General features: G+C 37.0%; 1 protein-coding gene across 4 annotated transcripts; it reads right to left on the reverse strand.

Annotated features, from left to right (window-relative positions):
* Window positions 1–18,932: 18,932 nt before the first annotated feature.
* AHI1 (Abelson helper integration site 1) lies at window positions 18,933–97,459 on the reverse strand. 4 transcript variants are annotated; one of them, XM_087887207.1, is made up of 26 exons: window positions 97,338–97,459; window positions 96,099–96,164; window positions 95,220–95,341; window positions 92,591–93,186; window positions 91,513–91,670; window positions 90,006–90,225; window positions 87,586–87,778; window positions 86,814–86,909; window positions 84,651–84,836; window positions 83,480–83,635; window positions 81,696–81,828; window positions 79,807–79,930; window positions 77,972–78,201; window positions 77,013–77,116; window positions 74,945–75,063; window positions 73,049–73,179; window positions 71,883–72,023; window positions 70,596–70,798; window positions 63,835–63,910; window positions 38,444–38,502; window positions 31,947–32,012; window positions 30,210–30,372; window positions 28,820–28,914; window positions 25,111–25,184; window positions 23,957–24,163; window positions 18,933–19,020 (listed from the first exon to the last, which is right to left on the reverse strand). In XM_087887207.1, exons 2-25 carry the CDS (start codon window positions 96,106–96,108, stop codon window positions 23,977–23,979), a joined length of 3,642 nt encoding a protein of 1,213 aa, XP_087743333.1. In that variant the 5' UTR covers window positions 96,109–96,164; window positions 97,338–97,459; the 3' UTR covers window positions 18,933–19,020; window positions 23,957–23,976. The 4 variants fall into 4 exon arrangements, with proteins under 4 accessions (XP_087743333.1, XP_034274751.1, XP_060548228.1 ...); XM_034418860.3 differs by lacking the exon at window positions 18,933–19,020 and having other exon boundaries at window positions 23,057–24,163; XM_060692245.2 differs by lacking the exons at window positions 18,933–19,020; window positions 97,338–97,459 and adding an exon at window positions 97,248–97,335 and having other exon boundaries at window positions 23,057–24,163.
* Between the last annotated feature and the right edge of the window lie 46,720 nt (window positions 97,460–144,179).

Genomic DNA, 144,179 nt, shown 5'->3' on the forward strand with positions numbered 1-144,179 from the left:
TGCATCCCAAAAGGGAGCTTTTAGCACACACACACACACACACACACACACACCCCTCCACGCCCGCATTGCTATGTAGCCGAGAACACCGCATCGTCTCCCGTTCAGATTGAAACGCGAAGCGGTGCTCCTCTTTCGAAGCCAGAGACCCTTTTCTTCCAGGGTGGCTTTATTAATATATATATATATAAAAAAAAAGCCTGCCCACTCCCTCCCTCCCCACCCTCCCCACTGCGCCAATGAGCGTGACTTGGTTGGCAGCTGGGCCTTTTTCTTTTTTCCATTCACAAACAAAAAGCAGGGCACGTCACCCCGCACGCTCTTTGTAAGGTGGGGGGAGCTCTGCCCGCTCGGCGCTCGGGAGCCTGCGGAGTGATCCATCGGCCCAGATTAGCATAAATGAGCAGACACAATGGCTGCTCGAGGCGAGGACTGCGTCGCACCCCTGGGAGAAATTAATTATCTGCTACGGGCCGTAGAGTTGCGTCCCTGCCCGGTCCCGTTGCCCCGTTTCGGGCCGAGACATTCCTCAGCATTCCCCTGCGCCCTCCCCGAGGTGCAGATTTTCCCGCCTTTTGTTGTTGCTGTTTTTAATGAAGTGCAAGAGTGGGAGGGAGGGCGGGCGCGCACGAGCGCTCGGGCTTCGAAGGAAGGCGCGCAAGCTTTTTCCTTGCCTCGCCTTGCTGTGCTCTGCCTTGCCTGCCTGTGTGCCATTAGCGACCCGGCACCTTTGATCCCTGGGGAGGTGAGGCGGAAGTCGGTCCTCGCTATTAAACATTTTTATAGATAGCAAAGTCCATCCTTTTTTTCCACCTGCATCCAAAGCAGCGAGGCAGCTGCTAGAACAAAGCGAGGGAGCGAACGAGCTGGCCAGAACGTGTCTGGCCGCAGTTGCCAGGTGCAAGCTTGTTTTTCTCTTAACTGGAGGGAGTCTCTGGTGACTGTCAGGGTTTGACGGAGACTTCAAGTAACCCTTTCTTCCCCGAGGGAAGAGGGCTGAAACGGGCTTGCTTTCTCTCCGAGCTCCAAAACGCCGAAACGAAAGGGCGCTAAGAGCGCTGCCTTTGGCTTCCCTGCCCAAATCTCCATCCTTAGGGAGGGGGCGGACAACCTCCGCTTCATAAGCCAGTTTGCTCAAAACTTAATGGTGATTTTCTTTGGCAGACATGGGGAAGGCAAGATGGGTTGAGGAGAGAACCCCGACTTGGAAGTGTTGTTTCCTCCCTTCCAGTCATCTTCTTAATACTGAAAAATTTCAAGAGGAATGAATTAAACAGCAGGAAGCACATTTACTGTAGCTGTCTTGCCAACGAGGGGAAGATTCATTGCTGAGTTGCACAAAACTTATTGCCTCTCCTTCCCAGGATACCAGAGCAACGCAAAACAAAATGCATTCTTTCTCCTGCCTCCTTCAGTACTGTTTAAAGTGGAATCTGGTGTTTCTAAGAAAGATCAGTTGATTATGTTGCAGTGGATCTATAGAAACAAAAGCACATTAAATCCATGTGCTACGACTTATGTATAAGATGTAGTTCATTGGGTTTTTATAAGATGGCAAATTATGTGTACAGCTTGCGTATATGTAAAGCTTATCTTCAAATTGCTCTAACCATGGCAGAATGATTTTGCCTATTCCGTTCCAGCTTCAGGGAATGCAGGCTACTTCTGAATGTTGCCAGCCACATGGACAGGATTTACATATACATATTTAGTGTTGCCATTCTCTAGCTGTACAAGTTGAGGATGGTATTCTCAAATTATCAGTGTCTCCACTTCACTATTGTGCTTCTCTTTCGTGATTGTACACAGGAACATGTGCTATTTTGGGGCATTGGTTTAGCGGTCTTCAACAATTTAGAAACACCCTCCTACTTGTTCATTGGGCAACTTGAGTGATTAAACATGTTGCTCCAAGCACCCAACTGCATTAATCCAACTCCACCCTACCTTATGGTGGTTTTCCCCACTGGCTGGCAATACTATATTAGAAGAGAACCAAAACTGGAGGAATCAACTTTGTAATTTGACCTGCATTAAACTAATAAGGACAGCAGAAACCTCTGCTCATGTTATCATGGCAGAATAGGGCCGAGCAATCAGGGAGGCACACCTTATGGTAGCATATTTTTCAACTGGATCAAGGACTGGCAAATAGCACTTGAATGTGACCGTCTGGCTATGCCCATAATCTCTTATGTATCAAGTCTGGGAAGAGAGCTAGAAGTCAAGTCCTCTACTTCTCTTGCAAACAGGATTTTTTAGATTGCATTATTTGCAATTTCTTCCTATTTATAGAACCCGAAAGGATTCTATATAAAATGTAGAGAGAGTTGAAAGAATTCCTGGCATAACCTTTCTTCCTCTCCCTCGGATTTAGAGAGATTATGGCAAAGCTGCACCCGCTTTTCCAGCCTGCTGGCTATATTTTGCACAAGATGCCATCATATTCCCATAATTACAATTACCTGTTTTTTATTATTATGAGAAAATGAAACCCTCACATTATGTTGCACCAAGAAGCAGCCAAGAAGAAATGCAGAACTACCCCCCCCCCCCAAAAAAAAATAATCCTGAAAGACTAAAAGAGTTACCATGATACAGAAAGACTATATGACTCTATCATACACAATAACCTTTTTAGGAGAGGTTAAATGTTCTTCTTATTTTAAGGCCTTTGCGGGTTTTTCACTTTTTTGTGTGTGTATGTATGTACTTTCAAATCTATGTTGACCCTTTCTGACTGTGTGGATTAGTCCCTGCAGTTTTCTTAGCAAGATTTCGGAAGTTGTTTGTCTTGTCTGCTTCCTATGTCTGGGAGAGAGTGACTAGCCCAAGGTTACCCAGTTGACTTTGTGCCCAAGGCAGAACTAGAACTCATGGTCTCTTTGTTTATAGCCTGGTGCCTTAACCCCTCTATTTTAGTTACAGATGTGACAAAATAGCTAATTGCCCCTCTATTTTAGTTACAGATGTGACAAAATAGCTAAAAGCTAGCATGTCATGGCACATGTAAGAAAGAAAAAAAAAAGGATTAAGTATATGAAAACTGCAGCTGATGAGAAAGTTCATTCCAATTTGTTTAAATGTACAACCCTTTAATTAGATGGAAATTGCTAAGCAGTATTTCCCAATTATTTCTGCAGAGCTCAAGTAAATAGTTTGGATCACCAACTAAGTTGGTCTTTCTGTCTGTACAGATATGTATTTCCTTATAAAAAGCATGTATCAGTTTTGTAACAGAAGCTTTGTAATTAGAAGACGACTTCAATAATTGCAATATTTCCAAGGAAGTATGTAAAGAGCATCAATCCCTAGCATTATGTAATAAAACAATTCCACCCCTGAAAGATTGGAAAGTTCAGGTCATATACCAGTCAAGACTCCTTAAAATGCTTATGCTTCAAGGTTAAGTTGGATATAAAGATCAATAATGTGTTTGATTTGGGCCATCACATGATATTTAGGAGATTTCATACTTGATTTTACAAGGGCTATTTGTTCATGGATGTCTACATGCTTCATGGCCTTTAGAATGTTGAGTGGAGATTGTATACTAATTGACATAGTGCCTACTTACACGTGGGTTGAGGTGAAACTTAGCAATAAAGTCTTAGTGTTTCATGGAAATAGAAGCAGGATGTAAATATTTGTACAATCAAATATAATCCATAACTAAACACACAATGATCTCTACAATAGAAAATTGAAAAAACAGCATTGGACTGGATCCAGAGGATTGTTTCCATCAATACAAAGGGCCCTGAACTGATTTCTACTGAGAATGTTTCCAGTAGACAAAAGGTGAAGTCGATGATCTGTAGTTCTGCCCATTCTGCAGCCTTGAATGATCACGCTTCCAGAAACTCCTTCAAGGTTCCAAGTCATGGAGGAATCACCAAGAATCACCAAGATGCAATAGTGGTGCAATATTGGAATGCAATATTGTAGGCTAATTCTGCCAACTGCCAGCAGTTCGATTCTCATCAGCTCAAGGCTGATGACTCAGCCTTCTATTCATCCGAAGTCGGTAAAATGAGGACCCAGATTGTTGGGAACAATATGCTGACTCTGTAAACCGCTTAGACAGGGCAGTAAAGCACTGTGAAGCGGTATATAAGTCTAAGTGCTATTGCTAAGCGCTATCATTGACTTTTCAGTTCTGTCAATGGAAAACCTCAGCTGCAATAAAGGCTTCTCACTGATGAAAGAAATCCTTCTGTCCAAGGCAGGATTTTGCCGGATCCAGCCCAGTGGCAGATTTGTGTATGCATCATGGGCTGTTTAAAAGGCAGCTATAAATCTTAGGAATAGGTATGTAAGTAAATTAGTAAATAACGCTTTTGCTGTTAATATCCAAACCATCCTTGCACTTGAAGGGCTTGGTTCACATTCATCTTTACTATAATTCTTCAGTATCTTCACTATCAAGACACCCTATGTTCCTTCCTTACATACCATCTAGCCTTGTGATGGGCCATTTTGCAGGTGTAGCTGAGCTATTATCTAGGATCGGAAGTGGATTGCTTTTTCATTCACTGAGATTAGATGAAAGACAAATACTTCAGGATGCCTTGAAACTCCTAGATCATGCAGGAACTGAAGCTTTAGCACCATGGTGATAATCTAATGATGCAAAAAACTTGGACACCCTTCAATTGTGACAGAACAATGAGTGCTGTCAATGTAACTTAGGTAGGTCCTAACAAATGACAATCTGGGGCTGCACATAATTCTCCTCCTTCCTGTGTTCTACATTCCGGCTCATTATTCAGTCAGCAAGTTTTATATATGAGAAAGCTGACAAATAAGGAACTGCTTGAGAGCAAAGCTTTCCCCTTGATCCTATACTGAACACTTTGCCAGAGATTAGATCTTGACTCAGTAAAAACCTAAGGTGTATTTCAAGAAGAAAAATACATATTTGAAGCACATTTTTGTACCTCACACTGCCAAAAATAAAATGACCTTAGCTTTAATATCCATCTTTTCATGTTCACACAAAACTTATTCATTACAGGACCAATTAATTTGCTCTGTCCCACTCTGCCCCTTTGCTGATGTAACACCAATATATATCAATATAGTGGAGATTAACACAGGACAACACTGTCTGATGAGCAAGAGTCCTTGATAGCATAGAGTCTTCCTTTGCATTGAAGTATATGCACTTACATCCATACATGCAAAATCTATCTCAGCTGCAGATATATGTGTGTGTTCTATAGAGCGTCATTTAATGATGTGGATGGAATAGGGTTTATGAGGAATACTTACTGGAATATTTCACTAAAGGGGACTATTTTAACTAACCATCTTTCTTATTAAACTGAAGCATTAGTCAATATTTTTGTCTTGTAGATGAAGATCAAACTATATTTGAATGTTCAAGCAGGATAAGGTGAAAATAAGGCATTAGCCATGACCAGACTCACGTGTCTTTTTGTTGTTATATAACTTAACTGCTTTATTGTATTTTAATGGTTTTGTTTTAATTATGTGGATTGCTTACCTTTGTTTGAATTGGGGGCACTGCCCAGAGACACAGGTGTGAAATGAGCAGCTATATAAAGAATGATAGTCAACTTCAGTATGAATTCAGAGAACAATGTATTCTGTACACCTAAGAGTGCATAATGTTAACAAGAAAACTAGAAAAAATGTCAAAAGAAACAGAATCCTCCAAATTTGAGAAAAGTAGAGCTGTGCAGATATTTGAAGGAGAACTTCATTGCTGACATTTTGAACAAAAGCCCTCTTCTTGGTCTTTCCATTAAGTGTAATAGTGCCCAATGCCAATTAACAGAACCCTTACACAGCTTTCCTCTATTACAATAACAGCTCCAGGACATGTACTTCTCAAGGCAGAGTATCTGAGTCAAGGTAGGGCAACAGATCTCTATGTGATACTCATGGAACCTAGCTTCACAAAAGTGTGTTGCATTAGGTCAAGGCATATTGACTGCCTCCCAGTAATTTAAAATTTATAATATTACAGTACTGGAGAATCTTGTTTGCCTTCCTGAAATGTGGCAGTACAGTCTGTCCTTTTTGTGCTTGTCTTAAAGACAATGTTTTTAGACAACCTAAGATACTTTGTACAATAACATTACGGTCTTACAACCAGGAGAAAGGTACACAGAAATTCAATAACAAGTGAGACCTGTGGTTTTATGCAAGAGGTGAATGTTGTTTATTTGAATGGTAATCAGTTACAATCATGTTTTGCTGATATATGGAAAATTGTTAAAGTCTAACCAATTCATATTTGACTTCTGGTAGAGAATTTAAAAACGAAACGAAACGAAACCAGTGAAGAGGAAACCATATGGAAAAGTGAAAGCAATCCTATTTCCCCTGAATCCTCATGAACTACTCAAGAATATGGTACTGTAATAAAAAATACTGCTATAATATATGTTCCAGGTCAAAAAGGTACTTGTCAATCCCAAAGTTTACCAACTATGTTAAGAAAGCTATTAGAGAAAAGAAGGATTTCTTCTGAAAACTAAAATCTGTATGATATGGGCAAAACAATCACTTGCATGTATGAAATGCAAGCAGGCAATAAAATATTTTTAAGTATTTTGACAGGATATTCCTGATATCTGAACTGGCAAAGGAAGACACACACAATTCGAAAGGAGGGAAAATAGCAGCAAAAAGATGTTTTACAATGAAAAATTGAAAAAAAAAATACTTAGGTCTACATGTATATGAAATTATTTTTTCCAGCTTCAGAAAAACAGGTTTTTCAACCGCAATATTTTTTTCAACAAATCTTTAACTTTAGGAATACCGTGTTTCCCCAAAAATAAGACCCTGTCTTATATTTTTTTGAACCCCGAAATAAGCGCTTGGCCTTATTTTTGGGAAGGTCTTATTATTTTGGGGCGAATGGAGCAAGATGGGGCTCCTCTTGCCATCTTACCTGATTTCTAGCTCTGTGTTTAAATATTTTCAGGGAGGGCTTATTTTTGGGGGGAGGCTTATTTTAGTGCATGCACTCAAAAGCCCGATTGGGCTTATTATCAGGGGATATCTTATTTTCGGGGAAACAGGGTATATGTTAGTAACACTATATGATTAACAATGACAATTTTTTTCAACTTTCACCATAGAAACGCGTGATGAGTCGTGTTCTATGAGACTATAGGGATCATAGATTTGAAGGGGGTGCGTTGAAGCTGATTAGTAGAAATAAATTAAATAATGTGAATCTAGGCTGTCGGGTGTGTTCACAGACAGGGGACAGAAAGCAGGCAATTTACAAAGTCATAATACACCATTACACCAAAATCTGAATGACTACTATTCTGAAAACAGTCCAAAATAATAAACAAAAACAAGACACTGAAAAAGCTGAACAAAATTTTACTTTAAGACAGAGGATATGAGGACAGAAATAATGATATGTCCTCTTTTTGCCAGATATTTGGTAACCTCTAAGGGGGCCTTAGTAGTGTTGAGATCACAAATAATACAAAATAATAGTTTAAATACGCTGGAATTAAGAAACCACCTTTGAGGGCCACCACTTGATGGTATGAGAATTAAATGAGCTTATTGCAAAAGTGAACTGGGCATGTCTTCGTTGCCCAAGTAAATGCCTGGGCCTGACCTTGCTTTTTCAAATAGAAAGTCTTAAGAACTGAAGCAAGCGGAGATGACAAGAGACAAATGATGAACGGAAGACAAATAAATCTTGCACTTCAGATGACATTTCTTCAGCATTATTCAATAACAGTGGTAAACTAATAAAAAACATTGATAAGGCAAAATTTATCATGCACCTTGAAGGATAAGAATGAATGTGGCAACAGCAATGGTAAGACTTAACCTCAAAACTCAACCAGCATTGGGGAGGGGGGGAACCCACCTAGCAATTTACTTGGCTTTTCAAAATGCAATTGACAAAGTCTCCCTCAACATATATATATATATATATATATATATATATATATATATATATATATATATATATATATATATATATATATATATATTAAAAATGATATTCCATGTTTTGATAATCAGTATAGAGCACAAATAGCAGGGACATCCTAGGAAAACCAAGAATAAACAATTGTAATTAATTTACACAACTAAGCCTCAATTTACGACTGCAATTGGGATTGAAACCTCCATCGCTAAGTGATGCGATTATTAAATGAATTATGCCCAATGTAATGACCTTTTTTAAAATCACAGTCATTAAGCAAATCACATGGTCATTAAGCAAATCCAGCTTCCCCTATTGACTTTGCATTTTGGAAACCCACTGAAAAGGTTGTAAATGGTGATCTCATTATGCCAGGATGCTACAATGGATGTAATACATGCTGATTGCCAAGCACCCTAATTTTTGATCACATGACTTCAGGGATACTGGGCACGAGAATATATCTGCTGAACAAATCTCCGCATTGGCGTCAGGAAGGGCATCCGACCAGTAAACACTCTGCTAGCTCCAGTCAGTTGCTCAGACTCCACCCCGCAAGGGATTATGAGGTCATTAAACGAAGATGATGATGATGACTTCAGGGATATTGCAATGCAAGGACGTGTCCTAAGTCACTGTTTTCAGCACCATTGTATCTTCAAAAAGTTATTAAATGAATGGTTGTAACTCAAGGACTACCGATAAAATAGTATATTCCTATTCATAGTTATTCAGAAGTAGCCTCCCTATAGTCATGTAAATTTATTTCTGAGAACCTTTGCATGGGATTGTAGTAGTGGTAGGCTGCTGCCGGTTCGGACCAGTTCGGGTAAACCAGTAATTCTGATGACCAACTGACCCTGCCCACCAGCCCCTGCCTTATCCTGTCCTATATTTCCTTCTTTCTGGCTCATCTGATTCACGCGACACAGCTGATTTCCACACCTCCTCCGTTCTACTTACCGGGGCTGCCTTAGAAGGTAAGCAGCTGAGCTTCAAATTGCTGTATTTTGAATGCTGCGCTCAAGTGCGTTAGGCGCATGCACGCTCACGGAACCGGTTGTTAAACCAATTGCAGCCCACCACTGGATTGTAGTTTTTAACTTTGTAGTATGCTAATGGATGTATCCACAAGTTTGTTACTGCCTCTAATCCTCTGCTAGAGTGGGAACCATGTGAGAAAAACAAAACAACTTTCTTTCTTTCTTTTTCTTTCTTTCTTTCTTTCTTTCTTTCTTTCTCTTTCTTATTTATTTATTTATTTATTTATTTATTTATTTATTTATTTATTTATTTATTTATTTATTATATTTATATACCGCCCTTCTCCCGAAGGACTCAGGGTGGTGAACAGCCAAGATCAAATACATACATATAAAAATTAAAAACAATTTAAAACCAGATTAAATACTTTGGCCCATAATTAAAAACATCCCATTAAAATACAATTTAAAATTTAAAACTATTAAAATAAGGCTAGGCCGGCTTGCTGGAATAACAAAGTCTTCAGGGCTAATCAACACCTTGAATCACACCCGGAAGATCACTGGGAGCCAATGCAGCTCGCGCAGGAGAGGAGTTACATGTGAGCGCCCCGCCGCTCCCATAATCACCCGCGCGGTCGCATTTTGGACCAGCTGGAGCCTCCGGATGCTCTTCAAGGGGAGCTCCATGTAGAGAGCATTGCAGTAATCCAGTCAGGAAGTGACGAGGGCATGAGTGACCGTGTGCAGGGAGTCCCGATCCAGAAAGGGACGCAACTGGTCAGAGAGAAAGGAGAACCACTGTAATACGGTGCCCCTAACCTCCAGCCCCTCAGGCCGGCGCAGCATGATACCATGGTTGATGGTATCAAAAGCCGCTGAGAGATCTAATAGGACCAGGACTGAGGAACAACCCCTGTCCCGAGCCCTCCAGAGATCATCAACCAATGCGACCAATGCCGTTTCCGTGCTGTACCCAGGCCTGAAACTGGACTGGAACGGGTCTAGATAGACAGCGTCATCCAGGTGCTGGGGAAGTTGTCGCGCAACCACACTCTCAACAACCTTTGACACAAAGCGAAGGTTGGAGACTGGACGGTAATTCGCCAAAACAGCCGGATCCAGAGAAGGCTTCTTGAGGAACGGCCTCACCGCCGCCTCTTTCAAGGCGGGAGACAAGAAACCCTCACTCAACGAAGCATTAATGATCCTCTGGAGCCAGCCTCATGTAACCTCCCGGGAAGTCAGCATCAACCAGGAAGGACACGGATCCAATAAACATGTGGCCGTGCTAAGCCTCCCCAGAATCCTGTCCATGTCCTGGGAGCAAACAGAGTCAAACTCCTCCCAGATAATATTCTTAGGACCTGCCTCCATCATCCCGTCTGGATCCACCCAGTCAGAGTCCAAGCCTTCCCGAATTTGAGCAATTTTGTCATGCAGATACTGCGCAAAATCCTCAGCTCGACCCTGCAAGGGGTCTTCCTGCGCTCCCAGAGGAGGGAGCGGGTCACCCTAAACAGGGCGGCTGGGCGGTTAAGACGCAATAAGAGCGGAAAAATAATTAAATTTTGCTGTTTTTATCGCCACTAGGTAGGTCTTAATATGAGACCTCACTGGTCGAATTCGGAATGGCTGGCCCTCCAACCGCTCTCCAGGCGTCTTTTCCGGCGCTTCATCTCCCTCAGCTCCTCGGAAAACCAAGGAGCCAAGTGAGTGCGGCGCCAGGTCAGAGGCCGCAAAGGCACGACATGGTCCAAAGCCCCAGTGGCCGCCCAATCCCAGGCGGCCACCAGGTCTTCAGTCGGGCCGTGAGCCAGAGCCTCAGGGAATGGCCCAAGCTCCATCTGGAACCTGTCAGGATCCATCAGGCGCCTGGGGCGGAACCACCTAATTGGTCCCGCCTCCCTGCGGCAGGGTGTAGCGATTAGAAAGTCAAGCCGGAGGAGAGAATGATCTGACCATGACAAGGGCTCAATAACTATATCCCCTATATCTAGATCATTCACCCACTGACCAGAGACAGTGACCAGAGAAATAAAACAAGAGAATTTTTTATTGCTATTTTAATGATCACTGCAAAAAGCAGGCTATAGTTTACATTGGGAAGTGCTTTTCCTCATTTATCTCCAGCTGATACAATATTCAAACTAGCTCATTTCATGGAAGTTGTAAAGGTGGGGCTGTTTCTTTTTCTTCATGCCAGTGCCTCCAACATGTATGTCTTATCTCTTGATCATAATTACATCTTCATTTAAGAGTACAATAATGCCTGGGGGGGAAATAACCCTTCCTCTTTCCAAAAGAACAAAGACTCCAAGGCTTTCAGCTGTTCTGGCCACACTCCATCCCAGCCTTAAAGCAAAGAGGACCCAAAATGATACAACATATTATGAGAAGACAATCACTGCGGTGAGCAACAGGCTTCAAAAACAACCAAAGAAACTATTCATCTGAGCTGCAAAGTTTCTAAAGATGAATCAGAACAGGAGCAAGTAGAGGCCAATATTTAAAGTTGCTTTCAAAACTCTGAACTTCAGGGTGACTATCAGGTGGGGCCTGCTTCCCGTTGTCCTACTTGAAACAAGAATGGCCACAGCAAGAACAGAGTCCTCCGTATGTCATTTGTGAATGGTTCCTCTATATAAGGTTCTACCTGAGGATTTACATTTTTCATGTTTGAGGAGACAATATTTTAAAGCCACAAACGGATACAGGTAGTCCTCCACTTACAACAGTTCATTTAGTGACCTTCAAAGTTACGACACTGAAAAAAGTGACTTATGACTTACAATTGTTGTAGCATCCCCAGGGTCACGGAATCAAAATTGAGACACTTGGAAATTGATTCATATTTATGACGGTTGCAGCATCCCGGAGTTACGTGATCCCCTTCTGTGACTTTCTGACAAGCAAAATTAATGGGGGGGAGTCAGATTCACTTAACAACCATGTGACTAACTTAACAACTGCAATGATTCACTTCACAACTGTGGCAAGAAAAAATCATAAAATGGGGGCAAAACTCACTGTCCCACTTAGCAACAGAAATTTTGGGCTCAGTTGTGATCGTAAGTCGAAGACTACTTGTAAATAAATAAAATCCTCATCAATTCAAACCATAATTCTTGTACTTTGCATACATAGAGTGAAAATGCAGTCAAGGATAAACAGTTGAGATCTTCCTAGTATTGGCCACCTGTTGCATGAAGATAAAACATATTTCTGCTCTCCCACCATCGACATTCTCCAGTTCCTCAGAAGTACTTTCAAGCCAATGCCCAATTTCCTTCATCCAGTCTTGAAAAGTAGACAACAGTGCCACAGCATATGCAGGGCAGGGAGAGAAGGAACCGTGGTGAGTCTAGCATATACAACAAATGGAGGAAATGGCAGTGCCACAGTACTTGAAGGATTTATATTGTAGTGAAGCCAGATTAACTTTCGTGTCATGATTTTTTTTCTGACACATTTTTCACCACTTGTATGCTGCTTACGGTCATAGTTCTGAGTTAGGCAGACATATAAATGAATAGATAAATAGATAGAAAAACAGGCAAACAGAGAAGTAAGTCTGGGACTATTGAAAAGACCTGTGTGGAAAAACTCACCTGCAAGTACCTCCCCACTCCCCGTAAATATATGTATTCCAATCAATAGGTACATGATTTATACCTTGTCCTGGCAATACTAAGGTAGCTAACACATTTTTAAAAAACAAAGAAAAATAATTAAACCAATTATTGGAAATCAATGCTAAAATTAATATTAAAACACTTAACTGTTAAGAATTTGGTAAAGGAAATGCATTTTAATGGATGTTCTATATGGCAAGAAGTGGGGCCAAATGGAACCTTGAGAGATTGTGTTGTGTAGCCTGGGAGGAATATCAGATTCTCTCACATCCAGGGGGAGGAACTCTGACATCTTCACAGGAGCCTTTCCTGCATATATTAATAGGTGGGCAAATTCATCATGGAAGAGATGGTCCTTAGATCATAGGCCATCAAGGTCAACAACCTCAATCCTATCCTCCAAGTAACTGGGAACCAGACCTGATCATTTAGGAATGAATCAAATGAGCCCTGTATCTTGTAATACTTTACAGCCCATGATACCAGTTGCAACTTAATTTTTTTCATGGGTATAGCCATGCCAATTCTGTTGCAACAGACAATTCAGGATGAACCAAGATTTGGATAATTATTATTATCCAAATCTGAATGGCTTAAAAAGAGAGTTGGTGTACCGGGAACAATTGTGTGAAAATGCCTTTTTCAGCAGAGTTGCTATTGTGAATCCAATGATGATCACCATCACGGGTCTAGACTCTAGGCCTTAGCAACACTTTTTAAAATATGCATAGACAAGACTTGAAGAATTATATATCATAAGGGAGGGGGGGCATCAGGATTTTAGAGATGCTTAGATGAGGCATGGCCAAAAAATGGTTCGGAACCACTGATCTAGACCATTATAAAATATATAACAAGAATATATAAAGTTGCCAACTGCATCTTTGGAGTTAGATGGTAAGGTGTAATAAAGCAGGGAGCATGTTGAGGAATCTGGAAGATTTCCCTAAGCAATTTCAGATAGAGAGCAACACAGGGAGAAAATGGAATACTATAGGGTGCCAGAGATAAGTAGATCAGTGGTCAAATAGTAGTTTCCCAGCTCCATCTTCTGGATGCAAACTGACAAGTAGGACCCTTGTGAAATACAGCTGCGAAAGTCCGATCTCACTAGATAGTCTATAAGGATAATAGTTAGTATTGAAAATTTCCAAGATGCCAAAAAAAATAATAGGGCTTATTCACCCCATCAATTTCTGGTTAAGTGATCCATGGAAGTATTCAAAGAAATTGCAATATCATCCCCTGGCTGAATGCCTAATTGAAATGGGTCCAGAAAAATCAATAAAATACGAAGCTTGTTTGGTGCTTATTATGAAATCAAAAATATTCTTGTCAGTGATGGCAAGTATGACTGAGCATGGAGGAATTATGCCAAATATTTTATCCCACTTCCTCAAGCTGTCCAAAAGTCCAGGGAGAGATCACTCCGCCTTGCCCTGATCAAATTATTGAGAAATTTCAGCTACGTTACTTGTCAGCAAATGAAAAAAAAACAAAAAAAACAGGATCAAAAGGGTTAGAAGTTAATTCTTTTGGCTTGAAAACAGTATTAAACCGAGTAGTGCCATTGCCTCTGAGCTGAATTTGGCAACATTGGGTAAGGAGTCAAAACGATTATTCTTTCCCTCCACAATCATATTAAGAAAGTCTTCAATAATTTGGAGGAAGAAGGTTTGAAATATGAAGTTTCAGTCCAACTTTTTGGGTTTTGGCAGGAAAATTCTTAGAATGAGTGAGACTCTATATGAGTACAACTGTAGCAATCAAATTCTTCTCTGGCTATGGAACAGCAAGGCTTTTAGGGTACAGATGTCAAAGTCTGGGTATCTTCCACATTTTTACATGCAGGAGAGAGATTGTGCAGAAGGGTGAGAGAATTATATGTGGACAGAGTGCCCACCAGCTAAATCCTGCCAATGAGCAGAAAGGATTTACTCAGCATGTGCTTGCTAACAATGGACAGTTGGACGGGATTTTTCTGATGCCCAGGGCACATTTGTGACTACTGGGCCTTAATTATATATACATTTCAATAGTCACTTTTTCATTGTGTCATATTTCTAAACCATAATGAGGATTAACTCTCTGCTTCCCTTCTTGGTCTTTTAAAAGCCTATTAAAGGCTTTTATGTGCTGTTGTAACTCAGCTATAGAATTCATGTTTAGAGGTTGATGTCATTCATAATCATTGCAGGCAGAAATGAACGTTTACAGTAGCTTATTACAAAAAGAGTAATCTCCAAATTAAAATTAAGGCCCCTAACTCTGTGGCTTAGAAACAAGTTGCTATTAAAATTCTCTAGACGATATATAAAGCAGTTGACAGGAACTGATAATGAAATAAGTACATGAAAACAAATATTGTGCCCTATAATTATGGCATTGAATTGACACTATGAAGAAAATAAGTATTTTAACACCAACCAAAGGTATGTTTTTTATTAATGCAGTATCCCCATCCTCTGGGTCATTTTATGTCTTTTCACTGTATCATGCTTTGTAAAAAAAAAAAAAAAAAAATTCTAATTATCTGAACTTCCAACCGCCCTAATGGACATGAGTGAAAGTGTGATTTCCTAAGAGTGCTTAGAGCAGGGGTGTCAAACTCAAGGCTAGGAAGCCAGATTCGGCCAATGAGGCGCTCAGATCTGTCCCGCGGGCCCACCCTGGAAACAGTGAAGGACTAGCCTGTGGTGCCTCTGCCAGCAAAAAAAGCTCAGGAGGGCCATTCCCAGCCCACCTGGGCTCTATTTTCAGCCACGATAACCTCCTGCAGTCCTCTGCCAACAAAAATGGAGGTCACGGAGGCTGCATGCAGCCTGCCTGGGCTTCATTTTTGGCCGCAACAGCCTCGTGCAGCCCTCTACCAGCAAAGATGTAGCTCGGAGAGGTTGCATGTGGCCCACCCATGCTCCATTTTTGCTGGCAGAGGGCTGCAGGAGGCCATCACTGCCAAAATTAGAGCCTTGATGAGCTGGCCACACCCCCACCGTGCCCCGAGGTTAAGCACAACCCTGATGCGGCCCTCAATGAAATCAAGTTTGACACCCCTTAGAGGTTAAGGGAGATGATCAGAGGAAACTAGAAAAATAAAAGTTTTGTAGTTGTCATCCCACTTTTCCTTTTTTCCAGGATTTTGGAAGAACAGGGCAGGTACTGTCTTGTCAATGCAAACGGGGCAAAATGGAGTGAGTAATCCTGTGAATTCAGGATCTTTTGGATTCCACTTCTGAACAGCAGCCCAATCTTACCTAGTAGTTTTGATCCTTCTTGTCTCAATCTCTCTTGATACCTGCCTTTTAGGGGACAGCAGAGTTTAAAACATCTCTACTGTAGCAAGTCTGTCGCAAGTGAATTGGGTGTTTCAGTTTGCCAGACCTGTCATAATAAATTAATTACAGGATATTGCAGAAATGGCTAGGTTCCAGCAGCATCTCGCACAGTTTAATATAGCCCCATTTCCCCATTTCAATGTATTTGTGGTTAGATAAATCCTCAGAAAATTTACAGCTGCTGCAGCTAGTTTTCTGTATTCTCAGCCTATATAACTATAGAAGTGTAACTAAAAATTGAGCTTCTTTTTCATACATGCATATTTATCTTGGCTGATGAAGAGGACTTGTTCTGTTGAAATTTTTGAAGCATCTGTAGAGTTAAAAAGAAAGGCTGATATTAAGGCAATTAAATTGGCCAGCCACCCAGTTTACTGGATGAAAAGCAATATTTTAGCCGGATATCTTGTGAGGGTCATTTTAATGTATCACCATACCAATCTCGCCTTTGGTTTTTATTTCTGTATCTAATGTTGTTAATATATGTTTATATTTATGATTTCAATTGTAAGCCATCCAGTGTTGCTTTGCAGACTGAGATGAGTAGCACCATATAAATTTAATAAACAGAGGCAAACAAACAAGCAAATAAATGAAGTATCTATACTCAGACAGGCACCCCAAGAATGGTGATCCTTTTTTATAAAACACAGAGGGGTTTTTAGGGCCACGGATACTTCTAAGTCAGAAGTGTAATCACAGAACATAAATTCTGTTTGCCTGAAAAAATAGATGTTTCTGTTCAAGTACAAAGCAGAAATCCACTGTTACAAAGACAGCTGCACTCTAGATAGTAAAATACCTTTACATTGGCTTACATGGCCATAGATGTTTCTCTGCAAAAAATGGCTGAGGATATGTTTCTTTTTTAATTCTTAAAGATGTACAGAATGTAACCATCCATTTCCATTGGATAAAAACATTGGAAAGGAGGAGGGTTGGATAAAAACTTTTGAAAGGAGGGAGCGGGGACCAGGCAGAATAAACCCTGCCAGGATGTTATTGTCCTAATACTTGCCCCCAAATAATGAGGCTGAATTTATCTTGTATGGTAAGAATTCAATGAGACCCAAATGGAACTTTGAATTTCCCTCCCTTCCTTGTTGCTTTGGGGCAGCCAGATACACAGTGGACTACCGTTTTCTAGAGGTGTCAAATAACTATTCATTCTTAACCAACATAGTCACTGGGCATAATGGCTGGGGATAATGGGAGTTGTGCTCAACTTCTGACAGAAAGCATGTCAGAAAAAGCTACAATGGAAAGAAAGCCTTCCCTCTTGTCCTAGACAACATGTTCTTCCTTACTGTCCCCATGTACTGTGTATCTGTTGCCATCTAATTTATTTTAAATAATACAAGTATGAATCTTTCTCTCCCCACCCCCACACACATGAAATGGATCTCCTATCAGCTTTTGACAACATCAGCAAGGTAAACATCTCAGAATATAACTGAGGTTTGTATGATAAGGGCATCAGCTACCATTATTTACTTTAATTCATTTTTACACCAGTGTGGTTTCATCACTGAAGGTGCTAGTTCACCCTCAGCCATGGCAAGGCCAGTTATTCTCTCTCTCAGCCCACTTCACTGGGGCAGGTTGTTGTGGCAGGATTAAAATGTACCGTAAGTCACACCTTGAATTCCTGGAGAAAGGATGGGATACATCTAGTAGGCCTCAAGACAATGTTTGCAAGACATTCCATGTTACTTCTTTTTCCTGTATTGGCAGATTGTATACAAGTGCAACTAAAATATTTTGTGGCATTCTAATATTAGAGAAACGGGGGTGAAGACTTTTAGATGAGTCCATGTAGTCTAAGCCAATAGGTTCTGCTCTCATGGGTTGTGAACCTCTTTTTAGTGTAGGCTGCTGCTGAAGATTAAAAATAGCAAGAAATACATGTAAACATTTATGAATCTAAACTTCGGAATTCTTACGGCAACTGTGAGTAATGCTAGTGAGCTAAAATTGATAACCTTTCATTCAATAAATGCAATTTATAATGTCCTCATAAATTAACAAGAAACACACTGGTAAATTCATGCAGTTCTTCTTGAATGTAGGAGAGAAGCAACACAAGCCAAGTAACAAGCAATTCAATATACTTTAGAGCAGGGGTGTCAAACTTGCGACGGCATGTTGTCATCACGTGAGGTATTGCAACTTTCCCCCCTTCGCTAAAACTGGGGTGCGCATGGCCAGTGCATGACGCATCCGGCCCATGGGCCGCGAGTTTGACATCCCTGTTTTAGAGAATGAAATGAGTTAGTATTCTCTTTGCAATTGCCTACCCATCCATGAGAAAGATTTTTCTGTGCCGTTCCATTTTCCTGTTATAGAACTCTTCTATGATAGCACCCAGTAAAGAGCTACTGTTACTCATAAAGTAAATATATTTCTAATTGTATATGTTTATAAATGGAAGCCAAAGCTTAAGCCAATTTTAGCACATTCCTAAATGAGAGCTGAACTAATTATTTCCTTGCTTTTCAGCAGTGACTACTATTTTTTGAAGCATTATCTCTGAAATAATAGTAATATATTTCGGACCACCAGCAGTCAGGAGGTGGGCAAGGAGGTCAGACTTACAAAACCAGTATGGCAGTGTGGCATCACAAGCTCTGCTTTTTTTCTACACGTAATGAGATGTCATAAGTACACAAAGCTCATGGCACAACAATTTGCAGCAAAACCCTATAGCCACCACCACTTGAAACACAAACACAATATTTGTTAATATTGTACTCTAATCTCCAAATTTAATTTTTCTGTCAACAATATTGATTTTAGGGTTTTTTCTTTTTAAAAAACATATACTGTATGATTTATCAATAGCAAAATCAAGCTCATTTAGTCACATAAAGACTAGCATTTCAGAATTTGTTTGCATATTCAAAAACCATTTTGAACAGTTCCTTTCCTACAACGAACAGCATTTTTTAAAATAGAACTTAATTTAATAAATGGTCCTTCCTAATGCAAGTTACAGTAACAACAATTCTATACATGCTAGAAAAGGTTCCTTTAAAGGATACTGTATTTGAGTTCACAAAATAAAAGGCTGTGGAGGGGGGGTTTCTTGCTTTATACTCTTCCACCCAGATTAAGTATTCTTCATTCACCTTAGTAATTAGAGCAGAAGGATGTAGTGAATGTGGGGCCTCATTATCAAGTTTGTAGCCCTGATCTATACAAAATGGCTACCATGCCAGCTATTTTTCATAGTTGTCTGCTTTTGCTTGTATTGGACTGTTGTTAACCCTAAATGATCCTGACATTCAATTCTTCCACAGACAATTGGGTCCTTCCAGCAGACTTCATTACCTAGTCAACAGAGACCTCAATTATCATCTTCCTCTCTGTTCCCATTAATCCTTACTTGATGGAGTTCCATCTCCTTTTTGCCTTTTGAATTAAACGATGTTACAGCTACTCTGCTTCTGATTTGTGATGTCTGTTCCTTAAGAGGCTCGAAGGCAAAACTCAAATGCAAGATGATAGTTGTGAGACTGAAAGAGCAAATGTATATTCTACTCCCTTGCATGCTATCTTTAGTGCGCAAACACATCTATACATAATAGACTCACGATTTCTTATGGAAAATGGGTAGATTTTATATAACACAGTGATGTTGATTTTTGGAAAAGTGGGACATAAATTAACGTTAAGAGTTAAATAGGAAATCTCACATCCGAACTGCTTTACTTAACTCTCTTGTCCTAATGCATGGATAATTCTATTTAACTCTTTCTACTCCAGTAAGATCTAACAGAGCTTGTCATTTAGAATATTGTAATTTATTGTACAAACATTGAATTTCATTTCACCCCATTGAAACTGAAATTAAGTTCCACCTTCTGGGAAATGCTATATTTAGCCATTATTCTTTCAATCTAAAATATTATCATTTGATAGTAATATCACAAATGTGCACTCCAAAGTACATTTTTTCTGTACTCATTAAGTTAATTCTCAGGTAGGTGAGCATAGGTTTAAAGCTTAACCACATGATCACCGTCATCTTGCAATATATTTGCTCTGGAACATATTTAACAACATGAATTTTATAAAACCTTGTGAGTACATTAAACTAATGTCAGCAATTTTGTTTTACTACATAGGTAAAATATTTCTCATTCAATAGAAGAGAATGAGTGGCTAGGATTATGTCTACTAGCTATAAGTAATGGCTAGGATTATGTCTACAATGGAAGAACAGACAAGTATTCAGAGGAATGGAGTTCCCATTCAGACATTTTAATAAACCTTATATTAAAGGGGTGATAGGACAGTGCACAAGTGGTAAGGATAAAATTGAATTTGGCAAAACGCTACACCTAAAATGTTACAAAATAAAGGACAATTTCTAGATCATAAGACAGTCACTTGTCAGACAGATGTTTATAAAAAAAAGAAAGCAGTTAATTAGAATCCTTTCCAAAGAACATTTTTTTCCTCTTCCTATAGATCCACATAAACTCTCCTACACCAATGGTGTGGTGAAACTACTTTTCTGGAAAATATATTCCATTGTGTTAGAACCTTTCACAGAAACGTACATTACTTCATATTATTCAGGTATTATAGATTCAATATAGAAATTTCATATTGAAAATGTTGCATCACCTGAAAAGATGGGATTCTTTCTTTTGCTAGTATAGTATCTAAGAAAAAAAGCATAAAAATAAGGCAGGGAGTTTTTGTGAACGCTAACCTTTAGTCATATTTAGGGAAAAGAGCCTGTTATTATAATAATAATGACCACTTTGGGCATTGAGAAGGATTTGCATGCTGTCTTGTTCAACAAGTATCTTTGCATACAGCAACAAAGACAGACAGGTATTAATTCAAATGAAAAGCCGTAAAGGATTCTAACTCCATGAGTTGGGTGGGAAGATGAATGCAAATAAAACCCCCACTATTGTTATAGTGACAATAGCCGCAATGCCATTTTGAAAAGTATGTTTTCAGCTCCATAAATCTTCATGTATGGGCTTTTATCTGATTTCACTCCTTAATTGTTATTTGGAACAGTGCCTTAAAGGATATTGTTCTTGCCTGTCCTCTCTCAATTTGGAAAGTGTGGCAAAACAGCTCCATTCAGCTTCAAAACACTGTACATAATTGGAGCCCTAGTTTGCAAGCTGAAAAGGAGGAGCTGGGCCTTTGATTACAGCTACCACTTCTTTGTGGTGTTTATGTGAAGTGTTATTTTTATCTTCCATGTCCATAATATCAGATTAATAGTTAACGATGCCAACCAAACGAGCATCAAAATGTTGGCTACTTCTCGGTAATGCCTAATATATAGCATGATGCATGTTTAAATTATGCTTTAAGGAAGGAAAAATTTTAAAAGGCAAATTGAGGATATTAAATAAGCAGAAGAATCAGAAATAAAGCATTCTTCCAGTGAACCAATGAAGCAAATAATGGCAATTTTACTCTTCTAAATTTTTGTGAAGAAATGTTTATTCCCATTATTTGCAGTTTAAAAATGTACTGTAAATATAAATCCACTGCATTTTTTTTCAGTCTCATTCTGGGATTGAAACGACTCTAATTATCTTGATAAGATGAAGCTGGACAATGGAATAGAATCATGAGAATTCTTCTGAACCGTTCAAAAGTGGTGATAATATAAAGGAAAAGATGTCAACCAGATTAGCAGGCTATATTTTATGGCATCTTTGACCTATCATTATGATAGTTGTTCCGCAAAACTAGGGCCAGGAGATGGTACCACTCCACTTTGTAATCTTTAACATAAGATCTAACCATGTTTTATCTTATCCCCTATGCTCTTCAAAATCTTTAGAGATATCTAAAGATAAAATTGCCAATTATATCCACAATTCTATCTCTTATTTCCATCCTTTGACATGAAAATTGTCATAATAACACTGTTGATTAGTTTTGCTGTTTTAGACAGAGATTTTTTCATCATCTACATCCTAGTCTGATGAAACAGAACAGCATGTTCTTCATGCTGAGGTTATAGCTAGACTGGTCTATTATCTTCTTACACAATTAAAACATGCTTTTTAAAACACACATACATCCACACATATTTTATCTTATAGGGTGTAACTAATAAGCAGTGACCTGAAGAAATTGACATTTGCTCTGAAATAAATAAATTAGAATGAGTATTGAAGGTAAGATAGCATATTAACTGATGCTTCGAAGGGCTATCTCCTTTGTAAATTTAACCCTTTGTATCACAGGGTTTCTCTCTTTTTTCCTTCTTTTCTTGATCCCTTACTTCTTCCCCCTGGTTCATTCATTTTCTTCATTGTGGCAGGGAGAAAGGGAGAGAATATTTTATGCATTTGTATGCAGTGTATTTTTGTGTGCAATAGTTTGTGTGTGATAATAGTTGGTACTGTGTATCCAGATGGGTTCAGTTATTTTTTATTGAGAAAGTTAATTTATAGGCACTTTATTTAGCTATTTTTTAATTCAATTAATGCACATTTGTGTAATATTCAATATACATTGTTTAGTCCTGATAAGGAGTTTTTAGTATGGTTTCTGGCAGCAGATTCACAACCTACAAGTATGCCATTCATTGGCAATTAAGTTACACATTTATTAAGGATGAGGAATTGCATGAGATTGCTCTGTGTGTATTCAGACAGCAATCTCATGCAACTCCTCATCATTAAAGAAATAAATTGGTGCATGGATCATTATTGCAAATGAATGTGCATACATACTTCAACTATGAGATGGGCAGCATATAAAACTAATAAATTAAATATATATTTGTGTTTGCACTTGTTTTGTGGAATGAGGGTTGTTTTAAATTCAGGGTTGTCTACATTTCAGGTAAACAGATATTCAATATTTTTATTATTTATGCTTGTTAAACATGTGGGATGATTGTATAATATTTGAAATTTAATCCTGTGCATCTGGGTGTTATTTTGCACATCAGTGGTCAACTTGGTTATTCTCACTTCTTTTTTTTTTTATGGAATCAAATGCCATGACTACTAAAAAAGGAGTTTCTAATTTTATGTTATTTATTGCTTCAGAAAGGAAGAGGGCAGAATTTCCTAACATGGTATAAATAATAATGTGAGCATCAGTAGTCAACACATATACACAAGAGAATAATAAATAAAGTTACCGGAAATCATCACTGATACACCATTCACAACTTAATGCTTTTTAATTTGAAAACAGTTACACCTGAACATAAACATGTGCTGCCTAAAAACATATCTCGCTCATATACAGATGTCAAATTATTTTTCTAAACAGTAGAAAAAAAATGGGCAATGGTGCTTTAAAAGCAGAAAAAAATTGCCTTTACAAATTTATAAAAAGAATTTTGTAAATTCGTTCACATTAAAAATATATATCAAAATATATATCACCTTTTTATTTAAAGTTAACATACAAAAAGCTTCCAACTCTTGGTGGAGATAGACACTCCTTTTTACAATATAGTTTTCTTGTAAGTCGTTCTCTTCAAACCACTTCAGTATGTTGCAGTGGCTAATCTTATGTAAGTGTATAGCAGGAATAATAAAATCACATTGAACTGATAACTTTTAAGTTTAAACTCCTTCATCACAATCAGATACAAGTATTTAATATTGCATTCTTTAAGACTTTCTAGAATAAATGTTTCTATCACAATTAAGCTGGTTGGTTTTCCTTCGTAGATTATAAAAAACTTTAAGCTCATGTCTTTACCCATAATGGTATTCAATTTTTAGAAAACTGGACTGCTTTGTTTCAGTTACCTGAAGAGCTTTAATAAAATTCTAAATATTTCATTAATTTCAGATAGCAAGGTATATCCAAATTGGCCTAAACCCAATCACTGTTAAAAATTTTAACTCATGTTGAGTTTTACTGGAACTTTCAGAACATATTTTTCTCCTTAGTTTCTTGGCTTCTCCACATCATGATAAATCTAAATTAGTTTAGAGTTAGTCTATATATATATATATATATTTCAAGTTTTCAAATATATGAGATCATTATTTCAAAATAAGCAATAATTCCATTATTTTCCATGTACTTTTAAGCCATGAAACTCACAGCCACAAACATGATGGACACTATGCTTCTGGATAGTTCGGCTGGAAGCCATCATCAGATGTTCCCTTTCTACTAGTAGTTTTCACCATCCCTTTCTTTCTTTTCTTCCTGGTTTTTTTAGGCTCATCCTCGACATCATTGAATGGGATGTGATCATTTGCCTTATCCTCTGTATCCATGCCCTTCTGTGTTTGCCCACATGTAATTCTGTAAGAAATATAGGATAATAGATGCAGTTGGAGATTTAAAGTCCCAAATAGTTCAACTAGATTCCTTAGCCAATTACCAACCTGTTCCATTCATACCCATTTCTACTAAAGACTGATCTTCTTCTGATGCTAGAACACACCAAGGCAAAAGCAGAAAAAAATCTGTCTAAAGCTGAAATGAATTTTAAACTGAGGCCCATTCTTAGTTTCTGCTCTCTGAAAGAACATCTGATAGAAACAGATTGGTATTTTCATACGTAGTTCTGGATTGCTTGCCAAATTCCCCACAATAGACTATTCACAGATAAGAGAATTTAACCTTGGTTGTACAGCTATTATGATATGCAGGCCACTATTTTCCCAGCTTTATTACATGGTAGATAAAAAGAAAAAAGCTTGGAAAACAGAGCATCAGTGAATATCTCTAGGAAAGCATTTAAGAAATGTGTGTAAGTGCCATTTACTATACATACTTTCCCCAATACTTTTCCATAAAGCAAATGGTTATGTCATCCTGCCTGGATTACTGACTGTTTTGTTTTACTTTCTTTTGGCTTCAATTCATAACATTGATCCTATATAAAATATTAGCCTGGTCTTGCAATTACATGCCATAATCTATTTTCCACCTAATGCATTTAACAAAATAGCTAGATCCATTAGGAGCCAACAAAAAAGAGGAAAAAACAGAAGCATGGCTTTTTAGCAATCATGGTGCCATGAGACAATGCACCTTATTGTAATATCTTTGGAATACAAACAACTATTTGTAACGCAACACATTTATTGCAGTTTTATATTTCCTCAGCAATTTCTCTGACTCTTTTCAAGATAATTTATACCAATTTAGTTCATTATTTATGGATGACTGCAATGATAAAACACCCTGATTTTCAGCTTCTTCCGAGCAATTTAACAATCTATGTCGTACTACTGGTGCCTTACTGTTCAGCCAGGTAGTCTGTGTCATTCACTGAAATAAATCTTTGGTCTCCCAACTTGCTGGTATCTGCTAGCATCTGCAAGAGGAAAACTTTAATCAGTAGAGAAGGGAGGCTGGGAGAAAATAGAGTCAACACATGTGTGATGACAAACCCACGGGCTTCCTGAATGAGGAGAGAATATACCTCACTTTATACGTAAGATCTGTCACCCAAGAAATTCTCACAATATGTGGTTTAAAACAAGGAAACAGTCCTCTACTTTAAAAACCTTTGAAATGTTCAGGTGTGCTTAGAAAAAAAAATCACACTCAAAAGTATTAATCTAAGTCTGGGTGAGACTTAAGAGATTACCAATATTATTTGAAACCAAATACAAGAAAACAACTGAATATTTTTGAGGGAAGAGATGTATGACTTAAAAATTATATGCTAGTATCAGCTATTTAAAGTATGATGTGTAAGAATTAAAAGAAAAAGATGATTCAGAATATTATGAGGTTTGGGAAAAATGGTATACCTGATTAGATAATAGAAATAAAAAATGGAAATATACATAAGGCTATTGAGGATTAGATACTGAGTATATATAATGCAATAACATTGTATGGAATGTTGACCCAAAGTATATGAAAATGACACAGTCTGTTGATTATGTATTAGAGTTGTGTAAAGGAAAAATTGTAATAAAAATTATTAAAAAATAAATAAATAAAGTATGATGTGTGCAGTGCCCTTTCAGTCACCTAAATGTTTTTTTAGAAGTAACAGAAGATGCTAATTGTAATTCTTGGTTATTATTTATAGTGAAAAGTCAGCCTGTGGTAAGAGTAGTTTAGCGTTTAAACATATTAATGCCACTTAGACTTTTAAATATTCTTCTTTAGAGAGCTTTCTGGGTATACTAATCTTTTGTTAATATGTATTAGAAAGGCAGAAAATGAATGCTCTAAAACAACAGCTCACTCTGAACACCTAGAAAAGAAAAAAAAAGTTTTAACTGATTTCATTCTATTAGTTTATTTGTTCAGTCCAATGAATCTAATGTTGGGCTTAAGAGATCTTGGTTCCTATAATGACAAGAAAAGAATCATAGTAAGAAACAATTGCCATGAATATTTTTGACATTTAGTTTGCATTTCTCAGATAAGATCATTCTCTCCATCTCCTGGTTAGAACAAAAGTTTTTATCATATGCAACATAAAAAGGATTCCAGAAAGAAATGGCAAAACATCTGCCCACGCTATATATAAAAATGTTATTTTCCAAAACACTCTTGTCTTATACTTTATTTACAATCCAGAGTGTGCTCCTTTAGGTGTACCCAAGGGACTTTTGTATTTGGGTGTTTTTCTTAAATAGCAGTTTCTCATGTGATATTCTAACTGCTTCATGAACTCCTCCAGGTTTCATAAACTCCTCCACTTTTCAAAATGCTCTTACACTAATATATGAGAGAGCATTATGGATTATAACCATAACATTTCACTTCTATATTTATAGTTAGCCACCTCAACAATTCAGTTTGAATACACTAAACACTATACTTCCATACTTATTGGAAGTATGGAATTCAAATAATATATGACATTATCAACTACATTAATTCTTTAGTATTGTTTTGAAGAGGCTCACGTGACACTGTTAATCAATGCAAACTTTTTAAATTCAATACACAGATGTTTTCCTCCCATTCTAATTACTGAGATTTTTTCCATTCTACTTAAAGAGATTGTTGCAGTAAACTTAGTTTCATCTAGCATAAAGGATATGTTTTAATTTTTTAAATGTTTCTTGTTCGTTTACTTACAAGTACATAACCAGTAAATTTACTATTACCACTACTATTGCATTATATCATGATCTAAGGGTTAGAATAATAAATTAAATCATTACTACTACTATTACAGAGCAAGTTTGATGTAGTGGTTAAGACACCAGGCTAGAAACTGGGAGACTGTGAATTCTAGTCTTGTCCTAGTCACAAATCTAGTTGGGTGACCTTGGGTCAGTTACTCTCTATCAGAGAGTAACTGATAGAGAGGCAATGGCAAACCACTCCTGAAAAATCTTGCCAAGAAAACTACAGGGACTCGTCTAAGCAGTCTCAGAGGATAGGACACAATATAATAATAATAATAATAATAATAATAATAATAATAATAATAATAATAATAATAAATAATAATAATAATAATAAATAATAATAAATAATAATAATAAATAATAATAATAATAAATAATAAATAATAATAAATAATAAATAATAATAAATAAATAAATAATAAAAAAGTATGGTTCATTGACATTGCAATACCTGGTGATGCACGAATTGAAGATAAGCAGCAAGAAAAAATCACAAAGTACCGGGACTTACAAATTGAAGTTGAGCGACTGTGGAAAAAGAAATCGTGTGTTGTCCCGATTGTAATTGGAGCCCTCGGAGCAATACCCAAAGGGCTACCCCGCTATTTAGAAATTCTAAATTTGCCGGACTTGAACATTTTGACTCTACAAAAAACCACCTTACTCGGAACAGCTTACATCCTCCGACGATACCTTAACAGTTCCTAGGTCCTTGGTTAGGACTCGAGCTGATGAGCTATTAACCAGCCTCAAAGGCTGTGAATCTCACTAAAGATTAACCAATAAATAATAATAATAATAATAATAATAATAATAATAATAATAATAATAATCATCATCATCATCATCATAATCATAATCATAATCATAATACTGCTATAGTACTTATACTATGTGTGCGACTATATACTGTCACTTTATTTTGGATGCTTTAATTTTAACTGATGTACCTGGAGAGAGAGATAGGCACAGAAAAGGGTGCCAAAAATAACTTTTAAAAATAAATATATATTTTACCATTCCAGAGATTTTGGAATCAGTGGGAACACATGTATGCAGGATGAAAACCAATATACCCTACTTCAACAATATTTCATCTAGGCATTTAGGAAGACAAAATCCTAGTTGAACAAACATAGAATTCCCTTTTAAGTTAAGTCACAAGGAGGGATGCCCCTTTCCATCTGATGGGGATAGCTTTTCTTTCTTTAGAAATTATTAAATATAAATGAATAAATATGAGTAAATAAATATTTACTATTTGGATTTTATAGAAGTAGCCCCTTAAATTAAAATCCACAGGTCTATTTTAAAAAACCAAAACCAAAACCAGGATTATGTCTTTTTATTGTCTAAGGACTATTGAAAATTTGGTTACTCCCCCCCTCCCAAATGTAAGAGTCCCTTGGTCTTTTATCTGGACATATTAACTGCCTTACAATCCACAATGGAGAAGACAGTAACTGCACCATAGTCTGAATTGTGGTCAAATATTAGGAAGAAAAGAAACACAAATCATATGAAAATTCTAGATCTTCATATTATCTCCTATGGCATGTTTATGAAATAACCAAGTCATATAATTTGTAATGATAATTAAAGTCAGTTAAATGTCAACTTTTCCCTTTTTATCATGTAGAAGGTTTTCCAACATATATGGAATGTACTTTGCGTACATAATAACTTCTGGGCTTGTATTCCTGAAGAATGGCTGAATCCAAGCAAGTCCATACATTAAAATTAACACATACTACACGCACTTGGCAATTACCCTGTTACCACAAGAAATGGAAAATACAATCCCATCTTGTGAGGTATGGCTCATGCCTTTCTCCCAAATAGTTACCTCAGGCACAGCTGGTGATGTTACTTTTATAAATTCATTGGATGGAAGAGTAGATTCTTCTGCTAATACTTTAGATTGCTGTTGTTCATATTGTGCTGAAAAGGAACCATAACTCATTTAATACAAGTGGTTATTTATTTGAACCATAGCAATTTCAAATTAGTTCGTCCGCTTTCTATTTCAGAATATTTTTAAACGTGTTATTTAATATACCTTTATCAATAACTACTGATTTATTTGATAATCCAAGAGATATGTTGGATGCCTCTCTTTCTGTGTGTGTGTAGACGATATACAAAATGTTCACTATCTCTATACACAATTCAGAATCAATACTGAAATATTTGAAACGGAAACTGCAAAATATGGTGAAGATGAATCACCTTGGCTCTAGCTGTAGACTTACTATAGGTTCTCAGCTTTATATTAGCATCATTCTATTGGGAAACTTTCTATATGAGATATTTGAAAAACTTATGTTTTTGACTGTCACTTACTACAAATTTATAAATGGATATTTCATAGGTGGACTTTTGCATAGGGTGCCCTCTGCTGTGGAAATTAATTCTAACATCAGTGGGCACAATTCTCAATGATACAAGGCCTCTGCAAGGGAAGACATGGGCAGACTGAAGATTGTAGAGAGACAGATTGCTGTCTGCACTTGTGATCAACTGGCTTGCTCGCATTTGATTAAAAATAAAATGTTCTAATGTTGTAGAGATGAAGAAGCCAGTTTTTGTGGTCGGAGACAGTTGCTGTGTTTTCTGCATTGCCTTTGCTCTATCCCATGATGAAGAAAGACAATAAATTATGCAACCAATGAAAATACATATAAAATTGCTTAAATTAAATTCATCATGTAAAATATTTATATAATTAAACTATTGATTTAATTAACATAAATCAGCCCATGAAAAAAATATATGGCTGTTTTGGTTTTAGATAGCAAATACACATCAAAGTAAGTATCACACAGGGCCACTGAGTCCAATTATTTTCTGTTATGGAAGGCGAAAAAAGACAAATCCTTCTTCTGAAGGTACTTGAGATCTCTGATACTTTTTTTAAACAAGCAGATTATATATGCTGTTTCCAGGTTTTGGACAAAATCAATACTCAAAGGGGTACAATGAGCAGTTTCGATTAGAAGGAACACAGAATGAACCCTCAGAATGAATAAATCAAGGTTGTTTTATCTAGCTCACTGTCAAGTATTCTTGTTTCTTGGTCAATATATTTCATTTTCAGATTATTGACACATTTAGTTCTACTTCCGTTTTGATATGTAACATGTATTGCAATACATTAAGTCACAGCGTAGCAGATTTCAGATACTTGATTTAAGCCCCCACAGGTATCACATATTAGGCAAAATCATGATACATACTTTCTCCAACCACATAATTGGCTGGAAAATATCCTTGCTGTCCATTCGCCAGACTGCCAAACCACCAGTTATCATTATCTTTGTACAACACTTGGATAATGTCATTGCAGTGGATGGTTAGCTCATCTGATCGATGTGCTGTGTAGTCATAAAGAGCCACTACCTAAAAGAGAGATAACACCACCACAGCTTTATCACAAGTCTGCCACAGGGCAACATTCATTTCCTCTAAGAGAGAAGTTGCTGCAACCCAAGTGAGATTTGGGCAAAAACTCAGTCTGTCTCAGGTTTTAGGGCTGGTGGGAACGCAGCAGGAGAAGTCAGATAAAGGGGTTGTGGGATTCTAGAAAGAGTTAAGAACATTAAAGGCAGTAAGATTAGCTTTCATGAAAAGGAAAAAAAACCTCTCTGAAACTGCAGCAGCTGTTAGTTTTATAAGCAAATAAAGTTTGATAGATTTTGTTTCTTAGAATTGCTAACAGCCCTTTCAGAACCTGGTTTATTTGTGAGCTGGCTGTTATGGAAGTGCACAATGAAAGAACATACTGCAAGAAAATCTCATCAAATTCATGGACTGCTAAGCTGTAATGAATTTCTGCCTAGATTCATTTTGAATGTGCTTGTGTAGATCATTTTCTATACAATGGATCTTTTTATTCTACACTATTGGCCTTCCAATACTCTTACTATTTTAGGGGATCTATTCTGCACTGTGTAGACTACTATCCCCGTTTTATGTATATCCACTGCAGAATCTACCTGATTAAAGTTTTGATTTTTTTTAAAAAAGATAGCTACAATCTTAATGTGTATGTGTGTATTGATTTCCTTATTAACTTACTCCCAGCAAGTCACATCTGTCTGAGAAGCAACTAAAACAAACAAGCAACCCTTCACTCTATAAAGCTCACTGTAAGATCCCCAGTGGACCAGCGTGTACATAAATCATTAGTTATCCCTTATACAGAGATAGGCAGTTACCACATCTCTGCAAACTTGCATTCATTTAAAGATTAAGTGCTCAGAAAATCTAATGAAGTGCTTGAAACAAAAATGAATAGCCATTCCAGCAAATATTCAACCAGGTAACCTACACAGCTTAGTCTCCACCCATCAGGGTTTAAAAGACATTTCCATAATGGACACTTATTCTCAATTATTTATATAAAATAAGAGCATCAGCCTTTTGAAAAAAAAATACTGTGAATTCTTTTGATGAACTGCTGAGTAATACAAAATTTCCTATTATTTCTAATGGATAAATGTCAAATGTTCCATTCAGGATCAAGTTTTTCATTAGCATGCTTCTTTCATTTAAAAATGCACATTTTGGATATCAGCCAATACAATCAATTTGGAAATGTGGACCACTATTTTTATAGCACAATTATACAATTTAGTATAATCAGATAAATCTTCTTTTAAAATGGTAAAAACTATTTGGTGATATAACAATCAACATTCGTACGCTTCCATAAATGTTCACTACAAGCTACAGGATGTGTTTGCCTCTTGGCTAAAGTTTTTAAAAAACGATAGTTGCTTCTTTGAGTTGACAAAATAATCAATGATATATATAATGGCCTAAAATAAGTAAAGAAATATATTGTCTTGGTTTGGATTGATCTGGGCCAATATATGTCTAAAAGAAATTTAGGAGAATTAATTAAAGTGTTCAAACTTAACAATTGAAAAATCAATATATTGTACAATGCGATAGAGAGATGAAGCACTTACTGTTTCCTGGACAGAGATTGAATTAGCATCTCCTCTGGCATATGATGAAGCTATAAAATTAGTGTTCTACAAAAAAATTATTTAATATTGACAAATTATTAAAAGATCATATTTTAGTTTATATAATATCGATATATCAACCTATGCATGTAAATGGGGTTGAGAGTATTAGCAGCAGTTTCCTGCCTTGTCACTAATTTCCACCAAATCATTTAATGATTGCAATCTATAAAGCTATAAATTCCATTTATCAAGGAATGCCACCTGATGGATCCAGGAGGTGTGCTTTCTCTGACATGGTGTCTGCCCAATAATATCAGCTCCCCCCAGAGACCAGAATAGCCCTGATTCTGCCCACTTTTAGGTGAGTCTCAAAAGACCCAGTTCATCCTCCAGATATTAGTCTAGAACCAGGGTGAAATCCAGCAGGTTCTGGAGAACTGGTAATGGAAATTTCGAGTAGTTCGGAGAACCGGCAAATACCGTCTCTGGCTGACCCCAGAGTGGGATAGGAATGGAGATTTTGCAATATCCTTCCCCCAGGAGTGGGGAGGGAATGGGGATTTTGTAGTATCCTTCCCCTGCCATGCCCACCAAGCCACACCACACCCACCAAGCCACATCCACAGAACCGGTAGTAAAAAAAATTGGATTTCAACTGGCTAGAACACTTTGTGTTTGTTTTGTTGATTTAGTGTTTCTTGTTTTCCTTTTAGCCATTGCTTCTCCTTTTTTATTGTTTAGACTGTTGTTTGAAAAACACCTTTTTAATGTTTTTAATGTATGCCTCCCAGAGTGGATGGCCTATAAATATGGCAAATAAACACCCTTTGCTAGGTTCTTGTATTGGAAGCAACAGGAAAAAGTTACACAATGTACAACTACTCCTTCATTTCTAAACAAAAACTGGTTTTGGGTGTAAACACACAGATTTGTCACAAATACATCTACAACAGCCCTAGACCACAGAACCATCTGATTTACCACATTATCATCTCAAAGCCGCCATGACAAGAAAAGTGAGAGCCTCTTCTTTGCTTTTTCCATAATACAAATATTTGCAGAGGCAGTGAATACGGCAACATTGCAGAGGCAGTGAATTTTACCCAAAGGGAAGGAGTGACTCTTGTTACTCTGGGATGAGTCAATGTGATGATTATTACTGCTATTCTCATTATAATTCTTTTAAAAAGATGATAGTTATGAGCTCTCCAAAAAGCTCCATCTAACAACCATGAGCTGAGGTAAGCTTTAGGAAATAACAGATTTAAAGCTTCAGCATGCCTTGGGATATTTTGAATGCGCCCAGATGTTGTGTTAAAAGGTTATTAAAATGTGGCTCCAAAGGGCTTCCTCTTAAAGGAATATGTGCTTTCCTGCCCAACATTGTACTCAGAAAGAGGTATGGACTCCATTGTAATGGATTAAAATCTGCCTCAAAACTCAAGACACAATCTTGTATTGGAGGACATAAAAGACATGCACAGGTTTGCATGTCATTGTGAATATGGGTCATTTTATCTTAAGTTATATTGAGCAGAATTCCCTTCATCTTGGATTTCATGTGAAGCTTTGCTCCACACATTTAATCCTTCATACATTTATTCAATGTAGCCCTCTGGACTTCAGTGCTCATAAGCTCCATCCACCATCACCAAATGGCAGGGGATCTGTTCTCCATAGGACAGGAAATGAACAGATAGCTATAACATCTATATATCTTAAAAGTTACTTTTGTTAGAATTGGGTGAAAACTACAATCCAATTTGAACGGATGTAGCAGGCTGGTGCATGCCATTTTCACATTTTGTGGTTTTATGCAAGGGAAGCCTTTAAAATTTGAGCCTGCAGAAATAAATAAATAAAATCTTTCTTATGGTTTTTGGGAGAAATTTGTATGAAAATGTCACACACTGCAAAAATAGCCTCTAGGTAATTTACAACATTTTGGGAGAGTATAGGAAATTATTCTGAACAAAAAGCGGTTTAGTAGAAGATATTCAGATTCAAATCAACATTTACTTTAGCTGGGAATTACCAGAACTGAAGTGCAACACATCTGGAAGATTTATTTGGGGGGGGGAGGGGAATCTTGGGTCTACACTTAAGTGTAAACAAAAAACAACAAAAAGGTATTTCAGCATTGTTTTCATTGAGATGCTAACATGTATGTTACTGACAATGCTGCATAAAAGTTTTTATTGTAATGGATATCATGATAGGTAATTGATATTTTTATTTCCCAATCTTTACATCAGCCAATTATTAAAGCAAGTTAAGGTATTTTGTACAAATTCCTAGGTTTTGCTTTTCCTTTGCAAATTCCTTCTTGGTAATTTTTCTTACATACATTCTGGTCAGTGGTGGTTTGTGACTGGTTTGCCCCAGATTGGGGGAACCGGTAGTGGCGGGAGCAGGAGGCTCCGCCCACCCACCCAGATTTCTTTGTGCATGTGCAGAAGTGTTGCGTGCGCCCTCTCACGAGCAAACCAGTAGCAGCCAAAATTGAAACCCACTACTGATAGTGGTATTTTGTTGCTTTACCCTACACTGTTATTAAGTGTTGCTTGCTTCTCGTATTACAGCACTGTATATAGAGATTTGTATCATTTTGATGTGTCAATTTCACCACTAATGGACAAGTCCATAAGACTGTGTATATCAGTACATGTATAGTGTGATGAAAAGGTGGCAATTTTTAGGAAGAAAATTCAAGGGAAGATATTTAATTTACTTCAGTATTAAAAAAAATCAAATACTTCAAAATCAGCTACTCCCATCTTTTCTTTCTTATCCTTTCTTATCCTGATTAAGAGTTTAAAAATACAAAAAAAAATTGCAATCTTTTAAGTTTTGAACTTATTCTAAAATAAGTTTGTTTTTTCTAGTTTGGAGATGACAAAAAGTGTGCCTGAAGGTCTAGATGGAGCTAGATGTAATTTCTAATATTAAATTGTTTTTTCTCCTTTCTTGAGGGCATTTACTAAACTGAACAAAACATCATTGGGGCAAGGAAGGGCTGAACTCAATCTGAGGTAGTAACGTGTAATTTCACCTATGTTTATTATTGAATGTGTTTGCACAACATGCAGTCTGGTTGAACTACATGTAAATAATTCACTAGGTGATCTTAGCTTGAACTAAAGGAACTCAGGGCTGCCCAGTTATTGGGACTAGTCATTATTGAACACTCCAAGTCTCTGCTTCAAGAGTATAAAATGGCATCAGTTAATGCTTAAATTTAACTAAGGAATTACCCTTAGATATAATCCTGACAAAGAAAGGCTTAATAGCTGTCTATGTCTGCAGCTTCCCTGTTGTTCAGCTACACTGTGGATAAACCAGAAAATCACAGGTTCCAAAGTGATGGATAAGAGGGTTACCATGATTAGTTCTCAATATGGCTCAGTTTGTCATATGAATATACTCATTATAACCTCTGCAGTTAATAAAATAACTCGACATGAGAGTCAGCTGAATTAAGGTTATGTTTCATGCTGAACAGTGCAGTGAAAAAAAGATTCAAGTTATGAGAAAAAGAGATTTGATGCAAAATACTGTAGAATGTGGCATTTCCTAAATACTCTCCTTCTTGGAATACTCCTGCTTGTAAAGGTGGAGAATTGCACCCAACATTGATTGTCCCTTGCCTCTGCCAATGTCCCTATTCTGAAAGTTTGAAAGCCTTAGGTATGAAAGTTGGCTGGATAACTTTGGATCAGTCATTTTCTCTCACAGTAACCCATCTCACAGAGTTGAAGGAGGAAGAAGTATGATGGCTGTCTTGAGTTATTTATAAAAATAATAAAGGTGGGATAAAAAAATAAAACTAAACAAAACAAAAAAATAAAAGGGATCCTTGATATTCTGAACCAGTATGGGAAGCATAAAGGACTGCAGGAGGACGAAGGCTCTTTACGGAATCAGAAGCCTTATACTGAAATGGCCCAATTTGAAACAGAAAGGAGAAAAAGTGGCAGTAACTCAAATGTTAAGAAATAACAAAACTCTGGTCCATTATATAATATGAACCATTAAATTACTATAAGGAGTACTGCTGCTGCTTTCCTGAGTTTTCAGATAACTGTGATCCTTATTTGATTATAGTCTTTCAAAGATTTAATGAGCATGGAACTCTATAATCTGCCTAGAGGAAAAACTGTGCCAGACTGTACTTTATTGAAATCTGTAATGTACAAACATACGTACATGAAATGCAAACACAGCTGCTGTAACAAAGCTTATAGGAATTTCATTTTTAAAAAAGATGAATTGAAAAGCAGATTAAATAATTCAACAGCTAAAATTAGTCAGGCTGTACAACTATTTCAATCCATTTTTCTTTAATCAGAAAACATCCTTTTGACTTTAAAAGATGTTAATTTGCATACTATTAGAAGAAAAATCAGACCACTTCAATTAAAAAGAAAAAAAGTAATAAAAAGCATAATGGATTTCTGCACTGATGTATCCGATGAGAACTGTTGCTGTATAGTTTTGTGGGCCACAGTAGCTCAATACAGAACAATTTCACCCCAAAAAACCCCAGTTCATAAATCTAAACCATGCTTTAATCCAGGATTCCAGAAAGTCAATTAAACATTGCATATGGACATACTGATTTTCAGCTACAGTCATTTATTTATAATGAAGAATTATATGAAGGATAATGTCAAGAATAAGTAGAGATAGTATCACATAGTATCTATGGCATTTCTGGTTTTCAAAGGAATACTACTGTGTTTACCCGAAAATAAGACCCTGCCTTATATTTTTTTGAACCCTGAAATAAGCACTTGGCCTTATTGCCATGCGCTCAAAATCCCGATTGGGCTTATTATCAGGGGATGTCTTATTTTGGGGGAAACAGGGTATATGGTAGCCAACATCCAGGGAGAATTAATTTTAGAATTTTATAAGGCTGTCCCATTTGAAAAGACAATCAAACATGCTTTATAAAGTGTTCTAAATTGTAAATCAATTTAAATTATTTTATACCCAACTAGGGCTTTGATCAAACTGTTGCAATTGCGCTCTTCTGTTTTCATAAACCCCTCCCCCCCCAAAAAAAGCCAAAAATTGGAATAGGGATGTTTATATACAAATTCATGTTCTTCTTTTCTTCTTGCTGGATTGGTTGTGTGTTTTCTTTTACTATTTACCATCTGAACCTCTTTTATTAAGCTCCCTTCTAGAGAAACCAGGTTTAAGCCACCGACAGATACTTCTTTAAAAATTAATTTATTTTTTTTTCTTTTCCATTCTCCTTTTTATTTTTAATACTCAACCCAAGATAGTAATTTTAAACTACTAGCATGCTTGTGTATCATGTTTGTGACAATAATCTTATCTTTTTTACCCCCTACCTATCAGTAGCTGAAAGACTACCCTGTTTTCCCGAAAATAAGACATCCCCTGATAATAAGCCCAATCAGGCTTTTGAGCGCATGCACTAAAATAAGCCTCCCCTGAAAATAAGCCCTCCCCGAAAATATTTAAACGTAGAGCTGGAAATCAGGTAAGACAGCAAGAGGAGCCCTATTTTGCTCCATGCACCCAAAATAATAAGACCTCCCCGAAAATAAGGCCAAGCGCTTATTTCGGGGTTCAAAAAAATATAAGACAGGGTCTTATTTTCAGGGAAATGTGGTAGCTATTTAACAAAAACTTCCAGAGAGAACTCAGTTGTAATTTAAACGTGCTACTTTTAAAACTCTCAAATCAAGTCTTGGGGGAGAGCGACTGTAAAACAGGAAATGGCAATATAAGAAAAACTGATGGATCAGGGAGACAACTGTCAGACTTCTTTCAGTCAGACGTCTTCCTATGGTTATTCAAGATTGCTACAAATGCTCAATCCATAAGAAATTAAAATATTTTTTGCAAGTTTGAATGAGTCTTGGCAATGGCATGTAATGAAGTTTTCCAGAATTTTCAAAGAACCTTCACATTTTCCTTGCTTTTCAGGCAAGAAAATCCAACAAAGGAAATCTAAAAAATTGAACATGACCTAATAACCTGTTGCAAATAAAAAAAATGAATGTTTCTCCCTCTTTTTTAATCAGTCTCCTTATGGTTTCTCCAAACACTAACAACAAGAAAAGCAGGTGTGCTTAAGTTAATAAATTCGCAAAAATTAAATTATCTTCTCATCTCAAACTGCAATTAATATTCCAGTTAAAATTTTCCTTTTTCACATATTCTCCATAAGTCTGAATTATGTTTTAAAGTGAAGATGGAGAATTTGCCATCACTGTTTATCTAATTAAAATGAATACGATGAATAAGAATAAAATGAACAGGGAGAGAGAATATTGTATTGCTCATTCTTTGGTTTTGTTATTATGGAAAGCAGACAGCTTTTCTGGAGGGAAGTCTTTGTAATTGAAGGCAAGTGGAAGAAAGCTTTTGTTCAGTGGTAATCTTTGAAGATTATTTTTGTAAAGTTTAATACATTTTTTTATCCTGCAGAAAGGAGGTAAAATTCTACTTCTTACCAAGTGTAGTCCGGCTGATGGTGTTTGGCTGAAAGCATTTCCTATTGGGGTGAAGCTGCCTGTGAAAAGATAAAATGGTGAAACATTTGCTTGTTATCCCCTTACTGTTAAATCAATGCTTTTATTTTTTTTTAAAAAAAAATTGAGAGTGAGCCATTTTGCAAAATCTTAAAATAAAAACCATCTGCTTTCACTCCCATCTCTACTTACTTCAGTCAGGAACTGTTGGAGAGTTTTTCTAATAGACCAGACACAAGGTTAGCTAATCGAGTATTTCCCTTCAAATGATTTGGGGAAATGGCAGAAGAAAATCCCTGCGTAGTATTGCTTAAAAATATTGCTGCTTTTCCTTGTTGCTGAATTCATCAGTCATCGTTTCTTTTTTGGTCCAGTAGGAATTTACTCTACATCTCCATTACAAGATTGTACTGGAGCACTCATTTTATCTTAAAGAACAGGTATCAGCAATTCAATGTATTCTCTTTGATCATATGACATCCTTGCTCCATTCATCTTGCTCTTTAATTCCAGCCATGTAGAATACATTGCGCATATAATAGTCTTTTGCATTTATTATTCTAGTGGCTACTAAGCTCACAAACGTTTTTGTGAGCAGGGTGCTTTTATTTTTTTTATTTTTTTTGCAACTGGCAAGTATATATCTGTAAGGGAGAAGGCACACTTAAAAGAAACATTTTTTTAAAAAATGAAGAAACTTTTGTCCTGAAATAATTTTCAAAGGTCAGTCTGAGAGACCCGGAAAAACTATTGTGAAGTGATTTATGTTGATATAGGACTGTCAAAGAACCAGATTCAATAGTATAAGTGCCCTGAGGAGAATAGATACATTAAGCTCAGTAGTGGAGATAATAATGAGAGACAAAATAAATAAATAAATAAAAAATTACATATTGTCAGGAGCAACATTCCCCAATCTGGTGCCCTCCAAATTGCTTATTTGCAATCATGAATGTGCCTCACGTGATTCTAACTAGCCAATTGTGTGTCTCAAAAGTGCTTTTTCCAAAAGGCAACTTGGACTTGTGTTTTTTTTTTCTTTTGAAAATGTTTCGCTACTCATCTAAGAAGCTTCTTCAGTTCCCTGAAGAAGCTTCTTGGATGAGAAGGGAAATGTTTTCAAAGGAAAAAAAAAAAAACCACCCAGGAAAGTCCAGTTGCTTTTTGGAAAAAGCCCCTTTGAGACAACCATGGCCTGGATGATTGAGAATCTCTATAGACATTCAGCCTAACTGTTTAAAAATGTAAACACAATAATCAAAATAAAATATTGAAAGTCACTACTCAACTTTCTTCCCCAAAGAATACTATTTTAACAGCCTTCCTATATATCAAGGAGAGAAGCAATTTAGAACTAAGGACAAATTTCCTGACAGTTAGAACAATTAATCAGTGGAACAACTTGCCTCCAGAAGCTGTGAATGCTCCAACACTGGGTGTTTTTAAGAAGTTGGATAACCATTTGTCTGAAGTGGTGTAGGGCTTCCTGCCTAAGCAGGGGGTTGGACTAGAAGACCTCCAAGGTCCCTTCTAACTCTGTTATTCTATTCTATTCTATATCAGCAGGGAGGGAGCTTTGGGAAAGTGTCATTCTCCAGGCATCCAGCTCCCTCTCTCAGGAAGCGACTCCCTTGTGCAAGCAGATAGTTAAAAGGTAGTGACGATCCAAGCCATATTGTATAAGCTTTATGGGTAAAAACTAGCAACTTGAACTTGGCCTGGAACTTTGCTGGCAACTCGTTCAGCTCCCACAGCGAAAGTGTTATTATGGTAAACAGGTTGGTTGGCACCTGTCCACAGATAAGCAACCACCTTTCATGCTAGCTGCTACTTCTGGGTTATTTTTAAAGGATGTTCCCAAGTACTGTAGTAGTTTAACAAGAGGGTAGTAACAAAGGCATGAGCCACAGTCTCAAGAGCCTCTTTGTCCAGTTAAGGTCACAATTGCAGACAAGCAGAACTTGGATAATTACATCTCTGGCATTTTGCTTTAGTTAAAAACTCTAAATAATTGTTTCTTTAAGCTGGGCCTCTAAAATAAAGCCCAATAGCAACTGAAACAACTTAGTGTAAAGTCATGAGAGTCAAAAGTTTAACATATTCAGATAGCATCTGGTTGGGAAAGATACAATACGCCTAACAATTAAAACAATCAAATAACTAAACACTTTGAATACTAATCAATATCCAACAGGTCAAAGAGAAAATGTAATAAACAGTGTTGCCTGAACATGAAGGCCAGGAGTTTTAACCTGTACTCTACCGATGGAAAGTGCTGCTTTGAGGTCTCATTCTGTATCAGGGGTGTCAAACTGGTGACCCGTGGGCTGGATGCGTCACGTGCAGGCCACGCCCAGCCTCCACGAAGGGGAAAAACATCATGGAATGTCACGTGACGGCAATGTGACGCGGCGAGTTTGACACCCATGTTTTATATAGATTCATATTCCATGAGTTTTACACCAGCTTTGTAATGTTGTAATGGCTGTAGTGTAGAGTCAGGTCAGCTTGCTGCCTATGTTTTGGATTTTAATTCTACCAGCCCCAGCCAATTTGGGAAGAGATCCTGGGTGCTGAAGTTCAAAATATCTGTACGGTAGCAGCTTGCTTACCATGCAATGGTGTCTAAGTACAAACATAATAAGAGATAATGATTTAGACATACAGGTCTCAATCTGCTCTGTGGTTTCTTATCTTCACCCAATGATCAGAAATTAACAGATCAGATGGGAATATTCTATCATTGCCCTTTAATATTTTAATGTTTGGACTATCCTATTCATTCTCTCCTTTCAGGATATCATGAACCCTTGTTCATGATGGTCTTTTCATCAAACACAATTAGCAGTTTCAGCAGGTAGGCAGATCAGATCCTGGACAGAAACTGTTTCAACTCCTACCCTCAAAACAACACTTTAGAGTACTGCACACCAGAACAACTAGACACAAGAACAGTTTTCCCTGAACGCCATCACTCTGCTAAACAAATAATTCCCTCAACACTGTCAAACTATTTACTAAGTCTGCACTACTATTAACCTTCTATCGTTCCCATCACCCATCCCCTCCCACTTATGACTGTAATCTTGTTGCTTGTATCCTTACGATTTATATTGACTGTTTCCTAATATGATTTGATTGCTTATTTGTACCCTATGACTATCATTAAGTATTGTACCTTATGATTCTTGATGAACGTATCTTTTTTTTATGTACAATGAGAGAGTATGCACCAAAGATAAATTCCAATCATACTTGGCCAATAAAAAATTCTATTCTGTTCTGTTCTGTTCTGTTCTGTTCTGTTCTGTTCTGTTCTATTCTATCCTATCCTATCCTATCCTATTCTATTCTATTCTATTCTATTCTATTCTATTCTATTCTAGGCAGCTCAGATGTAACTGAGTGGGTATTATTACACTGGTGTGTTATTAAATGGGTATTATGAAACAAAACATAAAATTTTGGGTTAAAAAATAGAAACTACTGATTTAAAAAACCCTGCAAGCAAAGCAAGGCAAAACCTCAGACAAATTTATTTTATAGTAGTTTCCCGTTCATTCAAATCTACATTCAGGTAGCTCCATATTCAGTAATTCAGTATTTGCTAACATCTGTATGGGCATCCTTCAATTAAACGCTGTGGGTGATATCAGTTCATTAGTTGCCTGGTTTCTCAACTGGTAGGAGTTTTTAGGTTGAAATTATTCAGGTGCACTGGCAAGAATCCATGGGAAAGCTTGCAAACTCTCCATCTGCATTCTGCCTACCTAAGCCAGTGGTATTAGTCATCCTCGTAAGAAATATTTCCTCACAAATATTTTAAGATTTATACTGGAAGATATATATGTAATTACATGGCATCACCTCAAAGAACTAACTTGCCCACAGACTTACAAATTCATCATGGGAGTAGCTTTAACATTAGCAAGGCAATATATATTCTAGATATTAGGTTTTCTATCATACATGTTGGTTGATTCGCCATGGCTATTTTACCGTGGGACAGCTTACCACGGGCCAACTCACCTTGCGAGATAGATCAATGTGATAAATGTTATTGGCTACTATTTCTTAGACATTATTTCCATTTTTGTCAATGGAGATGGCTCTGGCAAGTTGTTCTAGACTCCAATAAAACAGAGGTTTGTCCACTCTATAAAGATTCTACATCAGAACACAAGAAGAATAATGTAGTGTATGCAGTACAGTGAGGTAAAGTGTGTTTAGAACTCTACACTGGAGAAACCAAGCAGCCTTTCCACAAGAGGAGGAAAAGCAGTGCCACAGGATCAAAATCAGCAATATACTTTCACTTAAAAGAAAAAGAATATTCTTTTGAGGACCATAATGTTCACCATTTTGAACAGGGAAGACAGATGTTTTGAGAGAGGAGTGAAGGAATCCATTTATGCTAAAGTGAACATCTTCCTTCAATAGTTGCACGCCTTAGACCCAACTCCTTCCCCGTTTTTTAATGCTGCTCTTGCAGAAAAATCAAGACCACAGGTTCACTAGGAAGGTCACACTTAACAACCCAACTAAGAGAAGGATTTAGAGCAAGGAACCCGTAATGACTCTCTGCTTATCACTTAACGAGTCTATTCAGAATAGGTGAGAAATGAAACCACCTTGAAGGACATATATGGGGTCTCCCTACCCCAGGGATGGGCAATTGTGGCTCTTTTACAACTTGTGGACTTCAACTCCCAGAGTTCATGAGACAGCTTTGCTGTCTCAGGAATTCTGGGAGTTGAAGTCCACAGGTTATAAAAGAGTCACAATTGCCCACCCCTGCCCTAGCCAATCTTCTCAGACTGAAGATAATACTTGGATAAGCAGTGAAACATTTCAAAGAAAAAAAGTCCAGTTGCCACAACTCAACTGCCTAGTTGGAGATCTATTTTTTAACATATGGTTTAAGCATAAGTTTAATTGCGATGGTGGTGAATAAGTATAGCTCGGGTGTAGGATGAGGTGGAGGTTTGTTCTCCAAACTTATGGGTTGGTTACGTTTCATTTGGAAACCAACCCACAAGTTCGGATAAAATGTTTGGTTTCTGAACATTTCGTTACCAGGCTTGGTAACCTCTTCAGTGGAGTTGAAACTCCGCTAAAGATGTTACCTAGTCTGGTAATGAAACTTTTGGAAACCAACCCACAAGTCTGAAGAATAAATCTCCACCCTCATAAGTTTATTTATATATACACACGACAAAGGCAGGGATATAAAAGCATGATTGATTTTATTGTTTATTATGAGAGATCACAATAAAAGATAGAATTTTAAAAAAGAATTAGATAATGACTGCAAAGTGGTCATAAGAAAAGATGATGGAAAGCTGCTTGGAACAGAATGAAAAGAATGCTACAAAGTTGTACCAACAACATTGTCCATAAAAAGGGCATTGATTAAAACGGCACCAACACTGTGTCATTTATTACAATTCATACCCCAAATCTCTCTCTCTCACTCACACACACACACATACACATACAGAAGAAGAGTGTAACACTGCTTTTGTAATTTGAATAAAAGTAACAAGTTCTTGCTGATGCCACAACCACAGAAGTATGTGGAGTTATAATCTGATGTGTGAAAAAGGATGATTAGTGGGTTAGAAAAAAATGCATATAAAAGATAATGAAATGCATTGTATAATGTATAGCCTGAGAAAAAGAAAAAATGCGAAGAATCATGAAAGAGAAAAAAGAAAGGGCTAAGATTAAAAGAGGAAAAAAAAATGCAGAATGAAATTGTAAGAAATAAACGTGGTTCTGAATACATGTGAAGAGTGCTAAACAAGGAGTCCCAGGACAGTGAATGGAATGGGAAAAAAAAACCCAATGATATAATTTGGAATAAAACTTGAATAAGGAAATGTCGGAAGGACTATTTAGAGACTTGTATAAGAATTAAAGTATGTTGAATACTGGAACTGGAACTATTGATGAAGAGGAAAACATACATGTCGCAACTGCAGATAAATAGCAAGGCTGCAGGTGTAGATGGTACATCTAGAAAAAAAGTTGCATTGTTGTGATTTGCTTATAGAGTGGCTGTGCAACCTGTTTAACTTGACAATGTAAACATATTGTTATAGTTACCTATACAAAGGATGCATGTAGTAAGAAAATGTAGTAAGAAAATGCAACCCCAACCCCATGGAATTAATGTATCTGTCCCTGGGAAGATGTTTGGCTGAGGGTAATAATTGGGAAATGCAGAGTGGCTTTATGTCAGTCAGGGATGTGCAGACAATCTTTCTGCTCTTTAGCAAGTCACTAAGAAAAAATTAGAGAAAGCATACAATCAAGTGAATAGGCTTTGAATATTTTGTTTAAATATGGAACTGAAAATTGGTTGTGTGACAGGAATAGTATATATCTGAGGACCTTTAGGAAATTATTCACTGTTGAAGGAGGACTAAATGAGGATGTATAGTTTCTCTTTGGTTATTTAATGTACAGTAAAAAGGTAAAAGTAAAGGTTCCCCTTGCACATATGTCATTCCTGACTCTAGGGGGCGGTGATCATCTCCGTTTCAAAGCCTAAGAGCCAGCGCTGTCCAAAGACAGCGGTCATGTGGCTGGCATGACTAAACACCAAAGGCACACGGAACGCTGTTACCTTCCCACCAAAGGTGGTCTCTGTTTTTCTACTTGCATTTTTTACGTGCTTTCGAACTGCTAGGTTGGCAGAAGCTGGGACAAGTAACGGGAGTTCATCCCGTATAGGTAAATGTATAAGAAACACTAGTGGTGATATTACTCTTATATGAGATGGAGATGTGGATATATCTCTCAACTTTTAGAGTTTTGTAAGAAGTTACCAAGCTCATAAGGTAAAAGAAAAATGTCTAAGTGGGTTACACAAATTAAAAGAAGATCAAACTAAAATAGAAAACAGTTACTAAATGAAGAAAATCTATAAAACTAAAAGACTTAAAAGCTAAATTACTAAATGGCTAAATTCTATAGTAAGTAAGATATTAAAATACAGGATACCTAAGTATTAAGCTACTATGCCACTAAAATGCTAAACTTGTGAATTAATTGATGTACATGTATTTTACTTTGCAAATGATCCCATATTGATGGTGAGATCTCAAAAAAGAGTAAGTTTGAAAAGCAAAAGACAATGTGATATCTGGACATGGAGGAAAAAAAAACATGGTTTTGCAAGGGGAAAAAGATTAAAATTCCATCCACAAGATATAGAAGTTTTCTTTTATTTAAAAAAAAAATTGCCAAGTAACAGATGTCATGATTATTTCAGATAAACTGAAATCAACAAGATCTGAGCAAGCCAGTACAGTACATCTGTCAGTAGTCAGCTGGGAAAAACTGCACAATCCAATGTATTTTAAAGAGAATAGCCTGGAGCTGGGGTGGGCAGAAAGCAGATTGGATCTAGTGGGTGATTTCTGGGCAATGTGCAATAGATCAGTAAGTCTTTGCAATTCCATTTCTTGAACAGTAGCAACTACTAAATCATTTTTTTCCACTTAAATTGGACAGTTTGGGGTTTCCAGGTGTAGACACTTATGAAAAGACAACAAGCATAGTTCATTTCAGGGACTGAAAAACAGTTCACAGGATAAGAATGCGCTTAGAGGCTTTCTGTGCTTTGATTTTTCTAAGTGTTTACCTCTTGAATACGGTTCTAACTAGTGAAGTTCTAGTGAGACATTCAAGGAGATTTGGCAGCTCAATCCTCCTGTAGTTTAGAAGGGAAGGGTCTTTAACAGTCTCACTTCTGGAAACACTTTTAATCCTAAACTGTATCAGGGACCTACTGTAATGTATGCAATGTGTATAGATTGGGTGCATATGCATACAAACACCATTTCTTTTTCCCAGAATAATCCTATATAAAGACTTGGAGTTTGGTATTTAAGAGTGGCACAGAATGGGGAAATTCAAGTAAGGTGAAGAAAATCCACATGTATTGCAAGAGATTGTTCTTTGAAGAAATAGACTGTCCTTATATCAAAGTTCTCTCGTCTATCCTCGAAGACAAAGAAGCAAGAGAAAGAGGTACTACCAGAACAATTCCCTTAAGACAGAAGCACCATATAGTCAAGCACCGTATATTTTTGTTTCACTTTATGGCAAGTATACAGGAAATCAGAGCTTCAGCAGGTACCATCTTCAACCTTTTAGAACTTTGCTTCATGATCTGGCTAAAATGGAGAACAATTTTTAACAGCCAAAACTGGCTTTGGGGATTTTTTTTCCTTTGGGTGCCCTTAAGTCAAGGTTCACAAAAACCTAGTAATTGCCTGGACAAGTCCCGGATGTTTTGGCAATGTTTTTGGAAGTGGTTTGCCCTTGCCTTCTTCCTAGGGCTGAAAGACTAGCTTAAGGTTACCACCTGGGTTTGTGCCTAAGGCAGGCTAGAAGCCACAATCCCCTTTTTTTAAAAGCAAGATTTTCTTCATACATCTATTACCTGCAGAGTATAAATTGAGAGGAGAAATGGGATTGGCATTGTCAATATTACAGGGACAGGTCTTTCTATTAATAATGCTCATCATTTTTGAGGCCAATAATCAAGGAGTAAATGATCATGTAGAGTTGTGACAACTGAGCAACTGCTTGGCTAAAGGGCTATCCAGAAAAGAATTTAAATATAATGTGATATAAAGCCTCAATTCAGACATTCGTGTACACAAATACAACTGTATAATTTTCTTGACCATTGTGTAGCCTATAGCTACACAATGTCTGGGTAAGCTAACTAGGGCTGATTCTGCTTAACATAAATTCCTGTGTATTGAACTACATAATTGAGCTGCAATATTCAGCATTAGTTCTTCCTGGAATAAATAGCTAGCTAGATAGCTAGTTAGTTAGAGATACAGAGATAGATAGGCAAGCAGGCAGGTAGACAGACAGATAAGCATATAGACAGACTCATTTAAATTGACTGAAGGAAATACTCTAACTCAAGGGATTTCTTGATAACAATTTGTTCAATGCATAGTATATGGCTGCATTGTATAGAATTTTTCATATATTATTCACAGTATGCTGCTATTCTACATATTAAACCATTCCTGCATATTGTCTACACTAAGGAAGTTATAAAACATTAACATATATTTACAAAAGCCTGTTATTTTTTTCCCGGATGTTAATGATGATAACAACAACAGGGTTGGAGCAATATCCTTGTACAATCTTGCTTGCAAGCTTCTGCTGCTGCTTTCCTTCCAAACAACAGGCATTCAAATTCTAGCACAGAGCCTTTCCAATCTGTATTAGAATAGATGTTCCACTGGAATCCTGAGCAAACTATACCCAATTCCAAAGCTTTTCCCTGGTCTCCCTTTTCAAGGATACGGTTTTGGAATGATGCACACTATGAGGGCCTTCATTTGTAAGCATGAATGGTAAATCTCATCAAAGACTGATTCATCTGAGTACAACAGTGTGATGCATTTGCAATTTGGGGAAATCAAGGTTTTATTTAATGGAAAACTGGACCAGGTCAAGATCCATGCCCTTACCACAGATTTAGATAATAGCAAGGACAGCGGGCAATGATTAGAAGCACACTAGTGCCATAGAAGAAAATCTGTATCCTGAATGGGTCACTGCACAGTGAATTTAATCTAACACAGACATTGCTGAAGAATAGGGATCAACTGCCAAAAAAAGGGATTCAATATGCAATGCAGCACCAGATAATAAAAAGCTGCGGTTTAGGTGCTAAGTATATGCTATTTTTGTTAAGATCAATACATTTTATGGATTTATTTATTGGATTTATAAGGCTGCCCAAATTAAGCGATGTGACTCATGATGGCATGAGCAAAAACAAACAATAAACAACAATAACAAAAAATAGCCACACAGCATTAAAAAAGCTATCTAATACATAAAATGTAAATCAAACATGACAATTAAACAACCAAAGGGAGGCTCCACTCAGCTGGACTCAAACACCTGGGGGAAAGGCAAGTCTTAATTATTTTTCTAAAGGCAAGCAGAGTTGATGCATGATGTAAAGGGGAAGGGGAGATAATGCCACAGCATAGGGGCAGCTAATGAAAAAGCAGGCATTTCGAATCCTTCCCAATTTTCCCAATATGTGTAATAGACAAATAACCTGGACGGATTTTTCAATTTCAGCCATGGAAGTTGAATATTTTGGTTGCTAAATTGGATAAAGAAAGGGAGGGGAGAGGAACAGAATGCAGAGCTCCGAGCTATAATGAAGTAAGACCTGTTACATCAAAAAATAAAAGCAACTAAAGCCAGAATTTTAATTAGAGATTAGAATCAAATACATTTACCAACTAACACACCCATTTAATGATTGCTTAGTTATCTTATGGAAAGGCCATTGCAGTTTTTTTTTTTTCATTTGTTTTAAAATCCTGGTAGAATCACATATATAACAGAAATGATCTGGGACTGACATTTCATTCCCTTCACTCAGTGGCAGATATATCGCAATGTGTAGTAGAATTTATTTATTCATTCTCCTATAGAATTGCTCTTCTAGATACAAGGGTAGGGTACCTCCTCCCAGTTTGAACTCTGGAGAGTGGGGGGGGGGAGGGGGGAGAACCGAGAGAGGGATTTGGGAGATGATGGTAGGAAGAAGGGTTTAAAGAGAATCTTAGCCGGAGGAAAACTTTTGGTCAGAAGACAATATATCTAGCACCAAGTAAGGCTGGGATTGATAGCCCATAGATAATGTCATAGTTTTTATGTTATGGGAATTCATTTACAATTCAGGTCATTTAAAAGTTTTCAGTCAAAGTTAATTTGACTTCTTCTTTAAATGACAGCAAGGCGATTGTGATATTTTCTATTTTCCCACATTCCACTTAATCATGTCAACTCAGATAGATAGATACATAGATAGGAAAGAAAACAGGAGAGAGAAAAAATCCAAACCAAGAAAGGTGGTGGTGGTTTAATGGAAGTAAAAGAAAACAATATATTGTTTACAGATATTCCTGGTGAATGGGATTATGCTTTAATTTTGAAAAAAAAGTTTCAAAATTTTAATTTTGGAAAGAAGAGATTAAGAGGGGGAAAAAAATCCCCCACTATAGGGAAGGGTATATGACTTGAAGTTATAGCACATTTCCTTCCACGCTCAAAAGAATTTAAAACACTTTAAATGGTTACAGCATCCATTAGTATCCAGGAGACTGAGATTCAAGCTCACATTTAGCCAGAGACTTACTGGGTGACTCAGACCTCAACATGGTTTTATTATTGTGGGGATAAAAGGAACAGAGGAACAACAAAAAGCCTCTGCCAGATAAGTAACTAATTCACCATGGTGCTATCAAACTTGCATTTAAACAGACCAAATTTTAAACAGTTTAGCACTGGCACTGAGCAGTTCATAACTTGCTCATTAACTAATGGCGATCGACACCCTTCCCCTCTTGGTAAAGAGGAATAAGTGGCTGTGGCAATACCCATCCACCTTTGCAATTAGTTTTTCTCGTCCATTTAGTTCTGATGTATTTCTCATGAAGTTAGTGGTGCTCCAATTCACTTACAAAGGTAATCCTCAATTTATAACTGTAACTCAGCTGCTCATTAAGCAGGTCATCCATGTGACTGAGCTGATTTTACAACACTTTTTTTTACAGTGGTTGTTAATCAAATCACCATGATCGTAAGGTGAGCCTACAGTCCACAATGGCATCTTCTTTTGCTGGAAACTAAACGTAAAAATATAAACAAATATTATAAATTGTAGTCATGGGTCTGTGGGACACTGCAAATGGCCTTAAATGAGGGCCAGTTACCGAGTGTCCAAAATGTTATCATGTGACTGGGAGCAGGTGGCCATTGGAACTTTGAATCCGAAAAATAAATATTTGGGGGTGGGGGGGGTCCACTGTAAGTTTGAACAGTTGCTAAGCAACCAATCGCAAGTCAAAGATGACCTTTATGAGAGTATCGTTTTAACACATGGTGTTGCTCATAACACCTGGTTTTTCTCTGCAGTATCATTGCAGTATCTGTGGAATTGTTAAGGTGACCGAGGGGAGAACCTGTTCCATCAGGGTATTACTTGCTCATTCAAAAATCTCTTTGAACTGGGACTACCTGTGAGCATCCTTAATTGGCATGAACTACATCAACAGTATGTTTCTTGATTCTTGAGACTGTCTTGTACTTTCTTGCTTCTGCTGCCCAACCTTCTCCGCAACCAATTAATCTTTATGCCCATGAAAGTCTTGCAATGCTGTTGCAATGCTCTGGGTTTAAGTTCCCTGACTCTCCTTCCTACTTTAGTGTAGTTACTATTGCTTCCACCTAAAGATGCCTTTATCTGATGTTCTTCCCATTAACCCATCCCATTAATCTCTATTCCCATGCCTACTGACAAAAAAATGGGAGAAAATTCCAATTACTGTGTTTCCCCGAAAATCAGACCGTATCTTATATTTTTTTTGAATCCTGAAATGAGCGCTTGACTTTATTGCCATGAGCTCAAAAGCCCGATTGGGCTTATTATCAGGGGATGGCTTATTTTGGTGGAAATAGGGTTTCTGCATAATCCATATTATTTTTCTAAAGGAAAAAAAGAGAATGTAAAGATTTCTTTTTAACATGTAAAAATTATCATGGTTGAAGGAAATAAACATACAGTGACCTCAAAATACCTCCGCCCCATGGAGAAAGTAACATTCCAAGTTAGATTGGAGGAGAATGGGATGAATCTAGGAACAATATAGGAGACTCTGCTGCAGAGAACCCAAGATACATTAAATGTTCGATAACTGACCATGCATAGATAAAGTAAAAAGCATAAGTACCATACAGAGAATAAAGCATAAACTTAAACAAAGCATTTATCCTGTCTACTCAAGTAAAATTCCTTGAATCAGAAGTTCCATTATTTGGATTTAGAAGCTAAACAACCTTCCCAAAATCTTTTAACTGATAACACTGCTCTTTTGCATTGATGAATTCCTGCATGAGAAACAGAGGGAGATGTGGATCTGTTGATCCTCTTAATCTCTTGGCAGTTTTTGATGTCAATCATTATACCCATTTGGATTGTTTTCATGAGTTGGAATTCTTGTTTCCAGTCCAACTTACAGGGACAATCTCAGAAAGTAATGGGAGAAAATAATTGAAATCATTGATAACAGTAGGACATTTGGGAGCTCTATTTCTCTGTACTATATTATACAAGAAAAGCTGTGCATGTGGACCAGTTCCTGGACACAATGTTGAGTACAAGGTAAATAAAGTAAAACTGAATCTGACTGAAAACTGGTGGGCAGTGGTTTCTAGTCATAAGAACTGGTAAGAATGTTCTATTCTCAATGGGATTCCACGCCTTCTGAAAGAGCAGATAACTATTTAAAAATCCAGGCAAAGACATTTAATGCATAATAGCAAGCTCTACTAAGGTGAGTATCTCATAGGCTGGAATTTCTGCAAGCAGCTTATATGATCTAGCAGAATTTCTTCTCTGTGGCGATCAAAAGCTCATCACATTATTATTGCAAGAACTAAATGTACATATTGAATAGCTATTTCATGGTTGATGTTACAATCTGAGTATACTCATAGGTAGTCTAAAAAAACATGTAGTTTGTAAAGGATATATTTATTAAATCTGAATCCAGGAACACTCCCTCTATCTTGTTACAAACCTGTACCTTGATTCAGATTATAGCCTGTTTGGCATAATGCTTAAGAAATCAGGCTAGAAATTGGGAAACTGTGAGTCCAGCCTTGGGTATGAAGTCAGCTGGGTGACCCTGGTCTAGTCACTTTCTCTCTCAGTGCTAGGAAGGAGACGATGGCAAAACACTTCTGAAAAACCTTGCCAAGAAAACTGCAGGGACTTTCCAGGCAGTATCCAAGAATGAGATGGCATAGGAAGTAAGGGGAAAAAGATGATAGCTAGCCTATCCATTCAGATTTATGGAAGTTTTAGATTCTATTGGAGAGAGGTGTTGGCTGAGATATAGTTGGACCTCTTCTTCTTCTTTTTGCCTGGCCATCTCATGTATTTGTAGTGATTCAGTTGCAACATTAGCTCAGACTTCACTATATTTTCAACACTGCCCCTTGTAAACTTTAATATTACCTTTATTTCACTTTAATGTCATTTTATTTCAAAGACTGGAACCCCTCCCCTTTCTTTATTTAAAAGCCTTGATGACCCATTTGATTATGCATTTCTCTGACCACTAACAGAGAAGCTATATCGCTGAGTAAAATGCCCGTAAAGATTAATACATTGTAAAACGCACATTCACCATTGAGTAAGAAAACTCTCAATAGTTTTGAGCATTGCCTATTCACATTTCCATTCTGTCAAGATTCAGCTTATCCAGATCATTACTTTATTTAATCATCAGGATTTTTAGTTAGTGATTATTTATTTAATTAAATTTATACGTTGCCACCCCCCCCCCAATTCGGATGGTTTACAAATGATAAAAAAGATAAATACAAAAATAATTAGAATTAAAAGAATGATAAAAAAAAATTAGAACCAAGAAGAGGAGTGGCACAGTGGGGAGGTCCTCTTACTCCATCAACCACCTCCAGCAAAAAGCACTCCTATCAGGCCCCAAGCTAGGTGAAAATCATTAATAGGCTCTGCAACAAGGCCCTTCCACTGGAACAAGTAGAGCAGGATAATCCCATTTGGGTGAGACAGCTCCTCAGATACCCTGGACTCATGCCATAAAGGCCTTTAAAGGTAATGATCAACACCTTGAATTGGACCAGAAGCAAACAGGTAACCAATACAGCTCACACACCACCAGTGTTACCTATGCCATGTTCGGACCTTCAGAAGTGTCCGCGCCACTGCATTCTGCACCAACTTCCAAACATACTCTTCAAGGGTAGCCCCATGTAGAGTGCATTGCAATAGTACAATTGAGAGATGACTGCGGCCTTAGTGATTATATACAGGGCCTCCTAATCCAAATAAGGGTGCAACTGCTGCACAACATGAACTTGTGCAAAGGCCCTCCTAGCCATGACTGCCACCTGCTCTTTTAGTCTAGAACAGGGGTCAGCAACCTATGGCTCTGGAGCCACATGTGGCTCTTTCATTCCTCTGCTGCGGCTCCCTGTCGCCAGTCAGCTCCACAATTGATAGAGCTTTCAGTTAGGATAGGTATAAGAAAAAGGACGCCGCACTAGTAGGAGACTCTATGGTGGGGGAACCAGACTTCTGCTTGGCTCCAGAATTGAACGGGGAGTGGGGGTGGGTGGGTGGTTCCGGTTAGGGCCTTTATGGCTCTTTGAGTGTTTAAGGTTGCCAACCCCTGGTCTAGAAGAATCTACTGAGGGCGCATTGAGTCTGTCTGGGATAACCCATCCAGACCCCCACAGGCCTCCAGGCACTGCTTAATCTAGTTAACAACAACAAAAAATCTAAATACATGAATCTATAGACCTGTTCAGCACTTATAATGTCTTATCGAACTTCAGAGCAGAAAGTATATTTATAATATTTAGATGGCTTCACATCAGAGAATAGGCCAACCTGAGGTAACAGCATGCTCAAGCATCCCAATCAAATTTGGATTAGTTAACCCATGCAACTGAGGAGGACGAGTTATTCTCCCATGAATGGAGAAAATCTGATCCTAACCAGATGTGGAAAACTACTATCTTACTAGGATTTGAACCTTGCCTGCCACTTTCTTTAATCAGAAAACTACTGCATCGAAGTGCAACATTCTTGGCTAGAATTTGTATTAAAGTGGATTTAAACATCAAGTTTCATTTCAAGGTTCCAGAAACTACTTTGCGATCACTTAGATGTTTATTCTCCAATCCTGATCCCCATATGTAATCAGAAATAACCTCATTCACTTCAATAGAACACAATTCCATGTAAGCATAGTGTACAGAGGACCAACACTTTGCCGACCAAATAACTTTAACGTTCTGGGAAATCCATCCAAAAATCTATCCTGCGTCTTTAAAATTGTAATGCTCAATTCTAATGAACAAAGTTTTTAGATTATACTTCCATACTTTATCATTTTGCATAATCACTTAAAATGCATCCTTCTTCATAACATGTGCAATTGAAACTTGATTTGAAACTAAACCTGTATTTTTTTCTTGATTATTTTAAGGATTTCATAATGTAAATCCATATTTGACTGTAACCTTGTTTAAAAGGTCCTAAAATATCCACTGAATTGAATTCTACTAAATCTTTTTTACAAAGCTGAATTAAGGTTCCTCTCCCTCTTATTTTCTGTATAATTAAAAAAAAAGCTAGGAACATATTTTGGCAAGTTATTTGCACAATACTACGTCATACCTTGGTTTTGCAATCTACAGAGATCAATGCCAAGTAGAAAAGTAATGCTTGATTTAATCCACACCCTTGTATAATTTGGCTGAGAATACTTCCTTTATCCCAAAGGCACAGCGGTAATTATCCTAACATATACCAATTTCACATAAATAGGAGTTTTCTCATGATAAAGCTTTGGAATCTTCAAAGTTTTGCAGCTAATGCATTCAGCATTTCTATATTTTTCAGCTAAATATTTTTAATTAACATGCCTAGGAGTAATTTATAACAAAGAACACTTAATGGAGGAATCTGTGCTGTCTTGATTTCATTGTAAACACAATAAGCAAGCCAACATTTTTAAAAAGTTACACTATTCTGACATTTGTATTGTCACTTTTAAGAAATTATCAATCAAAGGGAAGATTTTGAAGCACAATCTTTTAAATGCAAAGAATACAAACCTAGCGTGATGTCATACTTGTGGTTATTTTCATGAAAAACCCAAACCAACAGTATCTTGAACAGAGAGTTCCATCAAGAATTGTGTGTTCTGGGATGTGTTTTTAAAAGCAAGAATGAGTAGACAACTTTGCAGCTTTCTTGCTGTTTTTTTTTTTGCAATCACACCATTCATTGGGTTTTCCTTTCTCAAGCACTTTTTTGTGCCCTTTTAACAAAGCGAGATTCAGTCATTTTCTTGGGTACAAATTCAGCTCCCCTTAGGCAGCAAGCTCTGAATGGATGTTTACCTGAACTTCCCTTAGCAGCCCTAAGAACATGAAAGCAGTTCCAGAGTTTTTTTTTTTTTTTCAGACAGAGAAAACAATCTTAATGTGATTAGTTTACTGAAGGCAGGTCTAGAAATAGCATAAAGCAGCACCTTGGCTGACCTTGGAAAAAGATAAGAAGGGTTAAACTGGTTTGGACTTGAATGGAAGACCAGCAGGAAATATCCAGGACTCTGGAGTATATTGGGAAGTTGAAAAACAGTCTAGAAGACAATAGTGGTAAATCATTTCCATACTGTGATCAGAAATGCCATACAGCTGCCTCTAGGACAGGGGTGAGGCACCATGGCCCTTTTATGACTTGTAGACTTCAACTCCCAGAATTCCTGAGCCAGTTGTCATAGGTCCTATGGGTGCCCAAGGGTCCCCAAGGATAACTTGAAGGGTACATTACTTTACCCTATCCTGATTCATCTCTGAACATCTTTTAGCCAAGTAACTGTTCAGCTGTCATACTGCTTATGTACAAAAACTTGATATTGCCTTTTATTAAAATGGCTGGCTTTAAAATGGCGGGAGAGGGGTTTGCCTTCCATGCAATCTGGACTATCCTTTGTTAAAAAAAAAAAAAAGCTTCCAAAGAGTACCTGGGTTGCGCTCATCAATATTATATCACTGAATTGGGCAGAGTAAGAATTCAGGGCTTTTGGAAAGAAGTTAAGGGGCTTAAGTTATTCCTTGACATTCTCCAAAATAGGGGGAATTGTCCCAGGCTCTAATTTTTTACATTGCTCCATATTTTTACAAGACTGCTAGAATCATGATAACTGGATTTGAAATAATCCTGAATACAATAATCATCTTAATTTGCATGATAGTCATGCCGATAGAAATCTGATTTTGGAATCTGCTTTTAATGATGAAAAGGTTTTAGAATCTTATAAATAAAAAACACTTATTTCCAATAAGCCAGGATTCTCTAATGCTTTGGTTTATCTTTCTCAGAGAATGTGGCTAATGGTTTGCCAGAACAAGCAGTGAAAGGATCTGAAGTATATAACGACATGAAACCAGATTACTTTTATGGTTTCCTTTCTTCAATTACTTATTTTTGTCCCATTAGATCCAATGGGATGGCCTTTCTCCACCTTCCATCTATTAAATATAGGCAGTTCTCAATTTACGAGTAACATACAGCCATCCACAAAGTTGTGGCAAAGTTATGACTATCACACTTTTGCTGAGGTCACATGATTGCAATTTGAACACTTGGCAATCAGGTTGCCTTTATGACAGTCACAATGTCTCTTTCTTCCATCACAGTACCAATATGGTTTAAAGAAATTTGAAGCTGATTTTGTAAGGAGGCACTAATCAAACTAGATATATTAAGCTTTCCATTAGATACAGGATGCTTCCCTGTGTCTCAAACCATGTCTTGTAAGTACAATAGTTTACCATCAAGTCTTTCTTTTCTTTCTTTTCTTTTCTTTTCTTTTCTTCTTCTTTCCTTCCTTCCTTTCCTTCTTTTCTTTCTTTCTTTCTTTCTTTCTTTCTTTCTTTCTTTCTTTCTTTCCTTCCTTCCTTCCTTCCTTCCTTCCCTCTTCCTCCCTCTCTCTCTTTCTTTATCACTCATCTCCCTCAAGAGGAACATTTATATCATTTATATTCTGGTTTTTTTCTGATAGCAAAAGATTGCTTATGTAGGGGCTTGCCTTAGTTTTAGTTTTAACAATGGTGTGAGATGTATGGGGCTGACACAAAGTGCTAGCTCAAAGTCATCCATTTGAGTTCTGTTCTTGAGGGGGGACTATAATCCAGCTCTTGCCAGTCCATACTCAACATTTTAACCAATACATTATTGGCTCTTATTTAATTATTTATTTGCCAGAATACATTAGGGGTGGGGAATTGTGGTGGGTGGGAGTGTGTTTGGGGATTGTTATCTGTGTTGGACCTGGTCTTTGGGTGTTAAGTAAATTTCGTTGTATGGGAATACTGTGTATACACGTACAATGACAACAAAGTTATTATTATTTTCATATTACAAAAGTCTTTCCTTCCCACTAGTTAACACCAGAAATAACTTTAAATCTCCATAAATATTGCAAGATTGTAAATTTCATGGTCACAAACAAGGTTTTGGATTTAATTCAGGATTCTTCCCCTTTTTTTCTTTAATGTTGAAATAAACAACATTTTTCTCCAGTTTTTGAAGTATCCCATAAATTTTGGGGAATTCTTATAAAAAAACACAGATGCAATAAATAACTAGAGGAAAAAACACACACTTTTTCCTAGGCAGGGCTTCACACAGAACATTTTTCTTCAATTAATCTTTTCTCTCCTTCTCCCAAATCCTCTGCACAGCACAACATGCCTACGTATTCATGCAAACATACCACTATAACCTAATCAAGATATTTTTCATAATGGCTAACAAAGATTGCATTAGATGTATTATTTAACTACTTTTTAAAAAAACCAAATGGCTGTCAGATTCTAGAAGAATGGAGAATATAAGGAATTGAAAATGATGATAGGGCTTTGCTTATATACAAGTTGTACTTTCCCATAATTTCACTATACATACATGTATAGTGAATACATATATGTACCGTGTTTTCCCGAAAATAAGCCCTCCCCGGATAATAAGCCCTCCCCAAAATATTTAAGTGCATGCGCAGCCGGTCTCCACCATTTCCTCTGGTTAGGGTTAGGGAGACAGAGCTGGAAATCAGGTAAGACAGCAAGAGGAGCCCCGTCTTGCTCCACGCGCCTCAAAATAATAAGACCTCCCTGAAAATAAGGTCAAGCACTTATTTCGGGGTGCAAAAAAATATAAGACAGGGTTTTATTTTCGGGGAAACACGGTATGCATGTTTGTATGTATATATATGTATGTATATATGTATATATATATTCTTATAGGTATGCATACTGAAGTTATAGGAAAGTACAACTTGTATATAAGCAAAGCCCTACCATTGTCTTCAATTTTTATATGCTCCATTCTTTTAGAATATGTATTACATTATATGTACATGTATATGTTCTATCTATCTATCTATCTATCTATCTATCTATCTATCTATCTATCTATCTATCTATCTATCTATCGACACACACACAGACAGAGTATTATGACATTTTAAAAATATTTTCTCAGCTAAGAATGGTAGTGACATGACCCTGACACTATGATGTGTTTTATTGCAGTTCTTGAGCCTTTTCTTTTTGGGATTCATGGCAGATTTCTGAAAATATTTAACTATTATTTATTGGTTTTGGTAAAAACCAAAGAGAAAACCACTTTTCCATTATTTAGCAATGTTATCTCTGGGGTTCCAGGAACTACAGGAAAAGGATTGAGTAGGCCCCTCTGCTTTTTAACTACAATTAAGCTATTGTGTCGTAAGAGTGGGTTTAACGCTGTAATTGTGGATTAATTTTTAAGACAAATTTTGAGGGCTCAGATGAACTTGTCTACTCTTTGTAAATCACAAAGTGAATAGGTATGTAATATTTTACCAAGCCCCACGTGGTAAAAATCCAATGTTTTGCACCTTCAATCCAAAAATGCTGAGCGAATTGTTCTCTAAAAAGATAAAGGTAAAGGTTCCCCTCACACATAAGTGCTAGTCGTTCCTGACTTTAGGGGGTGGTGCTCATCTCCGTTTCAAAGCTGAAAAGCCAACACTGTCCGAAGATGTCTCGGTGGTCATGTGGCCGGCATAACTGAATGCCAAAGGCGCATGAACACTGTTACCTTCCCACCAAAGGTGGTCCCTATTTTTCTACTTGCATTTTTTACGTGTTTTTGAACTGCTAGGTTGGCAGAAGCTGGGGCAAGTAACAGCACACCTCGTTACACGGCACTAGGGATTCGAACCGCTGAACTGCCAACCTTTCGATCTGACAAGCTCAGCGTCTTAGCCACTGAGCCACCGTGTCCCTCTTGTTCTCTAGCTATTATTAAATATTATATTTCATCACACTCAACTGTTGTCAAAGTTTGGCATTACAGCAAGTAATGCTCACATGTTGGTAGGCTGATAGACATACAGTCCTTTATTATTTATTGCTGGGGAAAAAAGAAGTTATATTGTAATGTCATTTTTAACAAGCATATGGCACTAACGTGTACATTCTGGTTACTTGTCACTTCCAATTCACTTTGTACATGGTTTACAAAGTAAACAAAGTTTACAAATTAATGGAAGAAAACCAAATATATATCTACTACTTATTTTTTGGAATGGAATAAAGCAACTTCCTCAATATTGATTTCCTTCTGATGGGTTCCAACTTCCCAAATCCCACTTGGCCTTGTGGAGGCACAAGGCTGAAGAAAACTATCTTAGAAAAAAAAACTTAGGTTGTCACAATTTTGCCACAGCTAATTGTGACAGATATACAAAATCTTTTCCTACATCTCTCTAAAAATTATATTCTTATAGCAAAGGAATCATAGCAATTGTTATAAAAGTTTTTAGTTTAAGCTGTAGAGGTCAATAAGATCTTCGAATGTCCCAGCAGCTACAATTAAGCCAGATTTCTTTTATCAAGAAAAACTTTATTTAAAATCAATAAACTATTTACATTTTAAATCACAGAACATTGTCTCTTGGTCTTTATTTATTTTTTTAGGTAGATGTGCCTAGAGCATAATCCTTTCTTCTCTCTTTCTCTCCTTTTTTCCTGTTCACCTTCTGCTGTGTGTGTGAGTAAAGGGGGTCATATTTATAGAGTGGCTAAGCCACTCCTCCTTCAGTCCCTTAGCAAAATGGAGGGAAAGTATGAACACAAAACCATCCTTCCAGTATAGACAGTGTAGTTCAGTGGCACTATTTTAGATTATTATCTGACAGCAATGAATCCAAGAGATAAACAGAAGTTCCATTGTCACCTAAATGTTATGAATGTTCTCATGGGAACTTTGATGAGACTATGCTGTTCCTTTTGCTAATATTTTACATTGGTTATTCTAAAATTATGGGACGCAGTGGCTCAGTGGCTAAGACACTGAGCTTGTCAATCAAAAGGTTGACAGTTCAGTGGTTCAAATCCCTAGTGCCACATAATGGGGTGAGCTCCCGTTACTTGTCCCAGCTTCTGCCAACCTAGCAGTTCGAAAGCACGTAAAAAATGCAAGTAGAAAAATAGGGACCACCACTGGTGGGAAGATAACAGCGTTCCATGCGCCTTTGGCATTGAGTCATGCTGGCCACATGACCACGGAGACATGGACAGCGCTGGCTCTTTGGCTTTGAAACGGAGATGAGCACTGTCCTCTAGAGTCGGGAACAACTAGCACATATGTGCGTGGGGAACCTTTACATTTACCTTATTCTAAAATTCCACACTAAGATGGTTTGCATTTTTTTTGTTTCATTTTCTAAAATAACAATTTTGTTTTTTAAAAGAACTGATATTAATCTGGTCAATAAAATGCACAGTTTAAGGTCACCGCTGCAAACTGAAGTTCTTTCAATAATATCTAAAACATATGGAATAATTTATTTACTACGAAGAATTAGAAATTATTAACACACTGCACTTGTAAAATCTACAATGGCACATCATTAATCAATCAAGATTCAGAGAGCTGTGGAGACATGATTTTATTTTTAACAGACCCCAGGCATAGTGCCTTTTATGGGGATTTTAGATTCAGGTTTCGTTTCTAGAATTTTATTTTAGCAATTTTCTTTATTTGATTCGCCTTTCTTTCCTTAGTGGGCTAGAAACCAGGAGACTGTGATTTCTAATCCCACTTTAGGTATGAAAATCAGCTGTGTGACCAGTCACTCTCTCTTTCTCTCAGCCCAACCCACCTTATAGGGTTGTTGTTCTGAGGATAATAGAAGGAAGAAGTATTATGTATGTTTGCTGTCTTGTGTTATTTATAAAGCAATAAAGGCGGGATAAAAAACTCAAATAAATAATGCCACAACACACTGAAACTGCCTGGGATAGAGATGTATGGGCCCAAGTGTAAGATAAATAAATCAAAAGATAGGGAGAATGCAAAGATGGGACCAAAAGAGGGAAACTTTTCTTAGTGCAGCTTTCTTCAAGCTGACACCTTCCAAGTGAGTTCCACAGAACGAAGGTGGAGATGGGAGCTGTAGTACTGTACAGTAGTGGCCAAAATTGTGGAAACCTTTTGGGAAAGTGAATTTTTGAAGTTTGATGGCTAATAACACCACTTTTGGGGGGAGTTTCAAGATAATCATATTCTACTGATGGAATGACCTGGGAATAGTCCAGACCTTAACCCAATTGAAAATCTATGGAGCCTTGTTAGTCAGAAGCGACCCAGCAATAAAACCCAATTAATAGAAGCAATCATTCAATCTTGGTTTCACATTATAACAGCTGCAGAACTAAAAGATTTGGCTCACTCCATGGGAAGGTGTTGTAAGGCCATAATTCATGCTAAATGTTATCCTACTAAGTATTATCTGATGTGATAATTTTTGTATATCTCATTTTTTCTATGGTGATAATTTTTGTGTATCTCATTTTTTTCTACATGTTTCACTTTTCTTCTTTATACTGTAAATACTAATCTAATAGCAAATCCTTCATAAAAGTTATTGCATTACATTCTTGATTAAATTACCTTTCCATTGATATATAATTTTATGGCACTACTCCCCCCCAAAAAAGTGGTGTTATTAGCTAGTTTTAGAAAATACACTTTTCTCAAAAGGTTTCCACAATTTTGGCCACTACTGTAGATCTATGGAGCATTACAGGTTTTCTTTATTTAACCACCATTCGTTTAGCAACAGTTCAAAATTATGATGATGCTGAAAAAGTGACTTACGCTTTGCTTGTGAAAGTGGAGGTGAAAGGTACAAATGATAATCACCTGACACTGGAACACTGCAATAGTCTTCTTAAGTGTGAGCTGGTTGCCAAGCACCCAGATTGTGATCACATGACCATGGAGTGGCTGGAATGGCCAGAACTGAAAGGACTGGCCATAAGTACTACTCTTGCAGTACCATCATAATGTCGAACGGTCACTGAATGAGTAGTCATTAACCTATCTGTATAGCAAACAGGGACATTCTAAGAAGATTAACGCTGATCAAAACCTATTTCAATGAAGGGCTCCATAAAATCAGTGAAATATGGCATGCCTTTTAGCTCACTGCAGTGATCCTACTTGTTGAACATTATAGGATTAGTGCCATAACCTGATGGCTGGAAGAGGACTGAGAAGTTTAGATTATCTTCCCTCCTGCATTCTAACAATTCATTAATATGGTACTTTTTAAAACCACCAATTGGGTAGGAACATCTCGATCCACCTGAAATGCTGTAATCTGTATCCGCAATACATTTGTTTCATTAATAAAGAAGTTATGAAAATTTAATAAAAAGAAACCAAGAGATTAAATGAGATTAATCCCAGTTGGGACGGTGGATTGATTGGACCATATGGTGGACATGTGGGTGCAGGGGAAGGGATTTTGACTTTCCTTTGGGTGGGGAAAACCCGGGAGCTTTCAGATTTGGGTTTTCCCAGATGTGCCAATATGATATCACCAATAAAATGGAACTTTGAGGAACTGCAAGCCTTGGAGTCTTCATTGGTTGGGGGTGCTACTTGGAAGCCTGACATTCTTTAACCTTTGCATTTATCTCTTTGCTTAAAATTCATGAAACCTGTCCTATTATGGGGGAAAAAAATGACAACCATTCGTGTTTCTCCCCCACTAAACTAATGTGAACCATTAATCTTGCGTTGGATCAAGCTGTCAGATGAAGTAGGATGTCCATATTCTGTTTAAACCAATTTGGGCTTTGTTTTTAAGTACTGCCTTGGATTCTGAATCAACTTTTGTGCAGAACTGATCTAACACAAGCATCTTATCTGCTTGTCCCAGTTGTGGGACTGCTATGACCCCCACAGTTCTCTGTAACAAGGAATTTTTTTAAAAAATTACATTATAGGTAGCATCAGTCAGAATATATTTTCCTTTCAGAGTTTGAACCTAGGTTGTACCGTAACAATCTATGGTACATGGATGAATGATCGAAGTGCTTACTAAGTAGCAATATGGGTTAGACAAAATTTGCTTTGCTTAATTTTTCTTATGTTTCGAACAACTGCTACTCAAGTTTGATTCCAGTTGTCTGTCATTCATCTCTGTATCAGTGTTAGCCCTAAATGCATTGAGTAAATATATATTAGAGTAAATATTATTCACACAAAAAGATCAGTCACTGAACAAGGAAGGTCATTTTATATGATCACAGAACTCCTCAAAATTACATTAATAACCACAGTATAATATACATTACCACTATAGAAAGAAGAGGATATGGCAGAACCATTTATATACCTAGATTGTTGGTCAGTCTTAATCTGGAGTGTGGTGGTAGCAGAGATTGGCTAGGAAGCATTGGACTGGAACTGGCCTGCAAAAGAAAAATTGAAATATAACTGAGATACAAGAGCTAAACTGCAAAGCATTACCAATTCTAAAAGTAATTGTTGTATTAGTATAACAGCAATTCAATTTTGAAGAACTAAAAACAGTTTGAAAAGAAATATAGTTTTTTTTTAAAAAAAAGTTGAAATACCAATACGTTATGAAATATAACTGCCTCCATTTTTTTTTTCTAAAAGGATGCATTAATACTTCCTTTTGGCATTCTTTTTAACTATTGCGTCAATATTGTGGTCTCCAAACCTACAAGGTATATGCCATTTTCTATTTCTCAAAATTGAAAAACCCTCTGGATTATTACATAAATTGTACTGTTTATCTGACATAGCTTGACAATTTTACTTTTTTTTACTTCCTCAGCCTCAACAATTTTGATTGTCATGCCCAAGTCCTTCAAGAGATATCAGAGGAAAAAAATTAAGAAGTTCAAAGCCATGATCTCTCTGCAGGAAGCTGCAGCAGAAATATACTCTAACAGCTCAACATTAAAAAACTTGAGTTCACCAGTCCGTAACCTTAGAGTTAAAGAATACAATCTCCCTACTTTATCAAAATGACTGATTTCTAAGTAACTTCTTTCAGAATAGCCTTGGGGGCATACTGTCTAATGCTTTGACAATGAACAAATGTATAAAAACTCCATCTTAAAACGGAGACGCAGATACCACCATACAATTTATATATGGGAAGTTCGTAACTCTTTGTGATTCTATTTCAAGTATAATTTCCCAAAAATAGTTGGCTGTCGGTTTTTTCAATCCTCTTTCCCATACATTTAGTGCATATGAAGTGAGGAGGAACTCAAATCTATGAATCCAAGTTATGAGTTAAGGCCCAAGAAAGCAATTTATTTTCAAAAGACAGTTAAAAAAATTATTTAGAAGCAGAAAAGGATGAAGGCATTTGTTTACTAACACAAATTGAAGTTGTAAATAATGTTGGTAATAATTAGGAATTAGGAAAATTATTATTTTCAGGGCATTAAAGAAGGAAACTAATGTAATATTGTATTTGGAATATTTCTTATTCATCAGAAAAATTCTTATGTAGCAGATGATGTAGAAAATGTCATATATTATTTCATGTTTTCTCCTGGTGTTTCTGTTTGTTTTTTATAGCAAGGATTTACATACACTTAAAAGTACTTTCAGCATTTTAGTTTTCATTTCATTCAATTACATAATCATCAACAAGGACAAAGCTTAACATATTAAACCAATATAAACTACGTAATATAAATGAATACATGGAATTAAAAAAAAAGTTAGGTATACTAATATGGTAACTAAAATTTAGCATTTATTTTGAATGATTAGCTTTTTTTTTCTTTTACCTAGGCTCTATGAAAGTGAATATGAATGCGCTCTGAACAGAAAATCAGATCTGAAGATAACCTCCAAAACCTGAAGTGAATTGTCGCCAGCAGTTAAATCTCCAAGGCTTATTTGGCCAGCTTTCATAATTTATTACTCAACATATCAAAGCAGGTTTGGACTGGAACCCCCTCTCCCCCTTTGGGCTTATTTCATCAGATTTCTCTGAATTAAAACTATTAATTGAAAGTATCCCAAAATCTTTTGATCTGCTTCTTTCCTGACCTGTGACAACTATTCCAACTAAGTGGTTTAATAATCTTGGGTAGGTTTTTTTTTTTAAACTTTTCTAACAAGGGCATAACACTTCAAAAAAAAAAAAAAAACCTAAAGATTTAGCCATGTAGGAATTCAGCAACAATATTTTTTCTTTTTCTTTTTTCCTTTATATCAGCATATGGATAAATCCTTTCTCATTGACAACGAGCTATAGAGCAATAAATAAATAAATGTAATAAAAGGACAGGTAAATACAAGGTTTTAAAAAAAACCCTGCAAGAGAATGAGCTCTGAAGTCAGAATTGACAGATGGAGGGACTGTCTGTACTTAGCGCACTGCTGCTCATTGTCTGAGTTATTTCCAGAATTGGAGAGCCTGATTGTAAAAAAATAAATAAAGGGTAAAACTGATTCAAAGAAGGGGATGGTGGTGGAAGAAGCAGCAGCAGGGATATATCATGAAAGAATTAAGCTCTGCTTCTTTAATACCGATATCTCCCCTGCACTGATATAATAAAGCAAATCTATTGTTGAGAACTCTTTTATTTGCAAGCTAACTTTTAGATGCTAAGCTACAAACCAGAAGTACCCCCACTCCAAACCGCATGCTGCTTTGCAGCCTTAGGCAAAGTATATCCCAAAGAAGCTTTTTCAGGAGGCAACTGGACTTTGTTTTTTCTTTGAAGACGTTTCGCTTCTCATCCAAGAAGCTTCTTCAGTTCTGACTGGATGGTGGGGAATGGAAGGATTTAGATTCCTTGTAGGCAGCTGGTCATTTTCATCCTTTTAGAGGGTCATTGAAACACTTGGAGGTTTAGCTGTGTCCTAAGGGTCACCTGAGTAGTGTTCCTGGTTCCTTTAGTCAGATAAACCTCCAAGTGCTTCAACGACCCTCTAAAAGGATGAAAATGACCAGCTGTCTGCAAGGAATCTAAATCCTTCCATTCCCCACCATCCAGTCAGAGCTGAAGAAGCTTCTTGGATGAAAAGCAAAACGTCTTCAAAAGAAAAAAACCAAGAAAGTCCAGTTTGCCTCCTGAAAAAACACCTTTGGGACAGCCATGATCTGGATGACTGAGAATCTCTACAGACTCTTAGGCAAAATACTACTTTCTAATTTCGGCCCACATGCGTTGTCCCCACTGTAGGGGAAAGTGGGTTTTTTTAAGGATTATGTAAACAATTAAATCATATGAGCGCGATCAAAAAAGGAAATCCATGCTGCTATTATTAGATAAAAGAATGGTTATTAGAAGAAACATATAATTCTTTTATTGGGTACAGGTAGTCCTCGTTTAGTGACCAAAATTGGAACAGGCAACTTAGTCATTAAGCAAAGCAACTGCTGAAACATCATGATTTTACTTCCGCTTTCCTTTGCTTTATAGGCTCGCAAAGGTTGTAAATGCAAGGAATGGTTAGTTATTTTTTCATTACCATTGTAACTGCAAGCGGCCGCAGTGCAAGGCAGTTGTTGAATGAGGATTACCTATAGCGTTGAAAATATTAAAACTAGCTTCTTAAAATACGCAATAACAGTCCTATTGAATGCATGAAAAGCTGGCAGAGCTGTGCTTCATTTAATAGGATTCTTTTGCGCGCTCATGCTAAATGAATACATCGACAACATATTCTTTTAAAGCCTTCTCTTCACAATCCAAATGAAATGCATTAGATTCATTGGTGCACGCTGTAGCTTCTACTACATCGCTTACACTTACCTCCTCCTGCCATCAAGCACTATTAAGCAGTAAAGCTCTTAAAAAGTGCTTTGTTTAGTGCTACGCGCTAATTGGGGCAGTGGAAGTCAAAAACATATCTGGATTTCAAATGCTTGTTAGAAGTGATTTCGGGTTGCACACAATTCCAAGTTAATGAATGGTGAGGATTATTTAATTTTGTTTAGCCATTCCTGGGGCTCAACAGAAGCAAATCCAAACTGCATTAATTAGCTTGCTTCTTTGTCCACGATAAGCTCTAACTCTAGCCTAGTGTTTGCGGCTGCACCATTCACTTTCATGGAAGTATTCTATCAACACAGGAGTAGTTTTCATATGGAACGAATAGGCCTGATTATCCTTAATTTGCAGTTTATTTAAAGAATACTCCTGAAAATGTGATTTCTGTGAACATGCAACAGAGAAGGAGCAGACAACTGAGAAGAAAAATAGCAAAAAAACCCTCACCTCCGCTGCCTGTTCATGAGCAGAAGTGGCTTGCATGAACCCTGCACCCTTTACCGTCAGGGGTCAGGCTGTTTATTAAAGAATGTGCAATATCAGATAGGTATATAATGTAAACATATATAGAATGTTCAACAGTGAGATGTAACTTGAGACCAGTCTTCCAATGCTGTCTCTAAAAGTTGACTGACCTCTACTTTCCTATGTTTTAAGTGAACATGCCAGCATATAATAGGACCTATGGAACAATTACTGTGAAGCAATAATTTCTGAAATGCAGGCTGTGGGAAGAAATTGCTAAACACCTTTTCAACAACAAGAAAAGGTTGGCTAAGATAACTAACACCAATCAACTAATTCTTTTCACAACACTTTGCTTGCTTAACATAAAAACCACAGTTCTATCTTGGATAGTATAATACAAGGCCCGAGTGGAGTAGAATTATAAGTACAAAAAGTATTGTGTGTGTGTGTGTTTAAAGAGATAGAAAAGCCTACACATTTATGCCAAGTTTAAACAGAGCTGTTTTGCATTTGCTTTATAATCTATGGGAATTATGCAAATACTTCTTTTCGGTGAGCCTAATTTTCATGTTAAAAAAAAAAAGTGTACGCCACCCAAAAATAAAAGAGAATCCAGGTAAATTCAGGTTCCAACAAGCTAAGAACAATTTTGCTGATTTGTTCCTGATAATACTTCTACAGGGCTGTGACCTTTACAATTAGAAGAATAAAAATTTTCATACAGGGTTGCAAGTCAAATTAGGCTGGGAAAGTCAGCACTGTAATTTGTCCTTTCTGGAGTTTTGTGCCTTTGTGAATAAAGTTAATCCTTCAAATTACAGTTTTGTCACAGTGTGCAGCAGGCAATGATTAGCTCTAAGCAAGTCTGCAATCTCTTTTGTTTCGTACCGGAGTGGTTTTACATGCAACCCTCCCCTCAGGTAGAAAAATAGACCTTTACAATATTATCCAGGCAAAGTTGTACTTTGACCCTATGTACAGACTTATCACTTGCTATTATCTTATATCGCTTATTCTCCACAGTATAATGAGCAAAAGGCCAAGCCAAATGTTTCAAGGAAACATTTCACTGGCAAGTATGGCTTGAAAATTTTTCTAATGGGCTTTGAACATTTTACATTTACCTCCAGGAGAAAAACTATGCACTAATTCTACCAGAGAAAGCCATCAGAAACCCAGCCAAATTTGCCAGCTTGTTTTCTGAACTTGGAAGCAGTGGTTGCTATGAGAGCTTGTTTTCTCCTATGTAAATGGGACTCAAAGCAGTGCAGCTATAGTCACCACCTTGGACAATTTGTCAAGGCACACCTGGAGAGATTTCTCAAGAGCTCCATTTCCCCCCTTGGTGTAAAGGCAGGAAATGCCTACCATAGCTTCATCCAGCCCTCCCTCAGTTTGCACAATGCAAGTTGTCTTCTTGCAACAATTGACCTCAAATAGGTTTTTTTTTTTTTTCCCGAAGGCTGTGGAAGGAACCAAGTACACCTGTTGCCACCACAGCACCACATTAATGCAATCAGCCAAGTGGTGAATAAGGTTTTTTTTTTTTAACCTCTTTACTGTGACTTTATTAATTTTGCACATTATTGTATGCTTTCTGACTTGGTAATGGAGTTGACTGTTAAAATGGGGGGGGGGATATACTCCGAAGCTATTCTCAGCCTCCCTGAAATTGCTGAACTACCAATATCACATTCCTAACCACTGAAATGGGCTGGGGATGCTGGGAGCCATATTTGAAGATCTAATGTCTGGGCACATCTACATAAAATGAACTCATTTTCAAACCTGAACATTTAGAATCTTCTGCAGAGATGGCAGTAAGTCTATATAACCGTAATCTATTTACATTATGCCAAATAGTTCCACAGGCAATTAATTTACTGGGAGCTAATTAAGGATAATTTTATGTCTTATTCTAAATAGGTTGCAGAGAGGGCTGATTCAAACTTCAAGAAGCGTAACAGAACTTATAAAGGAAAAAAGGCTCATGAGACATAGGACTGCTACTTTTGGCAAAACAGTGGACCAAATATTATTAAATATTCTGCTATATTAGATTAGTAATTAAATTGTAGGACTTGGAAGACTACAAAAGAAATTCAGGTACAAATTATTCAAATATAGTTGAGGATCAATGTAGAAGAAACAGTTGCTGTTTTCCACAGTGCAACAACTATTTAAAGAGCAATATTTTAGATATTAGCTTTATTTTACAGCTACTTTTGTTTATGATCATTACATTTATGCTGTATTTCTTAAAATCAATCTGGCAGTAAGTAAGTACGTTGAGAAAATGCTCTTATTCCTAATGCTACCCAGTGGAACAATTACCTTTAGACGAGTTTGAGAATTTGAAATCCAACATCCTGTGATTCTACAATAATCTACAAGCTCTCTTATCCCAAGCCCACATATATAGCACGATCCTGACAATCTTTATCAACTATTCATGATATTCAGAGGCATAACATCATAGTGAGGAAGGCAAATGGCTGCTGCCAGGTGTGTGTGTGTGTGTGTGGGGGCAATGCAGAATGGCATGAGGGCTTGGGACGGCTATTGCTGGGCGGGAAAGACTTACCTCAGATACTTGCAGTCTACCCTGCTGGCTTCCTCATTGAATTTGCTTGTGAGAAGCCAGCAGGAAAGGGCGCAAATAGTGATCATGTGACACTACAACCATTGCAATTATGAGCCAGTTGCCAAGTGCCCAGATCACAGTCACATGACCACAGGGGTGCTGTGACAGTTGGAACTTCAAGGACCAATTTTAAGTACCATTCATTCAGCACGGATGTTAACTTCAAGTAGTCACTGAATTTGTAGTGGAATTTTTTTAAGTGAACTTTACCATAACAGAATCCAGCTTTTGTTTGACTTTTTGCATCCTCACTGATGTTCTTGCAACATTTGCAAATTGGTCAGCTGACGATATCATCGGATTCTTCTGGGTAGGAAAACCGGCAGACATGCTGAGAGTCTGTGGGCTTCTGGGGGACTTGGTTAGTTGTGATCCACTCAATTCCTTTACTGCCTCAATCCCCTGCTTGGCCACTGAAGAGGACAAAGTTAAAAAAAAAATGTTTGAACGATATTAATCTTTTCATAAGAGTACTGAATCCCAGCTATTGTTGGAATTAAGGATGTACGCAGTAAGGCTATAAAGCAGAAAATTATAAAATAGTCCTCCCTCTTTCTTTCTTTCTTTCTTTCTTTCTTTCTTTCTTTCTTTCTTTCTTTCTTTCTTTCTTTCTTTCTTGTCAGACTCAGGGCGGCTTACAATGCATTATAGCAATAGCCTGCATACTTTTATGTATATACCTGCTTATTAGGGCTTTCGCCCCCCCCCCCCCAAGCAGTGTTGTTCTATACAAAGTTGGCTTATTGCCCCCACAATCCGGGTCCTCAATTTACCTACCTAGAAAGGATGGAAGGTCAACTTTGAGCCTGGTGAGATTCGCACTTGCACTAATTGCAGGCAGCTGGCAGCTAAGTGCTAGCACTTAACAGCACTTTAGTCTGCTGCACCACCGAGGCTCACATCTTTCACTTAAATGTCAACAGATTAGGTATCTCTATGGAGGCAGACAAAGGACCTCAAAAGCTTTTTATTTAAACTTTCTTGCTATGAGTTCAAGTACCACCTCTCACAGGTAGTCCCCCACTTATGACTCCAACTGGAACCAAAACTTCCGATCCTAAGTAAGGTGGTTGTTAAGTGAATCACACTTGATTTTAGTACCTTTTTTGCCATGGTTGTTAAGTGAATCATTGCAGTTGTTAAGTGGATCACATATCATCGTTAAATGAATCCAGCTTGCTGCACTGACTTTGCTTGTTGGAAGCTGGCTGGGAAAGTTGCATATGGCAGTCACGTGTCTCTGGGACACTGTGACTGTCAAAAATACATGCAAATTTTGATTACGTAACCATGGGGATGGTACGATGGACATAAGTGCAAGGACTGGTCGTAACTCACTTTTTCCAGTGCTATTGTAACTTTGAACGGTCACTAAATGAATGGTTGTAAGTCAAGGACAACCTGCAGCAAGAGAAAGGCCACTTCAAACTTTCATAACTCAGGTTGGACTCGAATACACTCACACACACCCACAGATGCATAAACATATTAAATTACCTTTGTAATCATAAATGTATACAAGGATTGGCTGGTTTTGACCAAAGGCACAAAATGCCACCATATGTTCAAGCGGATGGAAAGCAACATCACGAAGGGGGGAAGTGAAAGAAAGATCAGAATACATAGCTACCTGATCACCTGCAAAAGGGGGGGAAAAAAACCTATGTGAGCGAATACTTTATTCACAAATGTTAGATTTTTTTTTACAGTACAAGAAGTTTGGGGGTACCCAGGCCAACTAAATCTGAAAATTAAAGGATGCTTTCAAGTTAAGAATTATAAACAAATATCCTGCGGGGCAGGTATAATTTATCATTATCACTTTGGGATATAATACATAATGAATAAATATTTGTGAATAATAATTGAATTATTAATGAATAAATTATTATGGTTCATCGCACTGGGTTTGGTATTTTTGTCTGCCTATTGAATAGGTGCCTAGTTCTGGAGATCCCACTATTTTGATGTAAAGATGTATATCTTTATATACCATATTTTTCAGAGTATAAGATGCATCTACCTTTTTTGGTGGGGAAAAGAAAAGAAGAAAAAGAAATCTGCCTCTGCCTCTGAGCAACTTTGCCTTGTTGCAGCAAACAGCAAACAGCCTGCTTTACTTTCATTTTTGTTTTCAGCATAGCTTGATTAGCACAAGGGAAAAAAAATATATGCTCCAGCAATTTTCTTCCTTGCAGCAAGCAGCAGAGCCCTGCCCAAAACAGTTGAGAGTCGGGAGGCCGATCCAATCAACTTGTGCTAATTAGGCTGTGCTGAAGGTGAAAGGAGCTGTTTTTTCTTGCTGTTTGCTTGCAAGGAGATAACTGCTTTGAAGCAGAGGCCAAAGGGTGGGGGCCAGTGGGTGGGCGAGGCTACATTCGGTGTATAAGACACACCTAAATTTTCATTCCCTTTTAGGGGGGAAAAAGGTGCGTCTTATACTCCGAAAAATATGGTAATTTGATATTATATTGATGTCTATCTATTTAAAATATAGATAAAAAGCAATTGGGAAGCATCACTTAACGTATACAAACTCCCAAGAAAAAGGTTTTGAAGCTTTTAATTTTCAACCAGAGTTATTTAGAAGGTCCTTTAAAAACATGTTACCTGTAAACAAACATTTTATGTTTCTAACTTTTCAAAATAAAGTATGAAGGTACCTGTTTCTAAATTCCAAACGTATGCTACACCATCTTCACTCCCAGATAAGAGGAATGTTCCACATGGTGTTAAGGTGCTATGAATTTTTTCTCGATAGTTTGTAGCACCAATATATTTCTTAGTAGCTAAGCTAAAGAATAGAGAGAGAAAACATGAATATAGCTACTCTTTTAATTATTGCATGCCACTTCTGATTTCTGGAATGACCTACCCGTATGTTCACGTAGTCCTCAACTTACAACGATTCATTTAGCAACTATTTGATGTTACAAAAGGACAGAAAAAAGTAATGGAATGATTGATTATGAGTCCTTGCAGAATCGGGAGGACATTAAAAGCAGGGGGGGGGGAAAGAAGAATTGATTTCAAGGCTTGATTGGCAGAATATCCAGCAATTCTACTCTCTCTACTGCACTCCTAACTGTTATGGGGAAATTGCAAGATCTATTCTTCTGTTATTTTAAAATAATAAAATATCTGTATAATACCAGATGGTTTAGTGCTCTGGTTTCAAAATCATCTCAGTAATGTTGACTACAGAGATGTGTCTAATTGGATCTGGAAAGATATGCCTACCAGAACTTTTAAACTCTACATATAGACCTGGATAAAAGATCCAAGAACACTGGAGTTGTCTAATAAATTATTAAATGAGTGAGAAAATCTATTCACTATAGACCATGAAGTGCTATTAATTCTAACAGAACTTCTTTAAATTTCTTCAGATGTGAACTCGAGATGTTTTGTAAAGATGGGTTCCATATGCCACAAATTCTGGGTCTTTTATTATCTTATAGCTAGCCTCCCCCCCCCCCAAATAAATTATTCTTCCTCAGAAGTGCTTTGCTATTATCTTTGTTTTCATTTATTCTGTATCTGAAAAAGCAATCAAAATCTTTAGTTACTTTCATCAACTGCCACATGGAGCTTTGTGGTTGCATAATTCTTAATAGTACTTTATGTGCAAAATATTTCATTTTACATTCTCCTTAAATTTTGATCTTGATTATCTGGGGGGGGGGTTTGGGGTTTTTTGGGGGGGGATCTTGCTTTCCAAGACATCTAGAGCAATTACAAATAGTAAAGGGGGCATTGGTGCCTTATGGCTGAATATGCCAAAAATGCAATGTTAACATTTTAGAGGAAAAATCAGCAGTAATGTATTTCTTATTTCAAGTTTAAATGTGAAAAATCTGCCTTTACATTGCTTGAAGCAGCTGTTGGCAATAAATAAAGAATTTTCTTTGGAAAACCTGTCTCTCATATTGTTGTACTTATCTAATCCAATGTTCCTATGATTCCATGTTCCTGTTTTTCTAATTTTGAATTCCAATCACTCATTATTAGTACTACAGATATCTTTAATGTTGTATTTAGAACCTCTTACAATTCAACTCACTTTATAAATTTGTAAAAACTCATCGCATCTTATTATTTGGCATCCAAATTTGTCCAAACATTTAGTCAGCTCTATGTATCTTTCTTGAAAATATGGAATTAATTTGCCATTCCCTCTTCCAGATTGTAATTTGATGTTCCTTCTCCTATGTAGGTTGGCTTTCTTCAGTTGTATTAAGCCCCATTACTATCCTTAGCACTCTCTCACCCTCCTCTTTCACTGGTAGGGATGGTACCTTTCAGTTCACATCCTTGCTAGCATCACGCTCAAATTCAATGAAGCTACTGAACTGTCTCATTATGTCACAAGTGGGGGTGGGAAGGGAAGGACAATTTAGAATGGCTCATTTAATTGGATACTTTATGCCTTCAAGAGCGTTAAGACCAAGATATGTTAAGATATCTAGAAGAAATGAGATGCCAATTTTTAGAAATGCCTGAAACTGTCCTGTAGCATTGTTTAAATAGTATAAAACAGAAAACTTTGAAATACTTACATTCGAAGATCCATAATTCTTACAGTACTATCCTTGGTGTGGATAAGTAAACGCCTTCCATTTGGATGTACCTCCAAATAATTTATTGCTGTTCCTTTAATGTCACCATCATTTATTTCCTGCCAAAACAACCCCAATACAAAACACAGAACTATTGAGAGCATGTTTACAATATAATAACAATACAAATAAAAACAACAATATCTGCCTATCCCAAGTCCTTGGGAAGGACTCGGTAGGTGGATAAAAATGTCTAATAAAGTCTAAACACTGATGGTGTTATTTGAGTATTGAAACATCTGCAATAAAATAACCAAGCTCAGAGATCACCAAGGGCCTCGTAGTTCAACCTTGAGTTACAAATATTTTCTTCTATTGATATAAGTCTGAACATGTGGCTGACTGTACAACCCACCATAATATAATAATATATGTTGCCCAATTCTCAGTAACTCTATAGAATAGTGATATTATATATATATAAAAGACAACAGAGGATCAATCTTCTTAGGTTAGAGCAAGTGGCCAAGGAATCCATTGTCTTATCCGAAGCATTTGAAACATCCATAAGCAAGAGATGAATGAAAAAATTCTCTCCTGCTACTGTTTGAGAGATTTGCATTTAAAGTTACACAACTTCTGATCCAGTGTGATTACAATTAGGCATTAATAACCTTTACCTCTCATTATCTCCTATTAATTGTTAAACTGTTGCTACTGAAGTTTTAAAAAATGCACCCTCATTCCTATTTTAGTATCTGTAAACTGCCTAGAATTCATAAGCTTAGAGGTAATAGATATCACTGGATAAATTAGACCCTGGGACAATTATTGATTGATAGCACTTAAAGGCAATTAATAAATGGTCATTACTATCTTGCAGTGAATACCACACACATACTTTGTGCAAAGAAATACACACATTGCTTGTAATTTCAGACCAGTCAAGTTACCAACATGGTTATTGTCTAATGAGGAGAGGAAAGGAGATCTGTGTAAATTGTTTTGAATTGCTGGATGGAATACAGCTTGTGTTGTAATAAATATTTCAAACACCTTAGCAAAATGAATGAAAGTCAAAATGAATGCAGTTAAGTACTTAAGTATCAGTGATTACAAATGGATTTAAGGTTCTATCACTATCACTGTCACTGTCATATTGTTCTTCTGTAAATAGGCAGTGTTATAATATGGGAGCTAGTTTTGTCTAATGGCTAAGATGTTGGGGTATGAGCAAGAAAACCTGACTTGTAATCCAGCTGTAGACACAGAAGCTGGCCAGATAACTGAGCCAGTCACTTTCTCCCAGCTCTAGGAAGACCATGGCAAAGCATTTCTGAAAACTTTGCCAAGAAAATGACATATTGTCCATGTAGTATCAGGAATAATTATTATTATCATCATCATCATATGTACATTTTATGTACTCCGAGAGCATATGCACCAAGACACATTCCTTGTGTGTCCAATCACACTTGGCCAATAAAGAATTCTATTCTATTCTATTCTATTCTATTCTATTCTATTCTATTCTATTCTATTCTATCCTATTCTATTCTATTCTATTCTATTCTATTCTTATTCTATTCTATTCTATTCTAGCCGGGGCAGAAAATTAAGCAGCAAGTAACTACTGTTACCTAAACTGATTGTTTCTATTTTTACTGTAGTTTTCTAAAATAATTCAAGTTTTTTTTTAAAAAAAGAAAGAATTTGTTATTCCCAAATCATCATGCTTTACTCCCTTTTTATTAGTGCTCAAATGCAAATTCAATTATCAACTGAATACTAATAACATTAAGAAAGCATGGAGCAGAGATTATTGGACATGTATATGAGATAAAAATATGTACAGTAAAAGCTTCTAGAAGATTTGTATGTATCAGAGTATTAATGATATTAACTTATTCAGAAATATTTTATTAAATATCATACAGCAACTAATACTAACAAAAGCAAATCATGTTGAATATAGTCAGAAATCTAATTGTGAAACTTTAAAATATACATTCCACAACCTTATCAAATATGCACAAGATTTTAAAACTTGCTGATTTTTTCTGTATACCTTATCAATGCCCCAGTGCTGAATTGGTGACTGAGAATTTTCTTTAACAAAAGTATTCCAGATAATTATTAACCCCGTGCCATCTCCAGAAAACATGTGAAATCCTAGAAAACAATAGTTTGTTTGCTTAATATAATAAAAGAATTCTGACATTCAAATTATTCATATACAGTAATTATACTGCATAATAGTTTATGCAAAGTGTATCTAGTAAAGTATCTTTCATCATCACCTACTTTTCCATTTTGCTAATTTGTTTCAGAAACTATGGCCCCCAAACTGTATTTAAATGTTACACAACCGCACCCTAAAATAGAATTATTACCAATAGCAGGGAAGGCATTATTCTTTTGTCAATGAAGCTTCAGGTTACATGAAAACATTTTATCTGCTGAAAATCACAATGCCAGCTCCCATTCAACTTATAATACATTTATTAAATATATTTAAAAGTCTTAAGATCTTTTTCCCACATACAGTACTACCAAATATGTGGGTTTTCTCTTATCAGATCTCATGCATAACTTGTGTTGTGCACTAATTCTTCAACTTAGATACTCTATCCTATTACCCCAACATCTCATCCCAAAAAATCTGTTGTCCAGCTACATGATTTTTTTCTTTGATGGGAGGGGGTACACAATTTAACCCTGTAAATTCAGCAGGTTTTTGCAAATGAAATAAACACCTAGTGGATTCAAGGTGGATATTATAATCTTTCCTCTATGTTTGATCATATTTCATTAGATTTTCATATAAAAATTCTTTTTATTATATTAGTTTTTTTCCCCCACTAGAAGTCCCCAGGTATTTCTGAATTCAGAATCCCCAGGTATTTCTGAATTACTGACTCTCAGCCTCCTTAAAAGAATAGCAATAATATGTAATAAAATCCAGAGTAATTACAAAGAGATAGGTACTTTATGCAGCATTTTTAGCGTCAAACGTCTGCAACTTACCTTCAGCATTAAAACACAAAGTATTGATAAAACTTTTGTGACCATCAAATTCTTGTAAAAGCTGCCCATGAATTTCCTTTACTTTTGCATTCCAGACTCTAATCACAGAATCGTAACATCCAGTTACAACAAGGTACTCAGCTACTGGGTGGGATTTTGCAGTGTAGACAAATGAAGGATGTGGGAAAACTTTGGTGGCTGATGTAGCCTGGGCTTCAATTTTCCACATTCTAAACAGAAACAACATTTAGAAAGTTGGTCTCTTTTTTACTAGATAATTCAATAAACCAGTGGTTCCCAACCTTTTCTTCACCACAGACCCCCTTTAAATACCTTTTGTGGCCATGAACGATGGCCAAAGACCCCCAAGACTTAATTCAAGATTTAAATCATAACATTTCTTCAAGTCTTTGTGGCCTCGTGACATCATGCCCCCCCCGGGGGTTCATGGACCACAGGTTGAGAACCACTGCAATACACCATTTCAGTACCAAACTGTGTATTAATATATTTTAAAAAATGAACTGTAAAAATTTTGAGTCTACTTACAAATATATGACCTGGATAACTTCTGGGTAACAAAAAAGAGTTTACTCATTAGCCAAATCTCTATAATGACTCATCCTTCAATTAATTATTCTATAAAATCAAAAACCACCTGATTCCTCTCAATGTTTTTGACTTAAAAGTTAAATAATTTAATCACATCAGCTTGTTTAGTACAAACTAATGTTTTGAAGCAACAGATTATTTGCATTATTTTTTAAAAGAAACTGGTTCTGTGGGGAAAAAATACCAAATGGAATAATGGAATGTACCTTTTATTAATGGGGCCAGAGATATAAAGCAAGAGATTGAATACGAAATATAAAAAACAAATAAAACCTACAAGGAATAGCTATTTATTTATTATTTAGTTTGTTCAATCTCTATAACTCCCCAGCTCTAAGATTATATGTGGACACATAACTGTGTAAGAGATGCGGGGGTGGGGGTGGGGGGGAACAACAAAAGCAAGAATCCTGGTCTTTAATGTAAGTTTGTTCTGGGTTCAGCAGCAAAGGGTGGCATTGAAATTTCTATATCTATTCTTTTGACAAAGTGTGCTTTGAGTTCTGTTCAAAGCAGGGCTTTATAAAATCTGTTGAAAAAGAATTTACATTTGAAACATTCTGCATATTATGATTATTCATTTACTTGGTATGAATGTAACTGTTTGTCCTCGTCTTGTCTCTTTGGGAGAGTGCCTTTTGCAAGCATGTACAGTATATTTACAGAATGTATCTGCCCTCAGTGTGGAAGGGATTTGGCCTTTTTAGTCACACTAGATGCTGTTTTAGGACCTCTTTCCAGAGCATGATACCATAGCCTCTTGAGACTGAAGGATGCCAATGAGACAGTATTATTTATAAGAGGATGGATACATGTAATCATACTCAGGTCTGAAGCAGAGGTGGGATTCAGCCGGTCCTGTCCGGTTTGGGCGAACTGCAACTGCGGGAGGCTCCACCCACCTGCCCAGACATAATGTGCGAGCACTGCTCATGCACGGAAGGCTGTGTGCATGCGCAGAAGAGGCACGCTCACATTTGCGAACCAATAGGGAAGGTAAGTGAATCCCACCTCTGATCTGAAGCACATACTATTTACTGGGGACTGGCTTCACTAGACTTGGCAACCCATGATTGATAAGCTGGTATTTTGTTGTTGTTTTAAAAAAAAAATTCCCCATCTCCTCTTCTGATGGGTATATGATTATCTTAAATTTGGGGCAATTTTCATTTCAGGTATACTGCATACCTCAATTTTAACAGGAGAAAGTTGGTTATACTGACCTTGCAGTGCCATCTGAGGAAGCAGTAAGAAGATGCCGATTATCCTTTGACCAACAAAGATCATACACAATGTTCAGATGTCCATAGAACTCCCTTAGGTAGCACCCTGAAGGAATCTCATACACTAATACAGAGCACAATAGAATCTTTTAAGGATCTAAAAATACACACCATTAAAGCAAATACATGAAGCAATTAAACAACATTTGAATTTGAAGAGGATTCTTTACATAAAGCATTATGATTGTTAGATAGCATGGTCACGAAGACTTTATTTTTGTCAATATTAAACCAATAATCAGAAGTTAGAGTGGCTAACACGTTTCTTACTTTTAGGAAGGCAGGAAAAATTATTCTTTTTCATCATATATTTGAGGGTTAAAATATTTTGCGGGTGATTTCTGTGTAGTTTAATGTGATGTTATGATTCTTAATGCCAAATACTGAGCTACTTTAATTGACATTGATTTATTATGTTTTAAAACATGAAAGCCATGCATACTCTGCATAGGATGGGGTATAAATGTTATAATAATTATATGGATAAAAGGAAATAAAATTGATATTTGTAATAATAATCACAACAAAGTAATCTATTTTCCTAAAGAAATTCCAGAGTTTCTGTGTTCATTCAGCTCTACTGGCACCTAAGTTTAAGTAAACACTCAGGTATCTGTTTACTACCATCTAGTGGCTGGAAAGTGAAATAGCGAGTATTTAAAGTACAGTTTTCAATACACAACATCATAAAACCAATCTAGATGAATAAAAAAAAACCAGTATTTCACTTTTCTGTTGTTTATAGCTATATACTGCTTATTGTTCACCATTTATTTCCTTTCTATACAGCATCCATGCTTTCTTTTATATTACTTTCCATATTTAAATCATCTCACAATCCGTGGCAGGTGAGGTTCACACAACATGCAAATTCACAATGCAGGTAGTTTAAATTGTGGTACCAAATCCAACCATCGTTGTGACTCTTTGTTTAAAGTTTACCAGGATGTATCAATTTAACCAACTGTGACTTACACACATACAAAAAAGCCATAATTAAGAAAACCATGGCTTATTGAAAAAACGCATAATTAGTTGTGAGTATTTTCATTTGAATATAGCATTATGTTTCTGGAAGGGATGAGGACTTACTAATTTACTAACATCTTGCTACTTTAACTTCATTGCAGTCATTAACTAGCACAAGAAAAACTATTATTCAAATATCCAATAAATAAAACTAAACTGACGATGTCAGGATAGTTAAGAAAAATACATACAGACAAAAAAAAAAAAAAAAAAATAGAATATCACTTGCCATATTCTCACTATTCCAGATTCCATTTGTAGTGAAGCTTTGGAGATCCAGTGAGGAACTTGGAAAATTGCTCTTGAAAATTTAGACTGAACAAGTTCCAATGGTATAAGATTGGGGAACTTATAACAAATTTGAGCCATTAGGTTAATTATAAATCTATTAATCTGATGTTCTAAATAATTTAATTTATTTAAATTATTGAACTTCATTCAGAAGTTACATGAGACTAATTTTGATAGATTGTAATATTAAGATTACGTGATTTTGAATTACAAATAGTGAATACTGAAACATAGGGCATGTTTAGGACATAGGGGAAAGGAAAGTGGAAGGATTTACATATCACTTGAATTACTCTGAGAGAACACCACTAAAATAAAAAATAAAATAAATCTGTCATGCGAGGAGAAAAGGTTAAAAAGTACCCTTTAGCATTTGGTTATACTTTAAATTTGAATAATCAATCCACTTTCAAGGATTAAAAGAAGAAAAATTTCTTCCCCTCCAAACAGTTCACCATATACATAGATGGTGAGTTAAAATAAAAATAGGTCTTGAAATTCTCACTTACAAATAACGGGATAACCATCTCTTCCTGCGCAACCTGCTGCTAATGTCCGTCCATCTTCAGAGAAACGAATACAGAAACATCCCATATCTCCTGCTTTCAAGGAAAAAAGGTACTTGTTTGGCAATCGACACACCTGCGGATCCAAAGCGAACCGTTATTTGTAAGCTTGTTTAAATACAATATTATTTTCAGTGTGTGCATGTGTGTGTAAATTTTATATATATTATATATATGTACTTTTTACACACACACTCGCAAAAACCTGAGAAGACACACACAACATATATATATATATATGTGTGTGTGTGTGTGTGTGTGTGTATGTATATATATGTATGTATGTATATGTATATGTATATGTGTATATATATATATATATATATATATATATATATATATATATATACACACACACACACACACACACACACACACACACACACATATATATATATATTACAAACTATTCTAAAATATGAGTTCCAGGTATATTTGTGAAGAAAGAAACAGACATTCTGCAAACTCCGGAACTGAAATACTTAAAATTTTATTCTACTAAGCTTTCATCAGCCATAGGAAGGGCCTATTACACGCGCAATGGCCAAATTGATTAATGGCATATAAAGGCAGAGATTTCTGTAATGGTAGTTTAATACTCTGATGATGTCAGCAGATGTTTCTTTCTATACATATACATATACATATACATATACATATACATATACATATACATATACATATACATACACACACACATATATGAAAAATTTCATAGCTTCATATAACAAATTGGTTATGACATAGACTTCTGAGGAACAGAGGTATACCATTGTGATTTTTATGCCTAAACTAGGGTCATATAAGGGGAAGATGAAAAAGTGAATGAAAAACTGCAGGCAGTGAAATTAGATATATTTAAAAAATCAAGAACATATCTCACATTTGGCACTTAATCTCTAAAGCAGTGCTTCTCTCCCGCTTCCCTCCGTGCTAATGCGTGTTTCTTATGAGGAACCAAATTATGTATCAAATTATGAGGAACCAAATTATTTTATACAAGACATTTATATTTCAAAGAAAAGGCAATTGGGTCATCTCAACTTAGAATATGTTTTTGAATGGGATCCAATCTCATTTATTTTTACTTATACTGCTTTTCTCTATATATGTTACTTCCTGCAAATTGCACCCATATCTGAAGAACATTAGAGTTTGGGAAACAATAGGTTGTTTTGTTTTTTTCCAGAAAAACGGTCAGCCATTTATCAGCACACCAACTTTGGCCCTGAAGAAATGCATTTTTAAATTTGGGATCACTGACACTTCCGTATGACTCTTGCAATAATTACATTTTACAATAGCACTTCATCATTTGTTTTCTCTATACCAAAAGGAGGAAAAAGTACATAGGCTTAAAGCTTTCCCTTCATTTTCCAAGCAGAATTCTAGGGATGAAACAGCACTTCAGCAGGCTCAAAGAAACAAAAAGATTAAGACTACTCAAACTATCACTAGTGTTTTAAGTAGCAGTCTATTTTCTTAAATTTACTAGATTAACTTTCTCTACTATTCATATTTTAATAATAATACAGGTGTTGTATTTTTCTGCAAAATATCTGCAATTCACCTAATCATAAACAGCACTATTTCTCAAATAAAAGCTGGAAAAGAAACCTCAAGCCTACTTCTCTCAAGTTCACTAAAGTAAGACTTTAATAATAGTTTGTTTGTTTGTTTTAAGGCTAATATCAAAATGTGTAACAATTATCTGAAAATGTTTTTACCTGTCCAGGAAGTTTTGACCACTTAAATGGTTCTTCCTTTTTCACCTGAGTTCCAGAATTCAATATTGTTTTGGATATATCATTTTGTAGATCCAAGAATGATGTGCTGTGACATTCTTGCTGAATAGCCATCATGGATCGCAAAGAAGGGTTTACCTAGAAAAAATATATGAAAACAATTATAATATATGTTTTAATTTAAAACAATGCATGTAGTAATATAAAACAAAAAATATAAAATTTCTGTACATGAAAAGTATGAAGAAAATAAAATGAACCATTTAAAGCAAGGGAGTGCACATCAGAATATTCATATGAAAACCAACTTCATTTAAGTATATCAAACAGCAAATACATCCAGGGTTAACACATGCATATATGACTTGATTTCTCCATCCTTAAAATATCATACTAAGCATGTGATTATGTTCATTTGCAAATGCCTTTCATCAGATTACTATTCATTTCCCATCAGTGCTACAGATTTTATGACTGTTCATTAACACCTACATGATGTCACGAAGCCACTAACTGAACCAACTTATACTGCTAGCATGACATGTCAAAAACATAAATTCTGTAGCCAGCAAGCAGTTGTGTCAACACACATGTTCATGTATTAAGGTTGGATTCTGCTACTAATCCAACAGAAACTGTTTGTATGGAAGCATAAGGCATCTTTCTAAGCAGAAATAAAGAGTGTAAGTATGAATACCCAATGAGTCAAATCACTAAGGATCATCTCTTTGAATCTATAAGATAAAGAAGCTTTCTAAACCTATACCCTTCAAATCACTAGCTATATTCAGTTTATCAAAACAGGACAGCAATAAAATTACTGTTAATCAATTTCACTAAAGCAAAACCTGATGAATACATCTTAGCTTTAGCAGTCTTCTATAAAAAAAAGAAGAAAATGTCCTATATAGTCTACCATTTTTGCCAAAGTATAGCTACTTCACTATTCGGCAGCATATTCCTTAATTTATTTATAGCATAAAACAGAACTATATTAGATTACTGGAAGGGGATAATTAAAGATGAGACGTTTCAGAATTTAACACAAGCTGAAATATTTTTCTCTCGGCAGCTAATAATAAAAAGGCCAAGAAGAAGACATTATTTTGTCATGGTCACAAGATAGATTTTAAAGACATTCAAGTTAACATACGTGATCGGGAAGTTTAATGCCTTTTACAGTCACATACAATGTTGAAGGGTAATTGTTTCTGGGACACTTTGCCCACCAGTCATAAATTTCCACCATGTGAAGTTGTGACCTGGTCCTTGGAGGAGGAGAATACAACTGAAGACGTACTTTTCCACCAACATTCAAAACTCCATTTGCACCAACAAGCTGAAAATGACCAAATAATTAAGATGGAGAAAAAACACAGACATTACATTGAAGAATTTGATTGATGAAAGGACAAATAACAGCACTCTAAAACCATGAACAATTGTGGTGTTGCAGCTAAGATACTGGACTAACACTGGGGAGAGAGACCTAAAAACCACCCACCCTAAACAGTCTGTAGAGATGCTCAGTGATCCAGGTCATGGTTGTCCCAAAGGTACTTTTTCAGGAGGCAACTGGACTTTCTTGTTTTTACTTTGAAGATGTTTCACTTCTCATCCAAGAAGCTTCTTCAGCTCTGACTGGATGGTGGGGAATGGAAGGATTTATACTCCTTGCAGACAGCTGGTCATTTGCATTCTTTTTTGAATGCAACCCACCACGACAGTGGTGGGTTGCTACCGGTTCACCCCGGATCGTGCGAACTGGTAGATGAGATTTGCAACCCACTACTGAACCATGACCTGGATAACTGAGAATCTCCACAGACATTCAGGTATCAATGCTTAAAATTAGACATTAAGAACCAACTAGTTGATTCTGAACCAGATCTAATTGTTCCTACCAGAATCAATGGAATGCCAATGTCTCCTATCCTTTTGCTACAGCCTGATAAATGTATCCTGCCAGACTATGCCAAAGTTATTTCTACCATACAGTTCTTAAATTTTATTCAGAAGGGATATAAGGAGTCAAGCTCATACTATAATTTCTAGACTATAAAGTAAAGGTAAAGGTTCCCCTCGCACATATGTGCTAGTCGTTTCTGACTCTAGGGGGCGGTGCTCATCTGTTTCAAGGCCGAAGAGCCAGCACTGTCCCGAAGACGTCTCCGTGGTCATGTGGCCGGCATGACTGTACGCCAAAGGTGCACGGAATGCTATTACCTTCTCACCAAAGGTGATCCCTATTTTTCTACTTGCATTTTTTACGTGCTTTCGAACTGCTAGGTTGGCAGAAGCTTGGACAAGTAATGGGAGCTCACCCCGTTACACGGCACTAGGGATTCGAACTGCTGAACTGCCGACCTTTCGATCGACAAGCTCAGCATCTCAGCCACTGAGCCACCATGTCCAAACTATAGGTTTAGCTATAATAGCTGAGTCAAAAGAAAAACATTTTGCAAAAACTATCATCTAATGAAAATTTATTCTCTCTATTTCAGCAACTAAAAATGGCAGCTGTGAAAAGGCAACTAGGCCCAACTCCCAATGAATCTGGGCAGATCAAGAAGAAATTACAACAGCCATCAATAAAAAATGAAAGATGGTAAGCGCGACAGATGGATTAAGTGAGGGGGTCTCACTCTTTTTCACCCAGCACCTAGATGAAGAGTCACGTTTTTGATGCTCTTTTGATCAATTGGGGGCACAGTTGCCCTCCACAGCTGCAGTATGATCCCAGGGAAGGCTTGTTTGATTTAAAGAATGGAAGAGATGCACAACTACATGCACAACTCCACACACTCAAGTCAAAATCTATTACACAACACACAGAGATAAAATGATGAGTGCAAAAATATTGCTATCACATTAATTGGGGCTCACAGTGATGTCAAACAGCCAAGAGATAGTTGACAATGTTTTCTAATTAGTCTGTTTTGTCATTTGTGTTGCTGTCATCATTACTGACTCAGAAACAAGCTGGTTTTGTGTTTCGTTAAATGGTACCAGAATAAATTCAGGAAAGCAAGCATAAATAGCCACCACATATTTAATCAGAAATCCAAACAGAAATAATTGTGAAGAGCCTCCATCCAACTTTTCAATAATGGGGGTGGATGGATATATGATCTGCTATATTTTGCAAATCGAAATTTTTTTGAATGTAAACTAGTTGAAATATACCTTGACTAATTTTCTGACTATATACAAAGTCTACTCTTGGACTATACACAAAGCAGTTTTTGTGTTTATCTTTGCTCAGACTTGTTTAATGCTTTAGTACAATGTTTCCATTAAAATAAAAATTAAAAACCTTTAGAAATGCCCAACAGATTTTCCGAAAGCCGCTTTCCTGAGCTTGAATATCAAAGTTGGCCTTTGCATCATTCATGCTCAAAAAATCAAGGATCTAGAAGTAGAAAACACATTTTATTCAGTTTACATTTCTGTAATTACAGTCATAGAAAATATCAGTTAATTTTGCTGGATTTTTCTTAAATCGTTTGTACATATTAGTTTCCTATGATAAAGACCTGTTGTGGCAAATACAGTAAACAACTGAGATATATATATACAGAACAGCAATCTAAAGCCTTGCTGTATTTGATGAATTTCAGATCTCACTCAGGATGCCATAAAAACAGTGGATGTGAGCTTCATCACAAGAAAATGCTTTTAAAGGTGTAGTATACAAACTAGACGTAGGTTGTTGTTATGGATCGAAGAAACTTCCCAGATGACTCTCCTTTACTTTTGCTTTGATTCTAAACTTGTCTCTTTCCCTAGCAACCAAGTATTCAGTTAAGCAGTAAAACAGATAATTGGGTTATTAGGAGACCTGAAAATAAAATATTGTACTCTCTGAAGTTGCAAAAATGGCCTACATGCATCTTTAAATTTCAGAAACTGTCCGACGAAAATGTTTTTATGCAATTAAGACTATCTGGTCTGCTTCCACCACTAAAAGTGCATTGTTCCTAAACAATCCAGTTTTGAAATTGTGCATTTTACCCGTAAGAGGAAAGATACAGAAAGTATTTGCCAGAAGGAACAAAAGATAAAATGATAAATGAGTCATTTCTTACCTCAAAAAACAGAATTACTTTGGGGCTCCCTTCAGCATCTTGGAGAAAATAGTTAAAACGTTCATTGAATATTATTTGCTCCTCCCATTCTGGTAGTGTTGATTTAAACTGTCTGAAATCGTAAGGCTGGGTCATAATAGGAAGAATATGCCCCACTTTCTCTTGTTCATAGAAGGATGAAACTTGTCGATTGCTATATAAAAACAATACATGTAACTGAGTTATGTCTTGTTTCTATTATAATTGTCTACGGAGTAAGTAACTTTAATTCAATAGAAAAAGTGTTCAACATCCAACTAACAACTGGCTTAAATGGCATGAGATTTGTTTGTCTTTGGGTTGTTCTTAGATTCTTCCTTTGGCTTGGTTCAGATACTGGGCTAAACCAAAAACAAACAAAAAACATTGAAGGTTAGCCTTATGAGCAAATCAGAATATAGTGAACTTTATTCAGATTATTCTAAGCAAAGTCCAAACCACAATGAAATACAAAAAAGTGAATTAATGTGAGTTTAGTGCAAGTCAAAGGTTACAGAACACCACAGATGGATAACCTTAAGAGGAAAAAAATTAGAAGCTTGAATATCTTCATTTTCTATCACTTAAAACCTATTCTTACAAATGGTTAAAATATTGTAGGCATACTGCAATGGAAAGTGCTTCATATGATATCTGTGGCAGGTTTTGTTTGCAGGCTAAAATTGTCAAGTTCAATGAAATCTGTTCTCTGTAGAGCACGGGTGTCAAACTTGCTGCGTCACGTTGCCATCACATGACATATCGCGATGTTTTTCCCCTTTACGGAGCTGGGGTGGGGGTGACCTGCGTGTGACGCATCCGCGCCAGTTTGACACCCCTGCTGTGGAGTGTGCATAAGGTAGTAGCAAATATTAGAGATTAGAGAATAAGTAATTTCTTTATTTTCCTCTTTCTAAATACTGCAGATTAGATATAATTTTGACTCCAGCCATGATACATTCTTGACCATATCATCAAAACTCTTAATATGATCTTTCTCAAATCCCAAGAGTATTATCCTGGAGAGAATCTGTGCATATTTTACAGGCTGTCTGTTTTGCCCCAGCTACGGACCCCAAAGAACGCAGCACCCACAAAGTCTGTACAAAACTTAATTTACTAAAATAACTCAGTCTTTTTCAAACAAAGGCTGTTAATAAACTTTCTTAACAGCCTACAAGAAAGCAAAGATAAAGTAATCACAATCTTACTATGGTTGGCAGAAAGCCCAGAAGCAATTTTGCAGAGAATCCAGACGCGAAGGAGAGTGAACTAAATTTGTTCCCTACAAATTGCTTCAGTCGGTGTTCCTCCTTAAATAGGCTAAGGGAGTGGCCAATTAGCCCCAAGCCTTACTCTTGAGGAGAGTGCCTCCTGAGGAGCCACTCCTGTCTTTTGGCAGCTCTGCGTGCCCGTGCATAGAGAAGAGGTTCCTCCTCTTCGTCCTCTTCACTTAAAGGAGCTTCTGAAGGCCCTGGCTGAGTCCCTGCCTCTGGCACCACATCTTCAGCCTCCTCATTGTCTGACTCGAGTGCCAGCTGCACAGGCTGCTGGCACAGCACCACACCAGCCTCCTCGTTGTCAGAATCAGCTACAATCTGCACAGGCCGCTGATGGGCCACAACACTGTCTTATTTGAAATGAACGTTCATTACATCTATAGTTATCTGACCACCCAACAAACTTACAAACAGTATTTGCATTACATTCAATTGGCAATGAGAATTATTTGAAATTACAAAAGAATGATAAATTTTTAAATGTCTCAATTTGCAATCCAAAATCCAAATACTGACTCCATCTAAAACTGCTTAAGCATAGGAACCTCAATTCTGTTCAGCAAATGAGAATTACTGTGGTGCAGAAATAATTAAGGAATATTAATTAATTAAAAAATGGGCCTGGTAGCTCAGCAGACTAAAAGCATTGTGATTAACACCAGCTGTCTGCAATTACTGTAAGTTCGGATCTCACCAGGCTCAAGGTTGACTCAGCCTTCCATCCTTTCTAAGGTAGGTTAAATGAGGACCCACTTTGTGGGGGCAATAAGCTGACTTTGTATAAATATACAAAAGTATGAAGGCTATTGCTTAACGCATTGTAAGCTGCCCTGAGTCTCCGGAGAAGGGCGGCATATAAATCAAATATATATATGTATATGTATATGTATATGTATATGTATATGTATATGTATATTTATATTTATATTTATATGTATATGTATGTATAAGCTAGAGTTTTATTTGACACATTTTCGTTTAAACACATTGAATGACCCTCATTTAATGGGTTATATACATCTATGTGGATCTAGAAAAACCAAAAATTTATCTGAGCTTTTCACGGACAAATTAATTAACATCAAGAATAAAAAAAAATCTACAGTAAGTCAGTAAAATCACCTATTCTCTTTCTTCACATATAAACCAGTTTTCTCATCAATCACATGAACCTTAACCATTGGATGGGATACCATAAAATCAGTTTTAAGTCGATCAGTTCGATGGATGTAAACCCCTAAAACAAGGTTATCATCAAAACCAGGTTTTGATTCCACTGAAAGATTCCCAGAAGTCATATGTAAGGTACTTTCTGTCATGTTTTCAGTATCTTCTTCTAGAGCTAGGAGAAAGAAAAAATAGGCTTTAGTAAAAATTGAGAACTACTGTTAAGTTTATTGCTGCAATTACCAGTAAACCTACAATTTAAAAATTTGTCTTAAATGAATTTTCAGTCAACTCATTTATTATGAGTCAGATCATGATTTCCATGCATAACAGCTGTCCTGAATGATTCAACAGCACAAACACTTTAACATGGAAAGTACTTCTGCCTGGAGCTGTCAGAAATCTTAGTGACTTCATAAAGATACCAGGAGAGGCAGGAATAAAACTGGCAGCCCCAACTAGAGATGGCTAGGTGCTTTTAGGTTTAAGTCTCTCAAGGCTTAAAATATTTCCCCCCAAAAGAGACTGAAAATTTGGGTGCGTCTTATACTCTGAATGTAGCTTTTTCAAAGCTTTTTTTCAGCCCTAACGAGGCGCTAGCCAAGTGAAGTGATCTCCCTTTGCTTTGCCTGTTTTTCTCATTGCTGCTTCCTCTCAGCTGTGCCTTAGAAGCTGTTTTTTTTATCCCCAAGCAGGGGATAAAAAACCAGCAAACTAATGTGCTGAAGCTAACCAGACTAAGGATGCTAGCCAGATGAATACCTGGTAGGCAGATTCCCCCCCCCCTATTTTCCTCCCCAAAAACTAAGCTGCATCTTATACTCCGGTGCATCTTATACTCTGAAAAATATGGTAATTTCATCTCTTAAAACCCTACAGTAATGTGTTAAGTAAAGTTCTTTGCCACCTATCTTACAATATGAGACAACTCTGGCCAGAATTTAATTTAATTTCCACTTTTATTTTTGCAAATAACTCAAGATGGCGAACATATCTAACACACTTTCCCCCTACTGTTTTCCTCAAAACAACCCTGTGAGGTGAGTAGGGCTGAGTGTGAGTCACTGGCTCAAGGTCATCTAGCTGGCTTTCATGATTAAGGCAGGACTTGAATTCAGAGTTTTTCATTTTCTACCTTGGCGCCTACACCACTAGACCAAACTGGCTTTATTATGTCTGATATGATTAAAACAGCCTTACCAGCACCATTTTTTACAAATACAACTTAAACTCAATAATGGGCATACATAACATCCTGGCCCAATGCCTGTGAAAATAAGAAGATCTTCTTAAATGCAAGCAGGATCCATCATCACCTCAATCTTGCTAATACAAAATCAGTGGATTACTGTTCTGATCTTTATGCCACAAAGATGGCAACATATACGCGCTATAGGCCTCTTAACTGAGAATTACTTCCATTAGAAAACATTTAAAACACTCCATTTCTAATCACACAAACCTTTTGGGGATTTTCTTTTTGCCTTTTTGCCTTTCGTTTCCTGCTCTATTAACAGATCACCTTCTTTAGATTTGGATACAAAAGGTTTTTCCAAAGATCTCTTTTTTCTGGTATTTTCTTCCTCTGGCTCATGTTGTAATTCAGACAAGAACATTACACTGAATGAAAGAAGTCATGGGATTAACAAGGATTTGAAATATACTCCCAGATTTAATGGTTTAAAAATTACATTTTGTAATGCAGGCAAACAACATACACATCCAAAGTGGCTTGAATTGATTTAACTGAGACACCTTGCCCACACAAAGTTTGTTCAGGAAAAGTTTATTAAAAATCTCGTCCTATCAAGCTGGATCTATGGTAGGATAAGCTCAGAATCATGGTGAAACACAAGCTGAGATATGGCATGGCTAAGAGTCTAGGAAACATGACAAGGAAGGTATGATTTTAATCTTCATTCCTATCGGTAGCCCTCAATTTGTGATCAGTTGCTTAGCAATCGTTCAAAATTACAACTGACTTCCCAAAAGGTACTTAAAACCGTAAAGTTCCAATTGCCGCCTCTCTCCCTAAAGTCGCATGACTGCATTTGAGGAGCTTGGCAACTGGCCTGCATTTATGGCAGTTTGCAGTGTCACATGGCTATGTGTCCACAATTTACGTTTTTGCTGAAAATTAATTCCAGTTTTCAGCAAAAACACTCCATCATGAACAATGACTGCCACATTCGCTTAATGACCATCACAAGAAAGGTTGAAAAAGCAGGTCTGTCATGTGGGTGACCCACCTTACAACTGTCATGACTTATGAGCGTAATGGGCAGACTCCCTATATCTCTTATCAAATCCGACTCCAACTACGTATTCTGTCATTTCCTCTTTACAAACCACGGTATAGTTTTGCAAGGAGACAAAACTGGTTCACTGAATGTCTCCCCCACCCCCCACCCCCCAATATGACAGAGCCATTATATTTTCTTCACAAAGCCATATGGAATTATTTCTCATGTCAACAATAATGCAACCCAACAGCTGTCACAAATCTTACATCCATACAAATGTATCACTTACTATTATACCTTGTTTGAGATTCAGAGGAAACCGGTATGTCTTTTTTCTTTTTCTTCTTTTTTCTCACTTCATTGTTCAATACTGTTTCATGGCTTTGAGCGCTGGGAACGAATTCAGACATCTGTTCTTTAAGTTTCTTTTTTATTTTTTTCTTAATTGCACTTGCTTCTTCCTCAGCCACTTGCTGTTCATAGGCTTGAATTAACTGTTCTTCTTCGTCATCTAATTCAGATCTGTCTCGTAGTCCACTCAAGGCAACTTTTATGTTGCTGTCACCTTTCCAATGAGCTGCATCTGCCTGCAATATGCTGTCTGTTTTTTTCTTTGTCAAAACTTGAATCTGTTTTTCAGAACTGTGTAACTTCGTTTCAGATGCCTTTTCTTCCTCATTAAGTTGTTTCTGTAGGGCTGCCTTTTTCTTCTTCTTAAGCCCAACTTGCTTGCTTTCCTCTCCGCTAACATCATTTGTTTTTTCTTCAATTGATGCTTTATCTCTCAACGTACGTTTTGGGATCCGTGGACTTCTTTCCTCAGGGTTATATGTGCTGTTGATAATGGGCTCGTTTTCGCTTCCTTTGGTCAGATGATTTTTTAATGTCTCCAGCTGTAATCAAAACGTTGGGAAGCCATTTATCGGTACACTAATATGCAATTATTATAAAAAATAAATACAATCTTTTATTAATATTTCACTTTTAGTGTTTGAAGGGGAACAATTAAGGTTTACTTGTACTACAACAGATGGAATTCATATAAACATGAAAAGATTATAGGTTTGAGCAAGATTTTAATGTAACTCTTATAAGAAAAATCCCCTCCAGTCTTCTTGAGCCCCTGCAAAATTGCTCTGTCAGCATGTCATGCTGAAAAACATATCTTCAAGTATAATGAAAATAATATCCTACGTTTATACCTAACATAAATATTACTTGTTGAAAAGGCATAATTTACTGACCACAGACCTAGTATCAGAAATAATATTTAACAAAAGCTCATAATAATCAAGAGAGTTTAAACATTTTTCAAACATTTTAAAAGGGATATATCTACACTGCAATCTGGTAACCTGAAATTACTGTACACAGAGTTATATGCACTTCTTTTATATTAGATATATTTTGTCAGAAGACTGAAAAACCAACTTCAATTTCAAAAGACCTGATCATAACATTTGGAAATAATTAAAACTTATTTATAAATATGTACATACTCTATTTTAACTCTGCAAAAATTCTGATATATTTTGTCTAAACTAGTTTTCCATTTCTTTCCTAATCACCTTCTGATGTTTCTTTTTCTGTATCAACTATAACCTTCATTTCTTAACCTCGCTCCCAATTCCTTTATTTTTCTCTCAAAAGAAATCCTGTCTTTCTCTTCTAAACCACTGGAGACTGGTTTTGTGAAACTGTTTTTTGGAATATATGTATACTTATTCCAAGACTTCACTTTATTTAGATAATAAATAAAAATGTTTCTGTGCCTTTCTTGCACATTACATTTCAGAACAAAAGCAAATCACTTCGAATTATCATTATTAATGGTAATTGTAAAGGAAAATCCTGTGGACTTTTAATGCCTGCATTATTTATTTGAAATACTTTCATTCAATTCTGTAGTAGACCAAATTTCAGGACAATGTCCAGCATAAAAATGCACAAAAATTTCTTAAATCTGTCCAAAAAAGAACACAATATAAAAATAGTAAAATACCAAATCAGGCTTGCAAGAAATACACATTTTTGAGAGACAAAGTGATGAAAGGATTATGAAGGAAAGAGGACTAAAATCAGTATTTGCTGAAAAATATGTTCTGAAAGCATTCCTAAATTTATTCTGCCAGCCAAAAAGAGAGAGAGAGAGAGAGAAAATAATCAAATCCTCTTTGAATTTATGCATCTGTAAGCCCTAACAATGCACATTTTAAAGGATATTTTTGACCCTGAACATGCCAAATCAGACAAGGAAATAAAGTTAGGAATGTGCAAAACATACCATTCTGAGGACAAACTTTAAGGAGAATTTTGTGAATTTTTCCTTTGGATCATCCAGATATTACAATAATTTTCCTGGAATAAAAGCCAATTTCCCCTTGGCCTTTCTTCCTATCCATTCTGCTGCCCTCATCCTGCACTTCACCATGTGCAGAGATCCCTAACGTTCAAAACATATTTTCAGGGTACAAAAGCCATAACTGTAGAAGAAGGGATACTAACAAAGATTGCATATTGAGTTCATTTAGTCTGAAAATGTCTCTTTGAAACAAAACTTCTGCTCACCGGGCATTTTTCCTGGATGCTAACCATGACTTTCAAATGTAACCACTTGTAGTGCAAGGAAAAGAATAAAACAGAATCATGACACCCCACTTTAATAGCACTAATTACAGAAACAAGTCTTTAATTTCAAAGGGTATTTTCAAGTTATAACTTTTTTTTTACTCTAAAAGGAAGCAAATAATTTGGGGGTGAGGGTATGAAACTATAAAGCTTCACCAATCCATGTCCTTCAAAATGTATTGACCCTGCAAAGGATAATCAAAACTCCCTGACACTATTTATGAAGGTGGAATTTGGAAATTCTATGCTTTACTTTTTGGAAGCAACAAACATTTATTCATAAGTATATTCAACTCACCACAATATTCTCTGGGATGTTTAACTGTTTCTTTTTAATTTTCTTTTTCTCAATTAGACCAGCATGATTCCTGAATATTTCTTCAAAACGAACCTTAGTTTTTGCCTTGGCTTCGCTCTCAACTGGGAAATTTAAAAAACAATTTGATAACTTGGTTTATTAGATAAGATAGACTACCACATTTCCAAAAAATATGTAAAAGAAACTTAGAATGAACAATTCCATGCATGGAATTGTAAAAAACAAAGAAATATACCAGGCCTTATTGCAAAAAGGAACAGATAATTAATAGCTTTAGAGTATTTGAATATATGTCACATATGTCTTATAGGTCACCATTTATTTAACGCCTTTACATCATTGGGTGTCCAACTTTTTGGCTTGCCTGGGCTTCATTCAGAGAAGAGGAATTGTCATGGCCACATATAAAATATATAATATAGTTAATGTTAAAAGTTTACAATCTTGTGGGGCCGCATTACTAGCTTTCCAGGGCTGCATGCGGTCTATAGGCCATGGGTTGGACATGTCTGCTTTACTCACACCTTATCTCTATAAAATTCCAGACAGCTCACAATATCAGTAAAATATATAAATATAAAAAAATAAACAATAATTACAGCAATAACAGAAATATGTGAAATAACAAAACAGCAATTTTGTAAGAACAGCATGAGAATTACACATTGAAAAACCTCTTTAATAGGAAATTCTTTGCCAATATCTACAATGTTTAGTAAGGAAGTCAGAAAAGTCTGCACCAGAAATAATATTCTTTAAAGCAAGAAAACTTAAAATTAAATAGTTTTGTTTTGGATTTTTTTTAAAAAAAAATTGTTATACATTGTGTGAAATATATAAAAACATTAAAGTTTGCACCTGCTGGCATTTTCACATCTCTCAAATATGAAACTATTAAACTTTTCTTTGTCCAAATTCTTCATTCTGTATATAAAAACAGAATATGTGTTACTGTTAATGAACAGTTGTGTTTAAGCAATAAACAAAACTATAACAACACATCTGAAGACTCAGATTCAAGTTCATCTTCAGCCTAGCTGTCTCTCGACTTCTATTATCTCACAGCCCATCCTACAATATTCTCGGAATTGTTGAGGGAATAAAATTGGAGGGAATAATTTGCATGGTGTCTTGAAATCTTAAAATTTCTGATATAGAAATCTAATTTGATTTTTGTTAAAAAAAAAAAAATCATGACCACAGCATTCTGTTGAAGCTGCTTGGTGTACTTTATTTCACCGGTTCACCAAAGCTCACCAATCTGATTTCCAAAAGCAATTATAACACGGTATATAATATATTAATGCTTGTAAACGCACAACCAATTAAATACAACGCCTATTGCAAGATCAAAACGTTAAACATCATCTTGTCAATCGGAGGTCCCGAGGATTGTTTTAGAACTCCCCTCGAGCAACATAGGACGAAGGAGAGATGCCTGGGCGGTCCCCCTTCCAGATGTTACTAAACTCCTAATTTCAAGAAGTCACCCGACATGGGATGCGGGGGGGCTGAGTTAACATCTGGAAGGCCACGTGTTTCCCACGTTCGGATTACACACTGGCGTCCCAGGATTCTGCGCCTGGGGCGGTGCACGCGTAAGCCCTTAACAACCACCAACCGGCGTCATCACAAAGAGAGGTTGCAAATCAACTCGGTTGAACATTCGGTGAGATCTCCGCTTTCAGCCTTTCTGCACCCTTACAGAACAGTGACCGTTTTCAGACTCGGGATCCACCCAACCCTCCGCAGGATCCGACCACACCGGGACCAACCAAGCCAGCCAGAAAGCCAGAAAGTGGGTGGACCCACCCACCGACCGCCATCCCGCTCTGCCAGGCTTTTGCAAGCTGGGCAAAGCGGGATGGGTGGGTCGATTTTGATTTACTATCCTGGCTTATGCACCGAACAGCCGAGATCATTGATCTCGGTTTGTTTTTAAGGGAAGGAAACGAAATGGCTCCCCCAGCGCAGGCGCCGGGCTCTCTAAGCGCAGCCCCCTCGAACCTCCTCAGCAGGAAGAGGCGAGAAAGGAAGACGCCCCTGCCAAAGGCCAAAGCCCACTCCCGCAAACGGCGACCCTACGCGGATACCTACCGCCGGAGGCGCGGCGGTGGGCGGGCGAAGGGACCGAGCGACCCCGCAACGAAAGCAGGAGGAGCCCGAGGCGGGGAAGGGAGGAGCGGTGTGCCCACGTGACCCTCAAGCAGAGCTTGGCTGGCGGAGCCCAAGCGGCGTCTCAGGGGAGCCTGATTCCCCTCTAGACTTGTTTTGTGTCGATCGGCGACCTCTTCTCGCCAAAATATCGCACAGAATGGGATGGGGAGGGGGCATCACAATCCTCTTTTTTTTTTTTTTTTTTTTTTGTAAAGGAAGGACAGTATTGCTTCGGGATAAGGGAAAGAAGCTGGGTGAGGGGGCATGAATTAAGGATGCCATGCTATGAAAAAGAGCGAGGGGGGGTCTATCTCTGTATTTCTCAAACTCAGCCATTTCAAGATAGATGGATTTCAACTTCCAAAATTCTGGAAGTTGGAAGTCTACACATCTTAAAAGTTACTGAGGTTGAGAAGTGTTGCTCATCTGGTTCGTTTAAGATGAAGTTAGTGTGAGATTCCAAGATCTTTACATTCTAGGTGTTAAGGTGTACAAGTACTTGGCTATTCAAGATGAAAGAAGAATTACACAAAGTTCAGTAAGGTATCTATAATGCTTGAGGTAAATACAGAATTTTGCAAAATGCAAACAATATAAGTTGGATTTATAAACTTACATTATAAATATTATAAAGAGTATAAACTTAATTTATACATTAAGGCAGAGTCTTTTTGAATGATTTGCAATATCTCAAACTTGGCAACATTAAGGTGTGTGTGGACCTCAACAACTTAAAAGGTGCAAGATTCAAAAAACATTGACTTAAAACATTTCTTCCCATTTGTTTGCCACCTAGATTGAATTGTCTTTTATAAAATAATCTACTTTCCTGCTTCCTGCTTGTTATGTATAATCTCTAGCATTGCTTCCCAGTCTCTCAAAAGTATCTCACTCTATGCTGGGCATGATAGCTGCAGTTTGCAGACAGTGAGAACAAAGTACCATAGAATTTGCCTCACTATCCACATCTATCAGTCTGCCTATCTATTTACCTACCTATGGTATATATCTTTTTATTCCAGCTTCATTTTTATAAATAACCCTAATTCATAACAACAGCCCTGTGAGGGTGGTTGGGCTGAAAGAGAGAGAGAGAGAGAGTGAGTGGTCCAAAATCACCTAGCTGGCTTTCATGCCTAAAATGGGACTAGGACTCACAGTTCTCTGGTTTTCATCCTGCTGGCTTAACCACTAGACCAAAGTGGCTTTTTATTATTTATGTATTTATTCATTCAATCAATTTCAATTGCACACTCACGACTCAGGAGGCTTGCAGTTAAAACCTAAACAGTACCAAAAAGATTAAAAAAAACAATAGCAATGCAACTTTACAAACAATTAAACAAAAGCAATACAATAATTCACTAGGAGAGCCAAACCATTCAAGAATAGTGCAGGGGTTTTATGGGCTCCAAACGCACTCCTATCCCAGGCCAAATGGCTAAGCCACATCTTCAGTCTGTTTTGGAGGACCAGCAAGGTTGGGGCCAGACAGACCCTGGAGGGAAATGATGTTCCATAGAGGGCAGATACAGCATCAGAAAAGTCCTTGCGTCTCTCCAAATGACATTCTCTTATGGATAGAACATGAACCAAGCCTCTTTGGCTGAATATGATGGGGTGTCATATTCCAATGTCCCTGGAGAAAGGTAGTCCCTCAAACAAGCTTCGTAGGTTTGAGCATCTTGAATTGGACCTGGAAGAAAATGGGCAGCCAATGCAGCTTTTGGAAAAAGGGTATAATGTGCACACGTAATTGCCCAGTCTGCTTCATTTTGCATTAATTGAAGTTTCCAAATTTCATTTCATTTTCATTTTCATTTGATTTGATTTATATACCGCCCTACTCCTGAAAGACTCAGGGCGGTGAACAGGCACAAGATAAAACACATAGAATACAAAAATTTAAGAGCAGAAGTAAAATCGAATTAAATCAATTTAGCCCAAGACAAATTTAAAACCCCAGGTTAAGAACAAATTAAAATTTACATTAAAAAGAGAATGGGAGAGGTTAGGTCAGACCAGCCTGGTGAAATAAAAAGGTCTTGAGAGCGCGGCGGAAGGTGCGTAGATCCGGGATCCGTATCTCCGGGAGGAGCTCATTCCAGATAGTAGGTGCCCCCACAGAGAAGGCTCTCCCCCTGGGAGCCGCCAGCCGACATTGGCCGACGGCACCCGGAGGAGTCCCTCTCTGTGAGAGCGTACCGGCCGGTGGGAGGCCGTTTGCGGCAGCAGGCGGTCCCGTAAATAACCAGACCCTAAGAGCAGCTTCCAGTAGAGGTTCTTATAGTAGTCCTTACAGGAGGTGCCCGGGGCATAACTCACTGAGTATAAAAATTCTGATCCCGGAAATGAACACAACTAGTACACAACCTGAAGCTGGGCAAAGATCCTCCTAGCCACAAGTGTTACCTGCTCTTTCAGTAGGAGTTGTGAATCCAGAGAGCTCCCCAGATTGGGCACATGATTGTTTGAGGAAGCGCAACCCCATCCAAAACCAAAGATAGTAAATTCCTAGATCCATGTGGCCCCAAAAACCAAAGCCACTCAGTCTTTCCAGGGTGAAGCTGAAGTCTGTTGTTCCCTCATCTAAACCCTTACATTCTAGGCACTGAGGTAGGCTGTTGCAGCATTGTTTACTTCAACAGGGACAGAGATATATCGCTCGGTATCATCAGCCTTAATTCTTTAATAAAGATTAAACAGGATTTAAATCAGCAAAGCAATGAAATGAATGAAGTTTTTAGCATTGCTTTAATTCCTCTAATTGATGCTGTTTGTACAGGTAACAAAGTATTCACTGGCTCTACTACTTTATACCACTTTAGGTGATCTCCCTGGGGGAAAAGAAAGGAAAGGAAATTGATAATTGAATTCACTGTTTTAGTGAACATCTTCATCTCTTAAATAATACATACTCATATCTGAATTGTAACTTATTGGAAGTGTTCAATCTAATATAATTTCACCAGAAATGACGGTGCTAATCATCTATAATCCAGTTAATTTAGATAGGGTAGCAGGAAGTAGGTAGAAGGCTTCAGAATTTCTAGGAAAACCTACATTAGTGCTTAAAACTAGAAATGCTGTTATTACTCCTTTTAAACACAAAATAAAAATAATGCTTAATTACAGTCATCTTTGTAGGCTGTTGTTTTTTTTCCTAAGCCATTTCAACAATAAGATGGAATATTTACTTGCTGCTTTTCTCTCCTTTGTTTGATTATGCTTACATCCTAAGCAACGCAATTGAATTTTCCAATATTCAACAACATTGTTTATTTAAACATTTATCCTCCCACTGAATCCTGCAGCACATGAGATAGAGATGCAGAGGGAGTGTAAATATAATCCTTTAGCAACTTAGATAAGGATTTTCATCAGGTACAATTCCATCCCAGAAATGAAGCTATTTTGTTTTAGAATAAATGTCAACAATCTGAAGAAAGTCAACTTTCCAGAGGATAATTTGCTGGCTGGTATGAATTCAGATCCTAAAATTATGGTTAAAATAGGCACAGAGTCTTTTGTTGAAGAAATGCATAATTTACAATGGTTTATAATTCTATCCAATATGTGCAGTATTTAAAAAAAAAAAGGAAGCACAAAGTGTCATTATTGCATACTGTAATAGTTTTTGATTTCTAGATACTTTCCAACATGTAGTTAAAACTACACATAACTGCATTTTATTTTATTATTACAATATTTTCTTTACTTATTTCGAGCATTATTTTGAGTGTTGTAATAAGAAAACTCAGAAAACCTCAGATCTCAGGATTCAACTGCTGGCTAACTAAAGCTGCTAGGTTTGAGTGTTCCCCCTTTTCCCTCAATTTTTTTACCTTGTGTAACCAACATACAAAATTTTTTTATTTCAGTTTTTTTTATTCTGCCCTCATTAATTTTATAAATAATTCAAGGCAATGCATGTGCCTAATACTCCTTCTTCCCCATTTTTCTCACAACAACAACCTGTAAGATAAATGGCTCAAAGTCACTCAGCAGGCTTTCATTCCCAAAGTGGGACTAGAATTGATAGTTTCTTGGTTTCTGTCCTGGATAGAAATAATGTTATTTTAAAAAATAGGTAATTAACTATGGTTTACCTATATACTCCAGTGGTGGGTTTCTCCCGGTTCGGTCCGGTTCGGCCGAGCCAGTAGCGGTGATGATATGACATCACCAAACCGGTTCTCCCCCCCACCCACCCATGTTATTCTTACCTTTTATTTGGTCCCACCCCCAATCTATTGCTGCCTCCTGAGTCCCAGCTGATGACTAGAGGGAAAAAACTGTTTAAACTCTTGCCGCGGGGCTTCAAAGGGCCGTCCTACATGATCAGTGTTAAAAGCAAACAAATGAGTCGGGTTGTAAGTGCAAGGACTAGTTGTAAGTGCGAGGACCTTCCAGAAATGACTCTGATCAGCTAGCCACGCCCACCTAGTCACATGACTTCCAAGCCACACCCACAAAATAAGCCACGCCCACAGAACCGGTAGTAAAAAAAATTAGAACCCACCCCTGCTATATTCCATCAGGTTTTGGACAAATCTTAAATGCAATCAGACATAATCAGTGCACCATTCCAGATCCCAACTACATGTCAAAAGACTAATTTCACAAACCATTTGTACATACAGTAGATAAGATTTTAACATAGCTGTTTGCTCTATCTTTTTTTCTTTCTTTTTTGACCTAACTCTCATACCTTTCTCCCCCCAAAAGGAGTTTCTGAAAACTCAAAAACCTGCAGACTGTGTGGTCATGCCTATAATATAGAATTGATATATAAGCAAATTTTGCATAATTTAATCTATTTAATACAGTTTTTGAATTTTTCTTATAGGGTATATAGGCATTTGGTACTCATAAGCAATTATACAGTATTTGCATGCAGATCTTTTAAGAATATTGTCTTCATACCCCATAGGGTTTATTTCCTTCAACTTAACATACAGGAGTGGCCAAAATTGTGGAAACCTTTTGGGGAAAGTGTGTTTTTGAGGTTTCATGGCTAATAACACCACTCTTTTTGGGAGGAGTACCATAAAATTATATATCAATGGAAAGATAATTCAATCAAGAATGTAATGCTTTTCAACCTTTGTTTGAGAGATAAAAGTGGCTTTTTACATGGAATTCTAGATTTTAGGCCAAATTCCTGCAGTCTGCGCTGAACAGTCCTTGCACTCAACTTCACATTGCATTGCGCCATTTCATCTTGTATACACCCAAATGATTTTCTTCTGTCACGTAGGCACAGTCTCTTAAATTCTTCTATCATCACTTGCTATTGTGCAGCTTTTCCTGCCTTTTCCAGTATGGTTTTGTAGTGACTCCTTATATCTCTTCAAAAACTTAGAAATGCCACCTTTGGTTAAGTTTCCACCATTTTTTATATCTAATTTCTGTATAACTAGCCTTGTTCACTTAATAATACTATTTTACATCGCTTTCTGGGTGACCAGTCAACCCTTTGCACCATTACTTTAATTTTATTACGTTTTACAAGCTCACTAAATGAGAGAACACAAAAAAAAAAAACCCAACCAACTTGACAGCGATCACATAACACACTGACAAATGTCTTCCTCTCAGCTTCGATACATGATATCAATAACTGAATCCTACTGTGATCTGATTGGCTCATTGCCAAAACAAGATGACACCTGATTGTCTCTCTAAACATTCATGCTCATTGGCTACAATCAGATGAAGGAAAGCTACCTGATATTAACCTAAGCAAGTTGTGCTTCCTTTTTTCTGGTTATTTGGCTATAACTTTTCATAGAATACAGATAATTGAACAAACTTTGTTGTATTAATTACATTCTTGATTAAATTATCTTTCCATTGATATATGATTTTATGGTACTACTAAAAAAAAGGTGTTATTAGCCATCAAATCTCAAAAATACACTTTTCCCAAAAGATTTCCACAATTTTAGCCACTACTGTATGAGACAATTTCGAAGGACAACTAAATGATTCATAAAGCTCATGTATCACCACTGTCCAGCAAACTTTAAAGTAAATTAAGGAATTAAAATCTGGTTTACTTTTACTTCCAGCTCAGTACAGTCAGGTGGTAACACACTGTAGGAATAGTATTATATAAATATGAGTGAAGGATAGCCACTGATGGATTATGGAAATGAAAGGCTAACCTCTTAGTCATGGGAAATGGCAGTAAACCCTTGCTCATCTCCTCCCCTCCCCCATCCTGCTGTTAGATAATGGACTTTATTTAAATAGCATCAAATCCTAGGCATGCTTACAGGGCATCCCAAAGTCCAGTTAAGCTCAGCATCCAAATATCTCAAAACAACACAGCAGGACTGAAATAGATTCCTGACTCAGTTTTTCTTTATATCATCCTTCAACTAGAGTTACACAAGGCAGTGTGAATCAAACGCTTCTTATCATCACTTAATCATTTTGTCACATGTAACAGTCAGAGTGATTAAAACATAGATTCATTCTTAGACTTTCTAGAACATGTTTATGAATGAGACAGAGTTTCTAATCCAGAACGTGTATTCGAATGCACCACAAAATCTGATAAGTAATCCCTGAATCCATGTCTAGGGATTAAAGTATCTCTGCGAAAGGCCATTGTTTCTCTTCTCTCTTCTGCTAACATATCCAAAATCTACTGATGAAAGAGTAAAAAAAAAAAAAAACAAATCTTGTTTTCAAGTCAGACTTAACCCTGGATGACTTACATGGACATATCCATACAATTTACATGGCATGGAATCATGGTGTGTCTAACAAACAGAAATACTAGGGAGTGATATAGTAGCCAGTACTTGAGGGGCTGTCACAGAGAAGAACTAAGGATAAATTCCCTGACAGAATAATTAATCCTTGGAACAGGTTACCTCTGGAAGTTATAGGTGCTCCATCACTGGAGGTTTTCAAGGAAAGACTGGGCAATCATTTGTCCAGAATGACATTGGGTCTGCTACTTGAGCAGGGGGCTGGATTAGAAGGCCTCCAAAGTCACTTCCAACCCTATTATTATTCTGTGTTCTAAAGCACATTCACCAAATGTGGAAAAGAAGGGAGAACACATTTCCAATTATTGTGATTAAGTTTACTATTACCAATAGCACTTAGACTTATATACCACTTCATAGTGCTTTACAGCCCTCCCTAAGCGGTTTACAGAGTCAGCATATTGCCCCCAACAATCTGGGTCCTCATTTTACCAACCTCGGAAGGATAGAAGGCTGAGTCAACCTTGAGCTTGGTGAGATTTTAACTTTAATTTCCCAAATCTACCCTGCACCTTGGAGTTTGCAAATGATCTCCCATCCGCTTAATATTTTGACCCTGTTACCTTTCTAGATCAGCCAGAGTCAACTAGGTGCTACCAACCTAACTGGTTTGGTGAAGACAGCACAGCTGGCTGCTGTATAAAGAGGTAAGTGGTTATGTAGACAAATGAATGGCTATCTCATCATTCTAGAGCTTATATGGAGATTCTTCTTTTTCTCCCATAACAACAATCCCTCTGAAAGGGATGGTCGCTTCCATGACTGGGAATAGACCTGAACCTGGTTCTTGGTGATCTTATTTCTACCGCTATGTTTTCAAAGCGGTAGGAAGCAATGCCGCTCATCCCAGATTTTGAAACAGCATATTTCTCACTACAGCAAGAGAAATAATAATAAAACAAAAGGTATTTTGGAAACCTTTATGAAAATCTATAATAACCATTACCTGGTCTTATCAGTGTCCAGAATCCTAAGAAGCCAGTAAGTGGTGAAAAGGAAAATACTTTCCCCCCCTTTACCTAGTGATTCCTCTGGCTGTGTTACTTCAATTGTATTCCATCACCTCCAGCATCCTCAGTTGGGCTTCTCTTTCATTCATCTCTTCTCCCACCACTGCTGTCCTTGTCAGAAGGATTTCCAAGAAACCAGAGACTGCCAAAGAAATGGCACTCCCTGCAATGCACATGTACAACTGTCATGCACAGAGGAGGGGGAAAAAACCCACAAGCTCATGTGACAGTTATGACCTTCTACATCAAAGTGCTCATCTCTTTTGCCAGACGTATGGCTGCTATACTTGTGCTCCAGAAACTGATGACATTCAGTAGTTTCTGAAAATTCTTTTTAGTTTTTATTTCTGCTGCATTCAGGAAATAAACACTTTTCTACATTAAAATAGCACAAATGCAGCATATACTTTGACAATTACTATTTAGTTCTGGAAGTGCAGAAAACACTGCATATGGTATTTTTGTGTGCACCGCTTCCTCTAGGGGGCAGTGGAGCTACATTATATATATACATCAGCTCTGTGTGTGTGTGTGTGTGTGTGTGTGTGTGTGTGTATAATATCAGCTCAAGGAATAAATTAAGAGAGACATTGTTTGCAGGCAGCTCATCCATTATGTTTGCAGCAGTTTTGCAAAACTAGGAATATCTCCCATATCTCTTTGCAGATGAACATCATAGCATGGAATATAACTAATCCTGCTTTTTAAATTTAATATCCTCCAGATATTTTGGGATTATAACTCCCAGAATGACAATTCCCAGCCAGCACACTCATATACATTTCTGAGAATTGTTGTCCCACTACATTAAGAGGGCAACAGATGGTAAAAGGCTAAATTATAATCACTGAAAGTTCTGTGATCTAGGTTCTCAAATAAGGATATATTCTACTGCAGAGTATGTAATCAAGCTACACATGCATGCTCACATACTCATGCACTTTATTATATTGTGCAAAAAGACACCTGGAAAACGTGAGTCATCAACATCTCAAAATTATTAATTTTTTACTTTACATTCACTAAATAAATCAAGTACATTTAAAATTAAAGGTTCCTCTCGCACATATGTGCTAGTTGTTCCCGACTCTAGGGGGCGGTGCTCATCTCCGTTTCAAAGCCGAAGAGCCAGCGCTGTCCGAAGACGTCTCCGTGGTCATGTGGCCGGCATGACTAAACGCCAAAGGCGCACGGAACGCTGTTACTTTCCCACCAAAGATGGTCCCTATTTTTCTACTTGCATTTTTTACGTGCTTTCAAACTGCTAGGTTGGCAAAAGTTGGGACAAGTAACGGGAGCTCACCCCATTACGTGGCACTAGGGATTCGAACCGCTAAACTGCGGACCTTTTGATCGACAAGCTTAACCAATGAGCTACCGCGTCAAATTTTACTTTACAGTTACTTTAACAATTTACTTTACATTTACTTTAACAATAAAAAAAAGATTTCAGAATAAGTCAGAATTGTCTGGGATCACACACTGTACTAACTAATAAACTATGCTTTGCATAACATACTAAGCTGAAATCAATCAAATGTTATAGCATTTATGATAATTGGTCATAGTAATCAAACAATAATTAAGATCCCTCTGCCATTTCTAAAAGATCCTGCTTACAATGTTAGGATGCCCAGAAATTTCAAATGTTCTTGGCTGTTCAACAAACCTTCCCTTTCTAGCACTAAAGTAGCTAGGAGTGAGTGAGAAAGAGGCAGGAATGAAATATGAACGTTGTATGCTTAAAACATGCAATACAGGTAGTCCTCAATTTACAATAGTTCATTTATTGATTGTTCAAAGTTACAACGGCACTAAAAAATGGGGACATGACCATTTTTCACAGTTAAGACCTTTGCAGCATCCTCATGATCCTGTGATCAAAATTCAGATGCTTAGCAACTGAATTTCATATTTATGGCCATTGCTGTGTCCTAAGGTCATGTGATCACCTTTTGCGACCTTCTGACAAGCAAAGTCAATGGGGAAGCCAGATTCATTTAACAACTGGTTACTAACTTATCAACTCTGATGAGTCACCTAACAACTGAGGCAAGAAAGGTTGCAAAATGGGGCAAAACTCACTTAACAAATGTCTCACTTAATAACAGAAATTTTGGGCTCAATTGTGGTCATAAGTCAAGGATGACCTGTATCTAGTTTAGTCCTTTAGCTTTGAACGATGTAGCAGCCCAATGCAAAATTCCTGCTGTAAAAAAATGGGATTAATTTCATCCCTTGCATTTTATTTAACTGGTAATTAATGCGGCAACATAGCAGAATGGTCATATGGATGACACAGCTTTGATTACTTTATCTATTTAATATGTAACGGATATCAGATATTTTCAGAGCGATCGTAAACATCTGCTTTATTTTCCCTCATTAACCAGATTAATAATATTATTTTTTCTGCCTGAATTACAATTGGTCTGTCTTTACAGATAGCCAGTATCATGCATTTTCTCATCAGATAGAACTGAATTTTCAAAAGGCCACCATTGTTATCAAGTTTTCTACAAAGTCACTTCTTTTGCTGGTATTTTCCATTAACTACATTCCTCTATTTCTTTTTTTAATTTTTATTAAACTTGTTTGCTATAATCACAAAAAATATAGTTTATAACTAAAGATGGGGAGGGAGAGAACAGAATGTATGGTGGGGGGGGAAGGGTATTGGTCCATCAACCTCCTCCAGTGTAATACTCCCCCACTGGGGCCACAAACCAACTAGGATAGCATCTGAGGTTTGTTCAGAGATGAGTAATTTCCTCAGTGTTGAACATTCTTCAGCCCATTAGCACTAGTCCAGGGGTGTCAAACTTGCAGCCCACGGGCCGGATGCGTCACGTGCTGGCCCCACCCCTGCCCGGTTTAGTGAAGGGGAAAAAAGTCCCAATACGTCACATGACAATGCCGCAACGACACGAGTTTGACATCCCTGCTCTAGTCTCATGCTACCATATTGAAGCAATTTACCAGTTAATACAGAAAGTTTCCAGAATTTGATATAATATGTAATTCCAGTCGTCATATGAAAATCCAAGAGGTTTCATGGTATCTCTTTGTAGTCAAGCAGTCCCTGGATTAAGAATGCCTAATTTATGGACAACTCAAACAAACTGCCATAAAGCCTCTTATATTAAAGTGATTTCTCAGCTGAAGGAAGGAGAATGGCATCTGCTATTTATGTCAGATCATGAATGCCCCTTCCGATATACATTTTAGTGAATTTGGAAGTGTTTCTTAAGTGGCTTACATGCATAGAAATATAAAATATATTCTAAGACATAGTTGTGACTAACTGATGCTAAATAACAATTCTTGCTTACCTACAAATTCAACTTAAAGACAGTTTCAGGAATGGATCTCATTCATAACCCAAGGCCTGCCTGTAATGCCAATTTCAACCTCCTTGGCAAATTAAAGAAGTTGCTCTAAGTTTGCAAAATATAGACATTAGTATTGCAAAGGATCTTCATGGCCCTTAGAATTTTTAAATTGCGAATGTGATGTGCATAGGATAAATATTAGACTCTCAAGAACAGTTTCGAATTCAATTACGATATTTTTTTCCTGACTGCAGTCATAACATATCATCATGGAAGCCACATAAGTACACCAGGCAAAATAGATAAATATAACAGACAGAATCAAGGCAGCATGTAGAATTGCTTTTGGCATTCAGACAAGGCCTTTTGGGTCCCATATGAGAATGAGCAAGGATGCATGTATCTGTTCATGACTAGCAGAAATATGCTTTTAAAGCCAAACGTGCAATAGACAGACATGTACCATCTATGGCTATTTTATAAGAAATGTGTGCGGGGGTGGGCCTATGTGCACATGTGTTTCTGTGTTCTCCCATAGCTGTTTATTCCCACAACGCATGACAGGCATTGTCTTCCCAAATCTTTGAAGAAAGATAAAAATCTTGACTTTTCTTGCACAGGATGGATGGATTAGTTTTCCACCACAGATCTGATGGGGAGAAAAAAATCTGATTTTTTTTTAAAGCAGGAAGTACTAATTGAAAGTGGATGGGATCATTTGAAAGACATAAAAGAACAGAAGAAGCCCTCAAGGGGAAAACGTTTCATTTCCGTTCCAAGTTTTTCATGCTTCACAAAATGCCTCTAAATCTACTTAGACTTAGCTTTATAGCTCTGGTTGGGAAGCTATTTTAAATGGGAAGCATTTGAAAGAAGGATGGAAGCTTATAGGTCCCCTCATTAAAATGGGGTTGCAAGCATGTCCGTTATCTTCAGCTTCTATTCATCCATTTTGCTTCTTTGGCTTCAGGGAAAACAAATTCAGCTCTAAGCTGGTGGTAGCCCCTCCTTACTAGAGATACCTTATTATAGAATATAAGCAGTGGGGAAATCCTACCAGTTCGCACCAGTAGTGATAAAATCTACCGGTTCGGTGAACCGATAGTAAAAAAAAAAGCTACCGGTTGGTCTGAACCGGTATTTCCGATGATCAGCTATGCCGCACAATTTATATTAGCTAGAAAGCAGGGAATCTTGCTTTCTAGCGAATCTAAATAGTGTGGCACAGCTGTTCCCCCCTTCGTTGTCCTACTTACTTTGTTAAGCGTCCTTTTTCTGCACAAAGCGCGCATTTGGTGCACACTACACATGCGCATACAGCGTACATTTGGTGCGCACCATGCATGTCTGGGCAGTGACCCGGTGGCAAATCGCGGAGGATTTCACCACTGAATATAAATCTTGGAAAGCGTGTTGGCAATAATCTGATCTAACCTTCTGTCAAATGAGGGAATTCTGGACACCCAGTGAAAGCTCCCTGACAGATGGCTAACCAGTCTCCATTGTATATTTATGAAAATATATTGCTGTTTCTTTAACATTGTCTGCAAAGAAAATGCCAGGTTACAGCAAACAGGATTGTTGGATAAAATGTGAAAGTATGCTGGGGTCTTTAAAAAAGCACCATTTAAATATTTTGTATAGCACAGTTGTCCATAATGAATTTTGCAAAGCAATATAGTATGTGTTGCTTTTTATAAACTGAGCTGTTAATACACATGTTTCTCATCAGTATATAAAAACTGCTAATTTAATGTAATGTATCCTCAACCCACCTACTCAAATAGCAATGTAGGACAGTAGTGATGGTTACAGCAGTTAGGAGCAGCAGCTATCTGGCAATGTGAACATACTATCTGCCTGTCTACCGCTAAACTATTACTGTATGTTTACTATTACATTGGTTGAACACTTGTGGCTAGAATAGAAAAAGTATAGCTGCTGCTTTTAAACTTATGCCAACATTGTTTATAGAAAACATACAGTAAATAGCTATTTATGCTCCATTCAAAGCACTTCCTTGCTGTGACTGCAAGACATGCTAGATTAATCCTATGTTATTGCTGGACCAATCAGATCAAGACAGCATAAAGAGTGTGGGGTATAGTCAATTAAAAAGCATAAAATACACAGTGTTGGATCAAAAAAAATATTTTACTGAATTAAACTATGTAGGTCCACTAACTTAATACAATATTATTTAAGTAGTGGAGGCTAAGGTCAGGATCCTATATATTTCTACTGTGGATTTTAGAGTGTGAAAAAGAGATCTTCTACATGCAAAACACATTTTCTACCGAACTATGATTTTTCCCCTCAACTTCAGAGCTAAAGCCATCACAATAGAATTGCAAAAAAAATCAAGAGCATGACAGACTTGGTAGACACAAAAGCCAACATTCCCACAAGGAAATCATTCCCTGGGCAACACTAATGGACTTTTTTTGTTTTGGATTTTAAAAAGAAACAAATACTACATTTGTCAGTTGTTAATGGTTGTGGCTGGGTGTGATGACCATGATGACGGGAAGCTTGGGAACAGGAAGAACAGACAGAAAGGGAAGCAGAGGATTTGGTTCACCAGGACTATTCTCTCATTCTAGAATAGAATAGAATAGAATAGAATAGAATAGAATAGAATAGAATAGAATAGAATAGAATAGAATAGAATAGAATAGAATAGAATAGAATAGAATTTATCCCTCTGCTAATGCAACCTAGAACTGTGTTGACTTTTTTTTGCAGCTGCAGCATACTGCTGGCTCATATTTAAATGATTGTCCACTAGGACTCCAAGATCTCTCTCACAGTTACTACTATTGAGCCAGGTACCACCTATACTATACCTGTACATTTGTTTTTTCTTACCTAAATGTAGAACCTTCTTTTTGAATTTCATTTTGTTAGACAGTGCCCAATGTTAAAGTCTGTCAAGATCCTTCTGTATCTTAAGCCTATCTTCTGAAGTGTTGGCTATTCCTGCCAGATTGGTACCATCTGCAAATTTGATGAGTTCCCCGTCTATCCCCTCATACGAATCATTGATAAAAATGCTGAAGAGTTCTGGGCCTAAAACAGAACCTTGGGGTACCCCACTGCATAGATGCAGTTCCATTGAGGACTACACATTGAGTGTGATTGGTCAGCCAGTTACAAATCCATCTGGTGGTAATGCTGTCTAACCCACATTTTTCTATCTTATCAAGTAGTAGGTTGTTGTCTACTTTATCAAACTGCCTCTGCTTACTTCTTATACAGTGTATTTAATGGTTCAATCTATCTTGTTCTTTTAATAAGGATGCTGTCACAGTAGCTGTCACATGTACCATAAAGATATTAATCTGGAGGATTGTCTCAAAATATTGTGGTGAAGAAACAGTATAAGTACTTTCTTTCTCTGTTACAGCTTTTATATTGCAGGAATTTCTGGGTTGGCTTTATTGTTTACTTGGCTGGTGGTGAGTATAGGCGTACTCATTATGTCTTGAATTTCTGGACTTTTTATTACTGGCCTGAATGAAGACAAAAACATTCCTGATGCCAAAAGCTATTTACCTGTATAGCTTTTCTCCTAGATTACAATAATATTAAAAATCCACTTCCAAACAGCCAAAGACTGAGAGAAAGCTTGGAGGATTTAGAAATGGGCAGCTGCCACTCATCAACTCAACAATCGAGGTCATGGGTGTCAAACTCGATCGCATCATGGGCCAGATCGTGACCTATCGTGACATTTTTTTTCCTGTGTGGCCTGCATGTGACATATCTGGCCCGCAGGCCACCAGTTTGACAGGCCTGGTCTAGGAGGTGAGAGTGAAAGTCAAGAAGAGGTGGAGAGTTGCTTCTTCTGCTGCCAGAACTTCAGGTCATCCCTATGGGGGATTCTCACTTTATTTTCCACATTGAAAGTTTGTTCACCTGCAGAGTGATGGTTAGTTTAATTTTGAGAAAACCTGCAGTAAAGTATACCATAATAAAAACTCTTTTATTTTTATTTATTTTTATTTTATTTAATTTATATACCGCCCTACTTCCGAAGGACTCAGGGCGGTGAACAGCCACAAGATAAAAGTACATCTTACCCAACAAGTGTTGCTAATTCTCAAGACATAGTGGCAGATGTATAATTCTTGATTTATGTAATTCAAATTCCTTACCTGGATTATATATCCAATTAGAAGAGTGATTTGAGTGATTCCAGGGTTAATTGGGAGTTCATCTTCCATAGTGGCTGCTGTCTTTGGTTAGAAATTCTCAGAGTTGTAATCACAACACATCTGGAGACCACCAGATCGGGGAAACTATTCTAAACATCCTGTCTGAATGTTTTGATGTCCTAGAGATTGTGTCAAAAGAGTAATTAGTTGAATTGATTTCATTGTATATTTCACAGTATAATGTTTGAATTAGTTTAATTACAGTCTTGACACTATACAGTAAAGGTCGATATACCTAAACTTAAGCATTTTATAGCTGATATCCCTAATAAGGTATTTAGTCTTTCACTTAAGGCTTGAACTATATGAAGTCTAATCATGAATACTGCTTTAGCATGTACTGTGGGTGGGTAGGGTACATTCAGGAATGATTACAATATCATTACATTATGCAGCTGTTATTATGACATTTATAGGTGAAAATACATGCACCAGTAATTGTACACATGCTTTTTTTAGTTTCAAGGGAACTAGCAGTACATTAAATACATATCGAAATGTTGACATTTTATGCCTCTGTATTACAATTTTAGAAAAATGTAATTTAACAAATCACGGTACTCAAAGATTTAATTCAAACATAATAAATCACTGCCAAACTTCAAGTAAACCTGCTTACTACTTATACAGTGGCTCAATTTATCTTGTTCTTTTAATAAGGATGCTGTCACAATAGCTGCCATATCTACCATAAAGATATCAACCTGGAGGATTGTCTCAAAATATTGTGGTGAAGAAACAGTATAAATCTTTCTCTGTTATAGCTTTTATTTTCCAGGAATTTCTGGGTTAGCGTTATTGTTTACTTTGGGTGCGTGGGGGGAATGACAGGGATACTCATTGTGTCTTTAATTTCTGGACTCTACTTCTTTATTACTGGACTGAATGAAGACAGAAAACCTCTTTTAAAGTGAGGACTTACTAAGCATTCATATTTTTATGCAGCAAATTATCATTATTATAGCAGAGTATCTGATCTCCCCTGTAGCATCAATGCAATAAGTGAAACTACTCTGTTTTTCCACAAGGATCATAAATCCTTTTTCAATCAGGTTTTTATCTGCTTTTCAAACAACATTCTGAATGTAGCTAACAGGATAACAATTAAAATATTGCTCATTTATTGTCCTACGTACTGTAATCACAAGCACTAAATGAGTAGGTTGTGTGTAATCTCTGTTGCTGTACCCTGAACCTCTTTCTTTGTCTAAACAATTTTGAAGGCTTTTTTTTTTAAAAAAATACTTTTTAATAAAAAAAAAAATCTCTTTTCCCCAGTTTCACTGAGATGTGCTAAAATTTAGAGCAAGAATAAAAAAAAGCTTATTTATGAATAACAAGCTATTTTTCACTGGAGACAATTCTTTAGCCTTTCATGTTTGTTTTCATTTATTGTTTTTCAAAACTATATATTGCCTGTTAGCTGTGCACTCCTCTCCAGCACGGGAGTTTAGGTCATTTGCTCCAAAACAGGCACAGCAGGAATGCTTTTAAGAGCCTTTCCTTGTTTTGAATATCATAGTCATTTCAGCGTACTATTTAAAAGTTTTACACCAATGCCATTAGAATTGCTAATTAAAATTAGTCTCTGTCTGCTGTGTTCATTTTTAAAATATTTCTGTATTTCTTATGTATAGTCAGATTATACTACAGTGCCTTATATTATGTACTCGTCAAACATTTTGGGCACTTCTTAAGGATACTCTATGACAAAGAAGTTGCATTTATATACCTATACAAAATGTAACCAAAGCATTGTAAAATCAGAGCTGGCTAACTAGGCATAACTAGGCAAGTAGGTTCCTTAGAAAAGGTAGCATCTGGAATTGCATTGATAAGCTGATCATAAGAATACTCTCAGCTGCAGATTTATTCTTCATAGCACAATTTCATCTACTGCAGGCTGAATGTCAGTCCTCAAGTCCACTTTCCTATTGACCAACAATAACTCAAACTTGCATGGATTTAAGTTCAGGTTGTTCTGATCACCCAATCTGCGATTTAAACATTCAAAGACAACGATTGTTTCCTAAAAGCTGGATAGCAGAAAGTAGTAAAACTGGGACTGCAATCATACTAATGTGACATCCCACTCCTAAGTTTGGAATGATCCCCCCCCCCCGAGATTTCATATGTATGAAATTGGGTTTCCCTTTTGTGGGAACCACTTATAGGGCAGAACAAAAGCAAAAGCTATCCTTTTTGGCCTTGGGAAAAAGGATTTAGATTATCGTTCTTCAGAACTGTATTTCTTAAGAAGGAGTTGACATTTATCAGAGTACCCATGGGGAGAAGAGCAAAGCGCGTGCGCGATGCGAGCCAGTGGTAAAACTGGTAAGAACCCACCACTGGTCTATCTAATCATCAAAATCGTAAATCATAAATTCATTTCTTTCAATTTAATGCAAACTCTATAAATGATTTCCAGTCAACAATAAACATAGATATTGTCTTTTCTCTGATCAAAGAAGTCAATTTAACTATCTCATCAAGTTCCATAATCTTCACCAATCACTTTTCTATTATAGGAATTATTTTTTCTCATCCAAAATAGCTTGTGTTTTCTCTTACCTCTTCTTTCTGAGTTCACTATTACGTGGCATAAAATGACCTCTTATAAAAGCTTTTCATCCCAAACCATTGTTAAATCAATGCCCTTACCTAAATTATAGTAAACAAATTATTCCAATTTCTTTTTACAGTCTTCCACTATTACTTCTTTCTGTAACATTTTGTTCAGTCTCTGTCTAGAGAATTAAGGTTTCTTTTATAAACCAATTTTACAGGATTATGATCTGAAATAGTCTTTGGTGTACCTCTACTTTAGAAACCTTAATAGTCAATTTCTTGGAAATTGAAATTATATCTTTTCTTGAAAAGAAACTATATCATTGTGAAAAATAAGCACATTTTCTTAAATTGCCTTTTTGGTCTTCACACTTCAACCACCCCTGAATTGTCATCAAGAAAACTTTTGGTAATATATTCTATTTGATTTTAATGCTTTTCTCAAAAATTCTACTCAGTTGTGGGGAATGACTCCATTCCAATCCCCCATTGAACAACCCTTTTTCATAAGAAAAACTATTAGTCTTCCTGTAAATCATTTATAGAACAATACTTTATTCTTATTTAGGGCATAAATTCCCAGTACTACAGGCTTAATCCCATGCAAACTAACTTCTACCCCAACAAATCTACCATGCTTGCCAGTCAATGTAAATTCTGGATTAATATTGAAAAAAGATCCATTTTGTTGTTGTTCCCACTGAAATAATTTTTCCCCATTTTTTAAATAAATCACCCTGTAGTTATATCACAATCCATATCACTATAATTATGGTCAGCATCAATCTGGCTCATATTACCCTTATCTTTTGATTTGTAAAATCCACAAATTGTCTGCAGTCTTTAATAATAAACAGTAAACATTTCCATGGTTGTCTGGTTTGTTTGCCTACTTTAATTCCTATTCATTCAAAATGACTTTCACTAAAAAATAATCTTTCAAAATAACTGGTCCCTTTATCCATTTTAAACTTCCTTACATTGACTCCTTGTTAAGCTTTTGGTAATTCCTTTATTTTGCGTTATTCTTTTGTAATCCAGAAAAATTGATAACTCACCAATAGAATCTTATCCTGATATTCAAAAAAATATCTCTTAGTTGCAAATTAATAAAATCCAAAAATATTTAAGAAATGAGGCTTGGCTGAACTTTGTGTCCATTAATGACTACATTACAGATGTGAGCATACCGGTAGATGGAATCCCTCAACTCCCAGCTGCTCAACTCTCAAACAGAATGCAAAATCCTGCCGTTTACTCATGAGGAGCAGATGTTCAGAGTGTAAATGGGCAATCTCATGATCTCTTCTTTGTCCAGAGACACTTTGCCTGCCACCATTCACTATCTGGTTGCTGTTTTCCACAATAAAGTTGTCTCCACTGATTTGGAGACATCAATGATCCTCACCAGAAGCTCCAGAAATAAGCATCCTCTTCTTCTGCAAGTGACTGGCAGTACCAATTGTAGTGGCTGTGGCCAGCAGCACCAGGAAATACCAGTGGAATAGGCAAAATGGTGTTATCATCCTCTTGGTAAAAAGGACATTGAATGCTCAAGCTTTTTAATTGAGGTCTGTTTCCTTGACTATATCACTTTCATATTTGTCTGAATTATGTCTGGCTCTTGGAAAGAAATTGCTTCTCCATCCAATTTTAACCTCCACCCAAATCTACATCATAGTTTTAAAGCATCCCAGTGGCTTAGTTTTATATCCCAGCATAGCTTAATAACTGGGACAAAGCACTGCTTGTTTATATAAATCCTTAAGCTGAGTAATGACTGTCATATTGAGATCGTCATATACTGTATCTCAATCCATTTCACCACCAGCACAAATGCTGCAATCAAATTAAAGATTTGATATGCTGAACATTTAGTGTAGATATGCTTTTTAAAAATACCGTGTCAAATGAAATATACCTTTAAAGCAGAGAGATTCAACATTACATTAGTTTCTCTATCTATATTCTACACCATCAGCCATATGTTATATTTAGACATCTGTTAATCTCCTATGTGGCATATTTTGCAAAAGGACACCAGGTCATTCTAGTTGATCTTAACATGCTGAACTATTTCATGAACCAGAGTGTCCAATGGGCCATAGACACAACCACAAAACCAGCCCAGTGACGCAAATTGGCAGCTGACATAAACAAGCTGAAAGAGACCAGAAAGTCAGCTAGTAATAAACCTTCAGGAATGGCTTTTTGTTTCATTTTTTTCTTTTTTGTTAAAACAAACCACATTTCATATTTCATAACTGTGGAAATGTACAGAGATTTAGCGTATCCAATTTCATGGTTTACAATTGTATACTGTACAGCATCTTTTGATGCGAGTTCGTACTTGGGCTTTCATCTATGTCCTGTTCACTCCTATTAGTGTGTATGCAATTACAAATCCCATTGTATCTACTTAGGAGTAAATTCCCAAGTAAATTCTAGAGAAATATACAAATAAAATGATAAAATAAGATAAGTAAATGCAGTAATAATGCAATGGGTGGCCAAAAATCATACGGACCATATGTGACCAAAATCACACATTGCTCTTCCTTAACTACTTTACTTAACAATGGCAATTGTTCCAATCGTGACAGTAAATCGGGGACTATCTGTATGCCCAGAAACAGATTGATAGCCAACCAATGCAATATAACGACTACATGTTTATATAATTGGTTCCAGTCAACCAATTGTTGGGGTGAGAAGAATATTTTTTTTACAAATACATTTGCAAGGCATCACCAAATATCTAAAATTTACAAATGGCACAGAACAGTTTGATGCCCTATTGAGCAATCAGCCTACTGACCATAACAACATGTGTACAACCTGTGGTGTGCCTTCATATTCACCTCAGCAATGGAAAGGTCCCCAAAGAATTTGGTGGTTTGGCAGCATGCATATAATCATATGACACTGGCTTGGAAATATTTTGAGACAGACAATCTCATGAGATTTCTGTTATTTCCTGCTTTTGATCAACCAGAATGCAGCAGAAGTATTTCTCTTGAAAATGAGTCATGCTATATACTCATAAACTATCTATCACTGTGTCTTAAAGCAGATTAGCAGTCCTTGATTGCAATTAAAAGAGTATAGAGAGGTTCTGTTTTAGCACATTGTCTATGTGTTTTGGTTTTTTTGCAGAATACCTCATCAAAATATATTGGATTTCTAAAGCTTTAATAAATACTCAAGCAGTTCCTGAATACAAAACAACGTATATTTTGTTGAACCCGGAATACACAATGTTCTCATGGAAACTAACAGAATCCAATGTGAAGAATGCAAAGTGCTCATGCGAACATCATTGCTTCATGCCTTCATGTCCTTGGAAAATAAGATGTTTTTTAAAAGAAATTTTGCAAACCCATCGGATGCAATTTATGGAGAATAAATAGCTTTGCCTTCTCACCTTTCCATTAAACTTTCACTGACTTGTTTGCAGGCCAAGTTTTCTAACTGTTTATGTAATAGGCACAATTTAGAAGCTTGTTATTTCCACCTTGCTGCACATGTGATTTGCTGTGGTGAACTTGTACGTAAATGAGGTTTTTCCTGTGGCTTCTCTGTAGAGGCTGAAGAACTGGGGTCTAGAAAAGATAACTGAAGCTTTTGTTGTTCTCATTAAGGATAGAAATCTAGTTTTGAATTGCACAATATTCAGATATTCGTTGGTTGCTTTTGATTAAAAACCAGCTGTATTGAAAGAATCAAGATAATAAATCTAGAGTAATTTTTTTTCTTAATTTGCCACTAACAGAAACAAAAATTAATCCAATGTGGCTCAGAAGTTAAAAGTACAGTACACAAATCTATATTATAGTCATATTTGCTAGACAATTGAGACTCTGAATTAAGTTTTAAATTTTAGTGCCCATATTTTGTGATATCACTGTTTGAAGTTCCCTTGCAACAAAAAGGCATGCAAAGCCATTTTTAAAATCCTAGGACTTACTATCTATCTATCTATCTATCTATCTATCTATCTATCTATCTATCTATCTATCCACACATACACACACACTGCAACTTCAGTTTTCTCATGAGAGATTGTCTGATTATACATTTGTCATTTTTTTGCTGCAAAGACTTGCATATTATGTAGGAGATAAAGTTAAAATTCAGATTGCTTGTACGTTAATTGGTATTTGTCAGGTCGAAGAACAAAAACAACACATTAAGAGTAGTAATGTAGTTGTAGTCTCATTTCTTGAGAGTAGTTTCATTTCTTCATCTAGAGACAGAATCTTGCCAGACTAAAGCAACTATTTGCATAACTACAGGTGCAGGAAAGCTAGCGAGGAGCCAACCAAACTTTCCAAGTTTCACTGCCTCTTTGCCCTCTGGAAAGCAGCCCTTCCGTCCTGGGAAACCAGACTACTTTTCACAAGATCTATAAAGGAAGCTGCTGTGCAGGAGCCCTCATCCCAGGTGATCTCTACTACTAGCTATGATAGAATAGGGTTTGCTTATTGGCCTTTTTATAGGCCTATGAGAACTGGGTTGGAAAAAAAACCCCAGAGACCATGAGATGGCACAAAAAGATTACTTAAAAATCAAAAAGTTTGGTGCCACCTAGTGAAGATCCAGAATTTTGCAGCCCAGATTTGGTAACTTTACTCATTTAGTTTGTTACTGATTGCTGGCATCAAAGAGGCTTTTCTCTGCTTCTTATTGATCTCTTGGTGACCTTTGAGAAAATTAACAGGGCTACATTCCTCTCCCTTTCTACCAGTTTTGGTGAGCTCTCAGCTTTGAAATTAGTTTAAAATGAGTCTTGATATATATTTTAGAGTACTTCAACTGCATTTGGCCTTGGACATTGACCCTGCTCGCAAACCTCTTGCCCCCAAAGAAGAATATTCTTGCTTCTACTTTAAACTGCTCAGGTGAAAAAATTCCAAAATGAAGAACTGATGCCACATTCTTTGAATATTTTCTCTGTTAAACACAACATGAAAAATTTGGTGAAACATTATGGTTTCCCAATTGTTTCTCAAATGGTCAAGTGGGGACTGGAAAGACATCTGGGGATACTTTAAAAACAGTTGCACATGTTTTGCTTTCAGGAATTTAATATTTAGCATTTGTACTAGCAAATATTATTCAGGTTTCTTGAATTGTGCAGATGGATTTCTTTATTTAGAAATAGTTACTGCATGTACTTCCTACATGTCAATCTTTAGATCCTGCAGAACAATAAAACCAGCAATAAGTCTGGAATGAAAACATAATTAAAATAAACATTATTCAATAGAATTGTAAACTGAGAAAAAAAATTAACATAAGATTCAATATGCTTCTAAATAAATAGTTTTCATTCACCAAAAGGCTTCTGGACAAGCTCTGTCTTTGCTGTTCTCTTGAAGATGACAAGTGCGGAGGTCATCCAAATCTCATGGAAAAGTTTGTTCCAGATGGTTGTGACCAATTAGATCAGAAGGTCTAACTTCTTGACTTCCATAATTCTAATTTCTTGAGGGAGGGACACCCTAGCATCCCCTCCTGAACTGAGCAAATAAAATGGATGTGTCAGTCCTTAAAACTAGTCCAGACAAGAAACCAAAACTATGAGTACTAATAGTACCTTTAGTGTAAAATTACAGTAACAGAATTTGCAAATCTAAAAGCATTTCTCTCCTCCCTTGCTTTATTTTCCAGAGAACAAGAGAGCTCTCTTTGGAGATGCTTTCTTCAGGAGGGACGCAATAAAGTCCCCTGCTTTAGGCAGGGGGCGGAATAGAACCTTCCATCCCTATGATTTTATGATTCTACGAATCATTCTTAGTATTTCAAAATCAGCTCTACACACAGCCATCCAAGACTAGAAACTATATCAAAAACCTATCTAAATCTGAAAGCATTAACATGGGCAGAAGAATAGAGAGAAGCTTTTCCCCTTCCTCTTGCAATTCTTGTTGGATTGAGTTGCTATCAGAGCCAGGATGAATTGGATTGAAAGGTAAGCACATTTGACATTTACAATGTTGTAGGAGAAAATAATTTTGTAGTTGGATTGGTCTAAGCTGGAATTGAGACAATGCTCTCTGTGATTTCAGCAGTAATGAATAGCCATCAGAGATAATGGCTATTGATAGACCAATGCTCCATGAAATTGTTCAATCACCATTCAAAACTGTGGCCATTTTCCAATTCCACCATTTCCACCATTTGACTATGTATTCTGTAAAAAAATAGTTCAGGCACAGATCTCCCCAAATTGATATTAATCAGGCCCCCAAGTTCAAATATTACGAAGGAAAGAAGAACCTTCCTTCCAATTCTGCATACCCTGCTTGCAAATTGTACATTTGATGAACACAGAAGTGGAAAATTGTGAACTACAGGGGATAATCATGGTATGATTGGATGAATGCAGTAGTAAGCTTTGTCCTGACTATTTCCTCTTTCTGGCCCTGCCTGCATTCTGGAGGTAGGTTCAAAAGGCCTCAATCCAGACCCAAATGGACCGATTGAGTAGAACAAGGTTATATTGAGCAGTCTTGGTCAACCTTACCATCTTTAAGATGTGTGGATTTCAATTTCCAGAATTCTCCAGCCAGCAGGCCTTCTTAGCCAGATTCCCCCAATCCAGGAGTTGAAGTTGTTACTGTGATTGAGAAACACTGCTCAAGAAGAAGAAATTTTCCATCCTTGGGCCTGCCACATCCAGTCACAACATTCATATACTACAGTACACCTTCAAACCTTTCAGCTTCTCAGAAGTCTTTGGGGACAGACCAAGTACGGTACACTGCAGTAGTCCAATATGAATTACTTTCGTTGAGGCATCCCACCCCAAAAATGTCTGCAGTTATTGCACCAGCTGAAGCTTGGCTCATCTTGACCATAGCGTCCTTCTACTGATCCAGCTAGAACTGGCAATCCAAGAGCACGCCCAAATCATGGACCTGTTCCAGGGCTCCATGAAACCACAAAATGATTTCTGTATAAAGAGCTACTCTGTCTTTTAAATTTGCTTCTCTTACACTTTTGGCAGCTGCCTCAGACTGAAAGTACAGTAATCAGATTTTTTTGAGCCGAAAGGGAAAGGGTAGAAAAACTTTAGCATCCAAATTATTAATCATATAGAACTCTTATCAGTATGCTCCCACATTCACCCCTGATTATCATCCCATTCCACCTGACTTTAATTTTCCATTCAAATGAACTGAAAATCCTAGAGGTTCGCATACTTGTGCTCAACACCAGTGTGTAGTTTTGAATCATTTTCCTCAGTGAATAAATGAACAAGTATAATATTTTGGACTCATCTGTTTCATTGGGATTTCTTTACCCAGTTTTAGGACTAATACGGAGAAGATATCACATTTCAGGTCATCTTTTTGCAGGAATATTGTAAATTCAAAGGGGTTCACAAACCTTTAATCCCCACTATAAATAAACTGCCAAAAGTGCTGTATGGTAACTCAAACTCAATATTAACTTCTAAAAAGTTTTAAAACCTGCTTAATCAGAAATGAGCTGGTCAAAAGTAACAATATTACAAGTTTATCTGAAAATCAGATTAAGTTACTATTTTTAAAATAATGTTTATTTATTACTGCCTTTTTCTTATAATATCAGTCCCTCTTGTATAAAAAGCCTTATATCAAAGGCCCAATATTTTCCTTATGTCTTTTTCAGCATTAAAATGCATCTATTAAAATTGGTTCTCCCAAAACAAGAATTGGTAATAGCTATTGAAATCTGCCAACAGGAACTGAATTCTGATTTAAAAAAACAAAACAAAAACCACTGAGGCTAAAATAAATTATCAATTAAAAACCTGAAAATGTGGAAAATTAAATCCACCTTTCCCAACAGGAAAGAAAATCTTAAATGATGCCCGTCTCTGACCTATCATTTAAAGCAGAGGTAGGGAATAGTGGCCCTTTTATGACTTGTGGACAAACTCCCAGAATTCCAGAGCCAGCTGGCTCAGGAATTCTGGGAATTGAAATCCACAAATCATAAAAGGGCATTGTTACCCCCCTCTGATATAAGACATACTTGCCTAACCCCTGGCTTGTGGGCTGTATGTAGCTTTGGAAAGCTAGTAATATAACCCCACAAGATAACAAACTTCCTTTATTTTTTAATATTTATATTATTTATATACATCAACTATATTATATATTGTATATGTGGCCCAAGACAATTCATCTTCACTCAATGCAGCCCAGGCAAGTCAAATTGGACAATGGTGATATAAAGGTTTTGTAAAGGACTCAAAGTGCTTATATTGTTTTTGTCCATTGTCTTTAATTTTACCAATCTTACATGATTTGCTTAAGGTATTATTTTTGATATTTTGTCCCAGGTAATATACATAGCACTCCCTTCTGATCCTTTCTCTACATAACAGCCCTGTGAAATAAGTTGGGCTGAAATAAAATTATAGTCAGAGGTCCATAGTGAAACTCCATAGCTGAGGATGGATTGAACCTGTGTCTTCTCAGTGGCAGTCCAACACCCTCAGTCAACTACTTTGCTGTTAATCCTTAGATTTTTTTAAAAAACTTTCTTTTTTTTACAAACCACTTGAAGTCATTTGTCTCCATTCTTTTGGCCAAGCACCATGCACTGATTAGATGGAAAACCACCAGGAAATTCCAGAGCTATAAATTAGATTGAGAAGTTGCCAAAAAAGAAAGGAAAAGAAAAGAATAGAAAAGAAAGAAAAGAAAAAAAAGAAAAGAAAAGAAAAGAAAAAAGACAAAAATCCTAGAAGCAAGCTATGGCAAATCATTTACTGTATATATTGTTGCTACCATATAAATATCCATTTGTAACCTTCTGAAAAGTTAGAAACATGGTTTTGTAGAAGGATCACACAACTAATCTTCCAAGGTTCTTAGAGGGTCTCATCATACCATGTGGGACATTTGGATGCAGAAATACTCCTACATTGTTATCTTAGCCCTCAAGCATCACATCGATCTTGTAATAAAGAGAAATTTCCTGTCAGTGAGAACAGTTAACCAGCTCGCCTCCAGAAGTTGTGGGTGCTCCATCACTGGAGATTTTTAAGAAGAGAGTGGGCAGCCACTTGTCTGAAATCTCCAGCTTGAGCAGGGGGTTGGACTAAAAGACCTCCAAGGTCCCTTTCAATGCTGTTATTCTGTAATTCATGTCTCAGAATCCTCAGGCGCAACAAGTACAAACCACTAAGAACGACGTTGGATGTGTAATGCTGGTTTAATCTTGTCCGTCCCGAAAACGCTGCAGTCGTAACGATGTAAAATTGGTGCTACATGCATACGGCATGTAGCACTTATATCTGCCCTGTGTCTGTCAGCTGTGAGGCGGAGCCCGGAACAACGCCCCACCGCCGGCGAATCAGCAGACCAGGAAGCGGGCGGGGTGCTAACAAGAGCCAGCTGCTGCATGGTTGACACCTCCCGAATAAGCGATAACCCGATCCCATGGAGCCCTGACCCCGACACGTCTACCCGCCCACCCTCCGTAGTGCCTATGTGCATCCCCCCCCACGTGTGAATGTACGCCCAGCCCGGCCATGAGTAGGGGCCATGTCGGAGCTTGGTGCGGAGCGTGGTGATAGCGAAGGCAGTCGGTGATGGCGCAGCCCCGTCCCGTCCTCACGCCCCGGGTTGCAGTGTCGAGCGGGATGGCGCTGAGCGGGCTCGACATCATGTTTAGAAATCAACTCTAGGAGAATGATTTTGAACATCCAGAGATGTTCAAGATCAGAGAATTTCTAAAACTATCTCATTAATTTAATTTTCAATTTTTTATTTATTTTATTTATTTATATTCCTATTTTATTATTTTTATGAATAACTCAGGGTGGAGGACATATCCAATATACTTTCCTCCTCCTATTTTACCCACAACAATAACCTGTGAGGTGAGTTGGGCTGAGAGACAGTGATTGGCCCAAGGTCACCCAGCTGGCTTTCATGGTCAAGACGGGACTTGAACTCATGGTCTCTTGCTTTCTAGCCCAGTGCCTTAATCACTAGGCCAAGCTGATAGAAAGTAGACACTAATTAGTATTTGTGATATGGTCACTCATACCCTAGTCATCTCTCGGTTGGATTTATATTTATATTTCATATTTCTAGACCGCCCAGCTCCCTCAAAGCCCAATTATTGCAATGCCTTCTGGGCCTACTTTGAGGAGGCTACAATTATACAGAATGCAGCAGTGCACACATTTCTGCTGTTGTTTGAGCTGCATTAATTACCAGTTTGCTTCCAAGTCCAGTTCAAGATGTTGGTTATTATTTTTTAAGCCTTGTATGGCATGGGTCCAGAGAATCTTGAGGAGCCTCTCACCCCAATAGGACTAGCCTGCCTCATTCATGCCAGCAGAAGAGGCCAACTAGACTCCATTTGCTAAGGAATTTCAGCAGGTAGGGTCAAGGAGAAGAGCCTTTTCTGCTGTAGCCTTTACCCTATGGAACACTATAGTATCAGAGATTAGAACTCTGGTATTAAAATTTAGCTTTGCCAGTAGGCTTGGGGCTACGAGGGGGGTACTCACCACTGGAGGTGGTTGATGGGGTAAGAAAAAAGGATTGAACAATGAAAGGCAGGTGTGTTCCATACATCCATTAGGTCACCTTCTAGCTAAGTAAGTGGAAGAACTTCATGTCTGTCTATGAACATTTTATGAAATTCTTATTTTTTAAAAAGTCGGGTTTCTACATCAAATTAACTTTCATCAAACCAGAATGGAAAAAGAAAACACAAGCTTGTTCTACACTAGGCCCAGGGTTATATCAGCTACAGTTGGATTCTTCAGATGGAAGATGCCAAGGTCTGCCTTGGACGTTGTGCTAGATCAAGAGAAGGTGAGCTATAGACCTCATATATGTTTTGTTTTGTCTTTTAAGTGATCCATTCCATTCACAGGAAAGGATGTTGTTGGTGAAACTATGTGCATAGAATAAAAACTGATATTTTTAGAACTTCCTTCCCTGCCCCCAAGACGTTCTCATGTGATGAGAAATGACTGGCAAGTACAAAAAACCTTTTCAAGATCAGCCAGCTGCTTATCCACACCCAGCTTTAACCACCTCTGGAGACTGCATCCAAATAGAAGGATTTCCTGAAATGAATGAACAAGATAAGCATATATTTTAATGTTAATGAAGGACTTCCAGGCAGCCACACAACATATATCAGCTGTCAAAGAAACACACATCATAATGAAATCTGTTCTTTGAACTTAAGGTGACTTTTAAAATGTCACTGGATAGATCTTTTGGGTAAGGAAAAAGAGAATAATTGAGTGAGCTGGGCTGGCCCAACATTTTTTTTTCCTTTTTCAAATGACAAAACAGATGCTTCTTGACCATATCAGGAATAAAAATGGTCTGGATAGTAGGCAGTTGAATCTTCCATCAATACTGCCAGGGACTGGGGGCCTGCTCCACACTGGAAGGCAGCTGGTTTACAAAGTTCAGGACAGGGTATGTCATACAGACAAGGGAGCGGACTCTCAAAGAAGAGTCAGGGAACTATTATTGCTCTATTCCAACATGTTGTTGTTGTGACCCGCCAGTGGAGCTGGCAGCAGATTCAGACAGTGAGGAGATTGGGGAGGAACATGGGCCAGTCCTGAGTCTGGGGAAGGCTCTGATGAGGGCTCTGCGCCGGAGGCAGAGAGGGGGCCAGGGCCGGATGCCAGTTATCAGCTGCCTTCAGAGTCAGACATCAGTGAGGCAGATGAACAGATGGAGCCTGTTCCCAGTATGCACATGCGCAGAGTTGCCAGACAAAGGGAACAACTAAAGAACAAGAGTCGACTTGGGAGTGAGGCCACAGGTGGATGATGAATGGCCCCTCCCAGAGGGAATAAAAGAGGAGCGAAAGGGGAGTAGAGTTTGCAGGAGACAATTAGTTTGCCTAATTGGTTTGTGACTCTCCGAGACTCCTTGCCAAGTTTTGAAGATATCAGCCTGGCAGCTCTCCAAGCCAGATAAGGTCTGTGACTGTAAATTCTCTCTTGAAAGACTTTGCTGAAGGTGAATGAGAGAAATTCAAAGTAACTTAATAAAAAGGGATTTTTGTTGGGATAAGGAGTCTGCTTCGTGGTTTGGGAACACCTAGGTCAGAACAGTTGTCACCTTTGGCAATTCATTCACTCTTCTACTGGTAGAGTTGGAAACAAGTAACAACATTATTTTAATGAAAGAGGCAGCACTTAATGGATCTTAAGAGTCTTGTCCCCATGTGTTTGGAAGACAAGAAGCTGAAAAGGGGCACACTTTTCTGTTTTTTTTTTTCAAGTCAAACTCTTTTATAAGTTTTTGGATCAATAGAGAAGTGGAAGTGGGATGTATCTATATACAGTATAAATTACACATTGATTTTATGCCAAGCTATGTTCCACTACTTGAATTTATATTAATCTGCAACTTCCAGTGCAGTCCTCAATTAATGTACATACCACAAGAGTAAGTTGTGATCACAGTGGATTTTACATATCCTTACATTGCCTTATACTAGATTACTGTAGATTCTTTCTCCATTTAGCTCAGTATTGCCTACTTGGCAATTCCAGCCCAGATCTTTCCTATGGGTTGAACCATATCACTGATGATTCCATGGACTGAACCAGGGATCATCTGAATGTAATGCAAAGCTCGTATCCTACCACTATGATTTTTCCCCTCTGGTCTCTAGAAAGATAATATAGGGTGCTAAGAAATTGGATATAAATATTGCTCATCATACTTGTATGTCTCTGGGCCATTTATAAATTAATAGTAAAAATATATAAAAACCAGATTAAAACAAAGTTAAAAAGAACAATTGCAGAGTTAGAAAGCAAAGGAAGCACCTTCAACCCACAAGCCATCCCCAGGGTTGGATGGCACTCTTGGACTCCCAGGCCAGTTGACAGAGTCAGGTCTTAACACTCTTCCAGAAGCTCAGGAGAGTGGAGAGGTCAGCCCAGATCAGTGATGGCTAACCTTTTCTGGACCGAGTGCCAAAAGCACGCACATGTGCGCCCAACCGCCCAAAATGCAATGCGTGCCCCCCCATTCACGCACCCCCTGCATGCATGCATGACCCCCGTGCATGTACCCCCTGCATGCATGTGCACCCCCACACTCCACCCTCTCACACATGTGTGTGTGGGCCCCTCATGCGTGTTCATATGGGCTACCACACACACCCCATGCATGCTCGGCAGAGACTCAAAGGCCAACTGGCTGGTGGGAGGCATGTGCGCATGCGCGTCAGAGCTGAACTGGGGTGATGGCTCGCATGCCATCAGAGAGGGCGCTGCGTGTCACCTCTGGCACCCATGCCATAGGTTCGCCATCACGGGCCTAGACTCTGGGGGCAACATCTTACATAGGGCAGAGGCAACAGTAGAGAAGATTCTATTTCCTTTTTCAAATTGAACAGCATCCATTCTACCAACAACCATTGTGGCCTGATCTGTTGTTGCCCTACAGTTCAGAATGCATGCTCTCCACATTTTAATATGAACCTAAAGAAAGGCTAAATGAATGTTTGAGTAATGTATTGCAACTATCTCTACTACAGCAGCCAATTTCCACTCTACTAAAAACAAAATAATTCTATAAGAGAATCACAAAGCTGCCTTCTGCTCAATCTTTTCCCAACACTTGAAATGCAGGAGCTTTCCCTGTCCGATCAGAGACAGTAGAAGTTGATCTAGGATCTTGTAACTCAAACCATGTATCCTAATTCTGGCAATGGAAACTGTACAACCAAACATCTAGGAGACCCGAGAAATGTTATATTACCTCCGTGTTGGGAATATCTTGCTGATATACCTCAAGCTTTCCTACAGCCTTATCTGAACTGAGGCCTTCACTACCCTATTAAAAGCCTCCATGCTCAAAATAGTTTCCAGAATCATTGTGCGATGCCATCATTTGGAAGTCAGCAGGGGGAAATGACGAGTTAGGTATGTATACATATAACCATGATCTCTGCTACTGCCAAACAGGTGTTGGGTCAGTTCCCAGTTGATTAAACTGGTCAGCAGCTGATGGATTCCTATTTTAAGGACACTATGCCCTGTGCTTTTTTCAGAAAGTCCTTGTAAGCCTCATATCTTCTGAGCAAAGTTGATAGGAGAGATTCACCGGTTAATAAGGTGGCTGAGTTGGGGGGTAATTTATCATGCTTTCTGTAAGCAGGAAGGCTAATTCACTTTCTGGGAGCACAACTAAAGCAACTTATATGTGAATGTTTAGACATAGTCTTTGACAGGGAAAAAAAAATAAGGTATGTTATGATGCCGTGAACTCTCTAGCTATTTGTTGCCTCTGAATACACTTGCATATCTTTGACCTATCCCGATGAATCATCTCTGCCTCTGGAGATAACTGAAGGTGAGGGAAATATCCTGGCATTACCTGTTCTAGGAAATACAGAGTTCCTGTACAAACACCTGTGTCACTGGAATTAGATGGGAAAAGAATGAAACTACAGAATATTTCCTAGTCAATGGCCACAGTTGTGTTTCAAACTAACATGATAGTCTGGGCAAGAATCCGTATGTGGTTGGAGAAGATGACACAGCAGCACATCGATTTAATACCTGAGACATTCCTGTTGGGGATTTTATCAGGGAACTATAGTAAAGAAAATGTATATTTGATTATTCATGTAATAACTGTGGCTAGAATTGTATCTGCACAGAATTGGAAAGGTGAAGAGATCCCTGCAGATGAAAACGTGATTAAGAAAATATTGGAATGTGCAGAAATGAGTAGATTAACACTTCCAGTTAATAGAAAAGAAGAATCTGATTATTATAATATATGGGATTTATTTTATCAATGGATAGAGAATAAATATGAAAGTAATGAATAATAAAGTAAAATAAGTTAAGATGAGAAATGTTGTGATAATAGATATGTTAAGTATTAAGCATTAATATTAAAATAAGAGTAGATATAAATAATGAATATGGTGGTAAGCTTTAGCTGTTATGACACAAAAAAGTTGTACCCAGACGACACACTGTTTAATGAATGATGGAATGTTTTGTATTAAAAGAAAATTTAAAAAAATTATATATATAAAAAAACTAACATGATAGTAACTAACCTCATCATTTACATCATTACTACTTTGGAGAGTCTTTCTACTATTGGGCTGTACCAGTGGTGAAATGTAAAATTTGTTACTACCGGTTCTGTGGGCGTGGCTTGATGAGTGGGCGTGGCCAACTTTTTTTTTTTTTACTTTTAAAACCATTTTTTCTACAATCTCTTCGGCCGAAGAGATTGTAGAAAAAATGCTTTTAAAAGCCTCTGATGATCCTAGCTGAGCCGCGCGATCATCAGAGGCTTTTTTTTTTTTTTACTTTTAAAAGCATTTTTTCGGCCAAAGAGTTTTTAGTACTCTAATGATCTAAGTGCCAAAGCCCACTGTAACAACATCACCAAAAGGCATTAAGAGTTGTAAACCTAATCTTGCGTAGCTTCTTGTCCGGTAATATCACACTACTAACCAGAGCATAGAAAACATTTGCTAGACCAATTCTTGAATACAGCTCATCAGTCTGGAACCCACACTGCATATCGGACATTAATACAATTGAGAGTGTCCAGAAATATTTCACAAGAAGAGTCCTTCACTCCTCTGCTTGCAACAAAATACCTTATGCCACCAGACTTGAAATTCTGGGCTTAGAAAATTTAGAACTACGCCACTTTCGGTATGACCTAAGTGTAGCTCATAAAATTATCTGCTACAATGTCCTACCTGTCAATGACTACTTCAGCTTCAACCACAACAATACTTGAGCACACAATAAATACAAACTTAAGGTAAACCGCACCAAATTCAGATTGCAGAAAATACGACTTCAGCAACAGAGTGGTCAATGCCTGGAATGCACTACCTGACTCTGTAAATTTCTTCCCCAAACCTCCAAAACTTTAACTTTAGACTATCTACTGTTGACCTCACCCCATTCCTAAGAGGTCTGTAAGGGCTGTGCATAAGAGCACCAGTGTGCCTACCGTCCCTGTCCTAATGTTTCTTCTATTTGTATCTATTTTATGTATCCAATCCATGCTTATACTTATTACCAAATACATTCTTGACAAACAAACAAATAAATATTTTTAAACATCTACCTGTGAGGCTTTAATTTGAATTCTTTGTCTGAAGATGGCACTGGACCTTGAAACACACTCAGATGAATGGTGTAGGACAGAATTAACTTTTTAAAAATGCAAATGTTTCTTGAAATGCATGTCTTACGTTTTACTAAAACAGGGCATAAGTTACTAACTGCAACACCATGGGGGTGAGAGAACAGCCAGCTCCATATCACTTGATTCTGCAAAAACTCAGAATGAGGTAATAAATGAAAAGTAATTTATTCTCTGAAACTGCAAAATAACTATGAGCAGTGCTCTGCATTGTCAATAATAACCATGCTCTTCTGTGTTGATGTACCAACTCCGACATAGGTGATTATGAATTTGCAGCTTGTGTCATAGCTGTGGGCTTTAAAGGATGCAGATTCAGCAGAGAGACAGATGTTTTGAGAGGCCTGGATTTAACCATGTGAAATACTTTCCGCATCCATAGAAAACCACAAAGATGTCATCAAGCAATGCTACTATTATGTACTTGTGTCCCAACTTCTGTATGTTTCTGTACATTTAAAAAATGAATGTATGTAAGTCATGACACCCACATCAAACCTTGTTTGGATTGTGTTTTAACTCTCCTATATTGCATTTCAAAACAGATTGGTTGTATGGACATCATTAAAATTAAGCAATGCCACATAAAGAGAGCCTATGAGAGCATCTTTCATCCATTACCATAGCATGGTAATTATATGTCATTCACAGCAATAATGACTGATAAAAGACATTCTTTAGAACAAAATGGACATTTTTTTTCTCCCCTAGTTGGCAATATTCTTGAAGGCAACAGTATGCTACAAGCTAACTTGGCATTTAAAGACAGCAGATGGTGGAAAGGAAAATGGAAGTAAGACAATGCTAGCTGAAATAAAATGGGCTACAAATGCCACAAACAGGATATTGCGAGAGCATGCAATCCTGTGTCCATAGATTGGCTACTCTGGTGAAGCCAGAATGGATAGTCAAACGAAGTAGGGTTACCACTTCAGGATTGCAAAAATTCCAATGACCTCTGGAGTTTTTTTTTTTTTTAAATATTTCTTTACTACCATAGTTATCCAGGTTTTTAAACCCCAGATTATGTAGCCCTAGCAGAAAATGAAAGAGAGATAGAGATGAATCAGACAATATTTGAATGAATAAATTTCACGTATTGATGTGATTGATTCAGCCCAGTGCCAGCTGCTGTTCATTAGCATAATTTAGTTCTACATTTTATTAATTAGTAAGTATCTAATTTACTAGATACTTTGCAGGTGATTTAAAAGTATGGGTGTGCGTGTGTACAGCTTGTGTATATATTATGGGGTATCGAGTGTATATTAATGAAAAAAATGAATTTCAACAACTGTAGAATCAGGCTGCAGCATAACAAAATTAACAAAAGTGAAAGGGGCCTGAATACTTTCTGAATGCATAAAATTTATATTTGCTGATAAAGAGAGACTAGTATAGATCTATTTCAAACTATTTAGCTCTCATTAGCTAGCCATACCCTTACTCAGATTCAAACTTGGGCTGCCTGCTATTAGGCAGTTGTATTGGCATCTGAGCCACAAGTTCTACAGAGAGAATGCATATATATTGTGCTCTATGGAGTAGAGAGTTGGTCTCTGACAGAAAGCCACTTGAAGAGACTAGAAGCATTTGAAATGTGGATTTACAGACAGCTGTTACATATAAACTGAGTTGACAAAATCAGAAATGAGGAGGTAATAAGCCACCTGGGAAAGCCAAGGGAGATCATCAAAACCATTAAAATGCAAAAGTTAGAATATTTCGGACATGTGATGTGACACCCAGCATGATGAAATTAAAATTTTTAAGTAAAGAATGGAATATGTTGAATAATTTTATGAGATACATACTCTGATCTTTAAAAAAGAAAAAGAAGAAGGCCAGTCATGATGGGCAAATCAATCAGACAGACCTGATGAATATAAAAGTTTGTTTGCCACTCAATCTGAGTCTTCCATGTGGTTCAGATTTCTAAATGTTTCCTGTTCAGTAGCCAGATGGAAAGGAAGTTCCACGTGCTTCCTGGACTCAGAAGTGGCATGATAAAAAGGGCAGCCAGTAAAAGCAAATACAAAGTACAATGACTTCAGCCACATGCAGCTTTGTTTCATCCCATTCAAAAACCATTATTGTTTCTGTAGATTGATCACAGTTCAGACTAAAGAAATAACACTTGGAAGGTGATGGAATCACTTTTTTCACTCATCCATCAAAATACATTTTATGATTTGTTTCCGCAGTGAAGAAATGGGTCACAGTGCTTCCCCTTGTCCTCAGTTCACACAAAGCACATTTTAAAAAGGCATTATAAGAATCTAAGGGTGAAGTGGAGATAGATTCCTTTCTGTTCCTCCCTAATTCCCTCTATTGATGGGAGAGGAAATATATTGATGGGTGAATGCGGTTAAAGTCTTCATTTGGCTGAATATGGAAGAATCATAGCAAACCACATTGGAGTCACTGCTTCCTCATATCTTTCTCTTTTTCTCCTTTAATATTTTACCTTAAAGCTGGCCTTTTGGTTTAGTCCCCTTTTCTGAAAAAAAAAATCAATTATTCCAACTAACCACCTAGGTATCTTTAAAAGGCCTAGACTAAAATTGAAAATGCCTTTGAAAAAGAGGCTATTTTCTGAGCCAGCTTTCTGGACTAGCAGCAGCCTTCCTCAGTCCACTAGTGATTCAGAAATAGAAAAGAGAAAGAGTAAATTGTCTCACTCCAGTTACTTCTGATTTAGAAAGGCTTCAGACATGTGTAGAGGAATTTGTTTTCACAAATGTGGTGACAATTGTTAGCCACTGTGGGGAATGGAATAGCTGGTTGTAGAAACAGTGTTTTCCCATTGGAATAATTATCTGCCTGATAGAAAAAAAGCATCATAAAACTGGCTCCAATTTGCATTCAGAAAGAATTTAAGCAACATATTAAGTTAATTTGTAAGAAAATAGCAAGTCATAAAAACTGCAGCAATCATTTTTTTCTCCTAATATTAAATTCAGCACATTTCAAAGATAATTTGGCTCAAACCATTCTACATCTTCTACAGTGTAAAAAGTCTGGAAGCATTTTTTTTTCTTAACGGCTTTTTAAAAAGAGTGCGTGAGAGAAAGATGTTAGGCAAAATACAAAATAATGGCCACCTTGGCCATACAAGAGTAGCAATAACTGCAAACTAGCTAAGAAATAATTACTTGAATAGCAATCCATCATGATTTTATATCTTTTGGCTTTAGAACTGAGTGCTAGATCACTTTAAGCCAAGAACCTTTAGCTGACTTGGCTGATGTCAAAAAAGCTAAGCAGGGTCATATCTGGTTCATATTTGGATGAGAGATCACCCAGAAATTCAAGGACTACAGGTTAGACTGGGATATCTAAAAGCTTCCTGGAAGAAGGTAACGGCATCACTTCCATACTGTGGCCAAGAAAACATTATGAACTTGCCTGCCTATCCTCTGGAAGTTGAGCTTGAAGGAAATTAACTCTCTTTTTTTTCAGTTTAAGATTAGATGCGTTTATTGATTGATACTTTTTCTCCCTTATGGGATGATGTCCCCCTTCTACTGTTAACATTTGTGGTGTTAAATAGGCATTTATTTATTTGTTTATTTGTTTGTTTTTAGGTTTTTTTTATTTGTCAGGTGCATTTTCTATGTTTTGTATCTCATTTTAATTTTTAACCGTCTTGCTTAATTATAACATTGAAATCTATACAGTGTATAAATCATTGCTTCCTTTTTCTTAGACTTTTCCAGAGCAACCCACTGAATGCATGTGGAAGTCATATCTCAATATGGTCTTGGGAAACAGACAACATAGCCACAGGTTTGAACAGAAGATTAGTGTGGGGCTTCCTGAAATTTTAAATATAATTCATCTTTTGCCAAAAGTGAACCTCTCCTTGCTGCCAATAATCTTTCCCTAAATGTTTATTGAGGTTTAAAAGCTAATATAATCTGATTGGCTGAATTATGTATGAGTGCAACAAAAGAGAGAGAGAGAGAGAGGGAGAGAGAGATCCCTCTTTGAAAGCAGCATTTCTTTCTTTCTTCTTTAATAAAACTTCTTTCCAGAACTCATCTGTTTCTGTTTTCCTCACATATCATTATTATGCTCATTCTGGCTTTGCTTACTACTGGCACAAATGCAGTTGGCATATGAGGTCTGGGGACTACAGTCTTAGTAGAATCATTTGCTTGGGTAAAAAAAAAACACACCCAAAACAACATTGAAATACTAGAATTGTGCAGCACAGCATAAGGAATAGATTTTCTACCAAATAAACACGATGCTGCTGCTTTTTTTTTTTTTTAAGTCCCACTGGTTCACTTAGGACCCGGTTCTATTTTACTGATTTCATTTTAAAAAATCAAAAAGATTGTAAGTACTGCATCATGCACAAATATTGGTGATAGATTACCTAAAATTTAAGCTGTGAATCGTACATGCTTTGTGGATCACCCTTTCCTGCAAACATTGCTACTTGAAATGTTAAGTGCTAGCATCCAGTTTCTTCCACTAAAAACATCTTGAATTTGGCAGATTGATCAAGATTTGAAGGTCTCTCACGACTTAGCAACAATTTTGAAGTGTTGCTAATTTTCTCTTAACAATTCTAATGTTCAGTTCATCCAACCAACCTTAGCCAACATTGGCAAGGTTGGCCTTGGTTAATACTTGGGGCAGAGATCACCAGAAAATTCCAGAGCTGTAGGCTACAGTGGGAAATGGGGAAAAAAATATCCTGGAAGAATGGAATGGCAAACCACTTTTATGTTATTGCCAAGAAAACTACATGGACTCATCCATAAAGTCTCCTACAGTCAAGTTCAGTTGGCAGAGAGACTGCCTGTTTAATGATCAATTCAGCAGGACTTTAAAAAGATTCTTTCTGAAAAGTTTCTTCTGCTGGGCACCTCATCCAGTTCTTCCTTTATTGCTCTTTATCTGCTCCCCATTTTGCCAATAACTTAATGGTTAGCTCCTTTCTAACGCTGTTGTGCCTCTTGTTTAATACACATTTTAATGACTGTTTTTTCTTAATTTTGTTATTGTTACCACTCTCCTGAGCAAACTTTCATTAAACTGTCCAGTTGAAAATATAATGACTCCCGAATGAGCATGAAATCATCCATTTTTAAATGTTATGGAATGGAAATTAAATGCTGCTCATCTTTCAAACGCCAGTAATTTATTCTCATGTTCATTGCCAGGCTTCCAGTTCTCAAAATGCCTTTAATCCAACACTTGGCATGCTTCCAAATACAAAGAGGAGAATTTCTTTTGCCTATGGTAACTTATAAGAACCTTCCATATACTAGCTCCTTTGGGGTGGGGGGAATAATAACTTCTACTCCCATATTATATAAGGGATCAAACTGGCCTGGCTGCAGGAAGAAGGATGAAAAGTTTGGATCATCTGCAATGAGGCAGTCTTTTTGTCTCCAGAGCAGAATTCAAAGGAAAAAAAATGGCAATAAGGTAGTATACAAAAATAGATAGGTTCCTGTGAAGAAATGGTGAACCTAAGATGGCTCTGCTAAGAGTGGAACTGGCAACCACAATGGAACGAAGAGCTGCCAAGTGGACCAGTTCTTCATAATTCCTGTCTGGACAAGGAGAGGATTTGGGATTGCCCACAAATGCTCTAGATAGTTACTCCTCTTGAGAAGACTGTAAGACAAGGATCTCCTGTAGGGTTAGAGCTCTGGGAGATAAGGAAACATGATCTTCGCCTAAACCATAGTTGGCTCTTGTATAGACATAGGGTTTACATATTTCCTTTTCTCATCCCTTTCAGAAATTGCTTGTTAACTGTTTCTCATCTATTAGGAACTTTTTAAAAAAATTGTATTAATAATACAAATTAAAAACATTGGACATGGTATGACGTCTCCAATTTAAACATTTTTGTCAAGATTTAACTTGCAATCGATACAATTCCTTATCTCTATACAAGTTTTACACTATTTATCACATTTCAAACATATAGATTCTTTCATCTGTGAAGGTTACATCAATATCAAGTTTGTTCCTTTCTATCACAGAAAACTATCATAAAATTTTCTAGACATTCAACTCGTTAAAACTCATTTATCCCAGCATTCCTCCTCCTGTCTAGCCAATAATAAAATTTGTTCCAGATTTCATAATACTCTGTTTCATTCTTATCTTTAAGTTCCAGAGTCAACCTGTCCATTTCCGCACAAGTTAATATTTTAGCTAATACTTCTTCTTCTGTGGGGGTCTCTTTATTTTTCCATTTTTGTGCAAAAGCCAATCTTACCACTGTTAGAATATGTAACATTAGATATATTGTATATCTATTAGGAACTTTTGGATTAACACGTTTTATAGTGTTAATTATTAAATCAAGCTTGATTTGTGGGCTTGATTTTGAAATTTGAACTCCACCTTTTGTAACTAAATATACCCAGTTAGCAATCACATATATTGCATGTATTTTGATATGGCCTATGGGCTATTCAATAAACTAAACTAACTAACATATATTGTATGTAGTGTTATATAATTAATTGGCTTATTGTTTTTCTCAAATGTTTGCAAATGAAATGAAGTATTCTCTCATAAATATCTTAATGTTAAAGTTCCAGGATATATTAGACTTGATATATGTATTTTTATTACTACATTGTTGTTACTTTTATTTTTGAAATAAAACAAAGCAAGCAAAGTCTGCTATTCAAATGTAATTAAATTAGTCAAAATAAAAATGTCCATATCTAATTCCTCTTCTGATTATCACTCTTGCTTGATTACAAACTAGATAAATGAGTTGATTTTCCTTCTGTCCATTCTCTCCTTCTTATTTTCAATAGACATTTGTAACTGTCATGTAACAATAAGTGCATAGTGTAGTGAAACTAGGAAAGGTATAATCAGTTGAGCAAAACTGCAAAATGTTCCCCAAATATTCTAAATGAAAAATGCATCTGGAAATGGATGGAAACAAATCTATTTGGCCAGGAAATGTATATATCTGTCAGCAATTAAACCGTTGGCGCTTGCTCTATCTACCACACACAGTGCTTCTAGTCTGTTTTGAAATGGTCAATTCTTGGATCAAAGATCTTATGAAAAGAAATGTTTGGAACCTTCTCATAAGCCATTTATGCTGCAAAATTCTTCGCCCTGAAACATATCCTTGCTTAGAAGGATAAGAATAAGACATATGAAACACTAACCTTAACTTTAATCTTAATCCTGGCAGACATGTTGGTATTGCTTATTTCTTCAGGGACAATCATGTGCATTTCTTGACAAAACTGTGGAAGTAACAGTGCTACACTTCTTTTCATTAGGTTTCTTTTCAGAATTTTAAAATTCAGAACTGGATGGAAAACACAAATAAGCCCATAGAATTTTGCAGTTCTGTCTAGGTATCTCAACACTTTGTAAAAAGAACAGATTCCCCCCCATCCCCCTTTCTTGCATTGAAATTGAACTGCTGAGATTCTAAAATAAAAAGCCTGAAGGGGAAAAAAACTGAGCTGGATGTTTATATGACAGAACATTCTGCTTTGACTCTCAGGTCTGGCATTCAACACAGACTGCTCAGCTGATCATATGCTTACCAAGAGACTTGTTTCTTAAACTTAAGATGGTTCCAACACACCTTCATGGTGAGCCCCTGGATTCAGCTCTTTGATCTCAAACTTGGAATAAGAAAATAAAGTAGAATTATACAGACTGAAGAGACTATTTGGCCCTCTGGGTCTAACTTCCTGTTCGGTGCAGAAATAAAATAAACATCCCTGGCATATAACTATTGGCTTCTGCTTCAGCATATCCAGCAAAAAAGTTCTCCTGGCATAGTTCTCCTATCACTAGGGAATTTTCCTAACAATGAAACAAAATCCACCTGTCTGCAGTTTGAACATTCTTCAATGGCCTGCATTCCAAGATGCTAAAAAAAAAAAAAGGTTAGACTATTTTAAATGTGGCATCTTTGCAGGTGATAGGTTTTGAATCTACCCATTCTTTTTTGCAATATATATACCGTGTTTCCCCAAAAATAAGACTCTGTCTTATATTTTTTTAAACCCTGAAATAAGCCCTTGGCCTTATTGACATGCACTCAAAAGCCCAATTGGGCTTATTATCAAGGGATGTATTATTTAGCGGGAAACAGGGTATATATGTATAAGAATACCAAAGAGTTAGTTGGTGTAATGGTTAAAGGTGCAAGATAGAAGTGGAGAGATGATGGATGCTAATTCCGCTTGACCCAGTTTAGAAAGTAAGGAAGGTGACCTCCAAGGACGGTGACCTCTAGGCAAAACAGACTGAATCATTTTTTTAAGTTCAGAGAAACAAGGTAACATTTGCAAGCAACTCAAATAGATGCTGCCTTGATTCACTAGAGCATAAGAATGGGGTGGAGGTACAGTATTATCAGGCTTAAAAAAATTTATGTTATTGTAGCCAATCTCAAGAAGAAGAAGGAGGAGGGAGAGGAGGAGGAGAAGGAAGATTAGGAAGAAGAAGGAGAAGGAGAGGGAGGAGGAGGAGGAGGAGGAGGAGGAGGAGGAGGAGGAGGAGGAGGAGGAGGAAGGAGAGACACACAAATCTTTCTAAAAACAGAGATAGAGATAGAGATACAGATTCTTAGTTGTAATTCATTTGGGAGTTGGGTGGTTCATTAAATATATAAATAACTAAATGCCCTAAAATGTTGCCAAGAAGACTGTATGGACTTGTCTATATGCGATAGATATGGGTTCAAAGGTATTAAATAATAAGTGAGAAAAAGTAAGCTTTCGGGTATTTAATGAATGATCTTACCATGAAAAGGAATTGTTACAGGATTAGATGACATCAAGGGGATTATTTTCTAAATTATTGCAACACTTAAATCCACAGAGCTTCCAGAAATAATATGTAACAATAGATTCAAAGCAAAGGTGTTGAATTCTCAGGAAAATAATAATAATGAGTTTCAATTAGTGGTAGTGAGAGCAATCCTTTATATCCAATTTAAATAAAAGTTGGATATATAAATAAAGGTTTGGCAGGATCTGAGTTTGTTATTCAGGACACATTTTGGTACTAAAAAAGAAAAAAGGAAAGCAGATTATAAATGCAATCACAAATCTTTTCCAAATTTTAAACTATAGTTCTATATGGAATTCAGCTTTCCAGTTATCCAATCTTCTTACAATGATAGTTAATAAACTATGAGATTCACCTAAAACAAGAACAAATAGAAAATATGATGGGTATTTTTGAGGGATATGATATTGTGGATTTTTAATCAATGTGTTTTCTTTACTTATAATCATCATAGTGCATTGCACGGCTGTCAAGCATACTATATTTGCTCCAGTGTTTTAATGAAGAGAACCACATGAAAACTTTGGGGGCACCATGAGTAAGATTTTGTACAGTTATTTGAGCCTGAAGTGGGCTTAGCATTTCAAATCCTTACAAACAAATATTTGAAAGATAAGTTTAGATAAAATTGCCTATATGGCAGGGTATATAGTCCCCAGAGGCTACTTCAGTAATGACACCTAATTCATTTTGTGTGGAATATTGGCATGTGTAAAACACTGATACTTGTAAAGTGACAAACCATATTATGGGGCAATAAGATTATCAGCATTATTTTACAAAAATACCCCTATTCATATTTTAAACAGAAACAAATTAAAACTCCAAAGTGGACAACTTATGTGACATTGGGGTCTTTTGAAATAACAAAAGAAAATGAATATAGTGCAAATGTGCAGTTTTATTCTGAAAATAATGTCCTGGGAAAATAATGACATCCCTTCCATATACAGGGGTTAATGGCTATCAAAAGACTCCAAATTTATTTTACACTTTCTAGCTTGCTGATATAACCTACTAAAATGATCAGTGGTCAACAATAGGTTTATTCATTAGTTTTTCTTATTATGGCTTTTATTTAGCTTTTCTGATATTCTTTGGTAGCATACTTTATCAAAAGATGGATATGAGAAGGAGGAAGCCCCCTACAGAGAGGTGGGCTACAGTCCAGCAGAGAGGTGGGATGGCACTGGTGACACAGTGGTTAAAGTGCAGTATTGCAGGCAAACTCTGGCCACAGCCTGGAGTTTGATCCTGACTGGCTCAACATTGATTCAGCCTTCCATCCTTCTGAGGTCAGTAAAATGAGGACCCAGATTGCTGCTACAAGAGAGCACCTTAGGTGACAGATCCAACCTCAGTCCAGGCTACATATGTGCCATGCTGGACCCCTGCTTGACCACTACCTATTTTAAATACAACAAAAGTTTCTATAGACAAAAACACGGCTGCACCATGAGTTCAGTTGTGTCCCCCATTGTGTCCAATCTGTATGAAGAAGAGGTAGAAACCAAACCCCTAAACTCCTTCCCAGGAATTCCACCCACTCACTAGTATAGTATGTGGACTTTACTTGGCTCAAGATCAAAGCACAGAAATTGGAAACATTCACCAAACCTATCAACTCTGTAGACAGATACATCAAATTCATGCAGGAAGTTGTTAAGGAAAACAGTCTAGCCTTCCTGGACTGTGCAGTACACATTAAGGGAGATAGAAGCCTTAACACTGAAGTTTACAGAAAACTCACACAGAGAGACCAATATTTACATTTTGATTCTTACCACCCATGGAGCACAAAATGGGAGTTATCAGAACTCTACACCACCGAATAAGGCAGAACTCTACACCACCGAATAAGGCAGAAGCTTGTCCATCCCAAGGATAAAATACCCAGACACAAACTGAGCAACATGGTATATCCAGTACAATACAGTGAGACATGCACAGATCTGTTCATTGGGGAAACAAAACAACCACTTCATGAACTCATGGCACAACATAGGAGATTTGCACTACGCAGGTGATCCGGAAGATACAGATAAACCTCCAAGTGACCTCAACAACTTTCTAAAAGAACACAAATGACCAGCTGTCTGCAAGGAATATAAATTATTCCATTCCCCACCATCCAGTCAGAGCTGAAGAAGCTTCTTGGATGAGAAGCAAAACATCTTCAAAGAAAAACCAGAAAGTTCAGTTGCCTATTGAAAAAGCACTTCTGGGAGGACTCAGATCATGCTTATATTGTAAACCATCCAGAAAATGCTATAAAATGCTGTGGGGCAGTATATAAGCCTAAGTGCTATTGCTATTATTTTCCTTCTACTTCTGATACAGCAGCTGGTTCTTCATAACCAAAATATGAATGATAAATGCCAACATTTGTGTAAATTGCTTCCAGATATCTCAATAAAGAAACAACTCCCCCAAAATACCCCCCTCCCAGTAAACAACTTGGATTGCCCTTTGCCTTTCCCAGGATATACAAGTTTCCGATATCTGGGAAAATATGTGTTTTGTGTGGGGGCGTGACCTAAAATCCAAAAAGAAATGTGGATTAATTAGTCTGTAAGAGCCATTTATTTCTCTTGTTTCTAAATAAAACCAAGTTAGTTGCCAATAAATGCCAAATCTTTTTTTTTTCTTTTGAAGAAATGCATTCTGTTAAGAAACTATTGTTGAGGCTTCAATTTTCTTCCCTTATTATTGAACCACCAGTGCTCACTGAAGTCCCATTGTGCCAACAAATGCCCAGCTTTAGTACTGAAGAACCAAACAAGGAAAGCGAATTGTGGGCTTGCAGATAATTTTGAAAACCAAAGGAAGTTGAGGCTAAGACTGAAAAGTAATATACTGTCCAGAGCCTCGAGTGTGACTTGGAAAATTTAGGTATCTGTTGGGTCTGGCACTGATGTCTCCATTGTTCTGCCCGCTCATTGATTCCTGCTGCTTAACAATCATACTGACAATTCTCCAGATCTATCTACTTATTATAAAAAGTATGGAATGCAGTCACTAGTTTTACACAAGGAACTTAATGTAGAAGTCATTTAGCCTTGGACTTACTGATCTACAAAGGCTTGTGTTTTCTGTTCCAGGCTCAAGTTGCTCATGTTGGAACCATGCACCTGTCTCTAAGGTCAGTATTTGAAGCAATGCATATCCTTGTATTAAGGCGTATCATTAGAAAATAAAAATAAAGATAGACCTTCTCAGCATTTCTGTTTCTGAAATCCCCTTTTGCAGATGTATTGGATCATTGCCAGTCATCATGATAATTGTTCATGATAGGTTGGACAATGAGAATAACATTCCAAATCATGTTGGTTAACAACATATGCCAGAATTCTTGGCATATAGAGCAGCAGTGGGAGAAGCCTATTCTACAGACGGGCTTGATAGCAGAGTTATGTCCACTAAGTGTAACATTTCTTTGTGACTTATATAGCTGCAATTAGGAATGATCTTTATTCTGGCAACATTAAAATAATAACTGAAGTTGAATTCCAGCTATCGGAATAGGAAAACTTAAAACTCCAGAACAGAACAGAACAGAACAGAACAGAACAGAAGATGTCCAGATTGAAAAATTGATTATGTGGTTCTTTACAGAACCTCTCACATCCTGGACATAAACTGTTTCAACTCCTACCCTCAAAATGACGCTATAGAGCACTGCACACCAAGACAACTAGACACAAGAACAGTTTTTTCCCAAATGCCATCACTCTGCTAAACAAATAATTCCCTCAACACTGTCAAACTATTTACTAAGTCTGCACTACTATTAATCTTCTCATCGTTCCCATCACCTATCTCCTTCCACTTATGACTGTATGACTGTAACTTTGTTG

The sequence above is a fragment of the Pantherophis guttatus genome, chromosome 1 (assembly GCF_059756535.1).
Source record: "Pantherophis guttatus breed Tessera chromosome 1, ASM5975653v1, whole genome shotgun sequence".
Lineage (NCBI taxonomy): Eukaryota > Metazoa > Chordata > Lepidosauria > Squamata > Colubridae > Pantherophis > Pantherophis guttatus.

What these genes read in the sequence shown, in the direction of transcription:
- AHI1 (XM_087887207.1), bottom strand. An exon ending in AGATGGTTATCCCGTTATTT is followed by an intron (nt 79,931 to 81,695) that starts GTAAGTGAGAAT and finishes GCTCTGTATTAG; the next exon opens with TGTATGAGATTCCTTCAGGG. An exon ending in AGCACTGGGGCATTGATAAG is followed by an intron (nt 75,064 to 77,012) that starts GTATACAGAAAA and finishes TTGTTTTGGCAG; the next exon opens with GAAATAAATGATGGTGACAT.